The following is a 144,179-nucleotide window of genomic DNA, read 5'->3' as shown; positions in this document are numbered from 1 at the left end:
CGAAACTTGACCAAAATGTGGTCTAGACCCATGCATTTGTGTGGTAAATTTGCTAAGCGTAATTATAATTACAAGTTAGTGTAAAAATGGAAACGAACTTGCTTTAATAAACCGTGCAAAACAGCTAAATATTGAACGTTCATAGAATTCCATGAAACTTGACCCAAACGCTGGTCTACACCCATTCGTTTGTGTCGTAAATTTGCAAAGCGTAATAATAAATAAAAGCTAGTGTATAAGGGAAACGAACTTGCTTTACTAAAACCATGTAAAACAGCTAACTTTTGAATGTTCTCAAAATTCCACGAAACTCGAACCAAACGTAGGCCTTGACCCATGCATTTGTGTGGTAAATTTGCTAAGCGTGATAATAATAACAAGTCAGTGTAAAAGGGAAACGAACTTTCTTTAATAAAACCGTGCAAAACAGCTAAATTTTGAACGTTCTCACAATTCGATGAAACTTGAACCAAACGTAGGTCTAGTCCCATGCATTTGTGTGGTAAATTTGATAAGCATAATAATAACTACAAGTTAGTGTAAAAGGGAAACGAACTTGCTTTAAAAAAATCGTGCAAAACAGCTTAGTATCAAACGTTCTCAGAATTCCACGAAACTTCACCCAAATGTGGTCTAGACCCATGCATTTGTGTGGTAAATTTGCTAAGCGTAATTATAATTACAAGTTAGTGTAAAAATGGAAACGAACTTGCTTTAATAAACCGTGCAAAACAGCTAAATATTGAACGTTCATAGAATTCCATGAAACTTGACCCAAACGCTGGTCTACACCCATTCGTTTGTGTCATAAATTTGCAAAGCGTAATAATAAATAAAAGTTAGTCTATAAGGGAAACGAACTTGCTTTACTAAAACCATGTAAAACAGCTAACTTTTGAATGTTCTCAAAATTCCACGAAACTCGAACCAAACGTAGGCCTTGACCCATGCATTTGTGTGGTAAATTTGCTAAGCGTAATAATAACTACAAGTCAGTGTAAAAGGGAAACGAACTTCCTTTAATAAACCGTGCAAAACAGCTAAATTTTGAACGTTCTCACAATTCGATGAAACTTGAACCAAACGTAGGTCTAGTCCCATGCATTTGTGTGGTAAATTTGATAAGCATAATAATAACTACAAGTTAGTGTAAAAGGGAAACGAACTTGCTTTAAAAAAATCCTGCAAAACAGCTTAGTATTAAACGTTCTCAGAATTCCACGAAACTTGACCAAAATGTGGTCTAGACCCATGCATTTGTGTGGTAAATTTGCTAAGCGTAATTATAATTACAAGTTAGTGTAAAAATGAAAACGAACTTGCTTTAATAAACCGTGCAAAACAGCTAAATATTGAACGTTCATAGAATTCCATGAAACTTGACCCAAACGCTGGTCTACACCCATTCGTTTGTGTCGTAAATTTGCAAAGCGTAATAATAAATAAAAGCTAGTGTATAAGGGAAACGAACTTGCTTTACTAAAACCATGTAAAACAGCTAACTTTTGAATGTTCTCAAAATTCCACGAAACTCGAACCAAACGTAGGCCTTGACCCATGCATTTGTGTGGTAAATTTGCTAAGCGTGATAATAATAACAAGTCAGTGTAAAAGGGAAACGAACTTTCTTTAATAAAACCGTGCAAAACAGCTAAATTTTGAACGTTCTCACAATTCGATGAAACTTGAACCAAACGTTGGTCTAGTCCCATGCATTTGTGTGGTAAATTTGATAAGCATAATAATAACTACAAGTTAGTGTAAAAGGGAAACGAACTTGCTTTAAAAAAATCCTGCAAAACAGCTTAGTATCAAACGTTCTCAGAATTCCACGAAACTTGACCCAAATGTGGTCTAGACCCATGCATTTGTGTGGTAAATTTGCTAAGCGTAATTATAATTACAAGTTAGTGTAAAAATGGAAACGAACTTGCTTTAATAAACCGTGCAAAACAGCTAAATATTGAACGTTTATAGAATTCCATGAAACTTGACCCAAACGTTGGTCTAGTCCCATGCATTTGTGTGGTAAATTTGATAAGCATAATAATAACTACAAGTAGTGTAAAAGGGAAACGAACTTGCTTTAAAAAAATCGTGCAAAACAGCTTAGTATCAAACGTTCTCAGAATTCCACGAAACTTGACCCAAATGTGGTCTAGACCCATGCATTTGTGTGGTAAATTTGCTAAGCGTAATTATAATTACAAGTTAGTGTAAAAATGGAAACGAACTTGCTTTAATAAACCGTGCAAAACAGCTAAATATTGAACGTTCATAGAATTCCATGAAACTTGACCCAAACGCTGGTCTACACCCATTCGTTTGTGTCGTAAATTTGCAAAGCGTAATAATAAATAAAAGCTAGTGTATAAGGGAAATGAACTTGCTTTACTAAAACCATGTAAAACAGCTAACTTTTGAATGTTCTCAAAATTCCACGAAACTCGAACCAAACGTAGGCCTTGACCCATGCATTTGTGTGGTAAATTTGCTAAGCGTGATAATAACTACAAGTCAGTGTAAAAGGGAAACGAACTTTCTTTAATAAAACCGTGCAAAACAGCTAAATTTTGAACGTTCTCACAATTCGATGAAACTTGAACCAAACGTAGGTCTAGTCCCATGCATTTGTGTGGTAAATTTGATAAGCATAATAATAACTACAAGTTAGTGTAAAAGGGAAACGAACTTGCTTTAAAAAAATCCTGCAAAACAGCTTAGTATCAAACGTTCTCAGAATTCCACGAAACTTGACCCAAATGTGGTCTAGACCCATGCATTTGTGTGGTAAATTTGCTAAGCGTAATTATAATTACAAGTTAGTGTAAAAATGGAAACGAACTTGCTTTAATAAACCGTGCAAAACAGCTAAATATTGAACGTTCATAGAATTCCATGAAACTTGACCCAAACGCTGGTCTACACCCATTCGTTTGTGTCGTAAATTTGCAAAGCGTAATAATAAATAAAAGCTAGTGTATAAGGGAAACGAACTTGCTTTACTAAAACCATGTAAAACAGCTAACTTTTGAATGTTCTCAAAATTCCACGAAACTCGAACCAAACGTAGGCCTTGACCCATGCATTTGTGTGGTAAATTTGCTAAGCGTGATAATAATAACAAGTCAGTGTAAAAGGGAAACGAACTTTCTTTAATAAAACCGTGCAAAACAGCTAAATTTTGAACGTTCTCACAATTCGATGAAACTTGAACCAAACGTAGGTCTAGTCCCATGCATTTGTGTGGTAAATTTGATAAGCATAATAATAACTACAAGTTAGTGTAAAAGGGAAACGAACTTGCTTTAAAAAAATCCTGCAAAACAGCTTAGTATCAAACGTTCTCAGAATTCCACGAAACTTGACCCAAATGTGGTCTAGACCCATGCATTTGTGTGGTAAATTTGCTAAGCGTAATTATAATTACAAGTTAGTGTAAAAATGGAAACGAACTTGCTTTAATAAACCGTGCAAAACAGCTAAATATTGAACGTTCATAGAATTCCATGAAACTTGACCCAAACGTTGGTCTAGTCCCATGCATTTGTGTGGTAAATTTGATAAGCATAATAATAACTACAAGTAGTGTAAAAGGGAAACGAACTTGCTTTAAAAAAATCGTGCAAAACAGCTTAGTATCAAACGTTCTCAGAATTCCACGAAACTTGACCCAAATGTGGTCTAGACCCATGCATTTGTGTGGTAAATTTGCTAAGCGTAATTATAATTACAAGTTAGTGTAAAAATGGAAACGAACTTGCTTTAATAAACCGTGCAAAACAGCTAAATATTGAACGTTCATAGAATTCAATGAAACTTGACCCAAACGCTGGTCTACACCCATTCGTTTGTGTCGTAAATTTGCAAAGCGTAATAATAAATAAAAGCTAGTGTATAAGGGAAACGAACTTGCTTTACTAAAACCATGTAAAACAGCTAACTTTTGAATGTTCTCAAAATTCCACGAAACTCGAACCAAACGTAGGCCTTGACCCATGCATTTGTGTGGTAAATTTGCTAAGCGTGATAATAACTACAAGTCAGTGTAAAAGGGAAACGAACTTTCTTTAATAAAACCGTGCAAAACAACTAAATTTTGAACGTTCTCACAATTCGATGAAACTTGAACCAAACATAGGTCTAGTCCCATGCATTTGTGTGGTAAATTTGATAAGCATAATAATAACTACAAGTTAGTGTAAAAGGGAAACGAACTTGCTTTAAAAAAATCCTGCAAAACAGCTTAGTATCAAACGTTCTCAGAATTCCACGAAACTTGACCCAAATGTGGTCTAGACCCATGCATTTGTGTGGTAAATTTGCTAAGCGTAATTATAATTACAAGTTAGTGTAAAAATGGAAACGAACTTGCTTTAATAAACCGTGCAAAACAGCTAAATATTGAACGTTCATAGAATTCCATGAAACTTGACCCAAACATTGGTCTAGTCCCATGCATTTGTGTGGTAAATTTGATAAGCATAATAATAACTACAAGTAGTGTAAAAGGGAAACGAACTTGCTTTAAAAAAATCGTGCAAAACAGCTTAGTATCAAACGTTCTCAGAATTCCACGAAACTTGACCCAAATGTGGTCTAGACCCATGCATTTGTGTGGTAAATTTGCTAAGCGTAATTATAATTACAAGTTAGTGTAAAAATGGAAACGAACTTGCTTTAATAAACCGTGCAAAACAGCTAAATATTGAACGTTCATAGAATTCCATGAAACTTGACCCAAACGCTTGTCTACACCCATTCGTTTGTGTCATAAATTTGCAAAGCGTAATAATAAATAAAAGTTAGTCTATAAGGGAAACGAACTTGCTTTACTAAAACCATGTAAAACAGCTAACTTTTGAATGTTCTCAAAATTCCACGAAACTCGAACCAAACGTAGGCCTTGACCCATGCATTTGTGTGGTAAATTTGCTAAGCGTAATTATAATTACAAGTTAGTGTAAAAGGGAAACGAACTTCCTTTAATAAAACCGTGCAAAACAGCTAAATATTGAACGTTCTCACAATTCGATGAAACTTGAACCAAACGTAGGTCTAGTCCCATGCATTTGTGTGGTAAATTTGATAAGCATAATAATAACTACAAGTTAGTGTAAAAGGGAAACGAACTTGCTTTAAAAAAATCCTGCAAAACAGCTTAGTATTAAACGTTCTCAGAATTCCACGAAACTTGACCCAAATGGGGTCTAGACCCATGCATTTGTGTGGTAAATTTGCTAAGCGTAATTATAATTACAAGTTAGTGTAAAAATGGAAACGAACTTGCTTTAATAAACCGTGCAAAACAGCTAAATATTGAACGTTCATAGAATTCCATGAAACTTGACCCAAACGCTGGTCTACACCCATTCGTTTGTGTCGTAAATTTGCAAAGCGTAATAATAAATAAAAGCTAGTGTATAAGGGAAACGAACTTGCTTTACTAAAACCATGTAAAACAGCTAACTTTTGAATGTTCTCAAAATTCCACGAAACTCGAACCAAACGTAGGCCTTGACCCATGCATTTGTGTGGTAAATTTGCTAAGCGTGATAATAACTACAAGTCAGTGTAAAAGGGAAACGAACTTTCTTTAATAAAACCGTGCAAAACAGCTAAATTTTGAACGTTCTCACAATTCGATGAAACTTGAACCAAACGTAGGTCTAGTCCCATGCATTTGTGTGGTAAATTTGATAAGCATAATAATAACTACAAGTTAGTGTAAAAGGGAAACGAACTTGCTTTAAAAAAATCCTGCAAAACAGCTTAGTATCAAACGTTCTCAGAATTCCACGAAACTTGACCCAAATGTGGTCTAGACCCATGCATTTGTGTGGTAAATTTGCTAAGCGTAATTATAATTACAAGTTAGTGTAAAAATGGAAACGAACTTGCTTTAATAAACCGTGCAAAACAGCTAAATATTGAACGTTCATAGAATTCCATGAAACTTGACCCAAACGTTGGTCTAGTCCCATGCATTTGTGTGGTAAATTTGATAAGCATAATAATAACTACAAGTAGTGTAAAAGGGAAACGAACTTGCTTTAAAAAAATCGTGCAAAACAGCTTAATATCAAACGTTCTCAGAATTCCACGAAACTTGACCCAAATGTGGTCTAGACCCATGCATTTGTGTGGTAAATTTGCTAAGCGTAATTATAATTACAAGTTAGTGTAAAAATGGAAACGAACTTGCTTTAATAAACCGTGCAAAACAGCTAAATATTGAACGTTCATAGAATTCCATGAAACTTGACCCAAACGCTGGTCTACACCCATTCGTTTGTGTCATAAATTTGCAAAGCGTAATAATAAATAAAAGTTAGTCTATAAGGGAAACGAACTTGCTTTACTAAAACCATGTAAAACAGCTAACTTTTGAATGTTCTCAAAATTCCACGAAACTCGAACCAAACGTAGGCCTTGACCCATGCATTTGTGTGGTAAATTTGCTAAGCGTAATAATAACTACAAGTCAGTGTAAAAGGGAAACGAACTTCCTTTAATAAAACCGTGCAAAACAGCTAAATTTTGAACGTTCTCACAATTCGATGAAACTTGAACCAAACGTAGGTCTAGTCCCATGCATTTGTGTGGTAAATTTGATAAGCATAATAATAACTACAAGTTAGTGTAAAAGGGAAACGAACTTGCTTTAAAAAAATCCTGCAAAACAGCTTAGTATCAAACGTTCTCAGAATTCCACGAAACTTGACCCAAATGTGGTCTAGACCCATGCATTTGTGTGGTAAATTTGCTAAGCGTAATTATAATTACAAGTTAGTGTAAAAATGGAAACGAACTTGCTTTAATAAACCGTGCAGAACAGCTAAATATTGAACGTTCATAGAATTCCATGAAACTTGACCCAAACATTGGTCTAGTCCCATGCATTTGTGTGGTAAATTTGATAAGCATAATAATAACTACAAGTAGTGTAAAAGGGAAACGAACTTGCTTTAAAAAAATCGTGCAAAACAGCTTAGTATCAAACGTTCTCAGAATTCCACGAAACTTGACCCAAATGTGGTCTAGACCCATGCATTTGTGTGGTAAATTTGCTAAGCGTAATTATAATTACAAGTTAGTGTAAAAATGGAAACGAACTTGCTTTAATAAACCGTGCAAAACAGCTAAATATTGAACGTTCATAGAATTCCATGAAACTTGACCCAAACGCTTGTCTACACCCATTCGTTTGTGTCATAAATTTGCAAAGCGTAATAATAAATAAAAGTTAGTCTATAAGGGAAACGAACTTGCTTTACTAAAACCATGTAAAACAGCTAACTTTTGAATGTTCTCAAAATTCCACGAAACTCGAACCAAACGTAGGCCTTGACCCATGCATTTGTGTGGTAAATTTGCTAAGCGTAATTATAATTACAAGTTAGTGTAAAAGGGAAACGAACTTCCTTTAATAAAACCGTGCAAAACAGCTAAATATTGAACGTTCTCACAATTCGATGAAACTTGAACCAAACGTAGGTCTAGTCCCATGCATTTGTGTGGTAAATTTGATAAGCATAATAATAACTACAAGTTAGTGTAAAAGGGAAACGAACTTGCTTTAAAAAAATCCTGCAAAACAGCTTAGTATTAAACGTTCTCAGAATTCCACGAAACTTGACCAAAATGGGGTCTAGACCCATGCATTTGTGTGGTAAATTTGCTAAGCGTAATTATAATTACAAGTTAGTGTAAAAATGGAAACGAACTTGCTTTAATAAACCGTGCAAAACAGCTAAATATTGAACGTTCATAGAATTCCATGAAACTTGACCCAAACGCTGGTCTACACCCATTCGTTTGTGTCGTAAATTTGCAAAGCGTAATAATAAATAAAAGCTAGTGTATAAGGGAAACGAACTTGCTTTACTAAAACCATGTAAAACAGCTAACTTTTGAATGTTCTCAAAATTCCACGAAACTCGAACCAAACGTAGGCCTTGACCCATGCATTTGTGTGGTAAATTTGCTAAGCGTGATAATAACTACAAGTCAGTGTAAAAGGGAAACGAACTTTCTTTAATAAAACCGTGCAAAACAGCTAAATTTTGAACGTTCTCACAATTCGATGAAACTTGAACCAAACGTAGGTCTAGTCCCATGCATTTGTGTGGTAAATTTGATAAGCATAATAATAACTACAAGTTAGTGTAAAAGGGAAACGAACTTGCTTTAAAAAAATCCTGCAAAATAGCTTAGTATCAAACGTTCTCAGAATTCCACGAAACTTGACCCAAATGTGGTCTAGACCCATGCATTTGTGTGGTAAATTTGCTAAGCGTAATTATAATTACAAGTTAGTGTAAAAATGGAAACGAACTTGCTTTAATAAACCGTGCAAAACAGCTAAATATTGAACGTTCATAGAATTCCATGAAACTTGACCCAAACGTTGGTCTAGTCCCATGCATTTGTGTGGTAAATTTGATAAGCATAATAATAACTACAAGTAGTGTAAAAGGGAAACGAACTTGCTTTAAAAAAATCGTGCAAAACAGCTTAATATCAAACGTTCTCAGAATTCCACGAAACTTGACCCAAATGTGGTCTAGACCCATGCATTTGTGTGGTAAATTTGCTAAGCGTAATTATAATTACAAGTTAGTGTAAAAATGGAAACGAACTTGCTTTAATAAACCGTGCAAAACAGCTAAATATTGAACGTTCATAGAATTCCATGAAACTTGACCCAAACGCTGGTCTACACCCATTCGTTTGTGTCATAAATTTGCAAAGCGTAATAATAAATAAAAGTTAGTCTATAAGGGAAACGAACTTGCTTTACTAAAACCATGTAAAACAGCTAACTTTTGAATGTTCTCAAAATTCCACGAAACTCGAACCAAACGTAGGCCTTGACCCATGCATTTGTGTGGTAAATTTGCTAAGCGTAATAATAACTACAAGTCAGTGTAAAAGGGAAACGAAGTTCCTTTAATAAAACCGTGCAAAACAGCTAAATTTTGAACGTTCTCACAATTCGATGAAACTTGAACCAAACGTAGGTCTAGTCCCATGCATTTGTGTGGTAAATTTGATAAGCATAATAATAACTACAAGTTAGTGTAAAAGGGAAACGAACTTGCTTTAAAAAAATCCTGCAAAACAGCTTAGTATTAAACGTTCTCAGAATTCCACGAAACTTGACCAAAATGGGGTCTAGACCCATGCATTTGTGTGGTAAATTTGCTAAGCGTAATTATAATTACAAGTTAGTGTAAAAATGGAAACGAACTTGCTTTAATAAACCGTGCAAAACAGCTAAATATTGAACGTTCATAGAATTCCATGAAACTTGACCCAAACGCTGGTCTACACCCATTCGTTTGTGTCATAAATTTGCAAAGCGTAATAATAAATAAAAGTTAGTCTATAAGGGAAACGAACTTGCTTTACTAAAACCATGTAAAACAGCTAACTTTTGAATGTTCTCAAAATTCCACGAAACTCGAACCAAACGTAGGCCTTGACCCATGCATTTGTGTGGTAAATTTGCTAAGCGTAATAATAACTACAAGTCAGTGTAAAAGGGAAACGAACTTCCTTTAATAAACCGTGCAAAACAGCTAAATTTTGAACGTTCTCACAATTCGATGAAACTTGAACCAAACGTAGGTCTAGTCCCATGCATTTGTGTGGTAAATTTGATAAGCATAATAATAACTACAAGTTAGTGTAAAAGGGAAACGAACTTGCTTTAAAAAAATCCTGCAAAACAGCTTAGTATTAAACGTTCTCAGAATTCCACGAAACTTGACCAAAATGTGGTCTAGACCCATGCATTTGTGTGGTAAATTTGCTAAGCGTAATTATAATTACAAGTTAGTGTAAAAATGGAAACGAACTTGCTTTAATAAACCGTGCAAAACAGCTAAATATTGAACGTTCATAGAATTCCATGAAACTTGACCCAAACGCTGGTCTACACCCATTCGTTTGTGTCGTAAATTTGCAAAGCGTAATAATAAATAAAAGCTAGTGTATAAGGGAAACGAACTTGCTTTACTAAAACCATGTAAAACAGCTAACTTTTGAATGTTCTCAAAATTCCACGAAACTCGAACCAAACGTAGGCCTTGACCCATGCATTTGTGTGGTAAATTTGCTAAGCGTGATAATAATAACAAGTCAGTGTAAAAGGGAAACGAACTTTCTTTAATAAAACCGTGCAAAACAGCTAAATTTTGAACGTTCTCACAATTCGATGAAACTTGAACCAAACGTAGGTCTAGTCCCATGCATTTGTGTGGTAAATTTGATAAGCATAATAATAACTACAAGTTAGTGTAAAAGGGAAACGAACTTGCTTTAAAAAAATCCTGCAAAACAGCTTAGTGTCAAACGTTCTCAGAATTCCACGAAACTTGACCCAAATGTGGTCTAGACCCATGCATTTGTGTGGTAAATTTGCTAAGCGTAACTATAATTACAAGTTAGTGTAAAAATGGAAACGAACTTGCTTTAATAAACCGTGCAAAACAGCTAAACATTGAACGTTCATAGAATTCCATGAAACTTGACCCAAACGTTGGTCTAGTCCCATGCATTTGTGTGGTAAATTTGATAAGCATAATAATAACTACAAGTAGTGTAAAAGGGAAACGAACTTGCTTTAAAAAAATCGTGCAAAACAGCTTAGTATCAAACGTTCTCAGAATTCCACGAAACTTGACCCAAATGTGGTCTAGACCCATGCATTTGTGTGGTAAATTTGCTAAGCGTAATTATAATTACAAGTTAGTGTAAAAATGGAAACGAACTTGCTTTAATAAACCGTGCAAAACAGCTAAATATTGAACGTTCATAGAATTCCATGAAACTTGACCCAAACGCTGGTCTACACCCATTCGTTTGTGTCGTAAATTTGCAAAGCGTAATAATAAATAAAAGCTAGTGTATAAGGGAAACGAACTTGCTTTACTAAAACCATGTAAAACAGCTAACTTTTGAATGTTCTCAAAATTCCACGAAACTCGAACCAAACGTAGGCCTTGACCCATGCATTTGTGTGGTAAATTTGCTAAGCGTGATAATAACTACAAGTCAGTGTAAAAGGGAAACGAACTTTCTTTAATAAAACCGTGCAAAACAGCTAAATTTTGAACGTTCTCACAATTCGATGAAACTTGAACCAAACGTAGGTCTAGTCCCATGCATTTGTGTGGTAAATTTGATAAGCATAAAAATAACTACAAGTTAGTGTAAAAGGGAAACGAACTTGCTTTAAAAAAATCCTGCAAAACAGCTTAGTATCAAACGTTCTCAGAATTCCACGAAACTTGACCCAAATGTGGTCTAGACCCATGCATTTGTGTGGTAAATTTGCTAAGCGTAATTATAATTACAAGTTAGTGTAAAAATGGAAACGAACTTGCTTTAATAAACCGTGCAAAACAGCTAAATATTGAACGTTCATAGAATTCCATGAAACTTGACCCAAACGTTGGTCTAGTCCCATGCATTTGTGTGGTAAATTTGATAAGCATAATAATAACTACAAGTAGTGTAAAAGGGAAACGAACTTGCTTTAAAAAAATCGTGCAAAACAGCTTAGTATTAAACGTTCTCAGAATTCCACGAAATTTGACCAAAATGGGGTCTAGACCCATGCATTTGTGTGGTAAATTTGCTAAGCGTAATTATAATTACAAGTTAGTGTAAAAATGGAAACGAACTTGCTTTAATAAACCGTGCAAAACAGCTAAATATTGAACGTTCATAGAATTCCATGAAACTTGACCCAAACGCTGGTCTACACCCATTCGTTTGTGTCGTAAATTTGCAAAGCGTAATAATAAATAAAAGCTAGTGTATAAGGGAAACGAACTTGCTTTACTAAAACCATGTAAAACAGCTAACTTTTGAATGTTCTCAAAATTCCACGAAACTCGAACCAAACGTAGGCCATGACCCATGCATTTGTGTGGTAAATTTGCTAAGCGTGATAATAATAACAAGTCAGTGTAAAAGGGAAACGAACTTTCTTTAATAAAACCGTGCAAAACAGCTAAATTTTGAACGTTCTCACAATTCGATGAAACTTGAACCAAACGTAGGTCTAGTCCCATGCATTTGTGTGGTAAATTTGATAAGCATAATAATAACTACAAGTTAGTGTAAAAGAGAAACGAACTTGCTTTAAAAAAATCCTGCAAAACAGCTTAGTATCAAACGTTCTCAGAATTCCACGAAACTTGACCCAAATGTGGTCTAGACCCATGCATTTGTGTGGTAAATTTGCTAAGCGTAATTATAATTACAAGTTAGTGTAAAAATGGAAACGAACTTGCTTTAATAAACCGTGCAAAACAGCTAAATATTGAACGTTCATAGAATTCCATGAAACTTGACCCAAACGTTGGTCTAGTCCCATGCATTTGTGTGGTAAATTTGATAAGCATAATAATAACTACAAGTAGTGTAAAAGGGAAACGAACTTGCTTTAAAAAAATCGTGCAAAACAGCTTAGTATTAAACGTTCTCAGAATTCCACGAAATTTGACCAAAATGGGGTCTAGACCCATGCATTTGTGTGGTAAATTTGCTAAGCGTAATTATAATTACAAGTTAGTGTAAAAATGGAAACGAACTTGCTTTAATAAACCGTGCAAAACAGCTAAATATTGAACGTTCATAGAATTCCATGAAACTTGACCCAAACGCTGGTCTACACCCATTCGTTTGTGTCGTAAATTTGCAAAGCGTAATAATAAATAAAAGCTAGTGTATAAGGGAAACGAACTTGCTTTACTAAAACCATGTAAAACAGCTAACTTTTGAATGTTCTCAAAATTCCACGAAACTCGAACCAAACGTAGGCCTTGACCCATGCATTTGTGTGGTAAATTTGCTAAGCGTAATAATAACTACAAGTCAGTGTAAAAGGGAAACGAACTTCCTTTAATAAAACCGTGCAAAACAGCTAAATTTTGAACGTTCTCACAATTCGATGAAACTTGAACCAAACGTAGGTCTAGTCCCATGCATTTGTGTGGTAAATTTGATAAGCATAATAATAACTACAAGTTAGTGTAAAAGGGAAACGAACTTGCTTTAAAAAAATCCTGTAAAACAGCTTAGTATCAAACGTTCTCAGAATTCCACGAAACTTGACCAAAATGGGGTCTAGACCCATGCATTTGTGTGGTAAATTTGCTAAGCGTAATTATAATTACAAGTTAGTGTAAAAATGGAAACGAACTTGCTTTAATAAACCGTGCAAAACAGCTAAATATTGAACGTTCATAGAATCCATGAAACTTGACCCAAACGCTGGTCTACACCCATTCGTTTGTGTCGTAAATTTGCAAAGCGTAATAATAAATAAAAGCTAGTGTATAAGGGAAACGAACTTGCTTTACTAAAACCATGTAAAACAGCTAACTTTTGAATGTTCTCAAAATTCCACGAAACTCGAACCAAACGTAGGCCTTGACCCATGCATTTGTGTGGTAAATTTGCTAAGCGTGATAATAACTACAAGTCAGTGTAAAAGGGAAACGAACTTTCTTTAATAAAACCGTGCAAAACAGCTAAATTTTGAACGTTCTCACAATTCGATGAAACTTGAACCAAACGTAGGTCTAGTCCCATGCATTTGTGTGGTAAATTTGATAAGCATAATAATAACTACAAGTTAGTGTAAAAGGGAAACGAACTTGCTTTAAAAAAATCCTGCAAAACAGCTTAGTATCAAACGTTCTCAGAATTCCACGAAACTTGACCCAAATGTGGTCTAGACCCATGCATTTGTGTGGTAAATTTGCTAAGCGTAATTATAATTACAAGTTAGTGTAAAAATGGAAACGAACTTGCTTTAATAAACCGTGCAAAACAGCTAAATATTGAACGTTCATAGAATTCCATGAAACTTGACCCAAACGTTGGTCTAGTCCCATGCATTTGTGTGGTAAATTTGATAAGCATAATAATAACTACAAGTAGTGTAAAAGGGAAACGAACTTGCTTTAAAAAAATCGTGCAAAACAGCTTAGTATTAAACGTTCTCAGAATTCCACGAAATTTGACCAAAATGGGGTCTAGACCCATGCATTTGTGTGGTAAATTTGCTAAGCGTAATTATAATTACAAGTTAGTGTAAAAATGGAAACGAACTTGCTTTAATAAACCGTGCAAAACAGCTAAATATTGAACGTTCATAGAATTCCATGAAACTTGACCCAAACGCTGGTCTACACCCATTCGTTTGTGTCGTAAATTTGCAAAGCGTAATAATAAATAAAAGCTAGTGTATAAGGGAAACGAACTTGCTTTACTAAAACCATGTAAAACAGCTAACTTTTGAATGTTCTCAAAATTCCACGAAACTCGAACCAAACGTAGGCCTTGACCCATGCATTTGTGTGGTAAATTTGCTAAGCGTGATATAATAACAAGTCAGTGTAAAAGGGAAACGAACTTTCTTTAATAAAACCGTGCAAAACAGCTAAATTTTGAACGTTCTCACAATTCGATGAAACTTGAACCAAACGTAGGTCTAGTCCCATGCATTTGTGTGGTAAATTTGATAAGCATAATAATAACTACAAGTTAGTGTAAAAGAGAAACGAACTTGCTTTAAAAAAATCCTGCAAAACAGCTTAGTATCAAACGTTCTCAGAATTCCACGAAACTTGACCCAAATGTGGTCTAGACCCATGCATTTGTGTGGTAAATTTGCTAAGCGTAATTATAATTACAAGTTAGTGTAAAAATGGAAACGAACTTGCTTTAATAAACCGTGCAAAACAGCTAAATATTGAACGTTCATAGAATTCCATGAAACTTGACCCAAACGTTGGTCTAGTCCCATGCATTTGTGTGGTAAATTTGATAAGCATAATAATAACTACAAGTAGTGTAAAAGGGAAACGAACTTGCTTTAAAAAAATCGTGCAAAACAGCTTAGTATCAAACGTTCTCAGAATTCCACGAAACTTGACCCAAATGTGGTCTAGACCCATGCATTTGTGTGGTAAATTTGCTAAGCGTAATTATAATTACAAGTTAGTGTAAAAATGGAAACGAACTTGCTTTAATAAACCGTGCAAAACAGCTAAATATTGAACGTTCATAGAATTCCATGAAACTTGACCCAAACGCTGGTCTACACCCATTCGTTTGTGTCATAAATTTGCAAAGCGTAATAATAAATAAAAGTTAGTTTATAAGGGAAACGAACTTGCTTTACTAAAACCATGTAAAACAGCTAACTTTTGAATGTTCTCAAAATTCCACGAAACTCGAACCAAACGTAGGCCTTGACCCATGCATTTGTGTGGTAAATTTGCTAAGCGTAATAATAACTACAAGTCAGTGTAAAAGGGAAACGAACTTCCTTTAATAAAACTGTGCAAAACAGCTAAATTTTGAACGTTCTCACAATTCGATGAAACTTGAACCAAACGTAGGTCTAGTCCCATGCATTTGTGTGGTAAATTTGATAAGCATAATAATAACTACAAGTTAGTGTAAAAGGGAAACGAACTTGCTTTAAAAAAATCCTGCAAAACAGCTTAGTATTAAACGTTCTCAGAATTCCACGAAACTTGACCCAAATGTGGTCTAGACCCATGCATTTGTGTGGTAAATTTGCTAAGCGTAATTATAATTACAAGTTAGTGTAAAAATGGAAACGAACTTGCTTTAATAAACCGTGCAAAACAGCTAAATATTGAACGTTCATAGAATTCCATGAAACTTGACCCAAACGCTGGTCTACACCCATTCGTTTGTGTCATAAATTTGCAAAGCGTAATAATAAATAAAAGTTAGTTTATAAGGGAAACGAACTTGCTTTACTAAAACCATGTAAAACAGCTAACTTTTGAATGTTCTCAAAATTCCACGAAACTCGAACCAAACGTAGGCCTTGACCCATGCATTTGTGTGGTAAATTTGCTAAGCGTAATAATAACTACAAGTCAGTGTAAAAGGGAAACGAACTTCCTTTAATAAAACTGTGCAAAACAGCTAAATTTTGAACGTTCTCACAATTCGATGAAACTTGAACCAAACGTAGGTCTAGTCCCATGCATTTGTGTGGTAAATTTGATAAGCATAATAATAACTACAAGTTAGTGTAAAAGGGAAACGAACTTGCTTTAAAAAAATCCTGCAAAACAGCTTAGTATTAAACGTTCTCAGAATTCCACGAAACTTGACCCAAATGTGGTCTAGACCCATGCATTTGTGTGGTAAATTTGCTAAGCGTAATTATAATTACAAGTTAGTGTAAAAATGGAAACGAACTTGCTTTAATAAACCGTGCAAAACAGCTAAATATTGAACGTTCATAGAATTCCATGAAACTTGACCCAAACGCTGGTCTACACCCATTCGTTTGTGTCATAAATTTGCAAAGCGTAATAATAAATAAAAGTTAGTCTATAAGGGAAACGAACTTGCTTTACTAAAACCATGTAAAACAGCTAACTTTTGAATGTTCTCAAAATTCCACGAAACTCGAACCAAACGTAGGCCTTGACCCATGCATTTGTGTGGTAAATTTGCTAAGCGTAATAATAACTACAAGTCAGTGTAAAAGGGAAACGAACTTCCTTTAATAAAACCGTGCAAAACAGCTAAATTTTGAACGTTCTCACAATTCGATGAAACTTGAACCAAACGTAGGTCTAGTCCCATGCATTTGTGTGGTAAATTTGATAAGCATAATAATAACTACAAGTTAGTGTAAAAGGGAAACGAACTTGCTTTAAAAAAATCCTGCAAAACAGCTTAGTATTAAACGTTCTCAGAATTCCACGAAACTTGACCAAAATGGGGTCTAGACCCATGCATTTGTGTGGTAAATTTGCTAAGCGTAATTATAATTACAAGTTAGTGTAAAAATGGAAACGAACTTGCTTTAATAAACCGTGCAAAACAGCTAAATATTGAACGTTCATAGAATTCCATGAAACTTGACCCAAACGCTGGTCTACACCCATTCGTTTGTGTCATAAATTTGCAAAGCGTAATAATAAATAAAAGTTAGTCTATAAGGGAAACGAACTTGCTTTACTAAAACCATGTAAAACAGCTAACTTTTGAATGTTCTCAAAATTCCACGAAACTCGAACCAAACGTAGGCCTTGACCCATGCATTTGTGTGGTAAATTTGCTAAGCGTAATAATAACTACAAGTCAGTGTAAAAGGGAAACGAACTTCCTTTAATAAAACTGTGCAAAACAGCTAAATTTTGAACGTTCTCACAATTCGATGAAACTTGAACCAAACGTAGGTCTAGTCCCATGCATTTGTGTGGTAAATTTGATAAGCATAATAATAACTACAAGTTAGTGTAAAAGGGAAACGAACTTGCTTTAAAAAAATCCTGCAAAACAGCTTAGTATTAAACGTTCTCAGAATTCCACGAAACTTGACCCAAATGTGGTCTAGACCCATGCATTTGTGTGGTAAATTTGCTAAGCGTAATTATAATTACAAGTTAGTGTAAAAATGGAAACGAACTTGCTTTAATAAACCGTGCAAAACAGCTAAATATTGAACGTTCATAGAATTCCATGAAACTTGACCCAAACGCTGGTCTACACCCATTCGTTTGTGTCATAAATTTGCAAAGCGTAATAATAAATAAAAGTTAGTCTATAAGGGAAACGAACTTGCTTTACTAAAACCATGTAAAACAGCTAACTTTTGAATGTTCTCAAAATTCCACGAAACTCGAACCAAACGTAGGCCTTGACCCATGCATTTGTGTGGTAAATTTGCTAAGCGTAATAATAACTACAAGTCAGTGTAAAAGGGAAACGAACTTCCTTTAATAAAACTGTGCAAAACAGCTAAATTTTGAACGTTCTCACAATTCGATGAAACTTGAACCAAACGTAGGTCTAGTCCCATGCATTTGTGTGGTAAATTTGATAAGCATAATAATAACTACAAGTTAGTGTAAAAGGGAAACGAACTTGCTTTAAAAAAATCCTTCAAAACAGCTTAGTATTAAACGTTCTCAGAATTCCACGAAACTTGACCCAAATATGGTCTAGACCCATGCATTTGTGTGGTAAATTTGCTAAGCGTAATTATAATTACAAGTTAGTGTAAAAATGGAAACGAACTTGCTTTAATAAACCGTGCAAAACAGCTAAATATTGAACGTTCATAGAATTCCATGAAACTTGACCCAAACGCTGGTCTACACCCATTCGTTTGTGTCATAAATTTGCAAAGCGTAATAATAAATAAAAGTTAGTTTATAAGGGAAACGAACTTGCTTTACTAAAACCATGTAAAACAGCTAACTTTTGAATGTTCTCAAAATTCCACGAAACTCGAACCAAACGTAGGCCTTGACCCATGCATTTGTGTGGTAAATTTGCTAAGCGTAATAATAACTACAAGTCAGTGTAAAAGGGAAACGAACTTCCTTTAATAAAACTGTGCAAAACAGCTAAATTTTGAACGTTCTCACAATTCGATGAAACTTGAACCAAACGTAGGTCTAGTCCCATGCATTTGTGTGGTAAATTTGATAAGCATAATAATAACTACAAGTTAGTGTAAAAGGGAAACGAACTTGCTTTAAAAAAATCCTGCAAAACAGCTTAGTATTAAACGTTCTCAGAATTCCACGAAACTTGACCCAAATGTGGTCTAGACCCATGCATTTGTGTGGTAAATTTGCTAAGCGTAATTATAATTACAAGTTAGTGTAAAAATGGAAACGAACTTGCTTTAATAAACCGTGCAAAACAGCTAAATATTGAACGTTCATAGAATTCCATGAAACTTGACCCAAACGCTGGTCTACACCCATTCGTTTGTGTCATAAATTTGCAAAGCGTAATAATAAATAAAAGTTAGTTTATAAGGGAAACGAACTTGCTTTACTAAAACCATGTAAAACAGCTAACTTTTGAATGTTCTCAAAATTCCACGAAACTCGAACCAAACGTAGGCCTTGACCCATGCATTTGTGTGGTAAATTTGCTAAGCGTAATAATAACTACAAGTCAGTGTAAAAGGGAAACGAACTTCCTTTAATAAAACTGTGCAAAACAGCTAAATTTTGAACGTTCTCACAATTCGATGAAACTTGAACCAAACGTAGGTCTAGTCCCATGCATTTGTGTGGTAAATTTGATAAGCATAATAATAACTACAAGTTAGTGTAAAAGGGAAACGAACTTGCTTTAAAAAAATCCTGCAAAACAGCTTAGTATTAAACGTTCTCAGAATTCCATGAAACTTGACCCAAATGTGGTCTAGACCCATGCATTTGTGTGGTAAATTTGCTAAGCGTAATTATAATTACAAGTTAGTGTAAAAATGGAAACGAACTTGCTTTAATAAACCGTGCAAAACAGCTAAATATTGAACGTTCATAGAATTCCATGAAACTTGACCCAAACGCTGGTCTACACCCATTCGTTTGTGTCATAAATTTGCAAAGCGTAATAATAAATAAAAGTTAGTCTATAAGGGAAACGAACTTGCTTTACTAAAACCATGTAAAACAGCTAACTTTTGAATGTTCTCAAAATTCCACGAAACTCGAACCAAACGTAGGCCTTGACCCATGCATTTGTGTGGTAAATTTGCTAAGCGTAATAATAACTACAAGTCAGTGTAAAAGGGAAACGAACTTCCTTTAATAAAACCGTGCAAAACAGCTAAATTTTGAACGTTCTCACAATTCGATGAAACTTGAACCAAACGTAGGTCTAGTCCCATGCATTTGTGTGGTAAATTTGATAAGCATAATAATAACTACAAGTTAGTGTAAAAGGGAAACGAACTTGCTTTAAAAAAATCCTGCAAAACAGCTTAGTATTAAACGTTCTCAGAATTCCACGAAACTTGACCAAAATGGGGTCTAGACCCATGCATTTGTGTGGTAAATTTGCTAAGCGTAATTATAATTACAAGTTAGTGTAAAAATGGAAACGAACTTGCTTTAATAAACCGTGCAAAACAGCTAAATATTGAACGTTCATAGAATTCCATGAAACTTGACCCAAACGCTGGTCTACACCCATTCGTTTGTGTCATAAATTTGCAAAGCGTAATAATAAATAAAAGTTAGTCTATAAGGGAAACGAACTTGCTTTACTAAAACCATGTAAAACAGCTAACTTTTGAATGTTCTCAAAATTCCACGAAACTCGAACCAAACGTAGGCCTTGACCCATGCATTTGTGTGGTAAATTTGCTAAGCGTAATAATAACTACAAGTCAGTGTAAAAGGGAAACGAACTTCCTTTAATAAAACTGTGCAAAACAGCTAAATTTTGAACGTTCTCACAATTCGATGAAACTTGAACCAAACGTAGGTCTAGTCCCATGCATTTGTGTGGTAAATTTGATAAGCATAATAATAACTACAAGTTAGTGTAAAAGGGAAACGAACTTGCTTTAAAAAAATCCTGCAAAACAGCTTAGTATTAAACGTTCTCAGAATTCCACGAAACTTGACCCAAATGTGGTCTAGACCCATGCATTTGTGTGGTAAATTTGCTAAGCGTAATTATAATTACAAGTTAGTGTAAAAATGGAAACGAACTTGCTTTAATAAACCGTGCAAAACAGCTAAATATTGAACGTTCATAGAATTCCATGAAACTTGACCCAAACGCTGGTCTACACCCATTCGTTTGTGTCATAAATTTGCAAAGCGTAATAATAAATAAAAGTTAGTCTATAAGGGAAACGAACTTGCTTTACTAAAACCATGTAAAACAGCTAACTTTTGAATGTTCTCAAAATTCCACGAAACTCGAACCAAACGTAGGCCTTGACCCATGCATTTGTGTGGTAAATTTGCTAAGCGTAATAATAACTACAAGTCAGTGTAAAAGGGAAACGAACTTCCTTTAATAAAACCGTGCAAAACAGCTAAATTTTGAACGTTCTCACAATTCGATGAAACTTGAACCAAACGTAGGTCTAGTCCCATGCATTTGTGTGGTAAATTTGATAAGCATAATAATAACTACAAGTTAGTGTAAAAGGGAAACGAACTTGCTTTAAAAAAATCCTGCAAAACAGCTTAGTATTAAACGTTCTCAGAATTCCACGAAACTTGACCAAAATGGGGTCTAGACCCATGCATTTGTGTGGTAAATTTGCTAAGCGTAATTATAATTACAAGTTAGTGTAAAAATGGAAACGAACTTGCTTTAATAAACCGTGCAAAACAGCTAAATATTGAACGTTCATAGAATTCGATGAAACTTGACCCAAACGCTGGTCTACACCCATTCGTTTGTGTCATAAATTTGCAAAGCGTAATAATAAATAAAAGTTAGTCTATAAGGGAAACGAACTTGCTTTACTAAAACCATGTAAAACAGCTAACTTTTGAATGTTCTCAAAATTCCACGAAACTCGAACCAAACGTAGGCCTTGACCCATGCATTTGTGTGGTAAATTTGCTAAGCGTAATAATAACTACAAGTCAGTGTAAAAGGGAAACGAACTTCCTTTAATAAACCGTGCAAAACAGCTAAATTTTGAACGTTCTCACAATTCGATGAAACTTGAACCAAACGTAGGTCTAGTCCCATGCATTTGTGTGGTAAATTTGATAAGCATAATAATAACTACAAGTTAGTGTAAAAGGGAAACGAACTTGCTTTAAAAAAATCCTGCAAAACAGCTTAGTATCAAACGTTCTCAGAATTCCACGAAACTTGACCCAAATGTGGTCTAGACCCATGCATTTGTGTGGTAAATTTGCTAAGCGTAACTATAATTACAAGTTAGTGTAAAAATGGAAACGAACTTGCTTTAATAAACCGTGCAAAACAGCTAAACATTGAACGTTCATAGAATTCCATGAAACTTGACCCAAACGTTGGTCTAGTCCCATGCATTTGTGTGGTAAATTTGATAAGCATAATAATAACTGCAAGTAGTGTAAAAGGGAAACGAACTTGCTTTAAAAAAATCGTGCAAAACAGCTTAGTATCAAACGTTCTCAGAATTCCACGAAACTTGACCCAAATGTGGTCTAGACCCATGCATTTGTGTGGTAAATTTGCTAAGCGTAATTATAATTACAAGTTAGTGTAAAAATGGAAACGAACTTGCTTTAATAAACCGTGCAAAACAGCTAAATATTGAACGTTCATAGAATTCCATGAAACTTGACCCAAACGCTGGTCTACACCCATTCGTTTGTGTCGTAAATTTGCAAAGCGTAATAATAAATAAAAGCTAGTGTATAAGGGAAACGAACTTGCTTTACTAAAACCATGTAAAACAGCTAACTTTTGAATGTTCTCAAAATTCCACGAAACTCGAACCAAACGTAGGCCTTGACCCATGCATTTGTGTGGTAAATTTGCTAAGCGTGATAATAACTACAAGTCAGTGTAAAAGGGAAACGAACTTTCTTTAATAAAACCGTGCAAAACAGCTAAATTTTGAACGTTCTCACAATTCGATGAAACTTGAACCAAACGTAGGTCTAGTCCCATGCATTTGTGTGGTAAATTTGATAAGCATAATAATAACTACAAGTTAGTGTAAAAGGGAAACGAACTTGCTTTAAAAAAATCCTGCAAAACAGCTTAGTATCAAACGTTCTCAGAATTCCACGAAACTTGACCCAAATGTGGTCTAGACCCATGCATTTGTGTGGTAAATTTGCTAAGCGTAATTATAATTACAAGTTAGTGTAAAAATGGAAACGAACTTGCTTTAATAAACCGTGCAAAACAGCTAAATATTGAACGTTCATAGAATTCCATGAAACTTGACCCAAACGTTGGTCTAGTCCCATGCATTTGTGTGGTAAATTTGATAAGCATAATAATAACTACAAGTAGTGTAAAAGGGAAACGAACTTGCTTTAAAAAAATCGTGCAAAACAGCTTAGTATTAAACGTTCTCAGAATTCCATGAAATTTGACCAAAATGGGGTCTAGACCCATGCATTTGTGTGGTAAATTTGCTAAGCGTAATTATAATTACAAGTTAGTGTAAAAATGGAAACGAACTTGCTTTAATAAACCGTGCAAAACAGCTAAATATTGAACGTTCATAGAATTCCATGAAACTTGACCCAAACGCTGGTCTACACCCATTCGTTTGTGTCGTAAATTTGCAAAGCGTAATAATAAATAAAAGCTAGTGTATAAGGGAAACGAACTTGCTTTACTAAAACCATGTAAAACAGCTAACTTTTGAATGTTCTCAAAATTCCACGAAACTCGAACCAAACGTAGGCCTTGACCCATGCATTTGTGTGGTAAATTTGCTAAGCGTGATAATAATAACAAGTCAGTGTAAAAGGGAAACGAACTTTCTTTAATAAAACCGTGCAAAACAGCTAAATTTTGAACGTTCTCACAATTCGATGAAACTTGAACAAAACGTAGGTCTAGTCCCATGCATTTGTGTGGTAAATTTGATAAGCATAATAATAACTACAAGTTAGTGTAAAAGAGAAACGAACTTGCTTTAAAAAAATCCTGCAAAACAGCTTAGTATCAAACTTTCTCAGAATTCCACGAAACTTGACCCAAATGTGGTCTAGACCCATGCATTTGTGTGGTAAATTTGCTAAGCGTAATTATAATTACAAGTTAGTGTAAAAATGGAAACGAACTTGCTTTAATAAACCGTGCAAAACAGCTAAATATTGAACGTTCATAGAATTCCATGAAACTTGACCCAAACGTTGGTCTAGTCCCATGCATTTGTGTGGTAAATTTGATAAGCATAATAATAACTACAAGTAGTGTAAAAGGGAAACGAACTTGCTTTAAAAAAATCGTGCAAAACAGCTTAGTATCAAACGTTCTCAGAATTCCACGAAACTTGACCCAAATGTGGTCTAGACCGATGCATTTGTGTGGTAAATTTGCTAAGCGTAATTATAATTGCAAGTTAGTGTAAAAATGGAAACGAACTTGCTTTAATAAACCGTGCAAAACAGCTAAATATTGAACGTTCATAGAATTCCATGAAACTTGACCCAAACGCTGGTCTACACCCATTCGTTTGTGTCATAAATTTGCAAAGCGTAATAATAAATAAAAGTTAGTTTATAAGGGAAACGAACTTGCTTTACTAAAACCATGTAAAACAGCTAACTTTTGAATGTTCTCAAAATTCCACGAAACTCGAACCAAACGTAGGCCTTGACCCATGCATTTGTGTGGTAAATTTGCTAAGCGTAATAATAACTACAAGTCAGTGTAAAAGGGAAACGAACTTCCTTTAATAAAACTGTGCAAAACAGCTAAATTTTGAACGTTCTCACAATTCGATGAAACTTGAACCAAACGTAGGTCTAGTCCCATACATTTGTGTGGTAAATTTGATAAGCATAATAATAACTACAAGTTAGTGTAAAAGGGAAACGAACTTGCTTTAAAAAAATCCTGCAAAACAGCTTAGTATTAAACGTTCTCAGAATTCCACGAAACTTGACCCAAATGTGGTCTAGACCCATGCATTTGTGTGGTAAATTTGCTAAGCGTAATTATAATTACAAGTTAGTGTAAAAATGGAAACGAACTTGCTTTAATAAACCGTGCAAAACAGCTAAATATTGAACGTTCATAGGATTCCATGAAACTTGACCCAAACGCTGGTCTACTCCCATGCATTTGTGTGGTAAATTTGATAAGCATAATAATAACTACAAGTAGTGTAAAAGGGAAACGAACTTGCTTTAAAAAAATCGTGCAAAACAGCTTAGAATCAAACGTTCTCAGAATTCCACGAAACTTGACCCAAATGTGGTCTAGACCCATGCATTTGTGTGGTAAATTTGCTAAGCGTAATTATAATTACAAGTTAGTGTAAAAATGGAAACGAACTTGCTTTAATAAACCGTGCAAAACAGCTAAATATTGAACGTTCATAGAATTCCATGAAACTTGACCCAAACGCTGGTCTACACCCATTCGTTTGTGTCATAAATTTGCAAAGCGTAATAATAAATAAAAGTTAGTCTATAAGGGAAACGAACTTGCTTTACTAAAACCATGTAAAACAGCTAACTTTTGAATGTTCTAAAAATTCCACGAAACTCGAACCAAACGTAGGCCTTGACCCATGCATTTGTGTGGTAAATTTGCTAAGCGTAATAATAACTACAAGTCAGTGTAAAAGGGAAACGAACTTCCTTTAATAAACCGTGCAAAACAGCTAAATTTTGAACGTTCTCACAATTCGATGAAACTTGAACCAAACGTAGGTCTAGTCCCATGCATTTGTGTGGTAAATTTGATAAGCATAATAATAACTACAAGTTAGTGTAAAAGGGAAACGAACTTGCTTTAAAAAAATCCTGCAAAACAGCTTAGTATTAAACATTCTCAGAATTCCACGAAACTTGACCAAAATGTGGTCTAGACCCATGCATTTGTGTGGTAAATTTGCTAAGCGTAATTATAATTACAAGTTAGTGTAAAAATGGAAACGAACTTGCTTTAATAAACCGTGCAAAACAGCTAAATATTGAACGTTCATAGAATTCCATGAAACTTGACCCAAACGCTGGTCTTCACCCATTCGTTTGTGTCGTAAATTTGCAAAGCGTAATAATAAATAAAAGCTAGTGTATAAGGGAAACGAACTTGCTTTACTAAAACCATGTAAAACAGCTAACTTTTGAATGTTCTCAAAATTCCACGAAACTCGAACCAAACGTAGGCCTTGACCCATGCATTTGTGTGGTAAATTTGCTAAGCGTAATAATAACTACAAGTCAGTGTAAAAGGGAAACGAACTTCCTTTAATAAAACTGTGCAAAACAGCTAAATTTTGAACGTTCTCACAATTCGATGAAACTTGAACCAAACGTAGGTCTAGTCCCATGCATTTGTGTGGTAAATTTGATAAGCATAATAATAACTACAAGTTAGTGTAAAAGGGAAACGAACTTGCTTTAAAAAAATCCTGCAAAACAGCTTAGTATTAAACGTTCTCAGAATTCCACGAAACTTGACCCAAATGTGGTCTAGACCCATGCATTTGTGTGGTAAATTTGCTAAGCGTAATTATAATTACAAGTTAGTGTAAAAATGGAAACGAACTTGCTTTAATAAACCGTGCAAAACAGCTAAATATTGAACGTTCATAGAATTCCATGAAACTTGACCCAAACGCTGGTCTACACCCATTCGTTTGTGTCATAAATTTGCAAGCGTAATAATAAATAAAAGTTAGTCTATAAGGGAAACGAACTTGCTTTACTAAAACCATGTAAAACAGCTAACTTTTGAATGTTCTCAAAATTCCACGAAACTCGAACCAAACGTAGGCCTTGACCCATGCATTTGTGTGGTAAATTTGCTAAGCGTGATAATAATAACAAGTCAGTGTAAAAGGGAAATGAACTTTCTTTAATAAAACCGTGCAAAACAGCTAAATTTTGAACGTTCTCACAATTCGATGAAACTTGAACCAAACGTAGGTCTAGTCCCATGCATTTGTGTGGTAAATTTGATAAGCATAATAATAACTACAAGTTAGTGTAAAAGGGAAACGAACTTGCTTTAAAAAAATCCTGCAAAACAGCTTAGTATCAAACGTTCTCAGAATTCCACGAAACTTGACCCAAATGTGGTCTAGACCCATGCATTTGTGTGGTAAATTTGCTAAGCGTAATTATAATTACAAGTTAGTGTAAAAATGGAAACGAACTTGCTTTAATAAACCGTGCAAAACAGCTAAATATTGAACGTTCATAGGATTCCATGAAACTTGACCCAAACATTGGTCTAGTCCCATGCATTTGTGTGGTAAATTTGATAAGCATAATAATAACTACAAGTAGTGTAAAAGGGAAACGAACTTGCTTTAAAAAAATCCTGCAAAACAGCTTAGTATTAAACGTTCTCAGAATTCCACGAAACTTGACCAAAATGGGGTCTAGACCCATGCATTTGTGTGGTAAATTTGCTAAGCGTAATTATAATTACAAGTTAGTGTAAAAATGGAAACGAACTTGCTTTAATAAACCGTGCAAAACAGCTAAATATTGAACGTTCATAGAATTCCATGAAACTTGACCCAAACGCTGGTCTACACCCATTCGTTTGTGTCGTAAATTTGCAAAGCGTAATAATAAATAAAAGCTAGTGTATAAGGGAAACGAACTTGCTTTACTAAAACCATGTAAAACAGCTAACTTTTGAATGTTCTCAAAATTCCACGAAACTCGAACAAAACGTAGGCCTTGACCCATGCATTTGTGTGGTAAATTTGCTAAGCGTGATAATAATAACAAGTCAGTGTAAAAGGGAAACGAACTTTCTTTAATAAAACCGTGCAAAACAGCTAAATTTTGAACGTTCTCACAATTCGATGAAACTTGAACCAAACGTAGGTCTAGTCCCATGCATTTGTGTGGTAAATTTGACAAGCATAATAATAACTACAAGTTAGTGTAAAAGGGAAACGAACTTGCTTTAAAAAAATCCTGCAAAACAGCTTAGTATCAAACGTTCTCAGAATTCCACGAAACTTGACCCAAATGTGGTCTAGACCCATGCATTTGTGTGGTAAATTTGCTAAGCGTAATTATAATTACAAGTTAGTGTAAAAATGGAAACGAACTTGCTTTAATAAACCGTGCAAAACAGCTAAATATTGAACGTTCATAGAATTCCATGAAACTTGACCCAAACGTTGGTCTAGTCCCATGCATTTGTTTGGTAAATTTGATAAGCATAATAATAACTACAAGTAGTGTAAAAGGGAAACGAACTTGCTTTAAAAAAATCGTGCAAAACAGCTTAGTATCAAACGTTCTCAGAATTCCACGAAACTTGACCCAAATGTGGTCTAGACCCATGCATTTGTGTGGTAAATTTGCTAAGCGTAATTATAATTACAAGTTAGTGTAAAAATGGAAACGAACTTGCTTTAATAAACCGTGCAAAACAGCTAAATATTGAACGTTCATAGAATTCCATGAAACTTGACCCAAACGCTGGTCTACACCCATTCGTTTGTGTCGTAAATTTGCAAAGCGTAATAATAAATAAAAGCTAGTGTATAAGGGAAACGAACTTGCTTTACTAAAACCATGTAAAACAGCTAACTTTTGAATGTTCTCAAAATTCCACGAAACTCGAACCAAACGTAGGCCTTGACCCATGCATTTGTGTGGTAAATTTGCTAAGCGTGATAATAACTACAAGTCAGTGTAAAAGGGAAACGAACTTTCTTTAATAAAACCGTGCAAAACAGCTAAATTTTGAACGTTCTCACAATTCGATGAAACTTGAACCAAACGTAGGTCTAGTCCCATGCATTTGTGTGGTAAATTTGATAAGCATAATAATAACTACAAGTTAGTGTAAAAGGGAAACGAACTTGCTTTAAAAAAATCCTGCAAAACAGCTTAGTATCAAACGTTCTCAGAATTCCACGAAACTTGACCCAAATGTGGTCTAGACCCATGCATTTGTGTGGTAAATTTGCTAAGCGTAATTATAATTACAAGTTAGTGTAAAAATGGAAACGAACTTGCTTTAATAAACCGTGCAAAACAGCTAAATATTGAACGTTCATAGAATTCCATGAAACTTGACCCAAACATTGGTCTAGTCCCATGCATTTGTGTGGTAAATTTGATAAGCATAATAATAACTACAAGTAGTGTAAAAGGGAAACGAACTTGCTTTAAAAAAATCGTGCAAAACAGCTTAGTATCAAACGTTCTCAGAATTCCACGAAACTTGACCCAAATGTGGTCTAGACCCATGCATTTGTGTGGTAAATTTGCTAAGCGTAATTATAATTACAAGTTAGTGTAAAAATGGAAACGAACTTGCTTTAATAAACCGTGCAAAACAGCTAAATATTGAACGTTCATAGAATTCCATGAAACTTGACCCAAACGCTGGTCTACACCCATTCGTTTGTGTCATAAATTTGCAAAGCGTAATAATAAATAAAAGTTAGTCTATAAGGGAAACGAACTTGCTTTACTAAAACCATGTAAAACAGCTAACTTTTGAATGTTCTCAAAATTCCACGAAACTCGAACCAAACGTAGGCCTTGACCCATGCATTTGTGTGGTAAATTTGCTAAGCGTAATAATAACTACAAGTCAGTGTAAAAGGGAAACGAACTTCCTTTAATAAAACCGTGCAAAACAGCTAAATTTTGAACGTTCTCACAATTCGATGAAACTTGAACCAAATGTAGGTCTAGTCCCATGCATTTGTGTGGTAAATTTGATAAGCATAATAATAACTACAAGTTAGTGTAAAAGGGAAACGAACTTGCTTTAAAAAAATCCTGCAAAACAGCTTAGTATTAAACGTTCTCAGAATTCCACGAAACTTGACCAAAATGGGGTCTAGACCCATGCATTTGTGTGGTAAATTTGCGAAGCGTAATTATAATTACAAGTTAGTGTAAAAATGGAAACGAACTTGCTTTAATAAACCGTGCAAAACAGCTAAATATTGAACGTTCATAGAATTCCATGAAACTTGACCCAAACGCTGGTCTACACCCATTCGTTTGTGTCGTAAATTTGCAAAGCGTAATAATAAATAAAAGCTAGTGTATAAGGGAAACGAACTTGCTTTACTAAAACCATGTAAAACAGCTAACTTTTGAATGTTCTCAAAATTCCACGAAACTCGAACAAAACGTAGGCCTTGACCCATGCATTTGTGTGGTAAATTTGCTAAGCGTGATAATAATAACAAGTCAGTGTAAAAGGGAAACGAACTTTCTTTAATAAAACCGTGCAAAACAGCTAAATTTTGAACGTTCTCACAATTCGATGAAACTTGAACCAAACGTAGGTCTAGTCCCATGCATTTGTGTGGTAAATTTGATAAGCATAATAATAACTACAAGTTAGTGTAAAAGGGAAACGAACTTGCTTTAAAAAAATCCTGCAAAACAGCTTAGTATCAAACGTTCTCAGAATTCCACGAAACTTGACCCAAATGTGGTCTAGACCCATGCATTTGTGTGGTAAATTTGCTAAGCGTAATTATAATTACAAGTTAGTGTAAAAATGGAAACGAACTTGCTTTAATAAACCGTGCAAAACAGCTAAATATTGAACGTTCATAGAATTCCATGAAACTTGACCCAAACGTTGGTCTAGTCCCATGCATTTGTTTGGTAAATTTGATAAGCATAATAATAACTACAAGTAGTGTAAAAGGGAAACGAACTTGATTTAAAAAAATCGTGCAAAACAGCTCAGTATCAAACGTTCTCAGAATTCCACGAAACTTGACCCAAATGTGGTCTAGACCCATGCATTTGTGTGGTAAATTTGCTAAGCGTAATTATAATTACAAGTTAGTGTAAAAATGGAAACGAACTTGCTTTAATAAACCGTGCAAAACAGCTAAATATTGAACGTTCATAGAATTCCATGAAACTTGACCCAAACGCTGGTCTACACCCATTCGTTTGTGTCGTAAATTTGCAAAGCGTAATAATAAATAAAAGCTAGTGAATAAGGGAAACGAACTTGCTTTACTAAAACCATGTAAAACAGCTAACTTTTGAATGTTCTCAAAATTCCACGAAACTCGAACCAAACGTAGGCCTTGACCCATGCATTTGTGTGGTAAATTTGCTAAGCGTGATAATAACTACAAGTCAGTGTAAAAGGGAAACGAACTTTCTTTAATAAAACCGTGCAAAACAGCTAAATTTTGAACGTTCTCACAATTCGATGAAACTTGAACCAAACGTAGGTCTAGTCCCATGCATTTGTGTGGTAAATTTGATAAGCATAATAATAACTACAAGTTAGTGTAAAAGGGAAACGAACTTGCTTTAAAAAAATCCTGCAAAACAGCTTAGTATCAAACGTTCTCAGAATTCCACGAAACTTGACCCAAATGTGGTCTAGACCCATGCATTTGTGTGGTAAATTTGCTAAGCGTAATTATAATTACAAGTTAGTGTAAAAATGGAAACGAACTTGCTTTAATAAACCGTGCAAAACAGCTAAATATTGAACGTTCATAGAATTCCATGAAACTTGACCCAAACATTGGTCTAGTCCCATGCATTTGTGTGGTAAATTTGATAAGCAAAATAATAACTACAAGTAGTGTAAAAGGGAAACGAACTTGCTTTAAAAAAATCGTGCAAAACAGCTTAGTATCAAACGTTCTCAGAATTCCACGAAACATGACCCAAATATGGTCTAGACCCATGCATTTGTGTGGTAAATTTGCTAAGCGTAATTATAATTACAAGTTAGTGTAAAAATGGAAACGAACTTGCTTTAATAAACCGTGCAAAACAGCTAAATATTGAACGTTCATAGAATTCCATGAAACTTGACCCAAACGCTAGTCTACACACATTCGTTTGTGTCATAAATTTGCAAAGCATAATAATAAATAAAAGTTAGTCTATAAGGGAAACGAACTTGCTTTACTAAAACCATGTAAAACAGCTAACTTTTGAATGTTCTCAAAATTCCACGAAACTCGAACCAAACGTAGGCCTTGACCCATGCATTTGTGTGGTAAATTTGCTAAGCGTAATAATAACTACAAGTCAGTGTAAAAGGGAAACGAACTTTCTTTAATAAAACCGTGCAAAACAGCTAAATTTTGAACGTTCTCACAATTCGATGAAACTTGAACCAAACGTAGGTCTAGTCCCATGCATTTGTGTGGTAAATTTGATAAGCATAATAATAACTACAAGTTAGTGTAAAAGGGAAACGAACTTGCTTTAAAAAAATCCTGCAAAACAGCTTAGTATTAAACGTTCTCAGAATTCCACGAAACTTGACCAAAATGGGGTCTAGACCCATGCATTTGTGTGGTAAATTTGCTAAGCGTAATTATAATTACAAGTTAGTGTAAAAATGGAAACGAACTTGCTTTAATAAACCGTGCAAAACAGCTAAATATTGAACGTTCATAGAATTCCATGAAACTTGACCCAAACGCTGGTCTACACCCATTCGTTTGTGTCGTAAATTTGCAAAGCGTAATAATAAATAAAAGCTAGTGTATAAGGGAAACGAACTTGCTTTACTAAAACCATGTAAAACAGCTAACTTTTGAATGTTCTCAAAATTCCACGAAACTCGAACAAAACGTAGGCCTTGACCCATGCATTTGTATGGTAAATTTGCTAAGCGTGATAATAATAACAAGTCAGTGTAAAAGGGAAACGAACTTTCTTTAATAAAACCGTGCAAAACAGCTAAATTTTGAACGTTCTCACAATTCGATGAAACTTGAACCAAACGTAGGTCTAGTCCCATGCATTTGTGTGGTAAATTTGACAAGCATAAGAATAACTACAAGTTAGTGTAAAAGGGAAACGAACTTGCTTTAAAAAAATCCTGCAAAACAGCTTAGTATCAAACGTTCTCAGAATTCCACGAAACTTGACCCAAATGTGGTCTAGACCCATGCATTTGTGTGGTAAATTTGCTAAGCGTAATTATAATTACAAGTTAGTGTAAAAATGGAAACGAACTTGCTTTAATAAACCGTGCAAAACAGCTAAATATTGAACGTTCATAGAATTCCATGAAACTTGACCCAAACGTTGGTCTAGTCCCATGCATTTGTTTGGTAAATTTGATAAGCATAATAATAACTACAAGTAGTGTAAAAGGGAAACGAACTTGCTTTAAAAAAATCGTGCAAAACAGCTTAGTATCAAACGTTCTCAGAATTCCACGAAACTTGACCCAAATGTGGTCTAGACCCATGCATTTGTGTGGTAAATTTGCTAAGCGTAATTATAATTACAAGTTAGTGTAAAAATGGAAACGAACTTGCTTTAATAAACCGTGCAAAACAGCTAAATATTGAACGTTCATAGAATTCCATGAAACTTGACCCAAACGCTGGTCTACACCCATTCGTTTGTGTCGTAAATTTGCAAAGCGTAATAATAAATAAAAGCTAGTGTATAAGGGAAACGAACTTGCTTTACTAAAACCATGTAAAACAGCTAACTTTTGAATGTTCTCAAAATTCCACGAAACTCGAACCAAACGTAGGCCTTGACCCATGCATTTGTGTGGTAAATTTGCTAAGCGTGATAATAACTACAAGTCAGTGTAAAAGGGAAACGAACTTTCTTTAATAAAACCGTGCAAAACAGCTAAATTTTGAACGTTCTCACAATTCGATGAAACTTGAACCAAACGTAGGTCTAGTCCCATGCATTTGTGTGGTAAATTTGATAAGCATAATAATAACTACAAGTTAGTGTAAAAGGGAAACGAACTTGCTTTAAAAAAATCCTGCAAAACAGCTTAGTATCAAACGTTCTCAGAATTCCACGAAACTTGACCCAAATGTGGTCTAGACCCATGCATTTGTGTGGTAAATTTGCTAAGCGTAATTATAATTACAAGTTAGTGTAAAAATGGAAACGAACTTGCTTTAATAAACCGTGCAAAACAGCTAAATATTGAACGTTCATAGAATTCCATGAAACTTGACCCAAACATTGGTCTAGTCCCATTCATTTGTGTGGTAAATTTGATAAGCATAATAATAACTACAAGTAGTGTAAAAGGGAAACGAACTTGCTTTAAAAAAATCGTGCAAAACAGCTTAGTATCAAACGTTCTCAGAATTCCACGAAACTTGACCCAAATGTGGTCTAGACCCATGCATTTGTGTGGTAAATTTGCTAAGCGTAATTATAATTACAAGTTAGTGTAAAAATGGAAACGAACTTGCTTTAATAAACCGTGCAAAACAGCTAAATATTGAACGTTCATAGAATTCCATGAAACTTGACCCAAACGCTGGTCTACACCCATTCGTTTGTGTCATAAATTTGCAAAGCGTAATAATAAATAAAAGTTAGTCTATAAGGGAAACGAACTTGCTTTACTAAAACCATGTAAAACAGCTAACTTTTGAATGTTCTCAAAATTCCACGAAACTCGAACCAAACGTAGGCCTTGACCCATGCATTTGTGTGGTAAATTTGCTAAGCGTAATAATAACTACAAGTCAGTGTAAAAGGGAAACGAACTTCCTTTAATAAAACCGTGCAAAACAGCTAAATTTTGAACGTTCTCACAATTCGATGAAACTTGAACCAAACGTAGGTCTAGTTCCATGCATTTGTGTGGTAAATTTGATAAGCATAATAATAACTACAAGTTAGTGTAAAAGGGAAACGAACTTGCTTTAAAAAAATCCTGCAAAACAGCTTAGTATTAAACGTTCTCAGAATTCCACGAAACTTGACCAAAATGTGGTCTAGACCCATGCATTTGTGTGGTAAATTTGCTAAGCGTAATTATAATTACAAGTTAGTGTAAAAATGGAAACGAACTTGCTTTAATAAACCGTGCAAAACAGCTAAATATTGAACGTTCATAGAATTCCATGAAACTTGACCCAAACGCTGGTCTACACCCATTCGTTTGTGTCGTAAATTTGCAAAGCGTAATAATAAATAAAAGCTAGTGTATAAGGGAAACGAACTTGCTTTACTAAAACCATGTAAAACAGCTAACTTTTGAATGTTCTCAAAATTCCACGAAACTCGAACCAAACGTAGGCCTTGACCCATGCATTTGTGTGGTAAATTTGCTAAGCGTGATAATAATAACAAGTCAGTGTAAAAGGGAAACGAACTTTCTTTAATAAAACCGTGCAAAACAGTTAAATTTTGAACGTTCTCACAATTCGATGAAACTTGAACCAAACGTAGGTCTAGTCCCATGCATTTGTGTGGTAAATTTGATAAGCATAATAATAACTACAAGTTAGTGTAAAAGGGAAACGAACTTGCTTTAAAAAAATCCTGCAAAACAGCTTAGTATCAAACGTTCTGAGAATTCCACGAAACTTGACCCAAATGTGGTCTAGACCCATGCATTTGTGTGGTAAATTTGCTAAGCGTAATTATAATTACAAGTTAGTGTAAAAATGGAAACGAACTTGCTTTAATAAACCGTGCAAAACAGCTAAATATTGAACGTTCATAGAATTCCATGAAACTTGACCCAAACGTTGGTCTAGTCCCATGCATTTGTTTGGTAAATTTGATAAGCATAATAATAACTACAAGTAGTGTAAAAGGGAAACGAACTTGCTTTAAAAAAATCGTGCAAAACAGCTTAGTATCAAACGTTCTCAGAATTCCACGAAACTTGACCCAAATGTGGTCTAGACCCATGCATTTGTGTGGTAAATTTGCTAAGCGTAATTATAATTACAAGTTAGTGTAAAAATGGAAACGAACTTGCTTTAATAAACCGTGCAAAACAGCTAAATATTGAACGTTCATAGAATTCCATGAAACATGACCCAAACGCTGGTCTACACCCATTCGTTTGTGTCGTAAATTTGCAAAGCGTAATAATAAATAAAAGCTAGTGTATAAGGGAAACGAACTTGCTTTACTAAAACCATGTAAAACAGCTAACTTTTGAATGTTCTCAAAATTCCACGAAACTCGAACCAAACGTAGGCCTTGACCCATGCATTTGTGTGGTAAATTTGCTAAGCGTGATAATAACTACAAGTCAGTGTAAAAGGGAAACGAACTTTCTTTAATAAAACCGTGCAAAACAGCTAAATTTTGAACGTTCTCACAATTCGATGAAACTTGAACCAAACGTAGGTCTAGTCCCATGCATTTGTGTGGTAAATTTGATAAGCATAATAATAACTACAAGTTAGTGTAAAAGGGAAACGAACTTGCTTTAAAAAAATCCTGCAAAACAGCTTAGTATCAAACGTTCTCAGAATTCCACGAAACTTGACCCAAATGTGGTCTAGACCCATGCATTTGTGTGGTAAATTTGCTAAGCGTAATTATAATTACAAGTTAGTGTAAAAATGGAAACGAACTTGCTTTAATAAACCGTGCAAAACAGCTAAATATTGAACGTTCATAGAATTCCATGAAACTTGACCCAAACATTGGTCTAGTCCCATGCATTTGTGTGGTAAATTTGATAAGCATAATAATAACTACAAGTAGTGTAAAAGGGAAACGAACTTGCTTTAAAAAAATCGTGCAAAACAGCTTAGTATCAAACGTTCTCAGAATTCCACGAAACTTGACCCAAATGTGGTCTAGACCCATGCATTTGTGTGGTAAATTTGCTAAGCGTAATTATAATTACAAGTTAGTGTAAAAATGGAAACGAACTTGCTTTAATAAACCGTGCAAAACAGCTAAATATTGAACGTTCATAGAATTCCATGAAACTTGACCCAAACGCTGGTCTACCCCCATTCGTTTGTGTCATAAATTTGCAAAGCGTAATAATAAATAAAAGTTAGTCTATAAGGGAAACGAACTTGCTTTACTAAAACCATGTAAAACAGCTAACTTTTGAATGTTCTCAAAATTCCACGAAACTCGAACCAAACGTAGGCCTTGACCCATGCATTTGTGTGGTAAATTTGCTAAGCGTAATAATAACTACAAGTCAGTGTAAAAGGGAAACGAACTTCCTTTAATAAAACCGTGCAAAACAGCTAAATTTTGAACGTTCTCACAATTCGATGAAACTTGAACCAAACGTAGGTCTAGTCCCATGCATTTGTGTGGTAAATTTGATAAGCATAATAATAACTACAAGTTAGTGTAAAAGGGAAACGAACTTGCTTTAAAAAAATCCTGCAAAACAGCTTAGTATTAAACGTTCTCAGAATTCCACGAAACTTGACCAAAATGGGGTCTAGACCCATGCATTTGTGTGGTAAATTTGCTAAGCGTAATTATAATTACAAGTTAGTGTAAAAATGGAAACGAACTTGCTTTAATAAACCGTGCAAAACAGCTAAATATTGAACGTTCATAGAATTCCATGAAACTTGACCCAAACGCTGGTCTACACCCATTCGTTTGTGTCGTAAATTTGCAAAGCGTAATAATAAATAAAAGCTAGTGTATAAGGGAAACGAACTTGCTTTACTAAAACCATGTAAAACAGCTAACTTTTGAATGTTCTCAAAATTCCACGAAACTCGAACAAAACGTAGGCCTTGACCCATGCATTTGTGTGGTAAATTTGCTAAGCGTGATAATAATAACAAGTCAGTGTAAAAGGGAAACGAACTTTCTTTAATAAAACCTTGCAAAACAGCTAAATTTTGAACGTTCTCACAATTCGATGAAACTTGAACCAAACGTAGGTCTAGTCCCATGCATTTGTGTGGTAAATTTGATAAGCATAATAATAACTACAAGTTAGTGTAAAAGGGAAACGAACTTGCTTTAAAAAAATCCTGCAAAACAGCTTAGTATCAAACGTTCTCAGAATTCCACGAAACTTGACCCAAATGTGGTCTAGACCCATGCATTTGTGTGGTAAATTTGCTAAGCGTAATTATAATTACAAGTTAGTGTAAAAATGGAAACGAACTTGCTTTAATAAACCGTGCAAAACAGCTAAATATTGAACGTTCATAGAATTCCATGAAACTTGACCCAAACGTTGGTCTAGTCCCATGCATTTGTGTGGTAAATTTGATAAGCATAATAATAACTACAAGTAGTGTAAAAGGGAAACGAACTTGCTTTACTAAAACCATGTAAAACAGCTAACTTTTGAATGTTCTCAAAATTCCACGAAACTCGAACCAAACGTAGGCCTTGACCCATGCATTTGTGTGGTAAATTTGCTAAGCGTAATAATAACTACAAGTCAGTGTAAAAGGGAAACGAACTTTCTTTAATAAAACCGTGCAAAACAGCTAAATTTTGAACGTTCTCACAATTCGATGAAACTTGAACCAAACGTAGGTCTAGTCCCATGCATTTGTGTGGTAAATTTGATAAGCATAATAATAACTACAAGTTAGTGTAAAAGGGAAACGAACTTGCTTTAAAAAAATCCTGCAAAACAGCTTAGTATCAAACGTTCTCAGAATTCCACGAAACTTGACCCAAATGTGGTCTAGACCCATGCATTTGTGTGGTAAATTTGCTAAGCGTAATTATAATTACAAGTTAGTGTAAAAATGGAAACGAACTTGCTTTAATAAACCGTGCAAAACAGCTAAATATTGAACGTTCATAGAATTCCATGAAACTTGACCCAAACGTAGGTCTAGTCCCATGCATTTGTTTGGTAAATTTGATAAGCATAATAATAACTACAAGTAGTGTAAAAGGGAAACGAACTTGCTTTAAAAAAATCGTGCAAAACAGCTTAGTATCAAACGTTCTCAGAATTCCACGAAACTTGACCCAAATGTGGTCTAGACCCATGCATTTGTGTGGTAAATTTGCTAAGCGTAATTATAATTACAAGTTAGTGTAAAAATGGAAACGAACTTGCTTTAATAAACCGTGCAAAACAGCTAAATATTGAACGTTCATAGAATTCCATGAAACTTGACCCAAACGCTGGTCTACACCCATTCGTTTGTGTCGTAAATTTGCAAAGTGTAATAATAAATAAAAGCTAGTGTATAAGGGAAACGAACTTGCTTTACTAAAACCATGTAAAACAGCTAACTTTTGAATGTTCTCAAAATTCCACGAAACTCGAACCAAACGTAGGCCTTGACCCATGCATTTGTGTGGTAAATTTGCTAAGCGTGATAATAATAACAAGTCAGTGTAAAAGGGAAACGAACTTTCTTTAATAAAACCGTGCAAAACAGCTAAATTTTGAACGTTCTCACAATTCGATGAAACTTGAACCAAACGTAGGTCTAGTCCCATGCATTTGTGTGGTAAATTTGATAAGCATAATAATAACTACAAGTTAGTGTAAAAGGGAAACGAACTTGCTTTAAAAAAATCCTGCAAAACAGCTTAGTATCAAACGTTCTCAGAATTCCACGAAACTTGACCCAAATGTGGTCTAGACCCATGCATTTGTGTGGTAAATTTGCTAAGCGTAATTATAATTACAAGTTAGTGTAAAAATGGAAACGAACTTGCTTTAATAAACCGTGCAAAACAGCTAAATATTGAACGTTCATAGAATTCCATGAAACTTGACCCAAACGTTGGTCTAGTCCCATGCATTTGTTTGGTAAATTTGATAAGCATAATAATAACTACAAGTAGTGTAAAAGGGAAACGAACTTGCTTTAAAAAAATCGTGCAAAACAGCTTAGTATCAAACGTTCTCAGAATTCCACGAAACTTGACCCAAATGTGGTCTAGACCCATGCATTTGTGTGGTAAATTTGCTAAGCGTAATTATAATTACAAGTTAGTGTAAAAATGGAAACGAACTTGCTTTAATAAACCGTGCAAAACAGCTAAATATTGAACGTTCATAGAATTCCATGAAACTTGACCCAAACGTTGGTCTAGTCCCATGCATTTCTGTGGTAAATTTGCAAAGCGTAATAATAAATAAAAGCTAGTGTATAAGGGAAACGAACTTGCTTTACTAAAACCATGTAAAACAGCTAACTTTTGAATGTTCTCAAAATTCCACGAAACTCGAACCAAACGTAGGCCTTGACCCATGCATTTGTGTGGTAAATTTGCTAAGCGTAATAATAACTACAAGTCAGTGTAAAAGGGAAACGAACTTCCTTTAATAAAACCGTGCAAAACAGCTAAATTTTGAACGTTCTCACAAATCAATGAAACTTGAACCAAACGTAGGTCTAGTCCCATGCATTTGTGTGGTAAATTTGATAAGCATAATAATAACTACAAGTTAGTGTAAAAGGGAAACGAACTTGCTTTAAAAAAATCCTGCAAAACAGCTTAGTATCAAACGTTCTCAGAATTCCACGAAACTTGACCCAAATGTGGTCTAGACCCATGCATTTGTGTGGTAAATTTGCTAAGCGTAATTATAATTACAAGTTAGTGTAAAAATGGAAACGAACTTGCTTTAATAAACCGTGCAAAACAGCTAAATATTGAACGTTCATAGAATTCCATGAAACTTGACCCAAACATTGGTCTAGTCCCATGCATTTGTGTGGTAAATTTGATAAGCATAATAATAACTACAAGTAGTGTAAAAGGGAAACGAACTTGCTTTAAAAAAATCGTGCAAAACAGCTTAGTATCAAACGTTTTCAGAATTCCACGAAACTTGACCCAAATGTGGTCTAGACCCATGCATTTGTGTGGTAAATTTGCTAAGCGTAATTATAATTACAAGTTAGTGTAAAAATGGAAACGAACTTGCTTTAATAAACCGTGCAAAACAGCTAAATATTGAACGTTCATAGAATTCCATGAAACTTGACCCAAACGCTGGTCTACACCCATTCGTTTGTGTCATAAATTTGCAAAGCGTAATAATAAATAAAAGTTAGTCTATAAGGGAAACGAACTTGCTTTACTAAAACCATGTAAAACAGCTAACTTTTGAATGTTCTCAAAATTCCACGAAACTCGAACCAAACGTAGGCCTTGACCCATGCATTTGTGTGGTAAATTTGCTAAGCGTAATAATAACTACAAGTCAGTGTAAAAGGGAAACGAACTTCCTTTAATAAAACCGTGCAAAACAACTAAATTTTGAACGTTCTCACAATTCGATGAAACTTGAACCAAACGTAGGTCTAGTCCCATGCATTTGTGTGGTAAATTTGATAAGCATAATAATAACTACAAGTTAGTGTAAAAGGGAAACGAACTTGCTTTAAAAAAATCCTGCAAAACAGCTTAGTATTAAACGTTCTCAGAATTCCACGAAACTTGACCAAAATGTGGTCTAGACCCATGCATTTGTGTGGTAAATTTGCTAAGCGTAATTATAATTACAAGTTAGTGTAAAAATGGAAACGAACTTGCTTTAATAAACCGTGCAAAACAGCTAAATATTGAACGTTCATAGAATTCCATGAAACTTGACCCAAACGCTGGTCTACACCCATTCGTTTGTGTCGTAAATTTGCAAAGTGTAATAATAAATAAAAGCTAGTGTATAAGGGAAACGAACTTGCTTTACTAAAACCATGTAAAACAGCTAACTTTTGAATGTTCTCAGAATTCCACGAAACTCGAACCAAACGTAGGCCTTGACCCATGCATTTGTGTGGTAAATTTGCTAAGCGTGATAATAATAACAAGTCAGTGTAAAAGGGAAACGAACTTTCTTTAATAAAACCGTGCAAAACAGCTAAATTTTGAACGTTCTCACAATTCGATGAAACTTGAACCAAACGTAGGTCTAGTCCCATGCATTTGTGTGGTAAATTTGATAAGCATAATAATAACTACAAGTTAGTGTAAAAGGGAAACGAACTTGCTTTAAAAAAATCCTGCAAAACAGCTTAGTATCAAACGTTCTCAGAATTCCACGAAACTTGACCCAAATGTGGTCTAGACCCATGCATTTGTGTGGTAAATTTGCTAAGCGTAATTATAATTACAAGTTAGTGTAAAAATGGAAACGAACTTGCTTTAATAAACCGTGCAAAACAGCTAAATATTGAACGTTCATAGAATTCCATGAAACTTGACCCAAACGTTGGTCTAGTCCCATGCATTTGTTTGGTAAATTTGATAAGCATAATAATAACTACAAGTAGTGTAAAAGGGAAACGAACTTGCTTTAAAAAAATCGTGCAAAACAGCTTAGTATCAAACGTTCTCAGAATTCCACGAAACTTGACCCAAATGTGGTCTAGACCCATGCATTTGTGTGGTAAATTTGCTAAGCGTAATTATAATTACAAGTTAGTGTAAAAATGGAAACGAACTTGCTTTAATAAACCGTGCAAAACAGCTAAATATTGAACGTTCATAGAATTCCATGAAACTTGACCCAAACGCTGGTCTACACCCATTCGTTTGTGTCGTAAATTTGCAAAGCGTAATAATAAATAAAAGCTAGTGTATAAGGGAAACGAACTTGCTTTACTAAAACCATGTAAAACAGCTAACTTTTGAATGTTCTCAAAATTCCACGAAACTCGAACCAAACGTAGGCCTTGACCCATGCATTTGTGTGGTAAATTTGCTAAGCGTGATAATAACTACAAGTCAGTGTAAAAGGGAAACGAACTTTCTTTAATAAAACCGTGCAAAACAGCTAAATTTTGAACGTTCTCACAATTCGATGAAACTTGAACCAAACGTAGGTCTAGTCCCATGCATTTGTGTGGTAAATTTGATAAGCATAATAATAACTACAAGTTAGTGTAAAAGGGAAACGAACTTGCTTTAAAAAAATCCTGCAAAACAGCTTAGTATCAAACGTTCTCAGAATTCCACGAAACTTGACCCAAATGTGGTCTAGACCCATGCATTTGTGTGGTAAATTTGCTAAGCGTAATTATAATTACAAGTTAGTGTAAAAATGGAAACGAACTTGCTTTAATAAACCGTGCAAAACAGCTAAATATTGAACGTTCATAGAATTCCATGAAACTTGACCCAAACATTGGTCTAGTCCCATGCATTTGTGTGGTAAATTTGATAAGCATAATAATAACTACAAGTAGTGTAAAAGGGAAACGAACTTGCTTTAAAAAAATCGTGCAAAACAGCTTAGTATCAAACGTTCTCAGAATTCCACGAAACTTGACCCAAATGTGGTCTAGACCCATGCATTTGTGTGGTAAATTTGCTAAGCGTAATTATAATTACAAGTTAGTGTAAAAATGGAAACGAACTTGCTTTAATAAACCGTGCAAAACAGCTAAATATTGAACGTTCATAGAATTCCATGAAACTTGACCCAAACGCTGGTCTACACCCATTCGTTTGTGTCATAAATTTGCAAAGCGTAATAATAAATAAAAGTTAGTCTATAAGGGAAACGAACTTGCTTTACTAAAACCATGTAAAACAGCTAACTTTTGAATGTTCTCAAAATTCCACGAAACTCGAACCAAACGTAGGCCTTGACCCATGCATTTGTGTGGTAAATTTGCTAAGCGTAATAATAACTACAAGTCAGTGTAAAAGGGAAACGAACTTTCTTTAATAAAACCGTGCAAAACAGCTAAATTTTGAACGTTCTCACAATTCGATGAAACTTGAACCAAACGTAGGTCTAGTCCCATGCATTTGTGTGGTAAATTTGATAAGCATAATAATAACTACAAGTTAGTGTAAAAGGGAAACGAACTTGCTTTAAAAAAATCCTGCAAAACAGCTTAGTATTAAACGTTCTCAGAATTCCACGAAACTTGACCAAAATGGGGTCTAGACCCATGCATTTGTGTGGTAAATTTGCTAAGCGTAATTATAATTACAAGTTAGTGTAAAAATGGAAACGAACTTGCTTTAATAAACCGTGCAAAACAGCTAAATATTGAACGTTCATAGAATTCCATGAAACTTGACCCAAACGCTGGTCTACACCCATTCGTTTGTGTCGTAAATTTGCAAAGCGTAATAATAAATAAAAGCTAGTGTATAAGGGAAACGAACTTGCTTTACTAAAACCATGTAAAACAGCTAACTTTTGAATGTTCTCAAAATTCCACGAAACTCGAACAAAACGTAGGCCTTGACCCATGCATTTGTGTGGTAAATTTGCTAAGCGTGATAATAATAACAAGTCAGTGTAAAAGGGAAACGAACTTCCTTTAATAAAACCGTGCAAAATAGCTAAATTTTGAACGTTCTCACAATTCGATGAAACTTGAACCAAACGTAGGTCTAGTCCCATGCATTTGTGTGGTAAATTTGATAAGCATAATAATAACTACAAGTTAGTGTAAAAGGGAAACGAACTTGCTTTAAAAAAATCCTGCAAAACAGCTTAGTATCAAACGTTCTCAGAATTCCACGAAACTTGACCCAAATGTGGTCTAGACCCATGCATTTGTGTGGTAAATTTGCTAAGCGTAATTATAATTACAAGTTAGTGTAAAAATGGAAACGAACTTGCTTTAATAAACCGTGCAAAACAGCTAAATATTGAACGTTCATAGAATTCCATGAAACTTGACCCAAACGTTGGTCTAGTCCCATGCATTTGTGTGGTAAATTTGATAAGCATAATAATAACTATAAGTAGTGTAAAAGGGAAACGAACTTGCTTTAAAAAAATCGTGCAAAACAGCTTAGTATCAAACGTTCTCAGAATTCCACGAAACTTGACCCAAATGTGGTCTAGACCCATGCATTTGTGTGGTAAATTTGCTAAGCGTAATTATAATTACAAGTTAGTGTAAAAATGGAAACGAACTTGCTTTAATAAACCGTGCAAAACAGCTAAATATTGAACGTTCATAGAATTCCATGAAACTTGACCCAAACGCTGGTCTACACCCATTCGTTTGTGTCATAAATTTGCAAAGCGTAATAATAAATAAAAGTTAGTCTATAAGGGAAACGAACTTGCTTTACTAAAACCATGTAAAACAGCTAACTTTTGAATGTTCTCAAAATTCCACGAAACTCGAACCAAACGTAGGCCTTGACCCATGCATTTGTGTGGTAAATTTGCTAAGCGTAATAATAACTACAAGTCAGTGTAAAAGGGAAACGAACTTCCTTTAATAAAACTGTGCAAAACAGCTAAATTTTGAACGTTCTCACAATTCGATGAAACTTGAACCAAACGTAGGTCTAGTCCCATGCATTTGTGTGGTAAATTTGATAAGCATAATAATAACTACAAGTTAGTGTAAAAGGGAAACGAACTTGCTTTAAAAAAATCCTGCAAAACAGCTTAGTATTAAACGTTCTCAAAATTCCACGAAACTTGACCCAAATGTGGTCTAGACCCATGCATTTGTGTGGTAAATTTGCTAAGCGTAATTATAATTACAAGTTAGTGTAAAAATGGAAACGAACTTGCTTTAATAAACCGTGCAAAACAGCTAAATATTGAACGTTCATAGAATTCCATGAAACTTGACCCAAACGCTGGTCTACACCCATTCGTTTGTGTCATAAATTTGCAAGCGTAATAATAAATAAAAGTTAGTCTATAAGGGAAACGAACTTGCTTTACTAAAACCATGTAAAACAGCTAACTTTTGAATGTTCTCAAAATTCCACGAAACTCGAACCAAACGTAGGCCTTGACCCATGCATTTGTGTGGTAAATTTGCTAAGCGTAATAATAACTACAAGTCAGTGTAAAAGGGAAACGAACTTTCTTTAATAAAACCGTGCAAAACAGCTAAATTTTGAACGTTCTCACAATTCGATGAAACTTGAACCAAACGTAGGTCTAGTCCCATGCATTTGTGTGGTAAATTTGATAAGCATAATAATAACTACAAGTTAGTGTAAAAGGGAAACGAACTTGCTTTAAAAAAATCCTGCAAAACAGCTTAGTATTAAACGTTCTCAGAATTCCACGAAACTTGACCAAAATGTGGTCTAGACCCATGCATTTGTGTGGTAAATTTGCTTAGCGTAATTATAATTACAAGTTAGTGTAAAAATGGAAACGAACTTGCTTTAATAAACCGTGCAAAACAGCTAAATATTGAACGTTCATAGAATTCCATGAAACTTGACCCAAACGCTGGTCTACACCCATTCGTTTGTGTCGTAATTTTGCAAAGCGTAATAATAAATAAAAGCTAGTGTATAAGGGAAGCGAACTTGCTTTACTAAAACCATGTAAAACAGCTAACTTTTGAATGTTCTCAAAATTCCACGAAACTCGAACCAAACGTAGGCCTTGACCCATGCATTTGTGTGGTAAATTTGCTAAGCGTGATAATAATAACAAGTCAGTGTAAAAGGGAAACGAACTTTCTTTAATAAAACCGTGCAAAACAGCTAAATTTTGAACGTTCTCACAATTCGATGAAACTTGAACCAAACGTAGGTCTAGTCCCATGCATTTGTGTGGTAAATTTGATAAGCATAATAATAACTACAAGTTAGTGTAAAAGGGAAACGAACTTGCTTTAAAAAAATCCTGCAAAACAGCTTAGTATCAAACGTTCTCAGAATTCCACGAAACTTGACCCAAATGTGGTCTAGACCCATGCATTTGTGTGGTAAATTTGCTAAGCGTAATTATAATTACAAGTTAGTGTAAAAATGGAAACGAACTTGCTTTAATAAACCGTGCAAAACAGCTAAATATTGAACGTTCATAGGATTCAATGAAACTTGACCCAAACGTTGGTCTAGTCCCATGCATTTGTGTGGTAAATTTGATAAGCATAACAATAACTACAAGTAGTGTAAAAGGGAAACGAACTTGCTTTAAAAAAATCGTGCAAAACAGCTTAGTATCAAACGTTCTCAGAATTCCACGAAACTTGACCCAAATGTGGTCTAGACCCATGCATTTGTGTGGTAAATTTGCTAAGCGTAATTATAATTACAAGTTAGTGTAAAAATGGAAACGAACTTGCTTTAATAAACCGTGCAAAACAGCTAAATATTGAACGTTCATAGAATTCCATGAAACTTGACCCAAACGTTGGTCTAGTCCCATGCATTTGTGTGGTAAATTTGATAAGCATAATAATAACTACAAGTAGTGTAAAAGGGAAACGAACTTGCTTTACTAAAACCATGTAAAACAGCTAACTTTTGAATGTTCTCAAAATTCCACGAAACTCGAACCAAACGTAGGCCTTGACCCATGCATTTGTGTGGTAAATTTGCTAAGCGTAATAATAACTACAAGTCAGTGTAAAAGGGAAACGAACTTCCTTTAATAAAACCGTGCAAAACAGCTAAATTTTGAACGTTCTCACAATTCGATGAAACTTGAACCAAACGTAGGTCTAGTCCCATGCATTTGTGTGGTAAATTTGATAAGCATAATAATAACTACAAGTTAGTGTAAAAGGGAAACGAACTTGCTTTAAAAAAATCCTGCAAAACAGCTTAGTATTAAACGTTCTCAGAATTCCACGAAACTTGACCGAAATGTGGTCTAGACACATGCATTTGTGTGGTAAATTTGCTAAGCGTAATTATAATTACAAGTTAGTGTAAAAATGGAAACGAACTTGCTTTAATAAACCGTGCAAAACAGCTAAATATTGAACGTTCATAGAATTCCATGAAACTTGACCCAAACGCTGGTCTACACCCATTCGTTTGTGTCGTAAATTTGCAAAGCGTAATAATAAATAAAAGCTAGTGTATAAGGGAAACGAACTTGCTTTACTAAAACCATGTAAAACAGCTAACTTTTGAATGTTCTCAAAATTCCACGAAACTCGAACCAAACGTAGGCCTTGACCCATGCATTTGTGTGGTAAATTTGCTAAGCGTGATAATAATAACAAGTCAGTGTAAAAGGGAAACGAACTTTCTTTAATAAAACCGTGCAAAACAGCTAAATTTTGAACGTTCTCACAATTCGATGAAACTCGAACCAAACGTAGGTCTAGTCCCATGCATTTGTGTGGTAAATTTGATAAGCATAATAATAACTACAAGTTAGTGTAAAAGGGAAACGAACTTGCTTTAAAAAAATCCTGCAAAACAGCTTAGTATCAAACGTTCTCAGAATTCCACGAAACTTGACCCAAATGTGGTCTAGACCCATGCATTTGTGTGGTAAATTTGCTAAGCGTAATTATAATTACAAGTTAGTGTAAAAATGGAAACGAACTTGCTTTAATAAACCGTGCAAAACAGCTAAATATTGAACGTTCATAGAATTCCATGAAACTTGACCCAAACGTTGGTCTAGTCCCATGTATTTGTGTGGTAAATTTGATAAGCATAATAATAACTACAAGTAGTGTAAAAGGGAAACGAACTTGCTTTAAAAAAATCGTGCAAAACAGCTTAGTATCAAACGTTCTCAGAATTCCACGAAACTTGACCCAAATGTGGTCTAGACCCATGCATTTGTGTGGTAAATTTGCTAAGCGTAATTATAATTACAAGTTAGTGTAAAAATGGAAACGAACTTGCTTTAATAAACCGTGCAAAACAGCTAAATATTGAACGTTCATAGAATTCCATGAAACTTGACCCAAACATTGGTCTAGTCCCATGCATTTGTGTGGTAAATTTGATAAGCATAATAATAACTACAAGTAGTGTAAAAGGGAAACGAACTTGCTTTAAAAAAATCGTGCAAAACAGCTTAGTATCAAACGTTCTCAGAATTCCACGAAACTTGACCCAAATGTGGTCTAGACCCATGCATTTGTGTGGTAAATTTGCTAAGCGTAATTATAATTACAAGTTAGTGTAAAAATGGAAACGAACTTGCTTTAATAAACCGTGCAAAACAGCTAAATATTGAACGTTCATAGAATTCCATGAAACTTGACCCAAACGCTGGTCTACACCCATTCGTTTGTGTCATAAATTTGCAAAGCGTAATAATAAATAAAAGTTAGTCTATAAGGGAAACGAACTTGCTTTACTAAAACCATGTAAAACAGCTAACTTTTGAATGTTCTCAAAATTCCACGAAACTCGAACCAAACGTAGGCCTTGACCCATGCATTTGTGTGGTAAATTTGCTAAGCGTAATAATAACTACAAGTCAGTGTAAAAGGGAAACGAACTTCCTTTAATAAAACCGTGCAAAACAGCTAAATTTTGAACGTTCTCACAATTCGATGAAACTTGAACCAAACGTAGGTCTAGTCCCATGCATTTGTGTGGTAAATTTGATAAGCATAATAATAACTACAAGTTAGTGTAAAAGGGAAACGAACTTGCTTTAAAAAAATCCTGCAAAACAGCTTAGTATTAAACGTTCTCAGAATTCCACGAAACTTGACCAAAATGGGGTCTAGACCCATGCATTTGTGTGGTAAATTTGCTAAGCGTAATTATAATTACAAGTTAGTGTAAAAATGGAAACGAACTTGCTTTAATAAACCGTGCAAAACAGCTAAATATTGAACGTTCATAGAATTCCATGAAACTTGACCCAAACGCTGGTCTACACCCATTCGTTTGTGTCGTAAATTTGCAAAGCGTAATAATAAATAAAAGCTAGTGTATAAGGGAAACGAACTTGCTTTACTAAAACCATGTAAAACAGCTAACTTTTGAATGTTCTCAAAATTCCACGAAACTCGAACCAAACGTAGGCCTTGACCCATGCATTTGTGTGGTAAATTTGCTAAGCGTAATAATAACTACAAGTCAGTGTAAAAGGGAAACGAACTTCCTTTAATAAAACCGTGCAAAACAGCTAAATTTTGAACGTTCTCACAATTCGATGAAACTTGAACCAAACGTAGGTCTAGTCCCATGCATTTGTGTGGTAAATTTGATAAGCATAATAATAACTACAAGTTAGTGTAAAAGGGAAACGAACTTGCTTTAAAAAAATCCTGCAAAACAGCTTAGTATTAAACGTTCTCAGAATTCCACGAAACTTGACCAAAATGTGGTCTAGACCCATGCATTTGTGTGGTAAATTTGCTAAGCGTAATTATAATTACAAGTTAGTGTAAAAATGGAAACGAACTTGCTTTAATAAACCGTGCAAAACAGCTAAATATTGAACGTTCATAGAATTCCATGAAACTTGACCCAAACGCTGGTCTACACCCATTCGTTTGTGTCGTAAATTTGCAAAGCGTAATAATAAATAAAAGCTAGTGTATAAGGGAAACGAACTTGCTTTACTAAAACCATGTAAAACAGCTAACTTTTGAATGTTCTCAAAATTCCACGAAACTCGAACCAAACGTAGGCCTTGACCCATGCATTTGTGTGGTAAATTTGCTAAGCGTGATAATAATAACAAGTCAGTGTAAAAGGGAAACGAACTTTCTTTAATAAAACCGTGCAAAACAGCTAAATTTTGAACGTTCTCACAATTCGATGAAACTTGAACCAAACGTAGGTCTATTCCCATGCATTTGTGTGGTAAATTTGATAAGCATAATAATAACTACAAGTTAGTGTAAAAGGGAAACGAACTTGCTTTAAAAAAATCGTGCAAAACAGCTTAGTATCAAACGTTCTCAGAATTCCACGAAACTTGACCCAAATGTGGTCTAGACCCATGCATTTGTGTGGTAAATTTGCTAAGCGTAATTATAATTACAAGTTAGTGTAAAAATGGAAACGAACTTGCTTTAATAAACCGTGCAAAACAGCTAAATATTGAACGTTCATAGAATTCCATGAAACTTGACCCAAACGTTGGTCTAGTCCCATGCATTTGTGTGGTAAATTTGATAAGCATAATAATAACTACAAGTAGTGTAAAAGGGAAACGAACATGCTTTAAAAAAACCGTGCAAAACAGCTTAGTATCAAACGTTCTCAGAATTCCACGAAACTTGACCCAAATGTGGTCTAGACCCATGCATTTGTGTGGTAAATTTGCTAAGCGTAATTATAATTACAAGTTAGTGTAAAAATGGAAACGAACTTGCTTTAATAAACCGTGCAAAACAGCTAAATATTGAACGTTCATAGAATTCCATGAAACTTGACCCAAACGCTGGTCTACACCCATTCGTTTGTGTCGTAAATTTGCAAAGCGTAATAATAAATAAAAGCTAGTGTATAAGGGAAACGAACTTGCTTTACTAAAACCATGTAAAACAGCTAACTTTTGAATGTTCTCAAAATTCCACGAAACTCGAACCAACCGTAGGCCTTGACCCATGCATTTGTGTGGTAAATTTGCTAAGCGTAATAATAACTACAAGTCAGTGTAAAAGGGAAACGAACTTCCTTTAATAAAACCGTGCAAAACAGCTAAATTTTGAACGTTCTCACAATTCGATGAAACTTGAACCAAACGTAGGTCTAGTCCCATGCATTTGTGTGGTAAATTTGATAAGCATAATAATAACTACAAGTTAGTGTAAAAGGGAAACGAACTTGCTTTAAAAAAATCCTGCAAAACAGCTTAGTATCAAACGTTCTCAGAATTCCACGAAACTTGACCCAAATGTGGTCTAGACCCATGCATTTGTGTGGTAAATTTGCTAAGCGTAATTATAATTACAAGTTAGTGTAAAAATGGAAACGAACTTGCTTTAATAAACCGTGCAAAACAGCTAAATATTGAACGTTCATAGAATTCCATGAAACTTGACCCAAACGTTGGTCTAGTCCCATGTATTTGTGTGGTAAATTTGATAAGCATAATAATAACTACAAGTAGTGTAAAAGGGAAACGAACTTGCTTTAAAAAAATCGTGCAAAACAGCTTAGTATCAAACGTTCTCAGAATTCCACGAAACTTGACCCAAATGTGGTCTAGACCCATGCATTTGTGTGGTAAATTTGCTAAGCGTAATTATAATTACAAGTTAGTGTAAAAATGGAAACGAACTTGCTTTAATAAACCGTGCAAAACAGCTAAATATTGAACGTTCATAGAATTCCATGAAACTTGACCCAAACGCTGGTCTACACCCATTCGTTTGTGTCGTAAATTTGCAAAGCGTAATAATAAATAAAAGCTAGTGTATAAGGGAAACGAACTTGCTTTACTAAAACCATGTAAAACAGCTAACTTTTGAATGTTCTCAAAATTCCACGAAACTCGAACCAAACGTAGGCCTTGACCCATGCATTTGTGTGGTAAATTTGCTAAGCGTGATAATAACTACAAGTCAGTGTAAAAGGGAAACGAACTTTCTTTAATAAAACCGTGCAAAACAGCTAAATTTTGAACGTTCTCACAATTCGATGAAACTTGAACCAAACGTAGGTCTAGTCCCATGCATTTGTGTGGTAAATTTGATAAGCATAATAATAACTACAAGTTAGTGTAAAAGGGAAACGAACTTGCTTTAAAAAAATCCTGCAAAACAGCTTAGTATCAAACGTTCTCAGAATTCCACGAAACTTGACCCAAATGTGGTCTAGACCCATGCATTTGTGTGGTAAATTTGCTAAGCGTAATTATAATTACAAGTTAGTGTAAAAATGGAAACGAACTTGCTTTAATAAACCGTGCAAAACAGCTAAATATTGAACGTTCATAGAATTCCATGAAACTTGACCCAAACATTGGTCTAGTCCCATGCATTTGTGTGGTAAATTTGATAAGCATAATAATAACTACAAGTAGTGTAAAAGGGAAACGAACTTGCTTTAAAAAAATCGTGCAAAACAGCTTAGTATCAAACGTTCTCAGAATTCCACGAAACTTGACCCAAATGTGGTCTAGACCCATGCATTTGTGTGGTAAATTTGCTAAGCGTAATTATAATTACAAGTTAGTGTAAAAATGGAAACGAACTTGCTTTAATAAACCGTGCAAAACAGCTAAATATTGAACGTTCATAGAATTCCATGAAACTTGACCCAAACGCTGGTCTACACCCATTCGTTTGTGTCATAAATTTGCAAAGCGTAATAATAAATAAAAGTTAGTCTATAAGGGAAACGAACTTGCTTTACTAAAACCATGTAAAACAGCTAACTTTTGAATGTTCTCAAAATTCCACGAAACTCGAACCAAACGTAGGCCTTGACCCATGCATTTGTGTGGTAAATTTGCTAAGCGTAATAATAACTACAAGTCAGTGTAAAAGGGAAACGAACTTCCTTTAATAAAACCGTGCAAAACAGCTAAATTTTGAACGTTCTCACAATTCGATGAAACTTGAACCAAACGTAGGTCTAGTCCCATGCATTTGTGTGGTAAATTTGATAAGCATAATAATAACTACAAGTTAGTGTAAAAGGGAAACGAACTTGCTTTAAAAAAATCCTGCAAAACAGCTTAGTATTAAACGTTCTCAGAATTCCACGAAACTTGACCAAAATGGGGTCTAGACCCATGCATTTGTGTGGTAAATTTGCTAAGCGTAATTATAATTACAAGTTAGTGTAAAAATGGAAACGAACTTGCTTTAATAAACCGTGCAAAACAGCTAAATATTGAACGTTCATAGAATTCCATGAAACTTGACCCAAACGCTGGTCTACACCCATTCGTTTGTGTCGTAAATTTGCAAAGCGTAATAATAAATAAAAGCTAGTGTATAAGGGAAACGAACTTGCTTTACTAAAACCATGTAAAACAGCTAACTTTTGAATGTTCTCAAAATTCCACGAAACTCGAACCAAACGTAGGCCTTGACCCATGCATTTGTGTGGTAAATTTGCTAAGCGTAATAATAACTACAAGTCAGTGTAAAAGGGAAACGAACTTCCTTTAATAAAACCGTGCAAAACAGCTAAATTTTGAACGTTCTCACAATTCGATGAAACTTGAACCAAACGTAGGTCTAGTCCCATGCATTTGTGTGGTAAATTTGATAAGCATAATAATAACTACAAGTTAGTGTAAAAGGGAAACGAACTTGCTTTAAAAAAATCCTGCAAAACAGCTTAGTATTAAACGTTCTCAGAATTCCACGAAACTTGACCAAAATGTGGTCTAGACCCATGCATTTGTGTGGTAAATTTGCTAAGCGTAATTATAATTACAAGTTAGTGTAAAAATGGAAACGAACTTGCTTTAATAAACCGTGCAAAACAGCTAAATATTGAATGTTCATAGAATTCCATGAAACTTGACCCAAACGCTGGTCTACACCCATTCGTTTGTGTCGTAAATTTGCAAAGCGTAATAATAAATAAAAGCTAGTGTATAAGGGAAACGAACTTGCTTTACTAAAACCATGTAAAACAGCTAACTTTTGAATGTTCTCAAAATTCCACGAAACTCGAACCAAACGTAGGCCTTGACCCATGCATTTGTGTGGTAAATTTGCTAAGCGTGATAATAATAACAAGTCAGTGTAAAAGGGAAACGAACTTTCTTTAATAAAACCGTGCAAAACAGCTAAATTTTGAACGTTCTCACAATTCGATGAAACTTGAACCAAACGTAGGTCTATTCCCATGCATTTGTGTGGTAAATTTGATAAGCATAATAATAACTACAAGTTAGTGTAAAAGGGAAACGAACTTGCTTTAAAAAAATCCTGCAAAACAGCTTAGTATCAAACGTTCTCAGAATTCCACGAAACTTGACCCAAATGTGGTCTAGACCCATGCATTTGTGTGGTAAATTTGCTAAGCGTAATTATAATTACAAGTTAGTGTAAAAATGGAAACGAACTTGCTTTAATAAACCGTGCAAAACAGCTAAATATTGAACGTTCATAGAATTCCATGAAACTTGACCCAAACGTTGGTCTAGTCCCATGCATTTGTGTGGTAAATTTGATAAGCATAATAATAACTACAAGTAGTGTAAAAGGGAAACGAACATGCTTTAAAAAAACCGTGCAAAACAGCTTAGTATCAAACGTTCTCAGAATTCCACGAAACTTGACCCAAATGTGGTCTAGACCCATGCATTTGTGTGGTAAATTTGCTAAGCGTAATTATAATTACAAGTTAGTGTAAAAATGGAAACGAACTTGCTTTAATAAACCGTGCAAAACAGCTAAATATTGAACGTTCATAGAATTCCATGAAACTTGACCCAAACGCTGGTCTACACCCATTCGTTTGTGTCGTAAATTTGCAAAGCGTAATAATAAATAAAAGCTAGTGTATAAGGGAAACGAACTTGCTTTACTAAAACCATGTAAAACAGCTAACTTTTGAATGTTCTCAAAATTCCACGAAACTCGAACCAAACGTAGGCCTTGACCCATGCATTTGTGTGGTAAATTTGCTAAGCGTGATAATAACTACAAGTCAGTGTAAAAGGGAAACGAACTTCCTTTAATAAAACCGTGCAAAACAGCTAAATTTTGAACGTTCTCACAATTCGATGAAACTTGAACCAAACGTAGGTCTAGTCCCATGCATTTGTGTGGTAAATTTGATAAGCATAATAATAACTACAAGTTAGTGTAAAAGGGAAACGAACTTGCTTTAAAAAAATCCTGCAAAACAGCTTAGTATCAAACGTTCTCAGAATTCCACGAAACTTGACCCAAATGTGGTCTAGACCCATGCATTTGTGTGGTAAATTTGCTAAGCGTAATTATAATTACAAGTTAGTGTAAAAATGGAAACGAACTTGCTTTAATAAACCGTGCAAAACAGCTAAATATTGAACGTTCATAGAATTCCATGAAACTTGACCCAAACGTTGGTCTAGTCCCATGTATTTGTGTGGTAAATTTGATAAGCATAATAATAACTACAAGTAGTGTAAAAGGGAAACGAACTTGCTTTAAAAAAATCGTGCAAAACAGCTTAGTATCAAACGTTCTCAGAATTCCACGAAACTTGACCCAAATGTGGTCTAGACCCATGCATTTGTGTGGTAAATTTGCTAAGCGTAATTATAATTACAAGTTAGTGTAAAAATGGAAACGAACTTGCTTTAATAAACCGTGCAAAACAGCTAAATATTGAACGTTCATAGAATTTCATGAAACTTGACCCAAACGCTGGTCTACACCCATTCGTTTGTGTCATAAATTTGCAAAGCGTAATAATAAATAAAAGTTAGTCTATAAGGGAAACGAACTTGCTTTACTAAAACCATGTAAAACAGCTAACTTTTGAATGTTCTCAAAATTCCACGAAACTCGAACCAAACGTAGGCCTTGACCCATGCATTTGTGTGGTAAATTTGCTAAGCGTAATAATAACTACAAGTCAGTGTAAAAGGGAAACGAACTTCCTTTATTAAAACCGTGCAAAACAGCTAAATTTTGAACGTTCTCACAATTCGATGAAACTTGAACCAAACGTAGGTCTAGTCCCATGCATTTGTGTGGTAAATTTGATAAGCATAATAATAACTACAAGTTAGTGTAAAAGGGAAACGAACTTGCTTTAAAAAAATCCTGCAAAACAGCTTAGTATTAAACGTTCTCAGAATTCCACGAAACTTGACCAAAATGTGGTCTAGACCCATGCATTTGTGTGGTAAATTTGCTAAGCGTAATTATAATTACAAGTTAGTGTAAAAATGGAAACGAACTTGCTTTAATAAACCGTGCAAAACAGCTAAATATTGAACGTTCATAGAATTCCATGAAACTTGACCCAAACGCTGGTCTACACCCATTCGTTTGTGTCGTAAATTTGCAAAGCGTAATAATAAATAAAAGCTAGTGTATAAGGGAAACGAACTTGCTTTACTAAAACCATGTAAAACAGCTAACTTTTGAATGTTCTCAAAATTCCACGAAACTCGAACCAAACGTAGGCCTTGACCCATGCATTTGTGTGGTAAATTTGCTAAGCGTGATAATAATAACAAGTCAGTGTAAAAGGGAAACGAACTTTCTTTAATAAAACCGTGCAAAACAGCTAAATTTTGAACGTTCTCACAATTCGATGAAACTTGAACCAAACGTAGGTCTAGTCCCATGCATTTGTGTGGTAAATTTGATAAGCATAATAATAACTACAAGTTAGTGTAAAAGGGAAACGAACTTGCTTTAAAAAAATCCTGCAAAACAGCTTAGTATCAAACGTTCTCAGAATTCCACGAAACTTGACCCAAATGTGGTCTAGACCCATGCATTTGTGTGGTAAATTTGCTAAGCGTAATTATAATTACAAGTTAGTGTAAAAATGGAAACGAACTTGCTTTAATAAACCGTGCAAAACAGCTAAATATTGAACGTTCATAGAATTCCATGAAACTTGACCCAAACGCTGGTCTACACCCATTCGTTTGTGTCGTAAATTTGCAAAGCGTAATAATAAATAAAAGCTAGTGTATAAGGGAAACGAACTTGCTTTACTAAAACCATGTAAAACAGCTAACTTTTGAATGTTCTCAAAATTCCACGAAACTCGAACCAAACGTAGGCCTTGACCCATGCATTTGTGTGGTAAATTTGCTAAGCGTGATAATAACTACAAGTCAGTGTAAAAGGGAAACGAACTTTCTATAATAAAACTGTGCAAAACAGCTAAATTTTGAACGTTCTCACAATTCGATGAAACTTGAACCAAACGTAGGTCTAGTCCCATGCATTTGTGTGGTAAATTTGATAAGCATAATAATAACTACAAGTTAGTGTAAAAGGGAAACGAACTTGCTTTAAAAAAATCCTGCAAAACAGCTTAGTATTAAACGTTCTCAGAATTCCACGAAACTTGACCCAAATGTGGTCTAGACCCATGCATTTGTGTGGTAAATTTGCTAAGCGTAATTATAATTACATGTTAGTGTAAAAATGGAAACGAACTTGCTTTAATAAACCGTGCAAAACAGCTAAATATTGAACGTTCATAGAATTCCATGAAACTTGACCCAAACATTGGTCTAGTCCCATGCATTTGTGTGGTAAATTTGATAAGCATAATAATAACTACAAGTAGTGTAAAAGGGAAACGAACTTGCTTTAAAAAAATCGTGCAAAACAGCTTAGTATCAAACGTTCTCAGACTTCCACGAAACTTGACCCAAATGTGGTCTAGACCCATGCATTTGTGTGGTAAATTTGCTAAGCGTAATTATAATTACAAGTTAGTGTAAAAATGGAAACGAACTTGCTTTAATAAACCGTGCAAAACAGCTAAATATTGAACGTTCATAGAATTCCATGAAACTTGACCCAAACGCTGGTCTACACCCATTCGTTTGTGTCATAAATTTGCAAAGCGTAATAATAAATAAAAGTTAGTCTATAAGGGAAACGAACTTGCTTTACTAAAACCATGTAAAACAGCTAACTTTTGAATGTTCTCAAAATTCCACGAAACTCGAACCAAACGTAGGCCTTGACCCATGCATTTGTGTGGTAAATTTGCTAAGCGTAATAATAACTACAAGTCAGTGTAAAAGGGAAACGAACTTCCTTTAATAAAACCGTGCAAAACAGCGAAATTTTGAACGTTCTCACAATTCGATGAAACTTGAACCAAACGTAGGTCTAGTCCCATGCATTTGTGTGGTAAATTTGATAAGCATAATAATAACTACAAGTTAGTGTAAAAGGGAAACGAACTTGCTTTAAAAAAATCCTGCAAAACAGCTTAGTATTAAACGTTCTCAGAATTCCACGAAACTTGACCAAAATGTGGTCTAGACCCATGCATTTGTGTGGTAAATTTGCTAAGCGTAATTATAATTACAAGTTAGTGTAAAAATGGAAACGAACTTGCTTTAATAAACCGTGCAAAACAGCTAAATATTGAACGTTCATAGAATTCCATGAAACTTGACCCAAACGCTGGTCTACACCCATTCGTTTGTGTCGTAAATTTGCAAAGCGTAATAATAAATAAAAGCTAGTGTATAAGGGAAACGAACTTGCTTTACTAAAACCATGTAAAACAGCTAACTTTTGAATGTTCTCAAAATTCCACGAAACTCGAACCAAACGTAGGCCTTGACCCATGCATTTGTGTGGTAAATTTGCTAAGCGTGATAATAATAACAAGTCAGTGTAAAAGGGAAACGAACTTTCTTTAATAAAACCGTGCAAAACAGCTAAATTTTGAACGTTCTCACAATGCGATGAAACTTGAACCAAACGTAGGTCTAGTCCCATGCATTTGTGTGGTAAATTTGATAAGCATAATAATAACTACAAGTTAGTGTAAAAGGGAAACGAACTTGCTTTAAAAAAATCCTGCAAAACAGCTTAGTATCAAACGTTCTCAGAATTCCACGAAACTTGACCCAAATGTGGTCTAGACCCATGCATTTGTGTGGTAAATTTGCTAAGCGTAATTATAATTACAAGTTAGTGTAAAAATGGAAACGAACTTGCTTTAATAAACCGTGCAAAACAGCTAAATATTGAACGTTCATAGAATTCCATGAAACTTGACCCAAACGTTGGTCTAGTCCCATGCATTTGTGTGGTAAATTTGATAAGCATAATAATAACTACAAGTAGTGTAAAAGGGAAACGAACTTGCTTTAAAAAAATCGTGCAAAACAGCTTAGTATCAAACGTTCTCAGAATTCCACGAAACTTGACCCAAATGTGGTCTAGACCCATGCATTTGTGTGGTAAATTTGCTAAGCGTAATTATAATTACAAGTTAGTGTAAAAATGGAAAGGAACTTGCTTTAATAAACCGTGCAAAACAGCTAAATATTGAACGTTCATAGAATTCCATGAAACTTGACCCAAACGCTGGTCTACACCCATTCGTTTGTGTCGTAAATTTGCAAAGCGTAATAATAAATAAAAGCTAGTGTATAAGGGAAACGAACTTGCTTTACTAAAACCATGTAAAACAGCTAACTTTTGAATGTTCTCAAAATTCCACGAAACTCGAACCAAACGTAGGCCTTGACCCATGCATTTGTATGGTAAATTTGCTAAGCGTAATAATAACTACAAGTCAGTGTAAAAGGGAAACGAACTTCCTTTAATAAAACTGTGCAAAACAGCTAAATTTTGAACGTTCTCACAATTCGATGAAACTTGAACCAAACGTGGGTCTAGTCCCATGCATTTGTGTGGTAAATTTGATAAGCATAATAATAACTACAAGTTAGTGTAAAAGGGAAACGAACTTGCTTTAAAAAAATCCTGCAAAACAGCTTAGTATTAAACGTTCTCAGAATTCCACGAAACTTGACCCAAATGTGGTCTAGACCCATGCATTTGTGTGGTAAATTTGCTAAGCGTAATTATAATTACAAGTTAGTGTAAAAATGGAAACGAACTTGCTTTAATAAACCGTGCAAAACAGCTAAATATTGAACGTTCATAGAATTCCATGAAACTTGACCCAAACGCTGGTCTACACCCATTCGTTTGTGTCATAAATTTGCAAAGCGTAATAATAAATAAAAGTTAGTCTATAAGGGAAACGAACTTGCTTTACTAAAACCATGTAAAACAGCTAACTTTTGAATGTTCTCAAAATTCCACGAAACTCGAACCAAACGTAGGCCTTGACCCATGCATTTGTGTGGTAAATTTGCTAAGCGTAATAATAACTACAAGTCAGTGTAAAAGGGAAACGAACTTCCTTTAATAAAACCGTGCAAAACAGCTAAATTTTGAACGTTCTCACAATTCGATGAAACTTGAACCAAACGTAGGTCTAGTCCCATGCATTTGTGTGGTAAATTTGATAAGCATAATAATAACTACAAGTTAGTGTAAAAGGGAAACGAACTTGCTTTAAAAAAATCCTGCAAAACAGCTTAGTATTAAACGTTCTCAGAATTCCACGAAACTTGACCAAAATGTGGTCTAGACCCATGCATTTGTGTGGTAAATTTGCTAAGCGTAATTATAATTACAAGTTAGTGTAAAAATGGAAACGAACTTGCTTTAATAAACCGTGCAAAACAGCTAAATATTGAACGTTCATAGAATTCCATGAAACTTGACCCAAACGCTAGTCTACACCCATTCGTTTGTGTCGTAAATTTGCAAAGCGTAATAATAAATAAAAGCTAGTGTATAAGGGAAACGAACTTGCTTTACTAAAACCATGTAAAACAGCTAACTTTTGAATGTTCTCAAAATTCCACGAAACTCGAACCAAACGTAGGCCTTGACCCATGCATTTGTGTGGTAAATTTGCTAAGCGTGATAATAACTACAAGTCAGTGTAAAAGGGAAACGAACTTTCTTTAATAAAACCGTGCAAAACAGCTAAATTTTGAACGTTCTCACAATTCGATGAAACTTGAACCAAACGTAGGTCTAGTCCCATGCATTTGTGTGGTAAATTTGATAAGCATAATAATAACTACAAGTTAGTGTAAAAGGGAAACGAACTTGCTTTAAAAAAATCCTGCAAAACAGCTTAGTATCAAACGTTCTCAGAATTCCACGAAACTTGACCCAAATGTGGTCTAGACCCATGCATTTGTGTGGTAAATTTGCTAAGCGTAATTATAATTACAAGTTAGTGTAAAAATGGAAACGAACTTGCTTTAATAAACCGTGCAAAACAGCTAAATATTGAACGTTCATAGAATTCCATGAAACTTGACCCAAACGCTGGTCTACACCCATTCGTTTGTGTGGTAAATTTGCAAAGCGTAATAATAAATAAAAGTTAGTCTATAAGGGAAACGAACTTGCTTTACTAAAACCATGTAAAACAGCTATCTTTTGAATGTTCTCAAAATTCCACGAAACTCGAACCAAACGTAGGCCTTGACCCATGCATTTGTGTGGTAAATTTGCTAAGCGTAGTAATAACTACAAGTCAGTGTAAAAGGGAAACGAACTTCCTTTAATAAAACCGTGCAAAACAGCTAAATTTTGAACGTTCTCACAATTCGATGAAACTTGAACCAAACGTTGGTCTAGTCCCATGCATTTGTGTGGTAAATTTGATAAGCATAATAATAACTACAAGTTAGTGTAAAAGGGAAACGAACTTGCTTTAAAAAAATCCTGCAAAACAGCTTAGTATTAAACGTTCTCAGAATTCCACGAAACTTGACCAAAATGTGGTCTAGACCCATGCATTTGTGTGGTAAATTTGCTAAGCGTAATTATAATTACAAGTTAGTGTAAAAATGGAAACGAACTTGCTTTAATAAACCGTGCAAAACAGCTAAATATTGAACGTTCATAGAATTCCATGAAACTTGACCCAAACGCTGGTCTACACCCATTAGTTTGTGTCGTAAATTTGCAAAGCGTAATAATAAATAAAAGCTAGTGTATAAGGGAAACGAACTTGCTTTACTAAAACCATGTAAAACAGCTAACTTTTGAATGTTCTCAAAATTCCACGAAACTCGAACCAAACGTAGGCCTTGACCCATGCATTTGTGTGGTAAATTTGCTAAGCGTGATAATAATAACAAGTCAGTGTAAAAGGGAAACGAACTTTCTTTAATAAAACCGTGCAAAACAGCTAAATTTTGAACGTTCTCACAATTCGATGAAACTTGAACCAAACGTAGGTCTAGTCCCATGCATTTGTGTGGTAAATTTGAAAAGCATAATAATAACTACAAGTTAGTGTAAAAGGGAAACGAACTTGCTTTAAAAAAATCCTGCAAAACAGCTTAGTATCAAACGTTCTCAGAATTCCACGAAACTTGACCCAAATGTGGTCTAGACCCATGCATTTGTGTGGTAAATTTGTTAAGCGTAATTATAATTACAAGTTAGTGTAAAAATGGAAACGAACTTGCTTTAATAAACCGTGCAAAACAGCTAAATATTGAACGTTCATAGAATTCCATGAAACTTGACCCAAACGTTGGTCTAGTCCCATGCATTTGTGTGGTAAATTTGATAAGCATAATAATAACTACAAGTAGTGTAAAAGGGAAACGAACTTGCTTTAAAAAAATCGTGCAAAACAGCTTAGTATCAAACGTTCTCAGAATTCCACGAAACTTGACCCAAATGTGGTCTAGACCCATGCATTTGTGTGGTAAATTTGCTAAGCGTAATTATAATTACAAGTTAGTGTAAAAATGGAAACGAACTTGCTTTAATAAACCGTGCAAAACAGCTAAATATTGAACGTTCATAGAATTCCATGAAACTTGACCCAAACGCTGGTCTACACCCATTCGTTTGTGTCGTAAATTTGCAAAGCGTAATAATAAATAAAAGTTAGTCTATAAGGGAAACGAACTTGCTTTACTAAAACCATGTAAAACAGCTAACTTTTGAATGTTCTCAAAATTCCACGAAACTCGAACCAAACGTAGGCCTTGACCCATGCATTTGTGTGGTAAATTTGATAAGCATAATAATAACTACAAGTTAGTGTAAAAGGGAAACGAACTTGCTTTAAAAAAATCCTGCAAAACAGCTTAGTATCAAACGTTCTCAGAATTCCACGAAACTTGACCCAAATGTGGTCTAGACCCATGCATTTGTGTGGTAAATTTGCTAAGCGTAATTATAATTACAAGTTAGTGTAAAAATGGAAACGAACTTGCTTTAATAAACCGTGCAAAACAGCTAAATATTGAACGTTCATAGAATTCCATGAAACTTGACCCAAACGCTGGTCTACACCCATTCGTTTGTGTGGTAAATTTGCAAAGCGTAATAATAAATAAAAGTTAGTCTATAAGGGAAACGAACTTGCTTTACTAAAACCATGTAAAACAGCTATCTTTTGAATGTTCTCAAAATTCCACGAAACTCGAACCAAACGTAGGCCTTGACCCATGCATTTGTGTGGTAAATTTGCTAAGCGTAATAATAACTACAAGTCAGTGTAAAAGGGAAACGAACTTCCTTTAATAAAACCGTGCAAAACAGCTAAATTTTGAACGTTCTCACAATTCGATGAAACTTAAACCAAACGTAGGTCTAGTCCCATGCATTTGTGTGGTAAATTTGATAAGCATAATAATAACTACAAGTTAGTGTAAAAGGGAAACGAACTTGCTTTAAAAAAATCCTGCAAAACAGCTTAGTATCAAACGTTCTCAGAATTCCACGAAACTTGACCCAAATGTGGTCTAGACCCATGCATTTGTGTGGTAAATTTGCTAAGCGTAATTATAATTACAAGTTAGTGTAAAAATGGAAACGAACTTGCTTTAATAAACCGTGCAAAACAGCTAAATATTGAACGTTCATAGAATTCCATGAAACTTGACCCAAACGTTGGTCTAGTCCCATGCATTTGTGTGGTAAATTTGATAAGCATAATAATAACTACAAGTAGTGTAAAAGGGAAACGAACTTGCTTTAAAAAAATCGTGCAAAACAGCTTAGTATCAAACGTTCTCAGAATTCCACGAAACTTGACCCAAATGTGGTCTAGACCCATGCATTTGTGTGGTAAATTTGCTAAGCGTAATTATAATTACAAGTTAGTGTAAAAATGGAAACGAACTTGCTTTAATAAACCGTGCAAAACAGCTAAATATTGAACGTTCATAGAATTCCATGAAACTTGACCCAAACGCTGGTCTACACCCATTCGTTTGTGTCGTAAATTTGCAAAGCGTAATAATAAATAAAAGTTAGTCTATAAGGGAAACGAACTTGCTTTACTAAAACCATGTAAAACAGCTAACTTTTGAATGTTCTCAAAATTCCACGAAACTCGAACCAAACGTAGGCCTTGACCCATGCATTTGTGTGGTAAATTTGATAAGCATAATAATAACTACAAGTTAGTGTAAAAGGGAAACGAACTTGCTTTAAAAAAATCCTGCAAAACAGCTTAGTATCAAACGTTCTCAGAATTCCACGAAACTTGACCCAAATGTGGTCTAGACCCATGCATTTGTGTGGTAAATTTGCTAAGCGTAATTATAATTACAAGTTAGTGTAAAAATGGAAACGAACTTGCTTTAATAAACCGTGCAAAACAGCTAAATATTGAACGTTCATAGAATTCCATGAAACTTGACCCAAACGCTGGTCTACACCCATTCGTTTGTGTGGTAAATTTGCAAAGCGTAATAATAAATAAAAGTTAGTCTATAAGGGAAACGAACTTGCTTTACTAAAACCATGTAAAACAGCTATCTTTTGAATGTTCTCAAAATTCCACGAAACTCGAACCAAACGTAGGCCTTGACCCATGCATTTGTGTGGTAAATTTGCTAAGCGTAATAATAACTACAAGTCAGTGTAAAAGGGAAACGAACTTCCTTTAATAAAACCGTGCAAAACAGCTAAATTTTGAACGTTCTCACAATTCGATGAAACTTAAACCAAACGTAGGTCTAGTCCCATGCATTTGTGTGGTAAATTTGATAAGCATAATAATAACTACAAGTTAGTGTAAAAGGGAAACGAACTTGCTTTAAAAAAATCCTGCAAAACAGCTTAGTATCAAACGTTCTCAGAATTCCACGAAACTTGACCCAAATGTGGTCTAGACCCATGCATTTGTGTGGTAAATTTGCTAAGCGTAATTATAATTACAAGTTAGTGTAAAAATGGAAACGAACTTGCTTTAATAAACCGTGCAAAACAGCTAAATATTGAACGTTCATAGAATTCCATGAAACTTGACCCAAACGTTGGTCTAGTCCCATGCATTTGTGTGGTAAATTTGATAAGCATAATAATAACTACAAGTAGTGTAAAAGGGAAACGAACTTGCTTTAAAAAAATCGTGCAAAACAGCATAGTATCAAACGTTCTCAGAATTCCACGAAACTTGACCCAAATGTGGTCTAGACCCATGCATTTGTGTGGTAAATTTGCTAAGCGTAATTATAATTACAAGTTAGTGTAAAAATGGAAACGAACTTGCTTTAATAAACCGTGCAAAACAGCTAAATATTGAACGTTCATAGAATTCCATGAAACTTGACCCAAACGCTGGTCTACACCCATTCGTTTGTGTGGTTAATTTGCAAAGCGTAATAATAAATAAAAGTTAGTCTATAAGGGAAACGAACTTGCTTTACTAAAACCATGTAAAACAGCTATCTTTTGAATGTTCTCAAAATTCCACGAAACTCGAACCAAACGTAGGCCTTGACCCATGCATTTGTGTGGTAAATTTGCTAAGCGTAATAATAACTACAAGTCAGTGTAAAAGGGAAACGAACTTCCTTTAATAAAACCGTGCAAAACAGCTAAATTTTGAACGTTCTCACAATTCGATGAAACTTAAACCAAACGTAGGTCTAGTCCCATGCATTTGTGTGGTAAATTTGATAAGCATAATAATAACTACAAGTTAGTGTAAAAGGGAAACGAACTTGCTTTAAAAAAATCCTGCAAAACAGCTTAGTATTAAACGTTCTCAGAATTCCACGAAACTTGACCAAAATGTGGTCTAGACCCATGCATTTGTGTGGTAAATTTGCTAAGCGTAATTATAATTACAAGTTAGTGTAAAAATGGAAACGAACTTGCTTTAATAAACCGTGCAAAACAGCTAAATATTGAACGTTCATAGAATTCCATGAAACTTGACCCAAACGTTGGTCTAGTCCCATGCATTTGTGTGGTAAATTTGATAAGCATAATAATAACTACAAGTAGTGTAAAAGGGAAACGAACTTGCTTTAAAAAAATCGTGCAAAACAGCTTAGTATCAAACGTTCTCAGAATTCCACGAAACTTGACCCAAATGTGGTCTAGACCCATGCATTTGTGTGGTAAATTTGCTAAGCGTAATTATAATTACAAGTTAGTGTAAAAATGGAAACGAACTTGCTTTAATAAACCGTGCAAAACAGCTAAATATTGAACGTTCATAGAATTCCATGAAACTTGAACCAAACGTAGGTCTAGTCCCATGCATTTGTGTGGTAAATTTGATAAGCATAATAATAACTACAAGTTAGTGTATAAGGGAAACTAACTTGCTTTACTAAAACCATGTAAAACAGCAAACTTTTGAATGTTCTCAAAATTCCACGAAACTCGAACCAAACGTAGGCCTTGACCCATGCATTTGTGTGGTAAATTTGCTAAGCGTGATAATAACTACAAGTCAGTGTAAAAGGGAAACGAACTTTCTTTAATAAAACCGTGCAAAACAGCTAAATTTTGAACGTTCTCACAATTCGATGAAACTTGAACCAAACGTAGGTCTAGTCCCATGCATTTGTGTGGTAAATTTGATAAGCATAATAATAACTACAAGTTAGTGTAAAAGGGAAACGAACTTGCTTTAAAAAAATCCTGCAAAACAGCTTAGTATCAAACGTTCTCAGAATTCCACGAAACTTGACCCAAATGTGGTCTAGACCCATGCATTTGTGTGGTAAATTTGCTAAGCGTAATTATAATTACAAGTTAGTGTAAAAATGGAAACGAACTTGCTTTAATAAACCGTGCAAAACAGCTAAATATTGAACGTTCATAGAATTCCATGAAACTTGACCCAAACATTGGTCTAGTCCCATGCATTTGTGTGGTAAATTTGATAAGCATAATAATAACTACAAGTAGTGTAAAAGGGAAACGAACTTGCTTTAAAAAAATCGTGCAAAACAGCTTAGTATCAAACGTTCTCAGAATTCCACGAAACTTGACCCAAATGTGGTCTAGACCCATGCATTTGTGTGGTAAATTTGCTAAGCGTAATTATAATTACAAGTTAGTGTAAAAATGGAAACGAACTTGCTTTAATAAACCGTGCAAAACAGCTAAATATTGAACGTTCATAGAATTCCATGAAACTTGACCCAAACGCTGGTCTACACCCATTCGTTTGTGTCATAAATTTGCAAAGCCTAATAATAAATAAAAGTTAGTCTATAAGGGAAACGAACTTGCTTTACTAAAACCATGTAAAACAGCTAACTTTTGAATGTTCTCAAAATTCCACGAAACTCGAACCAAACGTAGGCCTTGACCCATGCATTTGTGTGGTAAATTTGCTAAGCGTAATAATAACTACAAGTCAGTGTAAAAGGGAAACGAACTTCCTTTAATAAAACCGTGCAAAACAGCTAAATTTTGAACGTTCTCACAATTCGATGAAACTTGAACCAAACGTAGGTCTAGTCCCATGCATTTGTGTGGTAAATTTGATAAGCATAATAATAACTACAAGTTAGTGTAAAAGGGAAACGAACTTGCTTTAAAAAAATCCTGCAAAACAGCTTAGTATTAAACGTTCTCAGAATTCCACGAAACTTGACCAAAATGTGGTCTAGACCCATGCATTTGTGTGGTAAATTTGCTAAGCGTAATTATAATTACAAGTTAGTGTAAAAATGGAAACGAACTTGCTTTAATAAACCGTGCAAAACAGCTAAATATTGAACGTTCATAGAATTCCATGAAACTTGACACAAACGCTGGTCTACACCCATTCGTTTGTGTCGTAAATTTGCAAAGCGTAATAATAAATAAAAGCTAGTGTATAAGGGAAACGAACTTGCTTTACTAAAACCATGTAAAACAGCTAACTTTTGAATGTTCTCAAAATTCCACGAAACTCGAACCAAACGTAGGCCTTGACCCATGCATTTGTGTGGTAAATTTGCTAAGCGTGATAATAACTACAAGTCAGTGTAAAAGGGAAACGAACTTTCTTTAATAAAACCGTGCAAAACAGCTAAATTTTGAACGTTCTCACAATTCGATGAAACTTGAACCAAACGTAGGTCTAGTCCCATGCATTTGTGTGGTAAATTTGATAAGCATAATAATAACTACAAGTAGTGTAAAAGGGAAACGAACTTGCTTTAAAAAAATCATGCAAAACAGCTTAGTATCAAACGTTCTCAGAATTCCACAAAACTTGACCCAAATGTGGTCTAGACCCATGCATTTGTGTGGTAAATTTGCTAAGCGTAATTATAATTACAAGTTAGTGTAAAAATGGAAACGAACTTGCTTTAATAAACCGTGCAAAACAGCTAAATATTGAACGTTCATAGAATTCCATGAAACTTGACCCAAACGCTGGTCTACACCCATTCGTTTGTGTCGTAAATTTGCAAAGCGTAATAATAAATAAAAGCTAGTGTATAAGGGAAACGAACTTGCTTTACTAAAACCATGTAAAACAGCTAACTTTTGAATGTTCTCAAAATTCCACGAAACTCGAACCAAACGTAGGCCTTGACCCATGCATTTGTGTGGTAAATTTGCTAAGCGTGATAATAATAACAAGTCAGTGTAAAAGGGAAACGAACTTTCTTTAATAAAACCGTGCAAAACAGCTAAATTTTGAACGTTCTCACAATTCGATGAAACTTGAACCAAACGTAGGTCTAGTCCCATGCATTTGTGTGGTAAATTTGATAAGCATAATAATAACTACAAGTTAGTGTAAAAGGGAAACGAACTTGCTTTAAAAAAATCCTGCAAAACAGCTTAGTATCAAACGTTCTCAGAATTCCACGAAACTTGACCCAAATGTGGTCTAGACCCATGCATTTGTGTGGTAAATTTGCTAAGCGTAATTATAATTACAAGTTAGTGTAAAAATGGAAACGAACTTGCTTTAATAAACCGTGCAAAACAGCTAAATATTGAACGTTCATAGAATTCCATGAAACTTGACCCAAACGTTGGTCTAGTCCCATGCATTTGTGTGGTAAATTTGATAAGCATAATAATAACTACAAGTAGTGTAAAAGGGAAACGAACTTGCTTTAAAAAAATCGTGCAAAACAGCTTAGTATCAAACGTTCTCAGAATTCCACGAAACTTGACCCAAATGTGGTCTAGACCCATGCATTTGTGTGGTAAATTTGCTAAGCGTAATTATAATTACAAGTTAGTGTAAAAATGGAAACGAACTTGCTTTAATAAACCGTGCAAAACAGCTAAATATTGAACGTTCATAGAATTCCATGAAACTTGACCCAAACGCTGGTCTACACCCATTCGTTTGTGTCGTAAATTTGCAAAGCGTAATAATAAATAAAAGCTAGTGTATAAGGGAAACGAACTTGCTTTACTAAAACCATGTAAAACAGCTAACTTTTGAATGTTCTCAAAATTCCACGAAACTCGAACCAAACGTAGGCCTTGACCCATGCATTTGTGTGGTAAATTTGCTAAGCGTGATAATAACTACAAGTCAGTGTAAAAGGGAAACGAACTTTCTTTAATAAAACCGTGCAAAACAGCTAAATTTTGAACGTTCTCACAATTCGATGAAACTTGAACCAAACGTAGGTCTAGTCCCATGCATTTGTGTGGTAAATTTGATAAGCATAATAATAACTACAAGTTAGTGTAAAAGGGAAACGAACTTGCTTTAAAAAAATCCTGCAAAACAGCTTAGTATCAAACGTTCTCAGAATTCCACGAAACTTGACCCAAATGTGGTCTAGACCCATGCATTTGTGTGGTAAATTTGCTAAGCGTAATTATAATTACAAGTTAGTGTAAAAATGGAAACGAACTTGCTTTAATAAACCGTGCAAAACAGCTAAATATTGAACGTTCATAGAATTCCATGAAACTTGACCCAAACATTGGTCTAGTCCCATGCATTTGTGTGGTAAATTTGATAAGCATAATAATAACTACAAGTTAGTGTAAAAGGGAAACGAACTTGCTTTAAAAAAATCCTGCAAAACAGCTTAGTATCAAACGTTCTCAGAATTCCACGAAACTTGACCCAAATGTGGTCTAGACCCATGCATTTGTGTGGTAAATTTGCTAAGCGTAATTATAATTACAAGTTAGTGTAAAAATGGAAACGAACTTGCTTTAATAAACCGTGCAAAACAGCTAAATATTGAACGTTCATAGAATTCCATGAAACTTGACACAAACGCTGGTCTACACCCATTCGTTTGTGTCGTAAATTTGCAAAGCGTAATAATAAATAAAAACTAGTGTATAAGGGAAACGAACTTGCTTTACTAAAACCATGTAAAACAGCTAACTTTTGAATGTTCTCAAAATTCCACGAAACTCGAACCAAACGTAGGCCTTGACCCATGCATTTGTGTGGTAAATTTGCTAAGCGTAATAATAACTACAAGTCAGTGTAAAAGGGAAACGAACTTCCTTTAATAAAACCGTGCAAAACAGCTAAATTTTGAACGTTCTCACAATTCGATGAAACTTGAACCAAACGTAGGTCTAGTCCCATGCATTTGTGTGGTAAATTTGATAAGCATAATAATAACTACAAGTTAGTGTAAAAGGGAAACGAACTTGCTTTAAAAAAATCCTGCAAAACAGCTTAGTATTAAACGTTCTCAGAATTCCACGAAACTTGACCAAAATGTGGTCTAGACCCATGCATTTGTGTGGTAAATTTGCTAAGCGTAATTATAATTACAAGTTAGTGTAAAAATGGAAACGAACTTGCTTTAATAAACCGTGCAAAACAGCTAAATATTGAACGTTCATAGAATTCCATGAAACTTGACACAAACGCTGGTCTACACCCATTCGTTTGTGTCGTAAATTTGCAAAGCGTAATAATAAATAAAAGCTAGTGTATAAGGGAAACGAACTTGCTTTACTAAAACCATGTAAAACAGCTAACTTTTGAATGTTCTCAAAATTCCACGAAACTCGAACCAAACGTAGGCCTTGACCCATGCATTTGTGTGGTAAATTTGCTAAGCGTGATAATAACTACAAGTCAGTGTAAAAGGGAAACGAACTTTCTTTAATAAAACCGTGCAAAACAGCTAAATTTTGAACGTTCTCACAATTCGATGAAACTTGAACCAAACGTAGGTCTAGTCCCATGCATTTGTGTGGTAAATTTGATAAGCATAATAATAACTACAAGTAGTGTAAAAGGGAAACGAACTTGCTTTAAAAAAATCATGCAAAACAGCTTAGTATCAAACGTTCTCAGAATTCCACAAAACTTGACCCAAATGTGGTCTAGACCCATGCATTTGTGTGGTAAATTTGCTAAGCGTAATTATAATTACAAGTTAGTGTAAAAATGGAAACGAACTTGCTTTAATAAACCGTGCAAAACAGCTAAATATTGAACGTTCATAGAATTCCATGAAACTTGACCCAAACGCTGGTCTACACCCATTCGTTTGTGTCATAAATTTGCAAAGCGTAATAATAAATAAAAGTTAGTCTATAAGGGAAACGAACTTGCTTTACTAAAACCATGTAAAACAGCTAACTTTTGAATGTTCTCAAAATTCCACGAAACTCGAACCAAACGTAGGCCTTGACCCATGCATTTGTGTGGTAAATTTGCTAAGCGTAATAATAACTACAAGTCAGTGTAAAAGGGAAACGAACTTCCTTTAATAAAACCGTGCAAAACAGCTAAATTTTGAACGTTCTCACAATTCGATGAAACTTGAACCAAACGTAGGTCTAGTCCCATGCATTTGTGTGGTAAATTTGATAAGCATAATAATAACTACAAGTTAGTGTAAAAGGGAAACGAACTTGCTTTAAAAAAATCCTGCAAAACAGCTTAGTATTAAACGTTCTCAGAATTCCACGAAACTTGACCAAAATGTGGTCTAGACCCATGCATTTGTGTGGTAAATTTGCTAAGCGTAATTATAATTACAAGTTAGTGTAAAAATGGAAACGAACTTGCTTTAATAAACCGTGCAAAACAGCTAAATATTGAACGTTCATAGAATTCCATGAAACTTGACCCAAACGCTGGTCTACACCCATTCGTTTGTGTCGTAAATTTGCAAAGCGTAATAATAAATAAAAGCTAGTGTATAAGGGAAACGAACTTGCTTTACTAAAACCATGTAAAACAGCTAACTTTTGAATGTTCTCAAAATTCCACGAAACTCGAACCAAACGTAGGCCTTGACCCATGCATTTGTGTGGTAAATTTGCTAAGCGTGATAATAATAACAAGTCAGTGTAAAAGGGAAACGAACTTTCTTTAATAAAACCGTGCAAAACAACTAAATTTTGAACGTTCTCACAATTCGATGAAACTTGAACCAAACGTAGGTCTAGTCCCATGCATTTGTGTGGTAAATTTGATAAGCATAATAATAACTACAAGTTAGTGTAAAAGGGAAACGAACTTGCTTTAAAAAAATCCTGCAAAACAGCTTAGTATCAAACGTTCTCAGTATTCCACGAAACTTGACCCAAATGTGGTCTAGACCCATGCATTTGTGTGGTAAATTTGCTAAGCGTAATTATAATTACAAGTTAGTGTAAAAATGGAAACGAACTTGCTTTAATAAACCGTGCAAAACAGCTAAATATTGAACGTTCATAGAATTCCATGAAACTTGACCCAAACGCTGGTCTACACCCATTCGTTTGTGTGGTAAATTTGCAAAGCGTAATAATAAATAAAAGTTAGTCTATAAGGGAAACGAACTTGCTTTACTAAAACCATGTAAAACAGCTAACTTTTGAATGTTCTCAAAATTCCACGAAACTCGAACCAAACGTAGGCCTTGACCCATGCATTTGTGTGGTAAATTTGCTAAGCGTGATAATAACTACAAGTCAGTGTAAAAGGGAAACGAACTTTCTTTAATAAAACCGTGCAAAACAGCTAAATTTTGAACGTTCTCACAATTCGATGAAACTTGAACCAAACGTAGGTCTAGTCCCATGCATTTGTGTGGTAAATTTGATAAGCATAATAATAACTACAAGTTAGTGTAAAAGGGAAACGAACTTGCTTTAAAAAAATCCTGCAAAACAGCTTAGTATCAAACGTTCTCAGAATTCCACGAAACTTGACCCAAATGTGGTCTAGACCCATGCATTTGTGTGGTAAATTTGCTAAGCGTAATTATAATTACAAGTTAGTGTAAAAATGGAAACGAACTTGCTTTAATAAACCGTGCAAAACAGCTAAATATTGAACGTTCATAGAATTCCATGAAACTTGACCCAAACGTTGGTCTAGTCCCATGCATTTGTGTGGTAAATTTGATAAGCATAATAATAACTACAAGTAGTGTAAAAGGGAAACGAACTTGCTTTAAAAAAATCGTGCAAAACAGCTTAGTATCAAACGTTCTCAGAATTCCACGAAACTTGACCCAAATGTGGTCTAGACCCATGCATTTGTGTGGTAAATTTGCTAAGCGTAATTATAATTACAAGTTAGTGTAAAAATGGAAACGAACTTGCTTTAATAAACCGTGCAAAACAGCTAAATATTGAACGTTCATAGAATTCCATGAAACTTGAACCAAACGTAGGTCTAGTCCCATGCATTTGTGTGGTAAATTTGATAAGCATAATAATAACTACAAGTTAGTGTATAAGGAAAACGAACTTGCTTTACTAAAACCATGTAAAACAGCTATCTTTTGAATGTTCTCAAAATTCCACGAAACTCGAACCAAACGTAGGCCTTGACCCATGCATTTGTGTGGTAAATTTGCTAAGCGTAATAATAACTACAAGTCAGTGTAAAAGGGAAACGAACTTCCTTTAATAAAACCGTGCAAAACAGCTAAATTTTTAACGTTCTCACAATTCGATGAAACTTGAACCAAACGTAGGTCTAGTCCCATGCATTTGTGTGGTAAATTTGATAAGCATAATAATAACTACAAGTTAGTTTAAAAGGGAAACGAACTTGCTTTAAAAAAATCCTGCAAAACAGCTTAGTATTAAACGTTCTCAGAATTCCACGAAACTTGACCAAAATGTGGTCTAGACCCATGCATTTGTGTGGTAAATTTGCTAAGCGTAATTATAATTACAAGTTAGTGTAAAAATGGAAACGAACTTGCTTTAATAAACCGTGCAAAACAGCTAAATATTGAACGTTCATAGAATTCCATGAAACTTGACCCAAACGCTGGTCTACACCCATTCGTTTGTGTCGTAAATTTGCAAAGCGTAATAATAAATAAAAGCTAGTGTATAAGGGAAACGAACTTGCTTTACTAAAACCATGTAAAACAGCTAACTTTTGAATGTTCTCAAAATTCCACGAAACTCGAACCAAACGTAGGCCTTGACCCATGCATTTGTATGGTAAATTTGCTAAGCGTAATAATAACTACAAGTCAGTGTAAAAGGAAAACGAACTTCCTTTAATAAAACTGTGCAAAACAGCTAAATTTTGAACGTTCTCACAATTCGATGAAACTTGAACCAAACGTAGGTCTAGTCCCATGCATTTGTGTGGTAAATTTGATAAGCATAATAATAACTACAAGTTAGTGTAAAAGGGAAACGAACTTGCTTTAAAAAAATCCTGCAAAACAGCTTAGTATTAAACGTTCTCAGAATTCCACGAAACTTGACCCAAATGTGGTCTAGACCCATGCATTTGTGTGGTAAATTTGCTAAGCGTAATTATAATTACAAGTTAGTGTAAAAATGGAAACGAACTTGCTTTAATAAACCGTGCAAAACAGCTAAATATTGAACGTTCATAGAATTCCATGAAACTTGACCCAAACGTTGGTCTAGTCCCATGCATTTGTGTGGTAAATTTGATAAGCATAATAATAACTACAAGTAGTGTAAAATAGAAACGAACTTGCTTTAAAAAAATCGTGCAAAACAGCTTAGTATCAAACGTTCTCAGAATTCCACGAAACTTGACCCAAATGTGGTCTAGACCCATGCATTTGTGTGGTAAATTTGCTAAGCGTAATTATAATTACAAGTTAGTGTAAAAATGGAAACGAACTTGCTTTAATAAACCGTGCAAAACAGCTAAATATTGAACGTTCATAGAATTCCATGAAACTTGACCCAAACGCTGGTCTACACCCATTCGTTTGTGTCGTAAATTTGCAAAGCGTAATAATAAATAAAAGCTAGTGTATAAGGGAAACGAACTTGCTTTACTAAAACCATGTAAAACAGCTAACTTTTGAATGTTCTCAAAATTCCACGAAACTCGAACCAAACGTAGGCCTTGACCCATGCATTTGTATGGTAAATTTGCTAAGCGTGATAATAACTACAAGTCAGTGTAAAAGGGAAACGAACTTCCTTTAATAAAACTGTGCAAAAAGCTAAATTTTGAACGTTCTCACAATTCGATGAAACTTGAACCAAACGTAGGTCTAGTCCCATGCATTTGTGTGGTAAATTTGATAAGCATAATAATAACTACAAGTTAGTGTAAAAGGGAAACGAACTTGCTTTAAAAAAATCCTGCAAAACAGCTTAGTATTAAACGTTCTCAGAATTCCACGAAACTTGACCAAAATGTGGTCTAGACCCATGCATTTGTGTGGTAAATTTGCTAAGCGTAATTATAATTACAAGTTAGTGTAAAAATGGAAACGAACTTGCTTTAATAAACCGTGCAAAACAGCTAAATATTGAACGTTCATAGAATTCCATGAAACTTGACCCAAACGCTGGTCTACACCCATTCGTTTGTGTCGTAAATGTGCAAAGCGTAATAATAAATAAAAGCTAGTGTATAAGGGAAACGAACTTGCTTTACTAAAACCATGTAAAACAGCTAACTTTTGAATGTTCTCAAAATTCCACGAAACTCGAACCAAACGTAGGCCTTGACCCATGCATTTGTGTGGTAAATTTGCTAAGCGTGATAATAACTACAAGTCAGTGTAAAAGGGAAACGAACTTTCTTTAATAAAACCGTGCAAAACAGCTAAATTTTGAACGTTCTCACAATTCGATGAAACTTGAACCAAACGTAGGTCTAGTCCCATGCATTTGTGTGGTAAATTTGATAAGCATAATAATAACTACAAGTTAGTGTAAAAGGGAAACGAACTTGCTTTAAAAAAATCCTGCAAAACAGCTTAGTATCAAACGTTCTCAGAATTCCACGAAACTTGACCCAAATGTGGTCTAGACCCATGCATTTGTGTGGTAAATTTGCTAAGCGTAATTATAATTACAAGTTAGTGTAAAAATGGAAACGAACTTGCTTTAATAAACCGTGCAAAACAGCTAAATATTGAACGTTCATAGAATTCCATGAAACTTGACCCAAACGCTGGTCTACACCCATTCGTTTGTGTGGTAAATTTGCAAAGCGTAATAATAAATAAAAGTTAGTCTATAAGGGAAACGAACTTGCTTTACTAAAACCATGTAAAACAGCTATCTTTTGAATGTTCTCAAAATTCCACGAAACTCGAACCAAACGTAGGCCTTGACCCATGCATTTGTGTGGTAAATTTGCTAAGCGTAATAATAACTACAAGTCAGTGTAAAAGGGAAACGAACTTCCTTTAATAAAACCGTGCAAAACAGCTAAATTTTGAACGTTCTCACAATTCGATGAAACTTGAACCAAACGTAGGTCTAGTCCCATGCATTTGTGTGGTAAATTTGATAAGCATAATAATAACTACAAGTTAGTGTAAAAGGGAAACGAACTTGCTTTAAAAAAATCCTGCAAAACAGCTTAGTATTAAACGTTCTCAGAATTCCACGAAACTTGACCAAAATGTGGTCTAGACCCATGCATTTGTGTGGTAAATTTGCTAAGCGTAATTATAATTACAAGTTAGTGTAAAAATGGAAACGAACTTGCTTTAATAAACCGTGCAAAACAGCTAAATATTGAACGTTCATAGAATTCCATGAAACTTGACCCAAACGTTGGTCTAGTCCCATGCATTTGTGTGGTAAATTTGATAAGCATAATAATAACTACAAGTAGTGTAAAAGGGAAACGAACTTGCTTTAAAAAAATCGTGCAAAACAGCTTAGTATCAAACGTTCTCAGAATTCCACGAAACTTGACCCAAATGTGGTCTAGACCCATGCATTTGTGTGGTAAATTTGCTAAGCGTAATTATAATTACAAGTTAGTGTAAAAATGGAAACGAACTTGCTTTAATAAACCGTGCAAAACAGCTAAATATTGAACGTTCATAGAATTCCATGAAACTTGAACCAAACGTAGGTCTAGTCCCATGCATTTGTGTGGTAAATTTGATAAGCATAATAATAACTACAAGTTAGTGTATAAGGGAAACTAACTTGCTTTACTAAAACCATGTAAAACAGCTAACTTTTCAATGTTCTCAAAATTCCACGAAACTCGAACCAAACGTAGGCCTTGACCCATGCATTTGTGTGGTAAATTTGCTAAGCGTGATAATAACTACAAGTCAGTGTAAAAGGGAAACGAACTTTCTTTAATAAAACCGTGCAAAACAGCTAAATTTTGAACGTTCTCACAATTCGATGAAACTTGAACCAAACGTAGGTCTAGTCCCATGCATTTGTGTGGTAAATTTGATAAGCATAATAATAACTACAAGTTAGTGTAAAAGGGAAACGAACTTGCTTTAAAAAAATCCTGCAAAACAGCTTAGTATCAAACGTTCTCAGAATTCCACGAAACTTGACCCAAATGTGGTCTAGACCCATGCATTTGTGTGGTAAATTTGCTAAGCGTAATTATAATTACAAGTTAGTGTAAAAATGGAAACGAACTTGCTTTAATAAACCGTGCAAAACAGCTAAATATTGAACGTTCATAGAATTCCATGAAACTTGACCCAAACATTGGTCTAGTCCCATGCATTTGTGTGGTAAATTTGATAAGCATAATAATAACTACAAGTAGTGTAAAAGGGAAACGAACTTGCTTTAAAAAAATCGTGCAAAACAGCTTAGTATCAAACGTTCTCAGAATTCCACGAAACTTGACCCAAATGTGGTCTAGACCCATGCATTTGTGTGGTAAATTTGCTAAGCGTAATTATAATTACAAGTTAGTGTAAAAATGGAAACGAACTTGCTTTAATAAACCGTGCAAAACAGCTAAATATTGAACGTTCATAGAATTCCATGAAACTTGACCCAAACGCTGGTCTACACCCATTCGTTTGTGTCATAAATTTGCAAAGCCTAATAATAAATAAAAGTTAGTCTATAAGGGAAACGAACTTGCTTTACTAAAACCATGTAAAACAGCTAACTTTTGAATGTTCTCAAAATTCCACGAAACTCGAACCAAACGTAGGCCTTGACCCATGCATTTGTGTGGTAAATTTGCTAAGCGTAATAATAACTACAAGTCAGTGTAAAAGGGAAACGAACTTCCTTTAATAAAACCGTGCAAAACAGCTAAATTTTGAACGTTCTCACAATTCGATGAAACTTGAACCAAACGTAGGTCTAGTCCCATGCATTTGTGTGGTAAATTTGATAAGCATAATAATAACTACAAGTTAGTGTAAAAGGGAAACGAACTTGCTTTAAAAAAATCCTGCAAAACAGCTTAGTATTAAACGTTCTCAGAATTCCACGAAACTTGACCAAAATGTGGTCTAGACCCATGCATTTGTGTGGTAAATTTGCTAAGCGTAATTATAATTACAAGTTAGTGTAAAAATGGAAACGAACTTGCTTTAATAAACCGTGCAAAACAGCTAAATATTGAACGTTCATAGAATTCCATGAAACTTGACCCAAACGCTGGTCTACACCCATTCGTTTGTGTCGTAAATTTGCAAAGCGTAATAATAAATAAAAGCTAGTGTATAAGGGAAACGAACTTGCTTTACTAAAACCATGTAAAACAGCTAACTTTTGAATGTTCTCAAAATTCCACGAAACTCGAACCAAACGTAGGCCTTGACCCATGCATTTGTATGGTAAATTTGCTAAGCGTAATAATAACTACAAGTCAGTGTAAAAGGGAAACGAACTTCCTTTAATAAAACTGTGCAAAACAGCTAAATTTTGAACGTTCTCACAATTCGATGAAACTTGAACCAAACGTAGGTCTAGTCCCATGCATTTGTGTGGTAAATTTTATAAGCATAATAATAACTACAAGTTAGTGTAAAAGGGAAACGAACTTGCTTTAAAAAAATCCTGCAAAACAGCTTAGTATTAAACGTTCTCAGAATTCCACGAAACTTGACCCAAATGTGGTCTAGACCCATGCATTTGTGTGGTAAATTTGCTAAGCGTAATTATAATTACAAGTTAGTGTAAAAATGGAAACGAACTTGCTTTAATAAACCGTGCAAAACAGCTAAATATTGAACGTTCATAGAATTCCATGAAACTTGACCCAAACGTTGGTCTAGTCCCATGCATTTGTGTGGTAAATTTGATAAGCATAATAATAACTACAAGTAGTGTAAAAGGGAAACGAACTTGCTTTAAAAAAATCGTGCAAAACAGCTTAGTATCAAACGTTCTCAGAATTCCACGAAACTTGACCCAAATGTGGTCTAGACCCATGCATTTGTGTGGTAAATTTGCTAAGCGTAATTATAATTACAAGTTAGTGTAAAAATGGAAACGAACTTGCTTTAATAAACCGTGCAAAACAGCTAAATATTGAACGTTCATAGAATTCCATGAAACTTGAACCAAACGTAGGTCTAGTCCCATGCATTTGTGTGGTAAATTTGATAAGCATAATAATAACTACAAGTTAGTGTATAAGGGAAACTAACTTGCTTTACTAAAACCATGTAAAACAGCTAACTTTTGAATGTTCTCAAAATTCCACGAAACTCGAACCAAACGTAGGCCTTGACCCATGCATTTGTGTGGAAAATTTGCTAAGCGTGATAATAACTACAAGTCAGTGTAAAAGGGAAACGAACTTTCTTTAATAAAACCGTGCAAAACAGCTAAATTTTGAACGTTCTCACAATTCGATGAAACTTGAACCAAACGTAGGTCTAGTCCCATGCATTTGTGTGGTAAATTTGATAAGCATAATAATAACTACAAGTTAGTGTAAAAGGGAAACGAACTTGCTTTAAAAAAATCCTGCAAAACAGCTTAGTATCAAACGTTCTCAGAATTCCACGAAACTTGACCCAAATGTGGTCTAGACCCATGCATTTGTGTGGTAAATTTGCTAAGCGTAATTATAATTACAAGTTAGTGTAAAAATGGAAACGAACTTGCTTTAATAAACCGTGCAAAACAGCTAAATATTGAAGGTTCATAGAATTCCATGAAACTTGACCCAAACATTGGTCTAGTCCCATGCATTTGTGTGGTAAATTTGATAAGCATAATAATAACTACAAGTAGTGTAAAAGGGAAACGAACTTGCTTTAAAAAAATCGTGCAAAACAGCTTAGTATCAAACGTTCTCAGAATTCCACGAAACTTGACCCAAATGTGGTCTAGACCCATGCATTTGTGTGGTAAATTTGCTAAGCGTAATTATAATTACAAGTTAGTGTAAAAATGGAAACGAACTTGCTTTAATAAACCGTGCAAAACAGCTAAATATTGAACGTTCATAGAATTCCATGAAACTTGACCCAAACGCTGGTCTACACCCATTCGTTTGTGTCATAAATTTGCAAAGCCTAATAATAAATAAAAGTTAGTCTATAAGGGAAACGAACTTGCTTTACTAAAACCATGTAAAACAGATAACTTTTGAATGTTCTCAAAATTCCACGAAACTCGAACCAAACGTAGGCCTTGACCCATGCATTTGTGTGGTAAATTTGCTAAGCGTAATAATAACTACAAGTCAGTGTAAAAGGGAAACGAACTTCCTTTAATAAAACCGTGCAAAACAGCTAAATTTTGAACGTTCTCACAATTCGATGAAACTTGAACCAAACGTAGGTCTAGTCCCATGCATTTGTGTGGTAAATTTGATAAGCATAATAATAACTACAAGTTAGTGTAAAAGGGAAACGAACTTGCTTTAAAAAAATCCTGCAAAACAGCTTAGTATTAAACGTTCTCAGAATTCCACGAAACTTGACCAAAATGTGGTCTAGACCCATGCATTTGTGTGGTAAATTTGCTAAGCGTAATTATAATTACAAGTTAGTGTAAAAATGGAAACGAACTTGCTTTAATAAACCGTGCAAAACAGCTAAATATTGAACGTTCATAGAATTCCATGAAACTTGACCCAAACGCTGGTCTACACCCATTCGTTTGTGTCGTAAATTTGCAAAGCGTAATAATAAATAAAAGCTAGTGTATAAGGGAAACGAACTTGCTTTACTAAAACCATGTAAAACAGCTAACTTTTGAATGTTCTCAAAATTCCACGAAACTCGAACCAAACGTAGGCCTTGACCCATGCATTTGTGTGGTAAATTTGCTAAGCGTGATAATAATAACAAGTCAGTGTAAAAGGGAAACGAACTTTCTTTAATAAAACCGTGCAAAACAGCTAAATTTTGAACGTTCTCACAATTCGATGAAACTTGAACCAAACGTAGGTCTAGTCCCATGCATTTGTGTGGTAAATTTGATAAGCATAATAATAACTACAAGTTAGTGTAAAAGGGAAACGAACTTGCTTTAAAAAAATCCTGCAAAACAGCTTAGTATCAAACGTTCTCAGAATTCCACGAAACTTGACCCAAATGTGGTCTAGACCCATGCATTTGTGTGGTAAATTTGCTAAGCGTAATTATAATTACAAGTTAGTGTAAAAATGGAAACGAACTTGCTTTAATAAACCGTGCAAAACAGCTAAATATTGAACTTTCATAGAATTCCATGAAACTTGACCCAAACGTTGGTCTAGTCCCATGCATTTGTGTGGTAAATTTGATAAGCATAATAATAACTACAAGTAGTGTAAAAGGGAAACGAACTTGCTTTAAAAAAATCGTGCAAAACAGCTTAGTATCAAACGTTCTCAGAATTCCACGAAACTTGACCCAAATGTGGTCTAGACCCATGCATTTGTGTGGTAAATTTGCTAAGCGTAATTATAATTACAAGTTAGTGTAAAAATGGAAACGAACTTGCTTTAATAAACCGTGCAAAACAGCTAAATATTGAACGTTCATAGAATTCCATGAAACTTGACCCAAACGCTGGTCTACACCCATTCGTTTGTGTCATAAATTTGCAAAGCGTAATAATAAATAAAAGTTAGTTTATAAGGGAAACGAACTTGCTTTACTAAAACCATGTAAAACAGCTAACTTTTGAATGTTCTCAAAATTCCACGATACTCGAACCAAACGTAGGCCTTGACCCATGCATTTGTGTGGTAAATTTGCTAAGCGTAATAATAACTACAAGTCAGTGTAAAAGGGAAACGAACTTCCTTTAATAAAACTGTGCAAAACAGCTAAATTTTGAACGTTCTCACAATTCGATGAAACTTGAACCAAACGTAGGTCTAGTCCCATGCATTTGTGTGGTAAATTTGATAAGCATAATAATAACTACAAGTTAGTGTAAAAGGGAAACGAACTTGCTTTAAAAAAATCCTGCAAAACAGCTTAGTATTAAACGTTCTCAGAATTCCACGAAACTTGACCCAAATGTGGTCTAGACCCATGCATTTGTGTGGTAAATTTGCTAAGCGTAATTATAATTACAAGTTAGTGTAAAAATGGAAACGAACTTGCTTTAATAAACCGTGCAAAACAGCTAAATATTGAACGTTCATAGAATTCCATGAAACTTGACCCAAACGCTGGTCTACACCCATTCGTTTGTGTCATAAATTTGCAAAGCGTAATAATAAATAAAAGTTAGTCTATAAGGGAAACGAACTTGCTTTACTAAAACCATGTAAAACAGCTAACTTTTGAATGTTCTCAAAATTCCACGAAACTCGAACCAAACGTAGGCCTTGACCCATGCATTTGTGTGGTAAATTTGCTAAGCGTAATAATAACTACAAGTCAGTGTAAAAGGGAAACGAACTTCCTTTAATAAAACCGTGCAAAACAGCTAAATTTTGAACGTTCTCACAATTCGATGAAACTTGAACCAAACGTAGGTCTAGTCCCATGCATTTGTGTGGTAAATTTGATAAGCATAATAATAACTACAAGTTAGTGTAAAAGGGAAACGAACTTGCTTTAAAAAAATCCTGCAAAACAGCTGGAACACTGCTGCCGGGTAGTACTAGCTAAAGCAGCTAAACTTGAACAGATTATGCTACAACAGAGATCAAAAATGCAGTGGATGAAGGGGGGTGACCAGTGCTCCCGGGTATTCTTTCGTAAGATTGCTCAAAGGAGATCGGCGAGAAGAATCTTACAAATCAATGATGATCATGGAGCCACTCACACAGATCCAGGAGCAGTAATTAATGAGTTTGTCATGTACTATCAAAATTTACTTGGTGGGGAACGACGAAGAGACATGATAGATCTTCGATTCCTGCGACCATGGGCTAGACATTTATTGAGTGAAGATGATGTCAACTCCTTAGTCTTGCCATTTACTCATATGGATGTCAAGCAAGCGATTTTTGACATTGCTGAAGATAAGGCACCTGGGCCGGACGGGTATTCATCGGGCTTCTTCAAAGCTGCATGGCCTATAATAGGGCAGGAGGTGTCTTCGGCAGTCTTGGATTTCTTTCATACAGGCCGAATTCTGAAGCAGATTAATACTACACTTTTGGCGCTCATACCAAAGGTACATTCTCCTATGAATGTTGGTGATTTCCGTCCTATATCTTGCTGCAATGTACTGTACAAGATTATTGCCAAGCTCATTGTCCAACGATTGAGTGTGATACTGGACAAACTTATTAGTTCGTGCCAAGCGGCGTTCGTGCCCGGACGAAGCATAGGAGACAATATCATGTTGGCACAGGAACTGTTTACGGGATATAACCAGACCCATCTACCACCCCGGTGTGCTCTAAAAGTGGACATTCGAAAGGCATATGATACGGTGGAGTGGGATTTCCTAATTGCTGTGATGGAGTTATTTGGGTTCCCTCATATATTCGTGAAATGGATTGAGGAGTGTGTCACAACACCCTCATTTTCTGTTGGGCTTAACGGGAAACCTCACGGCTTCTTTACGGGGGCTAGAGGGCTTCGGCAGGGAGACCCTCTATCACCATACTTATTCGTGCTTGTGATGGAAGTCCTACAATTGGGTTTCCTACAGCTGATTGACCAGGATGAATTATTTTCTTTTCATTGGAAGTGTGATGCAGCCAGGATTTTTCAGCTGGGTTTTGCTGATGATTTGTTACTATTCTGCCGTGCTGATTTGAACTCTATTGGAGTATTTAAGACAGGATTGGATCGCTTTGCTGAATGGTCGGGGCTCAGACTAAATGTGCAGAAAAGCCACCTCATTATCTCACGTTCAGCACAAGGACTACGAGAGGAGATGTTGGAAGCACTCGGATTTCAAGAGGGAGTCCTACCGATGAGGTATTTAGGGCTACCTCTTTTATCTTCTCGTTTAACAGTTGCTGATTGTAACCCTCTATTGTTGAAAATCGATAAACGCATTGCGGGTTGGGAGGGTATGGCTCTTTCTTATGCTGGTAGGGTGCAGATTATTAAATCTGTACTCTTGTCGCTGAGTTTATATTGGTCATCGGCGTTCATACTTCCAAAGAAAGTTACTAACGAAATTGAGAAGAGACTACGAACTTTCTTGTGGAAGGGGACAACAAACAGTGGTTATGCGAAGGTAGCATGGAAAGACCTCTGCCGACCGAAAGATGAGGGAGGAATAGGATTCAAAGATATTGCTATCTTGAATCGCACATTAATGACCAAGAAACTCTGTGATATCATCAGGTGCGATAGGACCTCAATTTGGGTTGAATGGCTTTACCAGGGTCGATTACGCGACACCTCCATTTGGACGATTAGGGAGAATGGAGGCTCATGGGGTTGGCGGAAAATTCTACGTCTACGGGCTTTCCTCCGCCCTATGGTGGACTATCAGATTGGCGATGGGCGAACTTTTTACCTTTGGCAGGACCCGTGGCATTATCTCGGACCACTCAGTGTCACATTCCCACGGGGACCGAGACTACTCAGAATAGAGGAATCAGCCAGATTGAGCACGGTTATTAGTGAAGGAGAGTGGCAGTGGCCTCCTATCACAGATTTTGAGTGTCTGGAGATCACACATGGTTTACCCACAATTCATGGAGGGGAGGACCGAATTATTTGGAGATTTGATCAGGGTAAACCTACAACCCAGGCTCTATATAGGCTTTTTGATCCCCCAGGACCGAAAGTAGGCTGGGCTTCACTACTTTCGGGATCACTGAAGATTCCACGTCATTTTTTTTGGGTAAATGTAAGTTTCATTAATAACATTGTAGTACAGTACAACATGGAAGTCATCAGTTGGTATCTCCCTCGACAGGCCAAGGGATACGCCAAAGTCTAAATAAAGATCGTGTACTGACTGAACTAGGTAATGTAATGCTATGTATTCGCTGCTTGATATCCTCAATAATAACTACTGCCATGGTGCTGGGAGTCCTTTCAGTTTGCTCAAATCGTCTCAAATTTCTCTCCTTCCAAATGTGGTAAACACATGATGCTAATAGTGCTCGGTACGACATATTAATAATGTGCTGACCTCTCCATCTCCGGGACGCCCATATAATATCCGTCATCCAGTCTCTATTGGGCCACGAGAATCGTATTATTTTCTGAATTTCTGTTATACACTGACGACTAAATCTGCATTGGAAAAATAAGTGGTCGTGTGTCTCTGTCGCTCCGTCGTTGCATAAAATGCACGGGCCGAGGTGGACTAGCCATGGTTTATCCGTCGTAGCCAACTTTCCAAGGATAGCAAGCCAGAGGATGAATAAGTGACGTGGGATCTTGAGTGATCCCGAAAGTAGCGAGTACCAGTCTACTTTCGGTCCAGGTGGATCAAAAAGCCTATAAAGAGTCTGAGTAGTAGGAATCCCATGGTCGAACCTCCAAATAATGTGGTCTTCTCCTCCATAGATTGTGGGTAGTGTATGTGTGATTTCCAAACACTCAAAATCTGTGATAGGGGGCCACTGCCACTCTCCTCCACTAATCACCGTACAGAGTTTTGTTGACTCCTCCAATCTAAGTAACCTCGGTCCATGTGGGAATGTATCACGCAGAGGTCCTAGATGATGCCATGGGTCCTGCCAAAGGTAGAATCTTCTCCCATCTCCTATTTTATAATCCACCATAGATCGGAGGAAGATCCGTAAACGGAGGAGTTTCCGCCATCCCCATGATCCTCCATGCTCGCTAATCGTCCAGATGGAAGTATCTCGTAATCGACCCTGGTAGAGCCATGTAACCCATATCGAGGTTCTATCGCACCTGATGATATCACATAGTTTCTTAGCCATTAATGCACGATTCAAGAGAGTGATGTCCTTGAATCCTAGGCCTCCTTCCTCCTTCGGCCGGCACAGGTCTTTCCAGGCAACCTTGGCATATCCACTGGTTGATGTCCCTTTCCACAAGAAAGTTCTCAGCCTCTTCTCAATTTCATTGGTAACTTTCTTTGGCAGTATGAACGCTGAAGCCCAGTATAAACTCAACGCCATGAGTACAGATTTAATAATTTGTACTCTACCAGCATATGACAATGCAATACCCTCCCAACCAGCAATACGTTTATCAATTTTCATCAATAATGGGCGACAATCAGCAATTGTTAAGCGAGAGGATAAGAGAGGTAGTCCCAAGTACCTCATCGGGAGGACACCCTCCTGAAACCCGAGTGCTGTCAGCATCTCATCGCGAAGTCCTTGGGCTGAACGTGAGATAATAAGATGGCTTTTCTGCACGTTTAGTCTGAGCCCCGACCATACAGCAAATCGATCCAATCCTGTTTTAAAGACTCCAATAGAGTCCATATCAGCATGACAGAATAACAACAAATCATCAGCAAAACCCAACTGAAAAACTCTGGCTGAATCACATTTCCAGTGGAAGGAAAATAGTTCATCCTGATCAATCAACTGTAGGAAACTCAAGTGAAGTACTTCCATTACAAGCACGAACAAGTATGGCGAAAGAGGATCTCCCTGTCGAAGCCCTCTGGCCCCCTTAAAGAAACCATGAGGTTTCCCATTCAGCCCAACAGAAAATGAAGTTGTAGTGACACACATCTCAATCCACTTCACGAAATTAGGGGGAAACCCAAATAACTCCATTACCGCGATCATAAAATCCCACTCCACCGTGTCATATGCCTTTCGAATGTCCACTTTCAAAGCACACCGGGGTGGTAGACGGGCCTGGTTGTATCCTGTAAATAGCTCCTGTGCCAACATAATATTGTCTCCAATGCTTCGTCCGGGCACAAATGCCGCTTGGCATGGACTAATTATTTTGTCTAATATCACACTCAGCCGTTGAACAAGGAGTTTGGCAATAATTTTATATAACACATTACAGCAAGATATAGGACGAAAATCACCAACTGTCATAGGTGTATATACCTTGGGTATAAGTGCCAGAAGTGTAGTATTTATCTGCTTCAGAAGTCGTCCCGTATTAAAGAAATCCAGAACTGCCGAAGTCACTTCTTGCCCCACTATAGGCCATGCAGCTTTGAAAAAACCCGATGAATACCCGTCCGGCCCCGGTGCCTTATCCTCAGCAATGTCAAAAACTGCTTGCTTAACATCTGCTGGTGTGAATGGCAAGAGTAAAGAGTTAACATCCTCTTCACTCAATAGGTGTCTGACCCACGGTCGAAGGAATCGTAGATCAATCACGTCTTTCCTCTGTTCCCCACCAAGCAAGTTTTGATAGTACATGACAAATTCATTGACTACCTCTTGTGGTTCTGTGTGAGTGGCTCCATGATCATCATTAATTTGTAAGATTCTTCGCGCCGACCTCCGTTGAGCGATCTTACGAAAGAATACCCGGGAGCACTGGTCACCCCCCTTCATCCACTGCATTTTTGCTCGTTGTTGGAGCATACTTTGTTCAAGTTTGGCTGCTTTAGCCAGTATGAATCGGCAACAATGTTCCAACTGTAATAATAATTCATCATGTCTGTTCGAACTGACAAGTAATTGCGCCATCTCAAGAAACCCTTTTGCCAGCTGAACATTATGTGATAAGTCTCCTTTATTCCTCCTCTGCTCTCTAAACACCTGTTTAAGTGCTTTGAGTTTCCTCGTTACCGCATACATAGGCGCCCCAATAATGTTATGTTGCCAAACCTGCTGTACACTGGGGATAAACTCTGGTGATAGGGTGAGATAATTGTCGAATCGAAACATACCTCCATATTGTTGTTGGCTATTCCCGTATAGCACCAGCGGTGAGTGATCTGAAGTACGTGGAGTGAGGCTAGTGTAAAAAGACGTTGGGAATCGAGCCATCCATCTATCATTAATCATCATTCGATCCAACCTTTTCCAAAGATTCCGTGGACTTGCACTGCAGTTATGCCACGTGTACCATTCTCCCTGCATGGGTAATGGTAGTAGACCTGCATTCTGAATGCAGTCATTAAACTCTTCCATTGCCATTCGAACATCTCCCGATGCTCCACATATTTCACTAATGTCTCGTACCGCATTGAAATCCCCTCCAATAAGCCAAGGGATATCACCAGTCTGCATGGCAATAGTCTCTAGGGAACCCCATAGCTCCCTCCTATCTGCCACCTCCGTAGCTCCATAAATCATAGTGATGGCAATTGACTCACGTAATGACCGTATATAAACAAGGCAGTGGATGAATTGTGTACCACATTCAACGACATCAACATCAATAAAATTATCATCCCACGCAATCCAAATCCGATTACCAACCATTCCATAATCCACAAACCATTTCCAATTAGGTAATAAGAACGATTGAATAGCTGCTACATTATTAATACGAACACGGGTTTCAAGAAGACCAAGAAGTTGTAACCTGAACTCAGCAACGATGTCCTGCACTGCTAGCTGATGGTCTCTTTTATTCAGGCCACGAACATTCCATATAGCTGTGTTCAACATGGATCACCAAGTATGGGGCTGCTTTGGTTAGGACCCCGTGCTATATCATCTGCATCGTCAATTAAGTGTAGAGCATCAAATGTATTATATACTACAATCTCCTTACCCTTCTCTGCTCGATTTGTCCTCATTCCCCCTCGACGAGGAGATTCACGACCATCTCTCTGCTTTTCCACCCCTCGAGGTGGTGGTGTTATCTCCTGATCATTCACCATAGTCGACTCTGCAGGTCCCTTTTTTGGAACGTAAACGGCTACCGGTGGTTTAATTGGTTTGGATGGTTTATTGAGCACACAATCCTTAGCCGAGTGGCCTAATGTCATACAACTGGTACATTTGGCAGGTAACCATTCATATTCCACGTCAATTTTGCACGGTGTCTCTCCTCCTTCCTCGTCAGGAGTCATAATGATAATATGTTTAGGTAAGTTGGAGCTCACATCCAACATGACGCATACACGAGCGAAGTCCAGTCTCGTGCATGCCCTCGTAATAGCATCCGGATATAGGGGTTTGCCTATTCCGCTGGCCACCGTGCTGAGGCCCTCTTCAGTCCACAATTCAACCGGTAAGTGTCTCATTTTTATCCAAACTGGGACCTGTGTATGTTTTAATTTCCTCATCGCCATCCCTGGTTCCCATTTCTGCAGTACAATTGGTTGTCCTTGGAACAACCACGGTCCGCCTTCAATTGCTTCTTCCATGTATGCAACTGTCTTAAACTGGAAAAAGAAAAAACCGTTTGACGTGGCCTTAACCTCCTGTAATCCAGGCCAAACTGAGAAGGCAAAGTCTTTAACGTGATAAAAGTACGGTCGTCTTCCAAGTAAATAACCGATCGCGGTGGTCTTCCACTTAGTTGAACCATTGCGAATAGTTTCCATTGTAGGTCTCACAACCACTTCTCCATTTTGTATTGTAGGGGGTATGTATGAAAGTGTCCTCCGAGATGAATTATTAAAAGCGTCGGCAATTTTATCATCCACGTTCACATTCAAATTTGCATTTAGCGGAATATTACCCACAAACAAACCCGTAGGAAATGAACGCACTTGTGTAGGGAGAGGACTAATTTTTTCCATTGTATTGCTAATGTCATGTAATACATCAGCAACTGCATCAGCGCCTGTGTCATCTCCTACATCATCATATAGGTCAGCGCCTGCATCAGCTTCCACATCATCTGCTGTGTCATCACACATGTCAGCGCTTACATCATCGCACATGTCATCACCTTCTTCATCTTGCTGCTGATTTTTTTTTCCCGGAAAAGCTGTAGCAGCCGTCCCTGCTGTTCGTCGCCGATCAGTCGCCGTCGCCTGAATCTGGGCAGCATCCAAAGTCGTCGGAGTTTGCTGCATAACCGGAGTAGCAACAAGACATGTTGTCTTCTTCCCCAAAACCGTTTCAGATTTCTTGTACGGCACCGGCGGCGCTATTCCGTGCGCCAACGCCCTTTCAACCATTGTACCCCGTCGAGCCCGAAGAGGAAGCCGTCCAAACGTCAGTGTGTTTCCAGTCCCCGTTTGCTGCCTCAGATTTTCGCCATGGCCGAATTTGGCCTCCCAACGAGCTTTAAGTTTCGCCAAAGCTTCTATTGAATCTGTATCACCAACATCCACAATTCTGTTCGCAAGATTCAAGAATTCAGTGATATTAAAATCGCGGGGAGAAGGAGTAGCAGTCCGTCCGCCATTGATGGATGGAGCCGAAGCTTCACCAAACCCTAGTTTTTGCGGCGCATTGAAACTCATATTATCCGCAGCCGATTTCTCATTGTGATCGTTCGAAATCCTTCCTCTCATCGTCATGGTGTCCAATCCACTCCTATTTACCAGAAAAGTATCAGTATCTATCGTCTCCAATGAACCCGACGTTTCGTCTTCCATGGCAGAAAACCCTAGATCCGGCGGCGCTTGGTTATTCGTCGATTTCCCAGCCAAGATCCCGCCTTTCAGAGTCTGGGGTGTAGATCTTCCCCCCATTGATGTCTGTTCATCCTCCATTTCCAGATTGGCGCTGTTTGCCGGCGATTTCTCGAAACCCGACTCTTCACATTCTCGTCGGATTTGTATTTTTCCGGCTTCCATGCGGTCGCCGGAAATCAGACCACCCCCAGTTGGTTCCCCATCATCGGCCGTCCCCCCTGCTCCGGCCGGCGAGGCAGCTCCGCCATCTCCACCTCCATCCATGCTAGTGTGTGTTTTTGAGTGTGTGCGAGTGTGTGAGAGAGAAGAGAGGGTAGAGAGAGAATTTTTAGTGAGAGAATTTTTGCATTTTTTGATTCCACGTCATTTGTTCATCCTGTGGCTTGCTATTCTAGGCAAATTGGCTACAACGGACAAATCATGGCTAGCGCACCTTGGCCCATGTATTCTATGTAATGAGGGAGCGACAGAGACACATGGCCACTTATTCTTTCAGTGCAGATTTAGTCGACAGTGTCTCACAGCTGTCCGAAGAATGGTACGATATTCTTGGCCCAATAGAGACTGGAAAATGGATATTGAATGGGCTTCCCAAAAATGGAGAGGTAAACACATTGTTAACATATCTTATCGAGCACTATTAGCATCATGTGTTTACCACATTTGGAGGGAGAGAAACTTGAGAAGATTCGAGCACACCGAGAGGACACCTAGCACCATGGCTTTATTGATAGTTGAGGATATCAAGCAGCGGATCCTTAGTATCTCTCTACCTAGATCAGTCAGTACAAGAGCTTTATATAGACTATGGCGTATCCCTTGGCCTGTCGAGGGAGAAACCAACTGATAACCACAATGTTGTACTGTACTACTATTTCATTTTACTTAATGATACTTACATTTACCAAAAAAAAAAAAAAAATCCTGCAAAACAGCTTAGTATTAAACGTTCTCAGAATTCCACGAAACTTGACCAAAATGTGGTCTAGACCCATGCATTTGTGTGGTAAATTTGCTAAGCGTAATTATAATTACAAGTTAGTGTAAAAATGGAAACGAACTTGCTTTAATAAACCGTGCAAAACAGCTAAATATTGAACGTTCATAGAATTCCATGAAACTTGACCCAAACGCTAGTCTACACCCATTCGTTTGTGTCGTAAATTTGCAAAGCGTAATAATAAATAAAAGCTAGTGTATAAGGGAAACGAACTTGCTTTACTAAAACCATGTAAAACAACTAACTTTTGAATGTTCTCAAAATTCCACGAAACTCGAACCAAACGTAGGCCTTGACCCATGCATTTATGTGGTAAATTTGCTAAGCGTGATAATAACTACAAGTCAGTGTATAAGGGAAACGAACTTTCTTTAATAAAACCGTGCAAAACAGCTAAATATTGAACGTTCATAGAATTCCATGAAACTTGACCCAAACGCTGGTCTACACCCATTCGTTTGTGTCGTAAATTTGCAAAGCGTAATAATAAATAAAAGCTAGTGTATAAGGGAAACGAACTTGCTTTACTAAAACCATGTAAAACAGCTAACTTTTGAATGTTCTCAAAATTCCACGAAACTCGAACCAAACGTAGGCCTTGACCCATGCATTTGTGTGGTAAATTTGCTAAGCGTGATAATAACTACAAGTCAGTGTAAAAGGGAAACGAACTTTCTTTAATAAAACCGTGCAAAACAGCTAAATTTTGAACGTTCTCACAATTCGATGAAACTTGAACCAAACGTAGGTCTAGTCCCACGCATTTGTGTGGTAAATTTGATAAGCATAATAATAACTACAAGTTAGTGTAAAAGGGAAACGAACTTGCTTTAAAAAAATCCTGCAAAACAGCTTAGTATCAAACGTTCTCAGAATTCCACGAAACTTGACCCAAATGTGGTCTAGACCCATGCATTTGTGTGGTAAATTTGCTAAGCGTAATTATAATTACAAGTTAGTGTAAAAATGGAAACGAACTTGCTTTAATAAACCGTGCAAAACAGCTAAATATTGAACGTTCATAGAATTCCATGAAACTTGACCCAAACATTGGTCTAGTCCCATGCATTTGTGTGGTAAATTTGATAAGCATAATAATAACTACAAGTAGTGTAAAAGGGAAACGAACTTGCTTTAAAAAAATCGTGCAAAACAGCTTAGTATCAAACGTTCTCAGAATTCCACGAAACTTGACCCAAATGTGGTCTAGACCCATGCATTTGTGTGGTAAATTTGCTAAGCGTAATTATAATTACAAGTTAGTGTAAAAATGGAAACGAACTTGCTTTAATAAACCGTGCAAAACAGCTAAATATTGAACGTTCATAGAATTCCATGAAACTTGACCCAAACGCTGGTCTACACCCATTCGTTTGTGTCATAAATTTGCAAAGCGTAATAATAAATAAAAGTTAGTCTATAAGGGAAACGAACTTGCTTTACTAAAACCATGTAAAACAGCTAACTTTTGAATGTTCTCAAAATTCCACGAAACTCGAACCAAACGTAGGCCTTGACCCATGCATTTGTGTGGTAAATTTGCTAAGCGTAATAATAACTACAAGTCAGTGTAAAAGGGAAACGAACTTCCTTTAATAAAACCGTGCAAAACAGCTAAATTTTGAACGTTCTCACAATTCGATGAAACTTGAACCAAACGTAGGTCTAGTCCCATGCATTTGTGTGGTAAATTTGATAAGCATAATAATAACTACAAGTTAGTGTAAAAGGGAAACGAACTTGCTTTAAAAAAATCCTGCAAAACAGCTTAGTATTAAACGTTCTCAGAATTCCACGAAACTTGACCAAAATGTGGTCTAGACCCATGCATTTGTGTGGTAAATTTGCTAAGCGTAATTATAATTACAAGTTAGTGTAAAAATGGAAACGAACTTGCTTTAATAAACCGTGCAAAACAGCTAAATATTGAACGTTCATAGAATTCCATGAAACTTGACCCAAACGCTGGTCTACACCCATTCGTTTGTGTCGTAAATTTGCAAAGCGTAATAATAAATAAAAGCTAGTGTATAAGGGAAACGAACTTGCTTTACTAAAACCATGTAAAACAGCTAACTTTTGAATGTTCTCAAAATTCCACGAAACTCGAACCAAACGTAGGCCTTGACCCATTCATTTGTGTGGTAAATTTGCTAAGCGTGATAATAATAACAAGTCAGTGTAAAAGGGAAACGAACTTTCTTTAATAAAACCGTGCAAAACAGCTAAATTTTGAACGTTCTCACAATTCGATGAAACTTGAACCAAACGTAGGTCTAGTCCCATGCATTTGTGTGGTAAATTTGATAAGCATAATAATAACTACAAGTTAGTGTAAAAGGGAAACGAACTTGCTTTAAAAAAATCCTCCAAAACAGCTTAGTATCAATCGTTCTCAGAATTCCACGAAACTTGACCCAAATGTGGTCTAGACCCATGCATTTGTGTGGTAAATTTGCTAAGCGTAATTATAATTACAAGTTAGTGTAAAAATGGAAACGAACTTGCTTTAATAAACCGTGCAAAACAGCTAAATATTGAACGTTCATAGAATTCCATGAAACTTGACCCAAACGTTGGTCTAGTCCCATGCATTTGTGTGGTAAATTTGATAAGCATAATAATAACTACAAGTAGTGTAAAAGGGAAACGAACTTGCTTTAAAAAAATCGTGCAAAACAGCTTAGTATCAAACGTTCTCAGAATTCCACGAAACTTGACCCAAATGTGGTCTAGACCCATGCATTTGTGTGGTAAATTTGCTAAGCGTAATTATAATTACAAGTTAGTGTAAAAATGGAAACGAACTTGCTTTAATAAACCGTGCAAAACAGCTAAATATTGAACGTTCATAGAATTCCATGAAACTTGACCCAAACGCTGGTCTACACCCATTCGTTTGTGTCGTAAATTTGCAAAGCGTAATAATAAATAAAAGCTAGTGTATAAGGGAAACGAACTTGCTTTACTAAAACCATGTAAAACAGCTAACTTTTGAATGTTCTCAAAATTCCACGAAACTCGAACCAAACGTAGGCCTTGACCCATGTATTTGTGTGGTAAATTTGCTAAGCGTGATAATAATAACAAGTCAGTGTAAAAGGGAAACGAACTTTCTTTAATAAAACCGTGCAAAACAGCTAAATTTTGAACGTTCTCACAATTCGATGAAACTTGAACCAAACGTAGGTCTAGTCCCATGCATTTGTGTGGTAAATTTGATAAGCATAATAATAACTACAAGTTAGTGTAAAAGGGAAACGAACTTGCTTTAAAAAAATCCTGCAAAACAGCTTAGTATTAAACGTATCAGAATTCCACGAAACTTGACCAAAATGTGGTCTAGACCCATGCATTTGTGTGGTAAATTTGCTAAACGTAATTATAATTACAAGTTAGTTTAAAAATGGAAACGAACTTGCTTTAATAAACCGTGCAAAACAGCTAAATATTGAACGTTCATAGAATTCCATGAAACTTGACCCAAACGCTGGTCTACACCCATTCGTTTGTGTCGTAAATTTGCAAAGCGTAATAATAAATAAAAGCTAGTGTATAAGGGAAACGAACTTGCTTTGCTAAAACCATGTAAAACAGCTAACTTTTGAATGTTCTCAAAATTCCACGAAACTCGAACCAAACGTAGGCCTTGACCCATGCATTTGTGTGGTAAATTTGCTAAGCGTGATAATAACTACAAGTCAGTGTAAAAGGGAAACGAACTTTCTTTAAAAAAATCCTGCAAAACAGCTTAGTATTAAACGTTCTCAGAATTCCACGAAACTTGACCAAAATGTGGTCTAGAGCCATGCATTTGTGTGGTAAATTTGCTAAGCGTAATTATAATTACAAGTTAGTGTAAAAATGGAAACGAACTTGCTTTAATAAACCGTGCAAAACAGCTAAATATTGAACGTTCATAGAATTCCATGAAACTTGACCCAAACGCTGGTCTACACCCATTCGTTTGTGTCGTAAATTTGCAAAGCGTAATAATAAATAAAAGCTAGTGTATAAGGGAAACGAACTTGCTTTACTAAAACCATGTAAAACAGCTAACTTTTGAATGTTCTCAAAATTCCACGAAACTCGAACCAAACGTAGGCCTTGACCCATGCATTTGTGTGGTAAATTTGCTAAGCGTGATAATAACTACAAGTCAGTGTAAAAGGGAAACGAACTTTCTTTAATAAAACCGTGCAAAACAGCTAAATTTTGAACGTTCTCACAATTCGATGAAACTTGAACCAAACGTAGGTCTAGTCCCATGCATTTGTGTGGTAAATTTGATAAGCATAATAATAACTACAAGTTAGTGTAAAAGGGAAACGAACTTGCTTTAAAAAAATCGTGCAAAACAGCTTAGTATCAAACGTTCTCTGAATTCCATGAAACTTGACCCAAATGTGGTCTAGACCCATGCATTTGTGTGGTAAATTTGCTAAGCGTAATTATAATTACAAGTTAGTGTAAAAATGGAAACGAACTTGCTTTAATAAACCGTGCAAAACAGCTAAATATTGAACGTTCATAGAATTCCATGAAACTTGACCTAAACGCTGGTCTACACCCATTCGTTTGTGTCGTAAATTTGCAAAGCGTAATAATAAATAAAAGCTAGTGTATAAGGGAAACGAACTTGTTTTACTAAAACCATGCAAAACAGCTAAATTTTGAATGTTCTCAAAATTCCACGAAACTCGAACCAAAGGTAGGCCTTGACCCATGCATTTGTGTGGTAAATTTGCTAAGCGTGATAATAACTACAAGTCAGTGTAAAAGGGAAACGAACTTCCTTTAATAAAACCGTGCAAAATAGCTAAATTTTGAACGTTCTTACAATTCGATGAAACTTGAACCAAACGTAGGTCTAGTCCCATGCATTTGTGTGGTAAATTTGATAAGCATAATAATAACTACAAGTTAGTGTAAAAGGGAAACGAACTTGCTTTAAAAAAATCCTGCAAAACAGCTTAGTATCAAACGTTCTCAGAATTCCACGAAACTTGACCCAAATGTGGTCTAGACCCATGCATTTGTGTGGTAAATTTGCTAAGCGTAATTATAATTACAAGTTAGTGTAAAAATGGAAACGAACTTGCTTTAATAAACCGTGCAAAACAGCTAAATATTGAACGTTCATAGAATTCCATGAAACTTGACCCAAACATTGGTCTAGTCCCATGCATTTGTGTGGTAAATTTGATAAGCATAATAATAACTACAAGTAGTGTAAAAGGGAAACGAACTTGCTTTAAAAAAATCGTGCAAAACAGCTTAGTATCAAACGTTCTCAGAATTCCACGAAACTTGACCCAAATGTGGTCTAGACCCATGCATTTGTGTGGTAAATTTGCTAAGCGTAATTATAATTACAAGTTAGTGTAAAAATGGAAACGAACTTGCTTTAATAAACCGTGCAAAACAGCTAAATATTGAACGTTCATAGAATTCCATGAAACTTGACCCAAACGCTGGTCTACACCCATTCGTTTGTGTCATAAATTTGCAAAGCGTAATAATAAATAAAAGTTAGTCTATAAGGGAAACGAACTTGCTTTACTAAAACCATGTAAAACAGCTAACTTTTGAATGTTCTCAAAATTCCACGAAACTCGAACCAAACGTAGGCCTTGACCCATGCATTTGTGTGGTAAATTTGCTAAGCGTAATAATAACTACAAGTCAGTGTAAAAGGGAAACGAACTTCCTTTAATAAAACCGTGCAAAACAGCTAAATTTTGAACGTTCTCACAATTCGATGAAACTTGAACCAAACGTAGGTCTAGTCCCATGCATTTGTGTGGTAAATTTGATAAGCATAATAATAACTACAAGTTAGTGTAAAAGGGAAACGAACTTGCTTTAAAAAAATCCTGCAAAACAGCTTAGTATTAAACGTTCTCAGAATTCCACGAAACTTGACCAAAATGTGGTCTAGACCCATGCATTTGTGTGGTAAATTTGCTAAGCGTAATTATAATTACAAGTTAGTGTAAAAATGGAAACGAACTTGCTTTAATAAACCGTGCAAAACAGCTAAATATTGAACGTTCATAGAATTCCATGAAACTTGACCCAAACGCTGGTCTACACCCATTCGTTTGTGTCGTAAATTTGCAAAGCGTAATAATAAATAAAAGCTAGTGTATAAGGGAAACGAACTTGCTTTACTAAAACCATGTAAAACAGCTAACTTTTGAATGTTCTCAAAATTCCACGAAACTCGAACCAAACGTAGGCCTTGACCCATGCATTTGTGTGGTAAATTTGCTAAGCGTGATAATAATAACAAGTCAGTGTAAAAGGGAAACGAACTTTCTTTAATAAAACCGTGCTAAACAGCTAAATTTTGAACGTTCTCACAATTCGATGAAACTTGAACCAAACGTAGGTCTAGTCCCATGCATTTGTGTGGTAAATTTGATAAGCATAATAATAACTACAAGTTAGTGTAAAAGGGAAACGAACTTGCTTTAAAAAAATCCTGCAAAACAGCTTAGTATCAAACGTTCTCAGAATTCCACGAAACTTGACCCAAATGTGGTCTAGACCCATGCATTTGTGTGGTAAATTTGCTAAGCGTAATTATAATTACAAGTTAGTGTAAAAATGGAAACGAACTTGCTTTAATAAACCGTGCAAAACAGCTAAATATTGAACGTTCATAGAATTCCATGAAACTTGACCCAAACGTTGGTCTAGTCCCATGCATTTGTGTGGTAAATTTGATAAGCATAATAATAACTACAAGTAGTGTAAAAGGGAAACGAACTTGCTTTAAAAAAATCGTGCAAAACAGCTTAGTATCAAACGTTCTCAGAATTCCACGAAACTTGACCCAAATGTGGTCTAGACCCATGCATTTGTGTGGTAAATTTGCTAAGCGTAATTATAATTACAAGTTAGTGTAAAAATGGAAACGAACTTGCTTTAATAAACCGTGCAAAACAGCTAAATATTGAACGTTCATAGAATTCCATGAAACTTGACCCAAACGCTGGTCTACACCCATTCGTTTGTGTCGTAAATTTGCAAAGCGTAATAATAAATAAAAGCTAGTGTATAAGGGAAACGAACTTGCTTTACTAAAACCATGTAAAACAGCTAACTTTTGAATGTTCTCAAAATTCCACGAAACTCGAACCAAACGTAGGCCTTGACCCATGCATTTGTGTGGTAAATTTGCTAAGCGTGATAATAATAACAAGTCAGTGTAAAAGGGATACGAACTTTCTTTAATAAAACCGTGCAAAACAGCTAAATTTTGAACGTTCTCACAATTCGATGAAACTTGAACCAAACGTAGGTCTAGTCCCATGCATTTGTGTGGTAAATTTGATAAGCATAATAATAACTACAAGTTAGTGTAAAAGGGAAACGAACTTGCTTTAAAAAAATCCTGCAAAACAGCTTAGTATTAAACGTTCTCAGAATTCCACGAAACTTGACCAAAATGTGGTCTAGACCCATGCATTTGTGTGGTAAATTTGCTAAGCGTAATTATAATTACAAGTTAGTGTAAAAATGGAAACGAACTTGCTTTAATAAACCGTGCAAAACAGCTAAATATTGAACGTTCATAGAATTCCATGAAACTTGACCCAAACGCTGGTCTACACCCATTCGTTTGTGTCGTAAATTTGCAAAGCGTAATAATAAATAAAAGCTAGTGTATAAGGGAAACGAACTTGCTTTACTAAAACCATGTAAAACAGCTAACTTTTGAATGTTCTCAAAATTCCACGAAACTCGAACCAAACGTAGGCCTTGACCCATGCATTTGTGTGGTAAATTTGCTAAGCGTGATAATAACTACAAGTCAGTGTAAAAGGGAAACGAACTTTCTTTAAAAAAATCCTGCAAAACAGCTTAGTATTAAACGTTCTCAGAATTCCACGAAACTTGACCAAAATGTGGTCTAGACCCATGCATTTGTGTGGTAAATTTGCTAAGCGTAATTATAATTACAAGTTAGTGTAAAAATGGAAACGAACTTGCTTTAATAAACCGTGCAAAACAGCTAAATATTGAACGTTCATAGAATTCCATGAAACTTGACCCAAACGCTGGTCTACACCCATTCGTTTGTGTCGTAAATTTGCAAAGCGTAATAATAAATAAAAGCTAGTGTATAAGGGAAACGAACTTGCTTTACTAAAACCATGTAAAACAGCTAACTTTTGAATGTTCTCAAAATTCCACGAAACTCGAACCAAACGTAGGCCTTGACCCATGCATTTGTGTGGTAAATTTGCTAAGCGTGATAATAACTACAAGTCAGTGTAAAAGGGAAACGAACTTTCTTTAATAAAACCGTGCAAAACAGCTAAATTTTGAACGTTCTCACAATTCGATGAAACTTGAACCAAACGTAGGTCTAGTCCCATGCATTTGTGTGGTAAATTTGATAAGCATAATAATAACTACAAGTTAGTGTAAAAGGGAAACGAACTTGCTTTAAAAAAATCCTGCAAAACAGCTTAGTATCAAACGTTCTCAGAATTCCCCGAAACTTGACCCAAATGTGGTCTAGACCCATGCATTTGTGTGGTAAATTTGCTAAGCGTAATTATAATTACAAGTTAGTGTAAAAATGGAAACGAACTTGCTTTAATAAACCGTGCAAAACAGCTAAATATTGAACGTTCATAGAATTCCATGAAACTTGACCCAAACATTGGTCTAGTCCCATGCATTTGTGTGGTAAATTTGATAAGCATAATAATAACTACAAGTAGTGTAAAAGGGAAACGAACTTGCTTTAAAAAAATCGTGCAAAACAGCTTAGTATCAAACGTTCTCAGAATTCCACGAAACTTGACCCAAATGTGGTCTAGACCCATGCATTTGTGTGGTAAATTTGCTAAGCGTAATTATAATTACAAGTTAGTGTAAAAATGGAAACGAACTTGCTTTAATAAACCGTGCAAAACAGCTAAATATTGAACGTTCATAGAATTCCATGAAACTTGACCCAAACGCTGGACTACACCCATTCGTTTGTGTCATAAATTTGCAAAGCGTAATAATAAATAAAAGTTAGTCTATAAGGGAAACGAACTTGCTTTACTAAAACCATGTAAAACAGCTAACTTTTGAATGTTCTCAAAATTCCACGAAACTCGAACCAAACGTAGGCCTTGACCCATGCATTTGTGTGGTAAATTTGCTAAGCGTAATAATAACTACAAGTCAGTGTAAAAGGAAAACGAACTTCCTTTAATAAAACTGTGCAAAACAGCTAAATTTTGAACGTTCTCACAATTCGATGAAACTTGAACCAAACGTAGGTCTAGTCCCATGCATTTGTGTGGTAAATTTGATAAGCATAATAATAACTACAAGTTAGTGTAAAAGGGAAACGAACTTGCTTTAAAAAAATCCTGCAAAACAGCTTAGTATTAAACGTTCTCAGAATTCCACGAAACTTGACCAAAATGTGGTCTAGACCCATGCATTTGTGTGGTAAATTTGCTAAGCGTAATTATAATTACAAGTTAGTGTAAAAATGGAAACGAACTTGCTTTAATAAACCGTGCAAAACAGCTAAATATTGAACGTTCATAGAATTCCATGAAACTTGACCCAAACGCTGGTCTACACCCATTCGTTTGTGTCGTAAATTTGCAAAGCGTAATAATAAATAAAAGCTAGTGTATAAGGGAAACGAACTTGCTTTACTAAAACCATGTAAAACAGCTAACTTTTGAATGTTCTCAAAATTCCACGAAACTCGAACCAAACGTAGGCCTTGACCCATGCATTTGTGTGGTAAATTTGCTAAGCGTGATAATAACTACAAGTCAGTGTAAAAGGGAAACGAACTTTCTTTAATAAAACCGTGCAAAACAGCTAAATTTTGAACGTTCTCACAATTCGATTAAACTTGAACCAAACGTAGGTCTAGTCCCATGCATTTGTGTGGTAAATTTGATAAGCATAATAATAACTACAAGTTAGTGTAAAAGGGAAACGAACTTGCTTTAAAAAAATCCTGCAAAACAGCTTAGTATCAAACGTTCTCAGAATTCCACGAAACTTGACCCAAATGTGGTCTAGACCCATGCATTTGTGTGGTAAATTTGCTAAGCGTAATTATAATTACAAGTTAGTGTAAAAATGGAAACGAACTTGCTTTAATAAACCGTGCAAAACAGCTAAATATTGAACGTTCATAGAATTCCATGAAACTTGACCCAAACATTGGTCTAGTCCCATGCATTTGTGTGGTAAATTTGATAAGCATAATAATAACTACATGTAGTGTAAAAGGGAAACGAACTTGCTTTAAAAAAATCGTGCAAAACAGCTTAGTATCAAACGTTCTCAGAATTCCACGAAACTTGACCCAAATGTGGTCTAGACCAATGCATTTGTGTGGTAAATTTGCTAAGCGTAATTATAATTACAAGTTAGTGTAAAAATGGATACGAACTTGCTTTAATAAACCGTGCAAAACAGCTAAATATTGAACGTTCATAGAATTCCATGAAACTTGACCCAAACGCTGGTCTACACCCATTCGTTTGTGTCATAAATTTGCAAAGCGTAATAATAAATAAAAGTTAGTCTATAAGGGAAACGAACTTGCTTTACTAAAACCATGTAAAACAGCTAACTTTTGAATGTTCTCAAAATTCCATGAAACTCGAACCAAACGTAGGCCTTGACCCATGCATTTGTGTGGTAAATTTGCTAAGCGTAATAATAACTACAAGTCAGTGTAAAAGGGAAACGAACTTCCTTTAATAAAACCGTGCAAAACAGCTAAATTTTGAACGTTCTCACAATTCGATGAAACTTGAACCAAACGTAGGTCTAGTCCCATGCATTTGTGTGGTAAATTTGATAAGCATAATAATAACTACAAGTTAGTGTAAAAGGGAAACGAACTTGCTTTAAAAAAATCCTGCAAAACAGCTTAGTATTAAACGTTCTCAGAATTCCACGAAACTTGACCAAAATGTGGTCTAGACCCATGCATTTGTGTGGTAAATTTGCTAAGCGTAATTATAATTACAAGTTAGTGTAAAAACGGAAACGAACTTGCTTTAATAAACCGTGCAAAACAGCTAAATATTGAACGTTCATAGAATTCCATGAAACTTGACCCAAACGCTGGTCTACACCCATTCGTTTGTGTCGTAAATTTGCAAAGCGTAATAATAAATAAAAGCTAGTGTATAAGGGAAACGAACTTGCTTTACTAAAACCATGTAAAACAGCTAACTTTTGAATGTTCTCAAAATTCCACGAAACTCGAACCAAACGTAGGCCTTGACCCATGCATTTGTGTGGTAAATTTGCTAAGCGTGATCATAACTACAAGTCAGTGTAAAAGGGAAACGAACTTTCTTTAAAAAAATCCTGCAAAACAGCTTAGTATTAAACGTTCTCAGAATTCCACGAAACTTGACCAAAATGTGGTCTAGAGCCATGCATTTGTGTGGTAAATTTGCTAAGCGTAATTATAATTACAAGTTAGTGTAAAAATGGAAACGAACTTGCTTTAATAAACCGTGCAAAACAGCTAAATATTGAACGTTCATAGAATTCCATGAAACTTGACCCAAACGCTGGTCTACACCCATTCGTTTGTGTCGTAAATTTGCAAAGCGTAATAATAAATAAAAGCTAGTGTATAAGGGAAACGAACTTGCTTTACTAAAACCATGTAAAACAGCTAACTTTTGAATGTTCTCAAAATTCCACGAAACTCGAACCAAACGTAGGCCTTGACCCATGCATTTGTGTGGTAAATTTGCTAAGCGTGATAATAACTACAAGTCAGTGTAAAAGGGAAACGAACTTTCTTTAATAAAACCGTGCAAAACAGCTAAATTTTGAACGTTCTCACAATTCGATGAAACTTGAACCAAACGTAGGTCTAGTCCCATGCATTTGTGTGGTAAATTTGATAAGCATAATAATAACTACAAGTTAGTGTAAAAGGGAAACGAACTTGCTTTAAAAAAATCCTGCAAAACAGCTTAGTATCAAACGTTCTCAGAATTCCACGAAACTTGACCCAAATGTGGTCTAGACCCATGCATTTGTGTGGTAAATTTGCTAAGCGTAATTATAATTACAAGTTAGTGTAAAAATGGAAACGAACTTGCTTTAATAAACCGTGCAAAACAGCTAAATATTGAACGTTCATAGAATTCCATGAAACTTGACCCAAACATTGGTCTAGTCCCATGCATTTGTGTGGTAAATTTGATAAGCATAATAATAACTACAAGTAGTGTAAAAGGGAAACGAACTTGCTTTAAAAAAATCGTGCAAAACAGCTTAGTATCAAACGTTCTCAGAATTCCACGAAAATTGACCCAAATGTGGTCTAGACCCATGCATTTGTGTGGTAAATTTGCTAAGCGTAATTATAATTACAAGTTAGTGTAAAAATGGAAACGAACTTGCTTTAATAAACCGTGCAAAACAGCTAAATATTGAACGTTCATAGAATTCCATGAAACTTGACCCAAACGCTGGACTACACCCATTCGTTTGTGTCATAAATTTGCAAAGCGTAATAATAAATAAAAGTTAGTCTATAAGGGAAACGAACTTGCTTTACTAAAACCATGTAAAACAGCTAACTTTTGAATGTTCTCAAAATTCCACGAAACTCGAACCAAACGTAGGCCTTGACCCATGCATTTGTGTGGTAAATTTGCTAAGCGTGATAATAACTACAAGTCAGTGTAAAAGGGAAACGAACTTTCTTTAATAAAACCGTGCAAAACAGCTAAATTTTGAACGTTCTCACAATTCGATGAAACTTGAACCAAACGTAGGTCTAGTCCCATGCATTTGTGTGGTAAATTTGATAAGCATAATAATAACTACAAGTTAGTGTAAAAGGGAAACGAACTTGCTTTAAAAAAATCCTGCAAAACAGCTTAGTATTAAACGTTCTCAGAATTCCACGAAACTTGACCAAAATGTGGTCTAGACCCATGCATTTGTGTGGTAAATTTGCTAAGCGTAATTATAATTACAAGTTAGTGTAAAAATGGAAACGAACTTGCTTTAATAAACCGTGCAAAACAGCTAAATATTGAACGTTCATAGAATTCCATGAAACTTGACCCAAACGCTGGTCTACACCCATTCGTTTGTGTCGTAAATTTGCAAAGCGTAATAATAAATAAAAGTTAGTCTATAAGGGAAACGAACTTGCTTTACTAAAACCATGTAAAACAGCTAACTTTTGAATGTTCTCAAAATTCCATGAAACTCGAACCAAACGTAGGCCTTGACCCATGCATTTGTGTGGTAAATTTGCTAAGCGTAATAATAACTACAAGTCAGTGTAAAAGGGAAACGAACTTCCTTTAATAAAACCGTGCAAAACAGCTAAATTTTGAACGTTCTCACAATTCGATGAAACTTGAACCAAACGTAGGTCTAGTCCCATGCATTTGTGTGGTAAATTTGATAAGCATAATAATAACTACAAGTTAGTGTAAAAGGGAAACGAACTTGCTTTAAAAAAATTCTGCAAAACAGCTTAGTATTAAACGTTCTCAGAATTCCACGAAACTTGACCAAAATGTGGTCTAGACCCATGCATTTGTGTGGTAAATTTGCTAAGCGTAATTATAATTACAAGTTAGTGTAAAAATGGAAACGAACTTGCTTTAATAAACCGTGCAAAACAGCTAAATATTGAACGTTCATAGAATTCCATGAAACTTGACCCAAACGCTGGTCTACACCCATTCGTTTGTGTCGTAAATTTGCAAAGCGTAATAATAAATAAAAGCTAGTGTATAAGGGAAACGAACTTGCTTTACTAAAACCATGTAAAACAGCTAACTTTTGAATGTTCTCAAAATTCCACGAAACTCGAACCAAACGTAGGCCTTGACCCATGCATTTGTGTGGTAAATTTGCTAAGCGTGATAATAACTACAAGTCAGTGTAAAAGGGAAACGAACTTTCTTTAATAAAACCGTGCAAAACAGCTAAATTTTGAACGTTCTCACAATTCGATGAAACTTGAACCAAACGTAGGTCTAGTCCCATGCATTTGTGTGGTAAATTTGATAAGCATAATAATAACTACAAGTTAGTGTAAAAGGGAAACGAACTTGCTTTAAAAAAATCCTGCAAAACAGCTTAGTATCAAACGTTCTCAGAATTCCACGAAACTTGACCCAAATGTGGTCTAGACCCATGCATTTGTGTGGTAAATTTGCTAAGCGTAATTATAATTACAAGTTAGTGTAAAAATAGAAACGAACTTGCTTTAATAAACCGTGCAAAACAGCTAAATATTGAACGTTCATAGAATTCCATGAAACTTGACCCAAACATTGGTCTAGTCCCATGCATTTGTGTGGTAAATTTGATAAGCATAATAATAACTACAAGTAGTGTAAAAGGGAAACGAACTTGCTTTAAAAAAATCGTGCAAAACAGCTTAGTATCAAACGTTCTCAGAATTCCACGAAACTTGACCCAAATGTGGTCTAGACCCATGCATTTGTGTGGTAAATTTGCTAAGCGTAATTATAATTACAAGTTAGTGTAAAAATGGAAACGAACTTGCTTTAATAAACCGTGCAAAACAGCTAAATATTGAACGTTCATAGAATTCCATGAAACTTGACCCAAACGCTGGACTACACCCATTCGTTTGTGTCATAAATTTGCAAAGCGTAATAATAAATAAAAGTTAGTCTATAAGGGAAACGAACTTGCTTTACTAAAACCATGTAAAACAACTAACTTTTGAATGTTCTCAAAATTCCACGAAACTCGAACCAAACGTAGGCCTTGACCCATGCATTTGTGTGGTAAATTTGCTAAGCGTAATAATAACTACAAGTCAGTGTAAAAGGGAAACGAACTTCCTTTAATAAAACTGTGCAAAACAGCTAAATTTTGAACGTTCTCACAATTCGATGAAACTTGAACCAAACGTAGGTCTAGTCCCATGCATTTGTGTGGTAAATTTGATAAGCATAATAATAACTACAAGTTAGTGTAAAAGGGAAACGAACTTGCTTTAAAAAAATCCTGCAAAACAGCTTAGTATTAAACGTTCTCAGAATTCCACGAAACTTGACCAAAATGTGGTCTAGACCCATGCATTTGTGTGGTAAATTTGCTAAGTGTAATTATAATTACAAGTTAGTGTAAAAATGGAAACGAACTTGCTTTAATAAACCGTGCAAAACAGCTAAATATTGAACGTTCATAGAATTCCATGAAACTTGACCCAAACGCTGGTCTACACCCATTCGTTTGTGTCGTAAATTTGCAAAGCGTAATAATAAATAAAAGCTAGTGTATAAGGAAAACGAACTTGCTTTACTAAAATCATGTAAAACAGCTAACTTTTGAATGTTCTCAAAATTCCACGAAACTCGAACCAAACGTAGGCCTTGACCCATGCATTTGTGTGGTAAATTTGCTAAGCGTGATAATAACTACAAGTCAGTGTAAAAGGGAAACGAACTTTCTTTAATAAAACCGTGCAAAACAGCTAAATTTTGAACGTTCTCACAATTCGATGAAACTTGAACCAAACGTAGGTCTAGTCCCATGCATTTGTGTGGTAAATTTGATAAGCATAATAATAACTACAAGTTAGTGTAAAAGGGAAACGAACTTGCTTTAAAAAAATCCTGCAAAACAGCTTAGTATCAAACGTTCTCAGAATTCCACGAAACTTGACGCAAATGTGGTCTAGACCCATGCATTTGTGTGGTAAATTTGCTAAGCGTAATTATAATTACAAGTTAGTGTAAAAATGGAAACGAACTTGCTTTAATAAACCGTGCAAAACAGCTAAATATTGAACGTTCATAGAATTCCATGAAACTTGACCCAAACGTTGGTCTAGTCCCATGCATTTGTGTGGTAAATTTGATAAGCATAATAATAACTACAAGTAGTGTAAAAGGGAAACGAACTTGCTTTAAAAAAACCATGTAAAACAGCTAACTTTTGAATGTTCTCAAAATTCCACGAAACTCGAACCAAACGTAGGCCTTGACCCATGCATTTGTGTGGTAAATTTGCTAAGCGTGATAATAACTACAAGTCAGTGTAAAAGGGAAACGAACTTTCTTTAAAAAAATCCTGCAAAACAGCTTAGTATTAAACGTTCTCAGAATTCCACGAAACTTGACCAAAACGCTGGTCTACACCCATTCGTTTGTGTCGTAAATTTGCAAAGCGTAATAATAAATAAAAGCTAGTGTATAAGGAAAACGAACTTGCTTTACTAAAATCATGTAAAACAGCTAACTTTTGAATGTTCTCAAAATTCCACGAAACTCGAACCAAACGTAGGCCTTGACCCATGCATTTGTGTGGTAAATTTGCTAAGCGTGATAATAACTACAAGTCAGTGTAAAAGGGAAACGAACTTTCTTTAATAAAACCGTGCAAAACAGCTAAATTTTGAACGTTCTCACAATTCGATGAAACTTGAACCAAACGTAGGTCTAGTCCCATGCATTTGTGTGGTAAATTTGATAAGCATAATAATAACTACAAGTTAGTGTAAAAGGGAAACGAACTTGCTTTAAAAAAATCCTGCAAAACAGCTTAGTATCAAACGTTCTCAGAATTCCACGAAACTTGACCCAAATGTGGTCTAGACCCATGCATTTGTGTGGTAAATTTGCTAAGCGTAATTATAATTACAAGTTAGTGTAAAAATGGAAACGAACTTGCTTTAATAAACCGTGCAAAACAGCTAAATATTGAACGTTCATAGAATTCCATGAAACTTGACCCAAACATTGGTCTAGTCCCATGCATTTGTGTGGTAAATTTGATAAGCATAATAATAACTACAAGTAGTGTAAAAGGGAAACGAACTTGCTTTAAAAAAATCGTGCAAAACAGCTTAGTATCAAACGTTCTCAGAATTCCACGAAAATTGACCCAAATGTGGTCTAGACCCATGCATTTGTGTGGTAAATTTGCTAAGCGTAATTATAATTACAAGTTAGTGTAAAAATGGAAACGAACTTGCTTTAATAAACCGTGCAAAACAGCTAAATATTGAACGTTCATAGAATTCCATGAAACTTGACCCAAACGCTGGACTACACCCATTCGTTTGTGTCATAAATTTGCAAAGCGTAATAATAAATAAAAGTTAGTCTATAAGGGAAACGAACTTGCTTTACTAAAACCATGTAAAACAGCTAACTTTTGAATGTTCTCAAAATTCCACGAAACTCGAACCAAACGTAGGCCTTGACCCATGCATTTGTGTGGTAAATTTGCTAAGCGTGATAATAACTACAAGTCAGTGTAAAAGGGAAACGAACTTTCTTTAATAAAACCGTGCAAAACAGCTAAATTTTGAACGTTCTCACAATTCGATGAAACTTGAACCAAACGTAGGTCTAGTCCCATGCATTTGTGTGGTAAATTTGATAAGCATAATAATAACTACAAGTTAGTGTAAAAGGGAAACGAACTTGCTTTAAAAAAATCCTGCAAAACAGCTTAGTATTAAACGTTCTCAGAATTCCACGAAACTTGACCAAAATGTGGTCTAGACCCATGCATTTGTGTGGTAAATTTGCTAAGCGTAATTATAATTACAAGTTAGTGTAAAAATGGAAACGAACTTGCTTTAATAAACCGTGCAAAACAGCTAAATATTGAACGTTCATAGAATTCCATGAAACTTGACCCAAACGCTGGTCTACACCCATTCGTTTGTGTCGTAAATTTGCAAAGCGTAATAATAAATAAAAGTTAGTCTATAAGGGAAACGAACTTGCTTTACTAAAACCATGTAAAACAGCTAACTTTTGAATGTTCTCAAAATTCCATGAAACTCGAACCAAACGTAGGCCTTGACCCATGCATTTGTGTGGTAAATTTGCTAAGCGTAATAATAACTACAAGTCAGTGTAAAAGGGAAACGAACTTCCTTTAATAAAACCGTGCAAAACAGCTAAATTTTGAACGTTCTCACAATTCGATGAAACTTGAACCAAACGTAGGTCTAGTCCCATGCATTTGTGTGGTAAATTTGATAAGCATAATAATAACTACAAGTTAGTGTAAAAGGGAAACGAACTTGCTTTAAAAAAATTCTGCAAAACAGCTTAGTATTAAACGTTCTCAGAATTCCACGAAACTTGACCAAAATGTGGTCTAGACCCATGCATTTGTGTGGTAAATTTGCTAAGCGTAATTATAATTACAAGTTAGTGTAAAAATGGAAACGAACTTGCTTTAATAAACCGTGCAAAACAGCTAAATATTGAACGTTCATAGAATTCCATGAAACTTGACCCAAACGCTGGTCTACACCCATTCGTTTGTGTCGTAAATTTGCAAAGCGTAATAATAAATAAAAGCTAGTGTATAAGGGAAACGAACTTGCTTTACTAAAACCATGTAAAACAGCTAACTTTTGAATGTTCTCAAAATTCCACGAAACTCGAACCAAACGTAGGCCTTGACCCATGCATTTGTGTGGTAAATTTGCTAAGCGTGATAATAACTACAAGTCAGTGTAAAAGGGAAACGAACTTTCTTTAATAAAACCGTGCAAAACAGCTAAATTTTGAACGTTCTCACAATTCGATGAAACTTGAACCAAACGTAGGTCTAGTCCCATGCATTTGTGTGGTAAATTTGATAAGCATAATAATAACTACAAGTTAGTGTAAAAGGGAAACGAACTTGCTTTAAAAAAATCCTGCAAAACAGCTTAGTATCAAACGTTCTCAGAATTCCACGAAACTTGACCCAAATGTGGTCTAGACCCATGCATTTGTGTGGTAAATTTGCTAAGCGTAATTATAATTACAAGTTAGTGTAAAAATAGAAACGAACTTGCTTTAATAAACCGTGCAAAACAGCTAAATATTGAACGTTCATAGAATTCCATGAAACTTGACCCAAACATTGGTCTAGTCCCATGCATTTGTGTGGTAAATTTGATAAGCATAATAATAACTACAAGTAGTGTAAAAGGGAAACGAACTTGCTTTAAAAAAATCGTGCAAAACAGCTTAGTATCAAACGTTCTCAGAATTCCACGAAACTTGACCCAAATGTGGTCTAGACCCATGCATTTGTGTGGTAAATTTGCTAAGCGTAATTATAATTACAAGTTAGTGTAAAAATGGAAACGAACTTGCTTTAATAAACCGTGCAAAACAGCTAAATATTGAACGTTCATAGAATTCCATGAAACTTGACCCAAACGCTGGACTACACCCATTCGTTTGTGTCATAAATTTGCAAAGCGTAATAATAAATAAAAGTTAGTCTATAAGGGAAACGAACTTGCTTTACTAAAACCATGTAAAACAACTAACTTTTGAATGTTCTCAAAATTCCACGAAACTCGAACCAAACGTAGGCCTTGACCCATGCATTTGTGTGGTAAATTTGCTAAGCGTAATAATAACTACAAGTCAGTGTAAAAGGGAAACGAACTTCCTTTAATAAAACTGTGCAAAACAGCTAAATTTTGAACGTTCTCACAATTCGATGAAACTTGAACCAAACGTAGGTCTAGTCCCATGCATTTGTGTGGTAAATTTGATAAGCATAATAATAACTACAAGTTAGTGTAAAAGGGAAACGAACTTGCTTTAAAAAAATCCTGCAAAACAGCTTAGTATTAAACGTTCTCAGAATTCCACGAAACTTGACCAAAATGTGGTCTAGACCCATGCATTTGTGTGGTAAATTTGCTAAGTGTAATTATAATTACAAGTTAGTGTAAAAATGGAAACGAACTTGCTTTAATAAACCGTGCAAAACAGCTAAATATTGAACGTTCATAGAATTCCATGAAACTTGACCCAAACGCTGGTCTACACCCATTCGTTTGTGTCGTAAATTTGCAAAGCGTAATAATAAATAAAAGCTAGTGTATAAGGAAAACGAACTTGCTTTACTAAAATCATGTAAAACAGCTAACTTTTGAATGTTCTCAAAATTCCACGAAACTCGAACCAAACGTAGGCCTTGACCCATGCATTTGTGTGGTAAATTTGCTAAGCGTGATAATAACTACAAGTCAGTGTAAAAGGGAAACGAACTTTCTTTAATAAAACCGTGCAAAACAGCTAAATTTTGAACGTTCTCACAATTCGATGAAACTTGAACCAAACGTAGGTCTAGTCCCATGCATTTGTGTGGTAAATTTGATAAGCATAATAATAACTACAAGTTAGTGTAAAAGGGAAACGAACTTGCTTTAAAAAAATCCTGCAAAACAGCTTAGTATCAAACGTTCTCAGAATTCCACGAAACTTGACGCAAATGTGGTCTAGACCCATGCATTTGTGTGGTAAATTTGCTAAGCGTAATTATAATTACAAGTTAGTGTAAAAATGGAAACGAACTTGCTTTAATAAACCGTGCAAAACAGCTAAATATTGAACGTTCATAGAATTCCATGAAACTTGACCCAAACGTTGGTCTAGTCCCATGCATTTGTGTGGTAAATTTGATAAGCATAATAATAACTACAAGTAGTGTAAAAGGGAAACGAACTTGCTTTAAAAAAACCATGTAAAACAGCTAACTTTTGAATGTTCTCAAAATTCCACGAAACTCGAACCAAACGTAGGCCTTGACCCATGCATTTGTGTGGTAAATTTGCTAAGCGTGATAATAACTACAAGTCAGTGTAAAAGGGAAACGAACTTTCTTTAAAAAAATCCTGCAAAACAGCTTAGTATTAAACGTTCTCAGAATTCCACGAAACTTGACCAAAACGCTGGTCTACACCCATTCGTTTGTGTCGTAAATTTGCAAAGCGTAATAATAAATAAAAGCTAGTGTATAAGGAAAACGAACTTGCTTTACTAAAATCATGTAAAACAGCTAACTTTTGAATGTTCTCAAAATTCCACGAAACTCGAACCAAACGTAGGCCTTGACCCATGCATTTGTGTGGTAAATTTGCTAAGCGTGATAATAACTACAAGTCAGTGTAAAAGGGAAACGAACTTTCTTTAATAAAACCGTGCAAAACAGCTAAATTTTGAACGTTCTCACAATTCGATGAAACTTGAACCAAACGTAGGTCTAGTCCCATGCATTTGTGTGGTAAATTTGATAAGCATAATAATAACTACAAGTTAGTGTAAAAGGGAAACGAACTTGCTTTAAAAAAATCCTGCAAAACAGCTTAGTATCAAACGTTCTCAGAATTCCACGAAACTTGACCCAAATGTGGTCTAGACCCATGCATTTGTGTGGTAAATTTGCTAAGCGTAATTATAATTACAAGTTAGTGTAAAAATGGAAACGAACTTGCTTTAATAAACCGTGCAAAACAGCTAAATATTGAACGTTCATAGAATTCCATGAAACTTGACCCAAACGCTGGTCTACACCCATTCGTTTGTGTCGTAAATTTGCAAAGCGTAATAATAAATAAAAGCTAGTGTATAAGGGAAACGAACTTGCTTTACTAAAACCATGTAAAACAGCTAACTTTTGAATGTTCTCAAAATTCCACGAAACTCGAACCAAACGTAGGCCTTGACCCATGCATTTGTGTGGTAAATTTGCTAAGCGTGATAATAACTACAAGTCAGTGTAAAAGGGAAACGAACTTTCTTTAAAAAAATCCTGCAAAACAGCTTAGTATTAAACGTTCTCAGAATTCCACGAAACTTGACCAAAATGTGGTCTAGACCCATGCATTTGTGTGGTAAATTTGCTAAGCGTAATTATAATTACAAGTTAGTGTAAAAATGGAAACGAACTTGCTTTAATAAACCGTGCAAAACAGCTAAATATTGAACGTTCATAGAATTCCATGAAACTTGACCCAAACGCTGGTCTACACCCATTCGTTTGTGTCGTAAATTTGCAAAGCGTAATAATAAATAAAAGCTAGTGTATAAGGGAAACGAACTTGCTTTACTAAAACCATGTAAAACAGCTAACTTTTGAATGTTCTCAAAATTCCACGAAACTCGAACCAAACGTAGGCCTTGACCCATGCATTTGTGTGGTAAATTTGCTAAGCGTGATAATAACTACAAGTCAGTGTAAAAGGGAAACGAACTTTCTTTAATAAAACCGTGCAAAACAGCTAAATTTTGAACGTTCTCACAATTCGATGAAACTTGAACCAAACGTAGGTCTAGTCCCATGCATTTGTGTGGTAAATTTGATAAGCATAATAATAACTACAAGTTAGTGTAAAAGGGAAACGAACTTGCTTTAAAAAAATCCTGCAAAACAGCTTAGTATCAAACGTTCTCAGAATTCCCCGAAACTTGACCCAAATGTGGTCTAGACCCATGCATTTGTGTGGTAAATTTGCTAAGCGTAATTATAATTACAAGTTAGTGTAAAAATGGAAACGAACTTGCTTTAATAAACCGTGCAAAACAGCTAAATATTGAACGTTCATAGAATTCCATGAAACTTGACCCAAACATTGGTCTAGTCCCATGCATTTGTGTGGTAAATTTGATAAGCATAATAATAACTACAAGTAGTGTAAAAGGGAAACGAACTTGCTTTAAAAAAATCGTGCAAAACAGCTTAGTATCAAACGTTCTCAGAATTCCACGAAACTTGACCCAAATGTGGTCTAGACCCATGCATTTGTGTGGTAAATTTGCTAAGCGTAATTATAATTACAAGTTAGTGTAAAAATGGAAACGAACTTGCTTTAATAAACCGTGCAAAACAGCTAAATATTGAACGTTCATAGAATTCCATGAAACTTGACCCAAACGCTGGACTACACCCATTCGTTTGTGTCATAAATTTGCAAAGCGTAATAATAAATAAAAGTTAGTCTATAAGGGAAACGAACTTGCTTTACTAAAACCATGTAAAACAGCTAACTTTTGAATGTTCTCAAAATTCCACGAAACTCGAACCAAACGTAGGCCTTGACCCATGCATTTGTGTGGTAAATTTGCTAAGCGTAATAATAACTACAAGTCAGTGTAAAAGGAAAACGAACTTCCTTTAATAAAACTGTGCAAAATAGCTAAATTTTGAACGTTCTCACAATTCGATGAAACTTGAACCAAACGTAGGTCTAGTCCCATGCATTTGTGTGGTAAATTTGATAAGCATAATAATAACTACAAGTTAGTGTAAAAGGGAAACGAACTTGCTTTAAAAAAATCCTGCAAAACAGCTTAGTATTAAACGTTCTCAGAATTCCACGAAACTTGACCAAAATGTGGTCTAGACCCATGCATTTGTGTGGTAAATTTGCTAAGCGTAATTATAATTACAAGTTAGTGTAAAAATGGAAACGAACTTGCTTTAATAAACCGTGCAAAACAGCTAAATATTGAACGTTCATAGAATTCCATGAAACTTGACCCAAACGCTGGTCTACACCCATTCGTTTGTGTCGTAAATTTGCAAAGCGTAATAATAAATAAAAGCTAGTGTATAAGGGAAACGAACTTGCTTTACTAAAACCATGTAAAACAGCTAACTTTTGAATGTTCTCAAAATTCCACGAAACTCGAACCAAACGTAGGCCTTGACCCATGCATTTGTGTGGTAAATTTGCTAAGCGTGATAATAACTACAAGTCAGTGTAAAAGGGAAACGAACTTTCTTTAATAAAACCGTGCAAAACAGCTAAATTTTGAACGTTCTCACAATTCGATGAAACTTGAACCAAACGTAGGTCTAGTCCCATGCATTTGTGTGGTAAATTTGATAAGCATAATAATAACTACAAGTTAGTGTAAAAGGGAAACGAACTTGCTTTAAAAAAATCCTGCAAAACAGCTTAGTATCAAACGTTCTCAGAATTCCACGAAACTTGACCCAAATGTGGTCTAGACCCATGCATTTGTGTGGTAAATTTGCTAAGCGTAATTATAATTACAAGTTAGTGTAAAAATGGAAACGAACTTGCTTTAATAAACCGTGCAAAACAGCTAAATATTGAACGTTCATAGAATTCCATGAAACTTGACCCAAACATTGGTCTAGTCCCATGCATTTGTGTGGTAAATTTGATAAGCATAATAATAACTACATGTAGTGTAAAAGGGAAACGAACTTGCTTTAAAAAAATCGTGCAAAACAGCTTAGTATCAAACGTTCTCAGAATTCCACGAAACTTGACCCAAATGTGGTCTAGACCAATGCATTTGTGTGGTAAATTTGCTAAGCGTAATTATAATTACAAGTTAGTGTAAAAATGGATACGAACTTGCTTTAATAAACCGTGCAAAACAGCTAAATATTGAACGTTCATAGAATTCCATGAAACTTGACCCAAACGCTGGTCTACACCCATTCGCTTGTGTCATAAATTTGCAAAGCGTAATAATAAATAAAAGTTAGTCTATAAGGGAAACGAACTTGCTTTACTAAAACCATGTAAAACAGCTAACTTTTGAATGTTCTCAAAATTCCATGAAACTCGAACCAAACGTAGGCCTTGACCCATGCATTTGTGTGGTAAATTTGCTAAGCGTAATAATAACTACAAGTCAGTGTAAAAGGGAAACGAACTTCCTTTAATAAAACCGTGCAAAACAGCTAAATTTTGAACGTTCTCACAATTCGATGAAACTTGAACCAAACGTAGGTCTAGTCCCATGCATTTGTGTGGTAAATTTGATAAGCATAATAATAACTACAAGTTAGTGTAAAAGGGAAACGAACTTGCTTTAAAAAAATCCTGCAAAACAGCTTAGTATTAAACGTTCTCAGAATTCCACGAAACTTGACCAAAATGTGGTCTAGACCCATGCATTTGTGTGGTAAATTTGCTAAGCGTAATTATAATTACAAGTTAGTGTAAAAACGGAAACGAACTTGCTTTAATAAACCGTGCAAAACAGCTAAATATTGAACGTTCATAGAATTCCATGAAACTTGACCCAAACGCTGGTCTACACCCATTCGTTTGTGTCGTAAATTTGCAAAGCGTAATAATAAATAAAAGCTAGTGTATAAGGGAAACGAACTTGCTTTACTAAAACCATGTAAAACAGCTAACTTTTGAATGTTCTCAAAATTCCACGAAACTCGAACCAAACGTAGGCCTTGACCCATGCATTTGTGTGGTAAATTTGCTAAGCGTGATAATAACTACAAGTCAGTGTAAAAGGGAAACGAACTTTCTTTAAAAAAATCCTGCAAAACAGCTTAGTATTAAACGTTCTCAGAATTCCACGAAACTTGACCAAAATGTGGTCTAGAGCCATGCATTTGTGTGGTAAATTTGCTAAGCGTAATTATAATTACAAGTTAGTGTAAAAATGGAAACGAACTTGCTTTAATAAACCGTGCAAAACAGCTAAATATTGAACGTTCATAGAATTCCATGAAACTTGACCCAAACGCTGGTCTACACCCATTCGTTTGTGTCATAAATTTGCAAAGCGTAATAATAAATAAAAGTTAGTCTATAAGGGAAACGAACTTGCTTTACTAAAACCATGTAAAACAGCTAACTTTTGAATGTTCTCAAAATTCCATGAAACTCGAACCAAACGTAGGCCTTGACCCATGCATTTGTGTGGTAAATTTGCTAAGCGTAATAATAACTACAAGTCAGTGTAAAAGGGAAACGAACTTCCTTTAATAAAACCGTGCAAAACAGCTAAATTTTGAACGTTCTCACAATTCGATGAAACTTGAACCAAACGTAGGTCTAGTCCCATGCATTTGTGTGGTAAATTTGATAAGCATAATAATAACTACAAGTTAGTGTAAAAGGGAAACGAACTTGCTTTAAAAAAATCCTGCAAAACAGCTTAGTATTAAACGTTCTCAGAATTCCACGAAACTTGACCAAAATGTGGTCTAGACCCATGCATTTGTGTGGTAAATTTGCTAAGCGTAATTATAATTACAAGTTAGTGTAAAAACGGAAACGAACTTGCTTTAATAAACCGTGCAAAACAGCTAAATATTGAACGTTCATAGAATTCCATGAAACTTGACCCAAACGCTGGTCTACACCCATTCGTTTGTGTCGTAAATTTGCAAAGCGTAATAATAAATAAAAGCTAGTGTATAAGGGAAACGAACTTGCTTTACTAAAACCATGTAAAACAGCTAACTTTTGAATGTTCTCAAAATTCCACGAAACTCGAACCAAACGTAGGCCTTGACCCATGCATTTGTGTGGTAAATTTGCTAAGCGTGATAATAACTACAAGTCAGTGTAAAAGGGAAACGAACTTTCTTTAAAAAAATCCTGCAAAACAGCTTAGTATTAAACGTTCTCAGAATTCCACGAAACTTGACCAAAATGTGGTCTAGAGCCATGCATTTGTGTGGTAAATTTGCTAAGCGTAATTATAATTACAAGTTAGTGTAAAAATGGAAACGAACTTGCTTTAATAAACCGTGCAAAACAGCTAAATATTGAACGTTCATAGAATTCCATGAAACTTGACCCAAACGCTGGTCTACACCCATTCGTTTGTGTCGTAAATTTGCAAAGCGTAATAATAAATAAAAGCTAGTGTATAAGGGAAACGAACTTGCTTTACTAAAACCATGTAAAACAGCTAACTTTTGAATGTTCTCAAAATTCCACGAAACTCGAACCAAACGTAGGCCTTGACCCATGCATTTGTGTGGTAAATTTGCTAAGCGTGATAATAACTACAAGTCAGTGTAAAAGGGAAACGAACTTTCTTTAATAAAACCGTGCAAAACAGCTAAATTTTGAACGTTCTCACAATTCGATGAAACTTGAACCAAACGTAGGTCTAGTCCCATGCATTTGTGTGGTAAATTTGATAAGCATAATAATAACTACAAGTTAGTGTAAAAGGGAAACGAACTTGCTTTAAAAAAATCCTGCAAAACAGCTTAGTATCAAACGTTCTCAGAATTCCACGAAACATGACCCAAATGTGGTCTAGACCCATGCATTTGTGTGGTAAATTTGCTAAGCGTAATTATAATTACAAGTTAGTGTAAAAATGGAAACGAACTTGCTTTAATAAACCGTGCAAAACAGCTAAATATTGAACGTTCATAGAATTCCATGAAACTTGACCCAAACATTGGTCTAGTCCCATGCATTTGTGTGGTAAATTTGATAAGCATAATAATAACTACAAGTAGTGTAAAAGGGAAACGAACTTGCTTTAAAAAAATCGTGCAAAACAGCTTAGTATCAAACGTTCTCAGAATTCCACGAAAATTGACCCAAATGTGGTCTAGACCCATGCATTTGTATGGTAAATTTGCTAAGCGTAATTATAATTACAAGTTAGTGTAAAAATGGAAACGAACTTGCTTTAATAAACCGTGCAAAACAGCTAAATATTGAACGTTCATAGAATTCCATGAAACTTGACCCAAACGCTGGTCTACACCCATTCGTTTGTGTCGTAAATTTGCAAAGCGTAATAATAAATAAAAGCTAGTGTATAAGGGAAACGAACTTGCTTTACTAAAACCATGTAAAACAGCTAACTTTTGAATGTTCTCAAAATTCCACGAAACTCGAACCAAACGTAGGCCTTGACCCATGCATTTGTGTGGTAAATTTGCTAAGCGTGATAATAACTACAAGTCAGTGTAAAAGGGAAACGAACTTTCTTTAAAAAAATCCTGCAAAACAGCTTAGTATTAAACGTTCTCAGAATTCCACGAAACTTGACCAAAATGTGGTCTAGAGCCATGCATTTGTGTGGTAAATTTGCTAAGCGTAATTATAATTACAAGTTAGTGTAAAAATGGAAACGAACTTGCTTTAATAAACCGTGCAAAACAGCTAAATATTGAACGTTCATAGAATTCCATGAAACTTGACCCAAACGCTGGTCTACACCCATTCGTTTGTGTCATAAATTTGCAAAGCGTAATAATAAATAAAAGTTAGTCTATAAGGGAAACGAACTTGCTTTACTAAAACCATGTAAAACAGCTAACTTTTGAATGTTCTCAAAATTCCATGAAACTCGAACCAAACGTAGGCCTTGACCCATGCATTTGTGTGGTAAATTTGCTAAGCGTAATAATAACTACAAGTCAGTGTAAAAGGGAAACGAACTTCCTTTAATAAAACCGTGCAAAACAGCTAAATTTTGAACGTTCTCACAATTCGATGAAACTTGAACCAAACGTAGGTCTAGTCCCATGCATTTGTGTGGTAAATTTGATAAGCATAATAATAACTACAAGTTAGTGTAAAAGGGAAACGAACTTGCTTTAAAAAAATCCTGCAAAACAGCTTAGTATTAAACGTTCTCAGAATTCCACGAAACTTGACCAAAATGTGGTCTAGACCCATGCATTTGTGTGGTAAATTTGTTAAGCGTAATTATAATTACAAGTTAGTGTAAAAACGGAAACGAACTTGCTTTAATAAACCGTGCAAAACAGCTAAATATTGAACGTTCATAGAATTCCATGAAACTTGACCCAAACGCTGGTCTACACCCATTCGTTTGTGTCGTAAATTTGCAAAGCGTAATAATAAATAAAAGCTAGTGTATAAGGGAAACGAACTTGCTTTACTAAAACCATGTAAAACAGCTAACTTTTGAATGTTCTCAAAATTCCACGAAACTCGAACCAAACGTAGGCCTTGACCCATGCATTTGTGTGGTAAATTTGCTAAGCGTGATAATAACTACAAGTCAGTGTAAAAGGGAAACGAACTTTCTTTAAAAAAATCCTGCAAAACAGCTTAGTATTAAACGTTCTCAGAATTCCACGAAACTTGACCAAAATGTGGTCTAGAGCCATGCATTTGTGTGGTAAATTTGCTAAGCGTAATTATAATTACAAGTTAGTGTAAAAATGGAAACGAACTTGCTTTAATAAACCGTGCAAAACAGCTAAATATTGAACGTTCATAGAATTCCATGAAACTTGACCCAAACGCTGGTCTACACCCATTCGTTTGTGTCGTAAATTTGCAAAGCGTAATAATAAATAAAAGCTAGTGTATAAGGGAAACGAACTTGCTTTACTAAAACCATGTAAAACAGCTAACTTTTGAATGTTCTCAAAATTCCACGAAACTCGAACCAAACGTAGGCCTTGACCCATGCATTTGTGTGGTAAATTTGCTAAGCGTGATAATAACTACAAGTCAGTGTAAAAGGGAAACGAACTTTCTTTAATAAAACCGTGCAAAACAGCTAAATTTTGAACGTTCTCACAATTCGATGAAACTTGAACCAAACGTAGGTCTAGTCCCATGCATTTGTGTGGTAAATTTGATAAGCATAATAATAACTACAAGTTAGTGTAAAAGGGAAACGAACTTGCTTTAAAAAAATCCTGCAAAACAGCTTAGTATCAAACGTTCTCAGAATTCCACGAAACTTGACCCAAATGTGGTCTAGACCCATGCATTTGTGTGGTAAATTTGCTAAGCGTAATTATAATTACAAGTTAGTGTAAAAATGGAAACGAACTTGCTTTAATAAACCGTGCAAAACAGCTAAATATTGAACGTTCATAGAATTCCATGAAACTTGACCCAAACATTGGTCTAGTCCCATGCATTTGTGTGGTAAATTTGATAAGCATAATAATAACTACAAGTAGTGTAAAAGGGAAACGAACTTGCTTTAAAAAAATCGTGCAAAACAGCTTAGTATCAAACGTTCTCAGAATTCCACGAAAATTGACCCAAATGTGGTCTAGACCCATGCATTTGTATGGTAAATTTGCTAAGCGTAATTATAATTACAAGTTAGTGTAAAAATGGAAACGAACTTGCTTTAATAAACCGTGCAAAACAGCTAAATATTGAACGTTCATAGAATTCCATGAAACTTGACCCAAACGCTGGACTACACCCATTCGTTTGTGTCATAAATTTGCAAAGCGTAATAATAAATAAAAGTTAGTCTATAAGGGAAACGAACTTGCTTTACTAAAACCATGTAAAACAGCTAACTTTTGAATGTTCTCAAAATTCCACGAAACTCGAACCAAACGTAGGCCTTGACCCATGCATTTGTGTGGTAAATTTGCTAAGCGTGATAATAACTACAAGTCAGTGTAAAAGGGAAACGAACTTTCTTTAATAAAACCGTGCAAAACAGCTAAATTTTGAACGTTCTCACAATTCGATGAAACTTGAACCAAACGTAGGTCTAGTCCCATGCATTTGTGTGGTAAATTTGATAAACATAATAATAACTACAAGTTAGTGTAAAAGGGAAACGAACTTGCTTTAAAAAAATCCTGCAAAACAGCTTAGTATTAAACGTTCTCAGAATTCCACGAAACTTGACCAAAATGTGGTCTAGACCCATGCATTTGTGTGGTAAATTTGCTAAGCGTAATTATAATTACAAGTTAGTGTAAAAATGGAAACGAACTTGCTTTAATAAACCGTGCAAAACAGCTAAATATTGAACGTTCATAGAATTCCATGAAACTTGACCCAAACGCTGGTCTACACCCATTCGTTTGTGTCGTAAATTTGCAAAGCGTAATAATAAATAAAAGCTAGTGTATAAGGGAAACGAACTTGCTTTACTAAAACCATGTAAAACAGCTAACTTTTGAATGTTCTCAAAATTCCACGAAACTCGAACCAAACGTAGGCCTTGACCCATGCATTTGTGTGGTAAATTTGCTAAGCGTGATAATAACTACAAGTCAGTGTAAAAGGGAAACGAACTTTCTTTAATAAAACCGTGCAAAACAGCTAAATTTTGAACGTTCTCACAATTCGATGAAACTTGAACCAAACGTAGGTCTAGTCCCATGCATTTGTGTGGTAAATTTGATAAGCATAATAATAACTACAAGTTAGTGTAAAAGGGAAACGAACTTGCTTTAAAAAAATCCTGCAAAACAGCTTAGTATCAAACGTTCTCAGAATTCCCCGAAACTTGACCCAAATGTGGTCTAGACCCATGCATTTGTGTGGTAAATTTGCTAAGCGTAATTATAATTACAAGTTAGTGTAAAAATGGAAACGAACTTGCTTTAATAAACCGTGCAAAACAGCTAAATATTGAACGTTCATAGAATTCCATGAAACTTGACCCAAACATTGGTCTAGTCCCATGCATTTGTGTGGTAAATTTGATAAGCATAATAATAACTACAAGTAGTGTAAAAGGGAAACGAACTTGCTTTAAAAAAATCGTGCAAAACAGCTTAGTATCAAACGTTCTCAGAATTGCACGAAACTTGACCCAAATGTGGTCTAGACCCATGCATTTGTGTGGTAAATTTGCTAAGCGTAATTATAATTACAAGTTAGTGTAAAAATGGAAACGAACTTGCTTTAATAAACCGTGCAAAACAGCTAAATATTGAACGTTCATAGAATTCCATGAAACTTGACCCAAACGCTGGACTACACCCATTCGTTTGTGTCATAAATTTGCAAAGCGTAATAATAAATAAAAGTTAGTCTATAAGGGAAACGAACTTGCTTTACTAAAACCATGTAAAACAGCTAACTTTTGAATGTTCTCAAAATTCCACGAAACTCGAACCAAACGTAGGCCTTGACCCATGCATTTGTGTGGTAAATTTGCTAAGCGTAATAATAACTACAAGTCAGTGTAAAAGGAAAACGAACTTCCTTTAATAAAACTGTGCAAAACAGCTAAATTTTGAACGTTCTCACAATTCGATGAAACTTGAACCAAACGTAGGTCTAGTCCCATGCATTTGTGTGGTAAATTTGATAAGCATAATAATAACTACAAGTTAGTGTAAAAGGGAAACGAACTTGCTTTAAAAAAATCCTGCAAAACAGCTTAGTATTAAACGTTCTCAGAATTCCACGAAACTTGACCAAAATGTGGTCTAGACCCATGCATTTGTGTGGTAAATTTGCTAAGCGTAATTATAATTACAAGTTAGTGTAAAAATGGAAACGAACTTGCTTTAATAAACCGTGCAAAACAGCTAAATATTGAACGTTCATAGAATTCCATGAAACTTGACCCAAACGCTGGTCTACACCCATTCGTTTGTGTCGTAAATTTGCAAAGCGTAATAATAAATAAAAGCTAGTGTATAAGGGAAACGAACTTGCTTTACTAAAACCATGTAAAACAGCTAACTTTTGAATGTTCTCAAAATTCCACGAAACTCGAACCAAACGTAGGCCTTGACCCATGCATTTGTGTGGTAAATTTGCTAAGCGTGATAATAACTACAAGTCAGTGTAAAAGGGAAACGAACTTTCTTTAATAAAACCGTGCAAAACAGCTAAATTTTGAACGTTCTCACAATTCGATGAAACTTGAACCAAACGTAGGTCTAGTCCCATGCATTTGTGTGGTAAATTTGATAAGCATAATAATAACTACAAGTTAGTGTAAAAGGGAAACGAACTTGCTTTAAAAAAATCCTGCAAAACAGCTTAGTATCAAACGTTCTCAGAATTCCACGAAACTTGACCCAAATGTGGTCTAGACCCATGCATTTGTGTGGTAAATTTGCTAAGCGTAATTATAATTACAAGTTAGTGTAAAAATGGAAACGAACTTGCTTTAATAAACCGTGCAAAACAGCTAAATATTGAACGTTCATAGAATTCCATGAAACTTGACCCAAACATTGGTCTAGTCCCATGCATTTGTGTGGTAAATTTGATAAGCATAATAATAACTACATGTAGTGTAAAAGGGAAACGAACTTGCTTTAAAAAAATCGTGCAAAACAGCTTAGTATCAAACGTTCTATGAATTCCACGAAACTTGACCCAAATGTGGTCTAGACCAATGCATTTGTGTGGTAAATTTGCTAAGCGTAATTATAATTACAAGTTAGTGTAAAAATGGATACGAACTTGCTTTAATAAACCGTGCAAAACAGCTAAATATTGAACGTTCATAGAATTCCATGAAACTTGACCCAAACGCTGGTCTACACCCATTCGTTTGTGTCATAAATTTGCAAAGCGTAATAATAAATAAAAGTTAGTCTATAAGGGAAACGAACTTGCTTTACTAAAACCATGTAAAACAGCTAACTTTTGAATGTTCTCAAAATTCCATGAAACTCGAACCAAACGTAGGCCTTGACCCATGCATTTGTGTGGTAAATTTGCTAAGCGTAATAATAACTACAAGTCAGTGTAAAAGGGAAACGAACTTCCTTTAATAAAACCGTGCAAAACAGCTAAATTTTGAACGTTCTCACAATTCGATGAAACTTGAACCAAACGTAGGTCTAGTCCCATGCATTTGTGTGGTAAATTTGATAAGCATAATAATAACTACAAGTTAGTGTAAAAGGGAAACGAACTTGCTTTAAAAAAATCCTGCAAAACAGCTTAGTATTAAACGTTCTCAGAATTCCACGAAACTTGACCAAAATGTGGTCTAGACCCATGCATTTGTGTGGTAAATTTGCTAAGCGTAATTATAATTACAAGTTAGTGTAAAAACGGAAACGAACTTGCTTTAATAAACCGTGCAAAACAGCTAAATATTGAACGTTCATAGAATTCCATGAAACTTGACCCAAACGCTGGTCTACACCCATTCGTTTGTGTCGTAAATTTGCAAAGCGTAATAATAAATAAAAGCTAGTGTATAAGGGAAACGAACTTGCTTTACTAAAACCATGTAAAACAGCTAACTTTTGAATGTTCTCAAAATTCCACGAAACTCGAACCAAACGTAGGCCTTGACCCATGCATTTGTGTGGTAAATTTGCTAAGCGTGATAATAACTACAAGTCAGTGTAAAAGGGAAACGAACTTTCTTTAAAAAAATCCTGCAAAACAGCTTAGTATTAAACGTTCTCAGAATTCCACGAAACTTGACCAAAATGTGGTCTAGAGCCATGCATTTGTGTGGTAAATTTGCTAAGCGTAATTATAATTACAAGTTAGTGTAAAAATGGAAACGAACTTGCTTTAATAAACCGTGCAAAACAGCTAAATATTGAACGTTCATAGAATTCCATGAAACTTGACCCAAACGCTGGTCTACACCCATTCGTTTGTGTCATAAATTTGCAAAGCGTAATAATAAATAAAAGTTAGTCTATAAGGGAAACGAACTTGCTTTACTAAAACCATGTAAAACAGCTAACTTTTGAATGTTCTCAAAATTCCATGAAACTCGAACCAAACGTAGGCCTTGACCCATGCATTTGTGTGGTAAATTTGCTAAGCGTAATAATAACTACAAGTCAGTGTAAAAGGGAAACGAACTTCCTTTAATAAAACCGTGCAAAACAGCTAAATTTTGAACGTTCTCACAATTCGATGAAACTTGAACCAAACGTAGGTCTAGTCCCATGCATTTGTGTGGTAAATTTGATAAGCATAATAATAACTACAAGTTAGTGTAAAAGGGAAACGAACTTGCTTTAAAAAAATCCTGCAAAACAGCTTAGTATTAAACGTTCTCAGAATTCCACGAAACTTGACCAAAATGTGGTCTAGACCCATGCATTTGTGTGGTAAATTTGCTAAGCGTAATTATAATTACAAGTTAGTGTAAAAACGGAAACGAACTTGCTTTAATAAACCGTGCAAAACAGCTAAATATTGAACGTTCATAGAATTCCATGAAACTTGACCCAAACGCTGGTCTACACCCATTCGTTTGTGTCGTAAATTTGCAAAGCGTAATAATAAATAAAAGCTAGTGTATAAGGGAAACGAACTTGCTTTACTAAAACCATGTAAAACAGCTAACTTTTGAATGTTCTCAAAATTCCACGAAACTCGAACCAAACGTAGGCCTTGACCCATGCATTTGTGTGGTAAATTTGCTAAGCGTGATAATAACTACAAGTCAGTGTAAAAGGGAAACGAACTTTCTTTAAAAAAATCCTGCAAAACAGCTTAGTATTAAACGTTCTCAGAATTCCACGAAACTTGACCAAAATGTGGTCTAGAGCCATGCATTTGTGTGGTAAATTTGCTAAGCGTAATTATAATTACAAGTTAGTGTAAAAATGGAAACGAACTTGCTTTAATAAACCGTGCAAAACAGCTAAATATTGAACGTTCATAGAATTCCATGAAACTTGACCCAAACGCTGGTCTACACCCATTCGTTTGTGTCGTAAATTTGCAAAGCGTAATAATAAATAAAAGCTAGTGTATAAGGGAAACGAACTTGCTTTACTAAAACCATGTAAAACAGCTAACTTTTGAATGTTCTCAAAATTCCACGAAACTCGAACCAAACGTAGGCCTTGACCCATGCATTTGTGTGGTAAATTTGCTAAGCGTGATAATAACTACAAGTCAGTGTAAAAGGGAAACGAACTTTCTTTAATAAAACCGTGCAAAACAGCTAAATTTTGAACGTTCTCACAATTCGATGAAACTTGAACCAAACGTAGGTCTAGTCCCATGCATTTGTGTGGTAAATTTGATAAGCATAATAATAACTACAAGTTAGTGTAAAAGGGAAACGAACTTGCTTTAAAAAAATCCTGCAAAACAGCTTAGTATCAAACGTTCTCAGAATTCCACGAAACTTGACCCAAATGTGGTCTAGACCCATGCATTTGTGTGGTAAATTTGCTAAGCGTAATTATAATTACAAGTTAGTGTAAAAATGGAAACGAACTTGCTTTAATAAACCGTGCAAAACAGCTAAATATTGAACGTTCATAGAATTCCATGAAACTTGACCCAAACATTGGTCTAGTCCCATGCATTTGTGTGGTAAATTTGATAAGCATAATAATAACTACAAGTAGTGTAAAAGGGAAACGAACTTGCTTTAAAAAAATCGTGCAAAACAGCTTAGTATCAAACGTTCTCAGAATTCCACGAAACTTGACCCAAATGTGGTCTAGACCCATGCATTTGTGTGGTAAATTTGCTAAGCGTAATTATAATTACAAGTTAGTGTAAAAATGGATACGAACTTGCTTTAATAAACCGTGCAAAACAGCTAAATATTGAACGTTCATAGAATTCCATGAAACTTGACCCAAACGCTGGTCTACACCCATTCGTTTGTGTCATAAATTTGCAAAGCGTAATAATAAATAAAAGTTAGTCTATAAGGGAAACGAACTTGCTTTACTAAAACCATGTAAAACAGCTAACTTTTGAATGTTCTCAAAATTCCACGAAACTCGAACCAAACGTAAGCCTTGACCCATGCATTTGTGTGGTAAATTTGCTAAGCGTGATAATAACTACAAGTCAGTGTAAAAGGGAAACGAACTTTCTTTAATAAAACCGTGCAAAACAGCTAAATTTTGAACGTTCTCACAATTCGATGAAACTTGAACCAAACGTAGGTCTAGTCCCATGCATTTGTGTGGTAAATTTGATAAGCATAATAATAACTACAAGTTAGTGTAAAAGGGAAACGAACTTGCTTTAAAAAAATCCTGCAAAACAGCTTAGTATCAAACGTTCTCAGAATTCCACGAAACTTGACCCAAATGTGGTCTAGACCCATGCATTTGTGTGGTAAATTTGCTAAGCGTAATTATAATTACAAGTTAGTGTAAAAATGGAAACGAACTTGCTTTAATAAACCGTGCAAAACAGCTAAATATTGAACGTTCATAGAATTCCATGAAACTTGACCCAAACATTGGTCTAGTCCCATGCATTTGTGTGGTAAATTTGATAAGCATAATAATAACTACAAGTAGTGTAAAAGGGAAACGAACTTGCTTTAAAAAAATCGTGCAAAACAGCTTAGTATCAAACGTTCTTAGAATTCCACGAAACTTGACCCAAATGTGGTCTAGACCCATGCATTTGTGTGGTAAATTTGCTAAGCGTAATTATAATTACAAGTTAGTGTAAAAATGGATACGAACTTGCTTTAATAAACCGTGCAAAACAGCTAAATATTGAACGTTCATAGAATTCCATGAAACTTGACCCAAACATTGGTCTAGTCCCATGCATTTGTGTGGTAAATTTGATAAGCATAATAATAACTACAAGTAGTGTAAAAGGGAAACGAACTTGCTTTAAAAAAATCGTGCAAAACAGCTTAGTATCAAACGTTCTCAGAATTCCACGAAACTTGACCCAAATGTGGTCTAGACCCATGCATTTGTGTGGTAAATTTGCTAAGCGTAATTATAATTACAAGTTAGTGTAAAAATGGATACGAACTTGCTTTAATAAACCGTGCAAAACAGCTAAATATTGAACGTTCATAGAATTCCATGAAACTTGACCCAAACGCTGGTCTACACCCATTCGTTTGTGTCATAAATTTGCAAAGCGTAATAATAAATAAAAGTTAGTCTATAAGGGAAACGAACTTGCTTTACTAAAACCATGTAAAACAGCTAACTTTTGAATGTTCTCAAAATTCCACGAAACTCGAACCAAACGTAAGCCTTGACCCATGCATTTGTGTGGTAAATTTGCTAAGCGTGATAATAACTACAAGTCAGTGTAAAAGGGAAACGAACTTTCTTTAATAAAACCGTGCAAAACAGCTAAATTTTGAACGTTCTCATAATTCGATGAAACTTGAACCAAACGTAGGTCTAGTCCCATGCATTTGTGTGGTAAATTTGATAAGCATAATAATAACTACAAGTTAGTGTAAAAGGGAAACGAACTTGCTTTAAAAAAATCCTGCAAAACAGCTTAGTATCAAACGTTCTCAGAATTCCACGAAACTTGACCCAAATGTGGTCTAGACCCATGCATTTGTGTGGTAAATTTGCTAAGCGTAATTATAATTACAAGTTAGTGTAAAAATGGAAACGAACTTGCTTTAATAAACCGTGCAAAACAGCTAAATATTGAACGTTCATAGAATTCCATGAAACTTGACCCAAACATTGGTCTAGTCCCATGCATTTGTGTGGTAAATTTGATAAGCATAATAATAACTACAAGTAGTGTAAAAGGGAAACGAACTTGCTTTAAAAAAATCGTGCAAAACAGCTTAGTATCAAACGTTCTCAGAATTCCACGAAACTTGACCCAAATGTGGTCTAGACCCATGCATTTGTGTGGTAAATTTGCTAAGCGTAATTATAATTACAAGTTAGTGTAAAAATGGATACGAACTTGCTTTAATAAACCGTGCAAAACAGCTAAATATTGAACGTTCATAGAATTCCATGAAACTTGACCCAAACGCTGGTCTACACCCATTCGTTTGTGTCATAAATTTGCAAAGCGTAATAATAAATAAAAGTTAGTCTATAAGGGAAACGAACTTGCTTTACTAAAACCATGTAAAACAGCTAACTTTTGAATGTTCTCAAAATTCCACGAAACTCGAACCAAACGTAGGCCTTGACCCATGCATTTGTGTGGTAAATTTGCTAAGCGTGATAATAACTACAAGTCAGTGTAAAAGGGAAACGAACTTTCTTTAATAAAACCGTGCAAAACAGCTAAATTTTGAACGTTCTCACAATTCGATGAAACTTGAACCAAACGTAGGTCTAGTCCCATGCATTTGTGTGGTAAATTTGATAAGCATAATAATAACTACAAGTTAGTGTAAAAGGGAAACGAACTTGCTTTAAAAAAATCCTGCAAAACAGCTTAGTATCAAACGTTCTCAGAATTCCACGAAACTTGACCCAAATGTGGTCTAGACCCATGCATTTGTGTGGTAAATTTGCTAAGCGTAATTATAATTACAAGTTAGTGTAAAAATGGAAACGAACTTGCTTTAATAAACCGTGCAAAACAGCTAAATATTGAACGTTCATAGAATTCCATGAAACTTGACCCAAACATTGGTCTAGTCCCATGCATTTGTGTGGTAAATTTGATAAGCATAATAATAACTACAAGTAGTGTAAAAGGGAAACGAACTTGCTTTAAAAAAATCGTGCAAAACAGCTTAGTATCAAACGTTCTCAGAATTCCACGAAACTTGACCCAAATGTGGTCTAGACCCATGCATTTGTGTGGTAAATTTGCTAAGCGTAATTATAATTACAAGTTAGTGTAAAAATGGATACGAACTTGCTTTAATAAACCGTGCAAAACAGCTAAATATTGAACGTTCATAGAATTCCATGAAACTTGACCCAAACGCTGGTCTACACCCATTCGTTTGTGTCATAAATTTGCAAAGCGTAATAATAAATAAAAGTTAGTCTATAAGGGAAACGAACTTGCTTTACTAAAACCATGTAAAACAGCTAACTTTTGAATGTTCTCAAAATTCCATGAAACTCGAACCAAACGTAGGCCTTGACCCATGCATTTGTGTGGTAAATTTGCTAAGCGTAATAATAACTACAAGTCAGTGTAAAAGGGAAACGAACTTCCTTTAATAAAACCGTGCAAAACAGCTAAATTTTGAACGTTCTCACAATTCGATGAAACTTGAACCAAACGTAGGTCTAGTCCCATGCATTTGTGTGGTAAATTTGATAAGCATAATAATAACTACAAGTTAGTGTAAAAGGGAAACGAACTTGCTTTAAAAAAATCCTGCAAAACAGCTTAGTATTAAACGTTCTCAGAATTCCACGAAACTTGACCAAAATGTGGTCTAGACCCATGCATTTGTGTGGTAAATTTGCTAAGCGTAATTATAATTACAAGTTAGTGTAAAAACGGAAACGAACTTGCTTTAATAAACCGTGCAAAACAGCTAAATATTGAACGTTCATAGAATTCCATGAAACTTGACCCAAACGCTGGTCTACACCCATTCGTTTGTGTCGTAAATTTGCAAAGCGTAATAATAAATAAAAGCTAGTGTATAAGGGAAACGAACTTGCTTTACTAAAACCATGTAAAACAGCTAACTTTTGAATGTTCTCAAAATTCCACGAAACTCGAACCAAACGTAGGCCTTGACCCATGCATTTGTGTGGTAAATTTGCTAAGCGTGATAATAACTACAAGTCAGTGTAAAAGGGAAACGAACTTTCTTTAAAAAAATCCTGCAAAACAGCTTAGTATTAAACGTTCTCAGAATTCCACGAAACTTGACCAAAATGTGGTCTAGAGCCATGCATTTGTGTGGTAAATTTGCTAAGCGTAATTATAATTACAAGTTAGTGTAAAAATGGAAACGAACTTGCTTTAATAAACCGTGCAAAACAGCTAAATATTGAACGTTCATAGAATTCCATGAAACTTGACCCAAACGCTGGTCTACACCCATTCGTTTGTGTCATAAATTTGCAAAGCGTAATAATAAATAAAAGTTAGTCTATAAGGGAAACGAACTTGCTTTACTAAAACCATGTAAAACAGCTAACTTTTGAATGTTCTCAAAATTCCATGAAACTCGAACCAAACGTAGGCCTTGACCCATGCATTTGTGTGGTAAATTTGCTAAGCGTAATAATAACTACAAGTCAGTGTAAAAGGGAAACGAACTTCCTTTAATAAAACCGTGCAAAACAGCTAAATTTTGAACGTTCTCACAATTCGATGAAACTTGAACCAAACGTAGGTCTAGTCCCATGCATTTGTGTGGTAAATTTGATAAGCATAATAATAACTACAAGTTAGTGTAAAAGGGAAACGAACTTGCTTTAAAAAAATCCTGCAAAACAGCTTAGTATTAAACGTTCTCAGAATTCCACGAAACTTGACCAAAATGTGGTCTAGACCCATGCATTTGTGTGGTAAATTTGCTAAGCGTAATTATAATTACAAGTTAGTGTAAAAACGGAAACGAACTTGCTTTAATAAACCGTGCAAAACAGCTAAATATTGAACGTTCATAGAATTCCATGAAACTTGACCCAAACGCTGGTCTACACCCATTCGTTTGTGTCGTAAATTTGCAAAGCGTAATAATAAATAAAAGCTAGTGTATAAGGGAAACGAACTTGCTTTACTAAAACCATGTAAAACAGCTAACTTTTGAATGTTCTCAAAATTCCACGAAACTCGAACCAAACGTAGGCCTTGACCCATGCATTTGTGTGGTAAATTTGCTAAGCGTGATAATAACTACAAGTCAGTGTAAAAGGGAAACGAACTTTCTTTAAAAAAATCCTGCAAAACAGCTTAGTATTAAACGTTCTCAGAATTCCACGAAACTTGACCAAAATGTGGTCTAGAGCCATGCATTTGTGTGGTAAATTTGCTAAGCGTAATTATAATTACAAGTTAGTGTAAAAATGGAAACGAACTTGCTTTAATAAACCGTGCAAAACAGCTAAATATTGAACGTTCATAGAATTCCATGAAACTTGACCCAAACGCTGGTCTACACCCATTCGTTTGTGTCGTAAATTTGCAAAGCGTAATAATAAATAAAAGCTAGTGTATAAGGGAAACGAACTTGCTTTACTAAAACCATGTAAAACAGCTAACTTTTGAATGTTCTCAAAATTCCACGAAACTCGAACCAAACGTAGGCCTTGACCCATGCATTTGTGTGGTAAATTTGCTAAGCGTGATAATAACTACAAGTCAGTGTAAAAGGGAAACGAACTTTCTTTAATAAAACCGTGCAAAACAGCTAAATTTTGAACGTTCTCACAATTCGATGAAACTTGAACCAAACGTAGGTCTAGTCCCATGCATTTGTGTGGTAAATTTGATAAGCATAATAATAACTACAAGTTAGTGTAAAAGGGAAACGAACTTGCTTTAAAAAAATCCTGCAAAACAGCTTAGTATCAAACGTTCTCAGAATTCCACGAAACTTGACCCAAATGTGGTCTAGACCCATGCATTTGTGTGGTAAATTTGCTAAGCGTAATTATAATTACAAGTTAGTGTAAAAATGGAAACGAACTTGCTTTAATAAACCGTGCAAAACAGCTAAATATTGAACGTTCATAGAATTCCATGAAACTTGACCCAAACATTGGTCTAGTCCCATGCATTTGTGTGGTAAATTTGATAAGCATAATAATAACTACAAGTAGTGTAAAAGGGAAACGAACTTGCTTTAAAAAAATCGTGCAAAACAGCTTAGTATCAAACGTTCTCAGAATTCCACGAAAATTGACCCAAATGTGGTCTAGACCCATGCATTTGTATGGTAAATTTGCTAAGCGTAATTATAATTACAAGTTAGTGTAAAAATGGAAACGAACTTGCTTTAATAAACCGTGCAAAACAGCTAAATATTGAACGTTCATAGAATTCCATGAAACTTGACTCAAACGCTGGACTACACCCATTCGTTTGTGTCATAAATTTGCAAAGCGTAATAATAAATAAAAGTTAGTCTATAAGGGAAACGAACTTGCTTTACTAAAACCATGTAAAACAGCTAACTTTTGAATGTTCTCAAAATTCCACGAAACTCGAACCAAACGTAGGCCTTGACCCATGCATTTGTGTGGTAAATTTGCTAAGCGTGATAATAACTACAAGTCAGTGTAAAAGGGAAACGAACTTTCTTTAATAAAACCGTGCAAAACAGCTAAATTTTGAACGTTCTCACAATTCGATGAAACTTGAACCAAACGTAGGTCTAGTCCCATGCATTTGTGTGGTAAATTTGATAAGCATAATAATAACTACAAGTTAGTGTAAAAGGGAAACGAACTTGCTTTAAAAAAATCCTGCAAAACAGCTTAGTATTAAACGTTCTCAGAATTCCACGAAACTTGACCAAAATGTGGTCTAGACCCATGCATTTGTGTGGTAAATTTGCTAAGCGTAATTATAATTACAAGTTAGTGTAAAAATGGAAACGAACTTGCTTTAATAAACCGTGCAAAACAGCTAAATATTGAACGTTCATAGAATTCCATGAAACTTGACCCAAACGCTGGTCTACACCCATTCGTTTGTGTCGTAAATTTGCAAAGCGTAATAATAAATAAAAGCTAGTGTATAAGGGAAACGAACTTGCTTTACTAAAACCATGTAAAACAGCTAACTTTTGAATGTTCTCAAAATTCCACGAAACTCGAACCAAACGTAAGCCTTGACCCATGCATTTGTGTGGTAAATTTGCTAAGCGTGATAATAACTACAAGTCAGTGTAAAAGGGAAACGAACTTTCTTTAATAAAACCGTGCAAAACAGCTAAATTTTGAACGTTCTCACAATTCGATGAAACTTGAACCAAACGTAGGTCTAGTCCCATGCATTTGTGTGGTAAATTTGATAAGCATAATAATAACTACAAGTTAGTGTAAAAGGGAAACGAACTTGCTTTAAAAAAATCCTGCAAAACAGCTTAGTATCAAACGTTCTCAGAATTCCACGAAACTTGACCCAAATGTGGTCTAGACCCATGCATTTGTGTGGTAAATTTGCTAAGCGTAATTATAATTACAAGTTAGTGTAAAAATGGAAACGAACTTGCTTTAATAAACCGTGCAAAACAGCTAAATATTGAACGTTCATAGAATTCCATGAAACTTGACCCAAACATTGGTCTAGTCCCATGCATTTGTGTGGTAAATTTGATAAGCATAATAATAACTACAAGTAGTGTAAAAGGGAAACGAACTTGCTTTAAAAAAATCGTGCAAAACAGCTTAGTATCAAACGTTCTCAGAATTCCACGAAACTTGACCCAAATGTGGTCTAGACCCATGCATTTGTGTGGTAAATTTGCTAAGCGTAATTATAATTACAAGTTAGTGTAAAAATGGATACGAACTTGCTTTAATAAACCGTGCAAAACAGCTAAATATTGAACGTTCATAGAATTCCATGAAACTTGACCCAAACGCTGGTCTACACCCATTCGTTTGTGTCATAAATTTGCAAAGCGTAATAATAAATAAAAGTTAGTCTATAAGGGAAACGAACTTGCTTTACTAAAACCATGTAAAACAGCTAACTTTTGAATGTTCTCAAAATTCCATGAAACTCGAACCAAACGTAGGCCTTGACCCATGCATTTGTGTGGTAAATTTGCTAAGCGTAATAATAACTACAAGTCAGTGTAAAAGGGAAACGAACTTCCTTTAATAAAACCGTGCAAAACAGCTAAATTTTGAACGTTCTCACAATTCGATGAAACTTGAACCAAACGTAGGTCTAGTCCCATGCATTTGTGTGGTAAATTTGATAAGCATAATAATAACTACAAGTTAGTGTAAAAGGGAAACGAACTTGCTTTAAAAAAATCCTGCAAAACAGCTTAGTATTAAACGTTCTCAGAATTCCACGAAACTTGACCAAAATGTGGTCTAGACCCATGCATTTGTGTGGTAAATTTGCTAAGCGTAATTATAATTACAAGTTAGTGTAAAAATGGAAACGAACTTGCTTTAATAAACCGTGCAAAACAGCTAAATATTGAACGTTCATAGAATTCCATGAAACTTGACCCAAACGCTGGTCTACACCCATTCGTTTGTGTCGTAAATTTGCAAAGCGTAATAATAAATAAAAGCTAGTGTATAAGGGAAACGAACTTGCTTTACTAAAACCATGTAAAACAGCTAACTTTTGAATGTTCTCAAAATTCCACGAAACTCGAACCAAACGTAGGCCTTGACCCATGCATTTGTGTGGTAAATTTGCTAAGCGTGATAATAACTACAAGTCAGTGTAAAAGGGAAACGAACTTTATTTAAAAAAATCCTGCAAAACAGCTTAGTATTAAACGTTCTCAGAATTCCACGAAACTTGACCAAAATGTGGTCTAGACCCATGCATTTGTGTGGTAAATTTGCTAAGCGTAATTATAATTACAAGTTAGTGTAAAAATGGAAACGAACTTGCTTTAATAAACCGTGCAAAACAGCTAAATATTGAACGTTCATAGAATTCCATGAAACTTGACCCAAACGCTGGTCTACACCCATTCGTTTGTGTCGTAAATTTGCAAAGCGTAATAATAAATAAAAGCTAGTGTATAAGGGAAACGAACTTGCTTTACTAAAACCATGTAAAACAGCTAACTTTTGAATGTTCTCAAAATTCCACGAAACTCGAACCAAACGTAGGCCTTGACCCATGCATTTGTGTGGTAAATTTGCTAAGCGTGATAATAACTACAAGTCAGTGTAAAAGGGAAACGAACTTTCTTTAATAAAACCGTGCAAAACAGCTAAATTTTGAACGTTCTCACAATTCGATGAAACTTGAACCAAACGTAGGTCTAGTCCCATGCATTTGTGTGGTAAATTTGATAAGCATAATAATAACTACAAGTTAGTGTAAAAGGGAAACGAACTTGCTTTAAAAAAATCCTGCAAAACAGCTTAGTATCAAACGTTCTCAGAATTCCACGAAACTTGACCCAAATGTGGTCTAGACCCATGCATTTGTGTGGTAAATTTGCTAAGCGTAATTATAATTACAAGTTAGTGTAAAAATAGAAACGAACTTGCTTTAATAAACCGTGCAAAACAGCTAAATATTGAACGTTCATAGAATTCCATGAAACTTGACCCAAACATTGGTCTAGTCCCATGCATTTGTGTGGTAAATTTGATAAGCATAATAATAACTACAAGTAGTGTAAAAGGGAAACGAACTTGCTTTAAAAAAATCGTGCAAAACAGCTTAGTATCAAACGTTCTCAGAATTCCACGAAACTTGACCCAAATGTGGTCTAGACCCATGCATTTGTGTGGTAAATTTGCTAAGCGTAATTATAATTACAAGTTAGTGTAAAAATGGAAACGAACTTGCTTTAATAAACCGTGCAAAACAGCTAAATATTGAACGTTCATAGAATTCCATGAAACTTGACCCAAACGCTGGACTACACCCATTCGTTTGTGTCATAAATTTGCAAAGCGTAATAATAAATAAAAGTTAGTCTATAAGGGAAACGAACTTGCTTTACTAAAACCATGTAAAACAACTAACTTTTGAATGTTCTCAAAATTCCACGAAACTCGAACCAAACGTAGGCCTTGACCCATGCATTTGTGTGGTAAATTTGCTAAGCGTAATAATAACTACAAGTCAGTGTAAAAGGGAAACGAACTTCCTTTAATAAAACTGTGCAAAACAGCTAAATTTTGAACGTTCTCACAATTCGATGAAACTTGAACCAAACGTAGGTCTAGTCCCATGCATTTGTGTGGTAAATTTGATAAGCATAATAATAACTACAAGTTAGTGTAAAAGGGAAACGAACTTGCTTTAAAAAAATCCTGCAAAACAGCTTAGTATTAAACGTTCTCAGAATTCCACGAAACTTGACCAAAATGTGGTCTAGACCCATGCATTTGTGTGGTAAATTTGCTAAGTGTAATTATAATTACAAGTTAGTGTAAAAATGGAAACGAACTTGCTTTAATAAACCGTGCAAAACAGCTAAATATTGAACGTTCATAGAATTCCATGAAACTTGACCCAAACGCTGGTCTACACCCATTCGTTTGTGTCGTAAATTTGCAAAGCGTAATAATAAATAAAAGCTAGTGTATAAGGAAAACGAACTTGCTTTACTAAAACCATGTAAAACAGCTAACTTTTGAATGTTCTCAAAATTCCACGAAACTCGAACCAAACGTAGGCCTTGACCCATGCATTTGTGTGGTAAATTTGCTAAGCGTGATAATAACTACAAGTCAGTGTAAAAGGGAAACGAACTTTCTTTAATAAAACCGTGCAAAACAGCTAAATTTTGAACGTTCTCACAATTCGATGAAACTTGAACCAAACGTAGGTCTAGTCCCATGCATTTGTGTGGTAAATTTGATAAGCATAATAATAACTACAAGTTAGTGTAAAAGGGAAACGAACTTGCTTTAAAAAAATCCTGCAAAACAGCTTAGTATCAAACGTTCTCAGAATTCCACGAAACTTGACGCAAATGTGGTCTAGACCCATGCATTTGTGTGGTAAATTTGCTAAGCGTAATTATAATTACAAGTTAGTGTAAAAATGGAAACGAACTTGCTTTAATAAACCGTGCAAAACAGCTAAATATTGAACGTTCATAGAATTCCATGAAACTTGACCCAAACGTTGGTCTAGTCCCATGCATTTGTGTGGTAAATTTGATAAGCATAATAATAACTACAAGTAGTGTAAAAGGGAAACGAACTTGCTTTAAAAAAATCGTGCAAAACAGCTTAGTATCAAACGTTCTCAGAATTCCACGAAACTTGACCCAAATGTGGTCTAGACCCATGCATTTGTGTGGTAAATTTGCTAAGCGTAATTATAATTACAAGTTAGTGTAAAAATGGAAACGAACTTGCTTTAATAAACCGTGCAAAACAGCTAAATATTGAACGTTCATAGAATTCCATGAAACTTGACCCAAACGCTGGTCTACACCCATTCGTTTGTGTCATAAATTTGCAAAGCGTAATAATAAATAAAAGTTAGTTTATAAGGGAAACGAACTTGCTTTACTAAAACCATGTAAAACAGCTAACTTTTGAATGTTCTCAAAATTCCACGAAACTCGAACCAAACGTAGGCCTTGACCCATGCATTTGTGTGGTAAATTTGCTAAGCGTAATAATAACTACAAGTCAGTGTAAAAGGGAAACGAACTTCCTTTAATAAAACTATGCAAAACAGCTAAATTTTGAACGTTCTCACAATTCGATGAAACTTGAACCAAACGTAGGTCTAGTCCCATGCATTTGTGTGGTAAATTTGATAAGCATAATAATAACTACAAGTTAGTGTAAAAGGGAAACGAACTTGCTTTAAAAAAATCCTGCAAAACAGCTTAGTATTAAACGTTCTCAGAATTCCACGAAACTTGACCCAAATGTGGTCTAGACCCATGTATTTGTGTAGTAAATTTGCTAAGCGTAATTATAATTACAAGTTAGTGTAAAAATGGAAACGAACTTGTTTTAATAAACCGTGCAAAACAGCTAAATATTGAACGTTCATAGAATTCCATGAAACTTGACCCAAACGCTGGTCTACACCCATTCGTTTGTGTCATAAATTTGCAAAGCGTAATAATAAATAAAAGTTAGTCTATAAGGGAAACGAACTTGCTTTACTAAAACCATGTAAAACAGCTAACTTTTGAATGTTCTCAAAATTCCAAGAAACTCGAACCAAACGTAGGCCTTGACCCATGCATTTGTGTGGTAAATTTGCTAAGCGTAATAATAACTACAAGTCAGTGTAAAAGGGAAACGAACATCCTTTAATAAAACTGTGCAAAACAGCTAAATTTTGAACGTTCTCACAATTCGATGAAACTTGAACCAAACGTAGGTCTAGTCCCATGCATTTGTGTGGTAAATTTGATAAGCATAATAATAACTACAAGTTAGTGTAAAAGGGAAACGAACTTGCTTTAAAAAAATCCTGCAAAACAGCTTAGTATTAAACGTTCTCAGAATTCCACGAAACTTGACCCAAATGTGGTCTAGACCCATGCATTTGTGTGGTAAATTTGCTAAGCGTAATTATAATTACAAGTTAGTGTAAAAATGGAAACGAACTTGCTTTAATAAACCGTGCAAAACAGCTAAATATTGAACGTTCATAGAATTCCATGAAACTTGACCCAAACGCTGGTCTACACCCATTCGTTTGTGTCGTAAATTTGCAAAGCGTAATAATAAATAAAAGTTAGTGTATAAGGGAAACGAACTTGCTTTACTAAAACCATGTAAAACAGCTAACTTTTGAATGTTCTCAAAATTCCACGAAACTCCCAAACGTAGGCCTTGACCCATGCATTTGTGTGGTAAATTTGCTAAGCGTGATAATAACTACAAGTCAGTGTAAAAGGGAAACGAACTTTCTTTAATAAAACCGTGCAAAACAGCTAAATTTTGAACGTTCTCACAATTCGATGAAACTTGAACCAAACGTAGGTCTAGTCCCATGCATTTGTGTGGTAAATTTGATAAGCATAATAATAACTACAAGTTAGTGTAAAAGGGAAACGAACTTGCTTTAAAAAAATCCTGCAAAACAGCTTAGTATCAAACGTTCTCAGAATTCCACGAAACTTGACCCAAATGTGGTCTAGACCCATGCATTTGTGTGGTAAATTTGCTAAGCGTAATTATAATTACAAGTTAGTGTAAAAATGGAAACGAACTTGCTTTAATAAACCGTGCAAAACAGCTAAATATTGAACGTTCATAGAATTCCATGAAACTTGACCCAAACATTGGTCTAGTCCCATGCATTTGTGTGGTAAATTTGATAAGTATAATAATAACTACAAGTAGTGTAAAAGGGAAACGAACTTGCTTTAAAAAAATCGTGCAAAACAGCTTAGTATCAAACGTTCTCAGAATTCCACGAAACTTGACCCAAATGTGGTCTAGACCCATGCATTTGTGTGGTAAATTTGCTAAGCGTAATTATAATTACAAGTTAGTGTAAAAATGGATACGAACTTGCTTTAATAAACCGTGCAAAACAGCTAAATATTGAACGTTCATAGAATTCCATGAAACTTGACCCAAACGCTGGTCTACACCCATTCGTTTGTGTCATAAATTTGCAAAGCGTAATAATAAATAAAAGTTAGTCTATAAGGGAAACGAACTTGCTTTACTAAAACCATGTAAAACAGCTAACTTTTGAATGTTCTCAAAATTCCATGAAACTCGAACCAAACGTAGGCCTTGACCCATGCATTTGTGTGGTAAATTTGCTAAGCGTAATAATAACTACAAGTCAGTGTAAAAGGGAAACGAACTTCCTTTAATAAAACCGTGCAAAACAGCTAAATTTTGAACGTTCTCACAATTCGATGAAACTTGAACCAAACGTAGGTCTAGTCCCATGCATTTGTGTGGTAAATTTGATAAGCATAATAATAACTACAAGTTAGTGTAAAAGGGAAACGAACTTGCTTTAAAAAAATCCTGCAAAACAGCTTAGTATTAAACGTTCTCAGAATTTCACGAAACTTGACCAAAATGTGGTCTAGACCCATGCATTTGTGTGGTAAATTTGCTAAGCGTAATTATAATTACAAGTTAGTGTAAAAATGGAAACGAACTTGCTTTAATAAACCGTGCAAAACAGCTAAATATTGAACGTTCATAGAATTCCATGAAACTTGACCCAAACGCTGGTCTACACCGATTCGTTTGTGTCGTAAATTTGCAAAGCGTAATAATAAATAAAAGCTAGTGTATAAGGGAAACGAACTTGCTTTACTAAAACCATGTAAAACAGCTAACTTTTGAATGTTCTCAAAATTCCACGAAACTCGAACCAAACGTAGGCCTTGACCCATGCATTTGTGTGGTAAATTTGCTAAGCGTGATAATAACTACAAGTCAGTGTAAAAGGGAAACGAACTTTCTTTAAAAAAATCCTGCAAAACAGCTTAGTATTAAACGTTCTCAGAATTCCACGAAACTTGACCAAAATGTGGTCTAGACCCATGCATTTGTGTGGTAAATTTGCTAAGCGTAATTATAATTACAAGTTAGTGTAAAAATGGAAACGAACTTGCTTTAATAAACCGTGCAAAACAGCTAAATATTGAACGTTCATAGAATTCCATGAAACTTGACCCAAACGCTGGTCTACACCCATTCGTTTGTGTCGTAAATTTGCAAAGCGTAATAATAAATAAAAGCTAGTGTATAAGGGAAACGAACTTGCTTTACTAAAACCATGTAAAACAGCTAACTTTTGAATGTTCTCAAAATTCCACGAAACTCGAACCAAACGTAGGCCTTGACCCATGCATTTGTGTGGTAAATTTGCTAAGCGTGATAATAATAACAAGTCAGTGTAAAAGGGAAACGAACTTTCTTTAATAAAACCGTGCAAAACAGCTAAATTTTGAACGTTCTCACAATTCGATGAAACTTGAACCAAACGTAGGTCTAGTCCCATGCATTTGTGTGGTAAATTTGATAAGCATAATAATAACTACAAGTTAGTGTAAAAGGGAAACGAACTTGCTTTAAAAAAATCCTGCAAAACAGCTTAGTATCAAACGTTCTCAGAATTCCACGAAACTTGACCCAAATGTGGTCTAGACCCATGCATTTGTGTGGTAAATTTGCTAAGCGTAATTATAATTACAAGTTAGTGTAAAAATGGAAACGAACTTGCTTTAATAAACCGTGCAAAACAGCTAAATATTGAACGTTCATAGAATTCCATGAAACTTGACCCAAACGTTGGTCTAGTCCCATGCATTTGTGTGGTAAATTTGATAAGCATAATAATAACTACAAGTAGTGTAAAAGGGAAACGAACTTGCTTTAAAAAAATCGTGCAAAACAGCTTAGTATCAAACGTTCTCAGAATTCCACGAAACTTGACCCAAATGTGGTCTAGACCCATGCATTTGTGTGGTAAATTTGCTAAGCGTAATTATAATTACAAGTTAGTGTAAAAATGGAAACGAACTTGCTTTAATAAACCGTGCAAAACAGCTAAATATTGAACGTTCATAGAATTCCATGAAACTTGACCCAAACGCTGGTCTACACCCATTCGTTTGTGTCGTAAATTTGCAAAGCGTAATAATAAATAAAAGTTAGTGTATAAGGGAAACGAACTTGCTTTACTAAAACCATGTAAAACAGCTAACTTTTGAATGTTCTCAAAATTCCACGAAACTCGAACCAAACGTAGGCCTTGACCCATGCATTTGTGTGGTAAATTTGCTAAGCGTGATAATAACTACAAGTCAGTGTAAAAGGGAAACGAACTTTCTTTAATAAAACCGTGCAAAACAGCTAAATTTTGAACGTTCTCACAATTCGATGAAACTTGAACCAAACGTAGGTCTAGTCCCATGCATTTGTGTGGTAAATTTGATAAGCATAATAATAACTACAAGTTAGTGTAAAAGGGAAACGAACTTGCTTTAAAAAAATCCTGCAAAACAGCTTAGTATTAAACGTTCTCAGAATTCCACGAAACTTGACCCAAATGTGGTCTAGACCCATGCATTTGTGTGGTAAATTTGCTAAGCGTAATTATAATTACAAGTTAGTGTAAAAATGGAAACGAACTTGCTTTAATAAACCGTGCAAAACAGCTAAATATTGAACGTTCATAGAATTCCATGAAACTTGACCCAAACGTTGGTCTAGTCCCATGCATTTGTGTGGTAAATTTGATAAGCATAATAATAACTACAAGTAGTGTAAAAGGGAAACGAACTTGCTTTAAAAAAATCGTGCAAAACAGCTTAGTATCAAACGTTCTCAGAATTCCACGAAACTTGACCCAAATGTGGTCTAGACCCATGCATTTGTGTGGTAAATTTGCTAAGCGTAATTATAATTACAAGTTAGTGTAAAAATGGAAACGAACTTGCTTTAATAAACCGTGCAAAACAGCTAAATATTGAACGTTCATAGAATTCCATGAAACTTGACCCAAACGCTGGTCTACACCCATTCGTTTGTGTCATAAATTTGCAAAGCGTAATAATAAAGAAAAGTTAGTTTATAAGGGAAACGAACTTGCTTTACTAAAACCATGTAAAACAGCTAACTTTTGAATGTTCTCAAAATTCCACGAAACTCGAACCAAACGTAGGCCTTGACCCATGCATTTGTGTGGTAAATTTGCTAAGCGTAATAATAACTACAAGTCAGTGTAAAAGGGAAACGAACTTCCTTTAATAAAACTGTGCAAAACAGCTAAATTTTGAACGTTCTCACAATTCGATGAAACTTGAACCAAACGTAGGTCTAGTCCCATGCATTTGTGTGGTAAATTTGATAAGCATAATAATAACTACAAGTTAGTGTAAAAGGGAAACGAACTTGCTTTAAAAAAATCCTGCAAAACAGCTTAGTATAAACGTTCTCAGAATTCCACGAAACTTGACCCAAATGTGGTCTAGACCCATGTATTTGTGTAGTAAATTTGCTAAGCGTAATTATAATTACAAGTTAGTGTAAAAATGGAAACGAACTTGCTTTAATAAACCGTGCAAAACAGCTAAATATTGAACGTTCATAGAATTCCATGAAACTTGACCCAAACGCTGGTCTACACCCATTCGTTTGTGTCATAAATTTGCAAAGCGTAATAATAAATAAAAGTTAGTCTATAAGGGAAACGAACTTGCTTTACTAAAA

The sequence above is a fragment of the Sesamum indicum genome, linkage group LG3 (genome assembly GCF_026168435.1).
Source record: "Sesamum indicum cultivar Baizhima isolate 11 linkage group LG3, ASM2616843v1, whole genome shotgun sequence".
NCBI classification, from domain to species: Eukaryota; Viridiplantae; Streptophyta; class Magnoliopsida; order Lamiales; family Pedaliaceae; genus Sesamum; species Sesamum indicum.
This window is presented reverse-complemented; position numbering follows the sequence as displayed.